This window comes from Armigeres subalbatus, chromosome 2, assembly GCF_024139115.2.
Source record: "Armigeres subalbatus isolate Guangzhou_Male chromosome 2, GZ_Asu_2, whole genome shotgun sequence".
NCBI lineage: Eukaryota > Metazoa > Arthropoda > Insecta > Diptera > Culicidae > Armigeres > Armigeres subalbatus.
This window is the reverse complement of record NC_085140.1, coordinates 195210796-195334103: the sequence shown is the minus strand read 5'-3', so window position 1 is coordinate 195334103 and position 123308 is coordinate 195210796. Positions and strand designations below refer to the sequence as shown.

The 123308-nt window shown below is 39.3% G+C and overlaps 2 protein-coding genes across 3 annotated transcripts; both read right to left on the bottom strand.

Moving 5' to 3' along the window:
* Positions 1 to 8925: 8925 nt before the first annotated feature.
* On the bottom strand, positions 8926 to 26000 carry LOC134215699 (zinc finger protein 62-like). The gene is made up of 3 exons (XM_062694829.1): positions 25871 to 26000; positions 10734 to 11515; positions 8926 to 10043 (listed from the first exon to the last, which is right to left on the bottom strand). The coding sequence occupies exons 1-3, from the start codon at positions 25883 to 25885 to the stop codon at positions 9035 to 9037; spliced, it is 1806 nt and encodes a 601-aa protein (XP_062550813.1). The 5' UTR covers positions 25886 to 26000; the 3' UTR covers positions 8926 to 9034.
* Positions 26001 to 34301: 8301 nt separating this feature from the next.
* On the bottom strand, positions 34302 to 94688 carry LOC134211455 (tyrosine-protein phosphatase non-receptor type 61F-like). Of its 2 annotated transcripts, XM_062688323.1 has the most exons (7): positions 94506 to 94641; positions 85532 to 85794; positions 85074 to 85299; positions 84671 to 84817; positions 83917 to 84605; positions 72325 to 72447; positions 34302 to 36277 (listed from the first exon to the last, which is right to left on the bottom strand). In XM_062688323.1, exons 1-7 carry the CDS (start codon positions 94512 to 94514, stop codon positions 36253 to 36255), a joined length of 1482 nt encoding a protein of 493 aa, XP_062544307.1. In that variant the 5' UTR covers positions 94515 to 94641; the 3' UTR covers positions 34302 to 36252. The 2 variants fall into 2 exon arrangements, with proteins under 2 accessions (XP_062544307.1, XP_062544308.1); XM_062688324.1 differs by lacking the exon at positions 34302 to 36277 and having other exon boundaries at positions 71146 to 72447; positions 94506 to 94688.
* Between the last annotated feature and the right edge of the window lie 28620 nt (positions 94689 to 123308).

The window sequence follows — 123308 nt, the reverse complement described above, 5'->3', positions numbered from 1 at the left end:
CTGGGTTGAATCGAAATAGCGTCACGTACCATCGCCGCAAGACCAAGTGGATGAGCGTGCTGGCCGCTGCGGTTCCAAATTCTCGATAATGAAAGCTCTCCCGGACTCCGTGTTTCGGCGTTCAAGCAAACGTTAACACGTGTCTTCCCGTTATCAGCACGACGACGATAAATTTCCCTGCGCTTTTTCTCGTGCAGGTGAAATCTGGTCGAGTGAAATTGAGTTCAAATACTTTCACGGGCAATGTTCCGAGATTTCACTCACCTTCAACTGTTTTCCACTGCGAAATTCCAGGTGATTTTCGTCCCACTTCGGTCACTTCGGAGTGTGGCTAGACCGAACAACTTTTGCCTGCCGACTCACTGTTTGCGGATAAGGTGTGTGTGTTCACCGGATGCAATGTTTTTTTTACTTGTTGTACACGCTTAAAATTCTTGTTGGGTTTTAGATGTGAATTACTGACAAAATTTACTAACGTAACAGTGGTGCACATCGTTAAAAAACAGGAGAAAAATCAAAGGTCCCAAATGGCTCTCTTGCAGGATACCTGATGTGAAAATGAACGGCTTGATCATCTCCAATGATCCAACGATTCTCGCAATAGCAATATCGTGGTTTACCATGTCGAAGGCAGCTGACAAATCAGTATAAATGACGTCAGTTTAGGCATAACAGACCATACTTTCCGTTATATAGGAAGTAAGACATAGGGGATTAGAAGCTGTTGAACGTCCAGACAAAAAGCCGTGTTGGTCATCCCTGATATATTGCTTACAATGGGGATGTAGCGCTCAAAGAGGTGATACCACGGTAATTGTCGACGTCTCGTTTATTTCCCTTCTTGTAGACCCGGAAACATGTTCGCTGACTTCCAATGGGAAGGAAAAAGCCGTTTGCAATAGACCTACGAAAGATGCCCAGCACAGGAGTCGTCAATCCTTCAATGTGTCTTTTGAGAAAGGCGCAGGGGAATCTGTCTGGACCTGGGTTGAAAGAAAATTTTAGCTATGAAGAGGCTCTGACTATTACCATTTCATCGACATTGATGAAAAGCATCGTTAAATCTGTAGATTAAAAAAACACTTTAATAAAGTTAAAAAAAAGGCATCGTTCTGTTATTTCGTGAATTCATCACGCTGGATAGTCGCGCCCCAATATGTGTAACTACAAGGCAGTGATCCGTTCAGGGGGCAGCAGGGACTATGTCCAAGGGCTTGACGAACTCTCCCCAGATGGCCGCTTTCGCATATCTCTGAATGTAAGACCCCTTAGGCTCTGTCTCATTTCCCGAATCAAATTTAATTTTACTTAAAACTGACAGTTCGAAAATTTAAAAATCACCCGGCCATAAGAATGGCTGCGTGCTACCCAGAAATTCCAATAAGACATCGATCAAGAATGATTCGATATCTGTCAAAAGTAATCCTGCTCATCCAGCAGGGTTATTCGATAATTATTGAACTGTCATTTTTAAGTTTAATTAGAGTTTAATCATCCAATTGAGACAGAGCCTTAATATACCTTAACACTAGGGCTGTGACAATGTAGCATTTATCGATAATATCGATATCGGATTAATAAAATATCGATATCGTTTCGATATCGAGTTTTGGATATCGATATCGGGTCCGATATCCGATAATTAATACAAAGCTCAGAATTAATATTTTTTCTAACATTTTGATCTTAGATGTGCTATGCAACAAATAATCAACGATTCCACGATGTAGATTAAGCTACTCAACGTTTTTAAAAGCCACACTATCAGCGATTGGCGAACAAAAATAATTTTATGCTTTCAGAATCATGGCTGGTACCTATTTCGTTTAACATGCGCCCTAACAATAGGTAAAAATTTCACAACGGTTTGAAAAGATTTTTTTTTTCTTTTCAATACGGAAAAAATATTGCTACTCATAGATTCACTTGTATTAGCAAATATCGACACACATTTATATAATTTTCTGAGAACCTTTTTCAGAATAACGATATACAACAGGGCATTGCTGTAAATCTAATTTCATATGTAACCGGTACAGGCCTTTAACATCTTTACTCAAGAATAGTTTGCAGTACGGTACACATCTTATTGGGGCATGTTTATAATAACGAATAGCTGTCCCAAGGGAGAGAGCGATCTATACACACCTTCAAAATCTAACTCAATGACTCGATCAAAGGAAGGTTTGGTTGCTCTAGAACAGAGGTTCCCAAACTGTGGGTCGCGACCCCCAGGGGGGTCGTGGGCTGTTCAGTGGTGGGTCGCGAAAGACAAAACTTAATTCATAATTTTGTTACCGTCAACGGTGGTGTCATTGGGCCAAAATGTGGTATGTTCCAAGTAAATGTTACAAAGCTCTAGTAGTTAACATTGGAATCAGGTTTTAATTAGTTTTTTGTTATACGATATTTGGGCAAGTAGAAAGAAGTCCTATACAATCCAAATGTAAGCCCCGAGCCCAATCCAAAACCAATCCTAATCCAATTCGAATCCGATCTAAATCAAATCAAAATCTATTTAAAATCCAATCCAAATCTAATTCAAATCCAATAAAAATTCAATCCTAATCAAATCGAACCAATTCAAATCAATTCTGAATAAATTTCAAATACAATCCAAATCCAACCCAAATTCAATTCAAATTCCATCCAAATCCAATCCACATCCAATCCAAAAAAATAAAGAAATTTTTGACAAATACGATATAAAGCAATTTATTATAATTTGTGCAATCTAACGCGAATTCATTTTTATCTAATTTCACAAAATCAATGCATTTGGTACTTGGTGGGTCGCAAGCAATATGGGATTCTGCTAGGTGGGTCGCATATCCAAAAGTTTGGGAACCTCTGCTCTAGAAAGTTTTTCTAAGTGCATCTACTTTTTCATAGTTTGTTTCACTTTTAGTACCGGCATAACCAACAATAATTGTCAATAATAATCAATTATTGATTGAGATGTAGAATGAATGAGATGTAGAAAAAATCCGGATTGAATCGGTTAAAGCAGTGTAATGTTGGATTGTAAAGCGTTTGACAAAATTGTTTAAATGAATTTGACTCCTATTAGCTTTTTCAAACTGCGAGCTTTACCACTTGATAAAATGTATTATGATAAAGAGTAGATAAAAAGGAAACGTCATATACTTCTTTCCTAGTAAAAATTAAATATTTGATCTTTGAGAAGATACTTGTTATCTAATGACAAGCTTTAAAACCCTTGTATTTGGACTCAGAAGAATTTTAGTTAAGTTAAGATGTCTGTGAGAAAAGTTTAGATCAAATTAGTCGATTAACATGTTTTAACACTGCTTTTGACAGAAAAGTTTACAGTCATCATAAAATAAAGTCATATCGGCGATGTTATCGGGTCAATTATCGACGATATCGGATTTTGAAATATCGGTTATCGTATCGATAATTTCAACCCGATATTTATCGATATTATCGGATATATCGATATCGTCACAGCCCTACTTAACACCCAGATCACAAAAAGCAGCACTTAACACCTGGATCTGCGTCTGATACGAAACATATTCAATCACTCACTCACCTCATACACCTCACCTCGCATCATACAAACCCCATTTTCTTGAATACGGGATGCTCAAGGTACTCCAAAACGTTCTGGAGATAAGCATGCGGTATCTCCCAGATCAATTAAGGCTTTTGCAATGTCCTCATCGTCATGTTCAAGGTACTCCAAAACGTTCTGGAGTTCAGCCTACGGTATCTTCCAGATCAATCAAGGCGTTTGCAATGTCCTCATTGTCGATATATCATGCGAACCCAATTTTTCTTGAATACGAGATGCCAAGGTACTCAAAACCGTTCTGTAGTTCAGCTCACGGTCTATGGAAGGCCTATTGAACCGCAGGCTGGTTTGGAGAACCTAAAAGGTCTATAGTAGCTTGTAAACATTATGAGTGAAATTCTATCGGCTCAATGGAGCTGCTGGGATGTTTAGCGTTACATGAAACATCGTTCAGGGCTTGGTTGATCGGGATGATCGTATGTTCTGAACTCCAGGACGTTTCGTTCATCACGGTCATGTCGCTATCCAAGCAACTAGCCGGGCCCCAAATAGGAATTCAAACAAACGTATGCCCCGGCTTTCTTATATAAGCTTCTGAAGCAGTTTGTGTTAATAATGTTGTGTAATCTTCTCGGGCTGAAAGTCTCCCTAATAAAGACATAAAAAAATGTAAATAGACGGGCAGCTCATATTTTTTAGATTTCTGCCGGTCACGTAACATTTGCATATTGGTAGCTTCAACGTTATTTTTCAAGGGTTTATAGACAGGCTGCGTTCTTTGTATCCTCCTCATCTATCCTCAATCTATAAATCAAATAAATCAAAAAAAAATATCAAGTGTCACATAGCATATAACTGAACAAAAATATCAATTACCGGTTACATGGTAAAATTAGTGCCTCAAGTTAGGTACCTCAAGTACCACATAAAAACAGATTATAAAACTAAAAATCGGAAGGGTTATGTACAAGACACAACCGCCCAACGTAAACTACGTAAGGCAGTTTTGTTCATTGAGGATTGTAGTGCCATCATGCATGAATATTTTTAGAAAATTCATTTGATTACTTATGTCACTGGTTTCGAACAAAACTAGCGTATCTTAAGATATGAACATTGTTGGATACGACAATTGTTTAAAAAATTTACTAAGAAAACCCAAATTTAGTCCTCAGTGGTAATGATACCTTTCTTGGATCCGAATTGCCTACATTTGGGTTTTGAAGCATTTGAAGAAATATTTCAATAGAAGAAGCCCTAGGGAAGCATTCTCTTTTCCGTTTGCAACATTTATTATTCAGAAACATTCCAATCATAGGCATATCTTGTTTTTCGTGCATCACTAGAAATCATAAAATGTCAATCATGTACCAAAACCCAATTAATTTGGTTGTGATGCGCGCGAGTAGTAAACGTTGCGGACGGGAAAAGATGGTGTGTGTGTTATTACAATCTAACTCCTACTGTCTGGCAGTGTCACCAGTCTCAAAATCTCAAATCTCATCGGCGATTCAAACCATGCGTGAGTCAAATCCCATCAGAATTATGGCCGAGAGATTTGCTCATGATTTGAATCGCAATTTGCATCATTGCATGATATTTACGTGTTCTTTATTGAATGAATTGAATGCATTGAATTATCTATTTTTCGTCTAAAACAATGGCTAATAATTATATATAAACAAAACATACGTCTCGATTGCGTTTTGACGCTTTTTAGAACGAAATCATTTTTCGGTGAGTGAGCGAAGCGATGCGATTCTGGCCGAGAAACTCAAGCGCGATGCTTCTCCTACAGAATCGCAGGCGAGTTAGCTCGTGCATGAAACCTCGATAATTCAGATTTGAGTATGATTCTACCAACATTGAGTGTCATTATGGATAAAATATTCATGCAAACATTTTATTAATATCATTGCAAGACTTTTGAATCAGGGAGCAAGAAGGTGATAGCTCTATTGTATCTCATATAGCCCGTTTCAAGAACGTATGCGTTCCGAAGCTTTTGTCGTGTACAATAAGTACCGCATTATTGCACCCACGTATTATAAAAATATCTTAAGTGCATTCACACTTCCTGAATCAAAGTTAAATCCTTCTGATTCAGGCGCGCATTTAATTGGACAAAATATTATTAGGCCCCTTCGAATTGTTTTGCTCAAAAATAACAACTTGAGGGGCAACAAAAAAAATTTCCGGTAAATTTTGAGAACTTTCAAAACATTCTTTAACAAATCCGAGGAGTTTTTTTTCCATTTTAATATTAATTTTTTACTAGCAGACCCGTCGAACTTTGCTTCGCCTAAAATTGATTTATTCTCTGATTAATTCTCGAGTTATGCAGAAATTTTTGTTCATTTGTATGGGAGCCCACCTTTCCAGAAGGGGGAGGCGTTGCAAACCACCACAGAAACATATCTTCTCTTCCAAAACCTCCACACGCCAGATTTGTTTCCATTTGCTTGATCTCGAGTTATGATGAAATTGGTGTTTCATTTGTATAGGAGCCAGGTTTCAAAGAGGAGAGGGGTCTCTAACCATCTTAAGAACCTTCACCGGCCCCAAAAACCTCTGCATTAAAATTTTCATGCCGCTCGATTCAATAGAAGAAGAAGAAGATTACCTCCTCCCCCTTGACTTTGCGGAGACCATAATTTTTAATAAATATGTGTAACGGCCTTATTAGTTTTCAGTTTGCAAAAAAAAATGCATTTTCCAAAGTCGTTTTTTAATATAAATTGATTGCATTACTAGCAAGGGCATTGGCATTGATAACAATTGATCGTCTCATGCCTGCACAAACATGCCCCTTTCTGGATTACTTTTTATACACCATGCACTACATAACGCATTTTTGTTACATTTGTTTCGACCGCGGTCACTGGTCCGGCTCCATTGTTCTACTTTTTGTGCGAAACACCGCACAAAAAGGAGAGTCCAAAAGCCAACCGCACTGAACGGCGACGGCCGAAACGAGACTCTTGCGGACAAGAAAAGAGGGTGCTGCCAAAATGATCCGATACCCTATTTTAACATTCATAACCCAAAGTTTCAATATAATTGACAAATTGGTAGAGAATTTCCGAATCGATTGATATATAAATCTCAAAAATCCATCGGAAGATAAAGGCGCTATTACAGTTCAAAATCTTACATGAATCCGTGACGGACTCGAATTTGGAAATTTTCATTTGTCACCCTGTATCCGAGTCTTCCCCTTAGACGTAGTTTACGTCAAAAAATAACTCATATTTCAAAGTTTCATTATTTGTACACGTTATATACAGTCACTCTCAAAATTGAGCGTACAGTATGGATTAGTTGACTACATTCGAAAATTTCAAAGGAAATTAAATGGTTAGCTCGGTTGTTTTTAATGCATTTCAATATTCATCCCTTCCTTTAATGTATGTGTACATAAAATTGTTTAAATTTTTTCTCTAAAGTTCATTTATTTGAAAATAATCTCAAAATACGCCTATTAGATGTGACAAAATTGAGCGTACAGCTAATGTTTTTCTATAAAATTTCTTATTATAAACACGAATAATGTATTTTAATATTGGTTTTTCATTATTATATTTATAATAATAAACATCCGCTACTTAAACATTCAATGTTTTGAAATTAAGCCATGTTTTGGTCAAAATGGCGAACAAGTGAGAGGTAGGAACATTGCTATTTAACAATTGAATGCCTGTGGGCAAAATAAACGCTTAAATTTATATGTTTCACCGGCATCGCATCTTATATATGATAAATAATCGAAATCGAGCGAGACATACGATTAATTTGTCAAAATTCAGTCGGTAAATGATGAAAACAGATGTAAACATACAGAGAAAACGACAAATGTTAGGAATGACATAATTCAAATTTAGTATGTCTTTAACTTAAATTTGTTTTAAAGCTCGGTTATTGTCTCAGGTCTATCATTAAGAGTAATATTATTGAATCCAATCATTCACAGTCAAATTCTAAAAGTACAAGGTGCATGTTAAGGTACCGAACATAAAAACAGCTTTTCAATCCCGTAGAGCACTTCTGATTGAATATTGAAAAGTTAGCTTAAAATCGTAATTTCATAATTAAATTTGGATTAAACTCCACGATCTGTTACCATAAGGGATACAATTGGATGATTTCCATGTGGCGAGTAAAAATAAACTTTTTTAAGAGTTCGGCAGCTTATTTAACGATATCTTTGTGAATTGAAATGATTCAACCAAATTTGTTCCTACGGTGACTGAGTCTTCAAATATAAAATGACATCTTATAATGTATCCGTGTGCTGCTCTTTTATTAATATTATTATTAATGAGTGTCCTGAGCTTATAAGCTACCTATACATCGACTTTTAAATAAAGTTATACTTAATTTGAAATATGCCGTTCCCAACATTTGTCGTTTTCTTTATATGTTTTCATCTGTTTTCATCATTTACCGACTGAATTTTCCCAAATTTATCGTATGTCTCGCTCGATTTCGATTATCTATCATATATAAGACACGATGCCGGTGAAATCCATATCTTAAAGTATCTATTTTGCCCAGCAGCATTGAATTGTTAAATAGCATTGTTTATACATCTTACTTATTCGCCATTTTGATTAAAACATGGTTTAATTTCAAAACATTGAATGTTTAAGTAGCGGATGTTTATTATTATAAATATAATCATGAAAAAACAATATTAAAATACATTAATCGTGTTTATAATAAGAAATTTTATAGAAAACATTAGCTGTACGCTCAATTTTGTCACATCTAATAGGCGTATTTTGAGATTATTTTCAAATAAATGAACTTTAGAGAAAAAATTTCAACCATTTTATGTACGCATACATTGAAGGAAGGGATAAATATTGAAATGCATTGAAAACAATCGAGCCAGCAATTAAATTTCCTTTGGAATTTTTGAATATATTCATCTAATCCATGCTGTACGCTCAATTTTGAGAGTGACTGTAATATGTAGTAGAAAGCTCGTTATGCAGAATATTTAGCGAATCTATTTTGCGATTATTTTTAAAATGATGATTCATTTCAAAAAATTTCTTACCTGCGTCATGTATGGTGCCTTCACGATAGTTCCAGTTTCTAGTTATCTAGTGTTGTACAAGCCACATTTTATCCGAAATGCTGAAAGCTTACCGGTCTGGCAATTTGATTAGAATTGGGATTTAAAATAAAACAAATTTGGTAATGATCTGAATGTTGTGGACTTAAGCTGGTTACATAAACGGTAGAAGGCCCTATTCTCAGCAGCAAAACGCATTTCATTTTTACGGGAAATGTCATCACGTCAGAAGTCTACAAATTCCGATCCATTGGATGCTTGGATTGCCTACGATTTGTCTTTCTCGCATCAATGAGTACCAACAAGATCCTTCAAAAAGGTGTACGATATATGTAATGCCATTTAAATATTTAATAAATATCAAGTTTGTTCAATACCCCATGTCTGTTTTATGCATTAACATTCAAAATTGATGTCTAATCTGCTTTTGTCGACGCATCTTCACTAGTTGATATCATGACATCTACATCTTGCTTCGCAATCTCAGCTTTTCGCTTTTTCGCACCAATTTCCGTATGCATCCGAGTTCTGTGTCTGGCAAGGTCCATTTTCCGCCGGAACACTTGTTCGCACTGTTCGCACTGAAAATGCATCTCGCTGCTGTGGATGGCCATGTGCTTTTTCAGCTCGCTATTGTTGATAAAGGCTCTATCACATTCATTGCACTTAGCCGGCCGTTCGGTGGTGTGCATTCGACTGACGTGGTCCTTCAGCATGTGGGACTGTTTGGCTCGATAGTCACAGTGGGAACATTTGTGTCGCTTCTCCGTATCGTGGCATTTTGCGTGCTCTTTCAGAAGATAAGCTTGAGAGTACGCCTTGGGACAACGATCGCAACGAAAGGGACACTCTGTGACATGCTTGTTGGCCATGTGAGCGGCGAGGTAGGATTGGTGCTTAAAATTTTGGCCACATATGTCGCATATGGCTGTACTTTGGTCAACGTTGTGTTCTTTGTGTCTGTGAGACCACAAAGAATTTTTGAACCGGTACTTTTTGCCGCAAGTTTCACAACTGTAACGCAGGTCGAATTTCTCCCTTTCTTCCTTGGATCTTCGCTGTATCGGGCGATCTTGCTTGTCCACTTGTCTTCGGTTGTGGACTTGTTCATTATGTTGAAGTAGGAAGTCGTTATTAGTAAACTGAAATTTACACTGAGGGCACTGATGGAATGCAGCGCTGTTGATTGCAAAAATAGTGAATCTTTGGGGAAGTTGCTCGTTGCTGTTTTCTGAGTGCTTCATGCGTTTATGCCTATCCAATAATGATTGGCTCAATGATGTATGCTCGCAGTAGTCACATGTGAATAGTGTTTCAGGATGGTGTTTACGATTATGATTGATCCAACCAGGAAGATCCGAAAAAGATTTGTCACATATTTCGCAGGACTTGTGGTTGTGAAGATGAGCATTGAGATCTTTTTGTCTAGAAATAAAGATTCAAAAATACTGTACTGAATGATATTTTTAAAGTAGATTGCTTTTAAACTTCTAACTAACCCTAAACACAATATAAAGGAAAAATATCGCTTCTTTTATATTAAATACGCCTTGGTGTACGTACGTACTTGAACGCCCTTTTTTTACGATGAAGCATTCATCACCGTAAGTAAATTTTAGTCACGTTAAACAACCTCTTCCTCCGCTTGCGAGTTGTGTTACTCGCCTAGGATTTAGGATGTAGAGGGCTGAAAGTTCATCATACAGCCGAAATTCAACTTTGAAATGAGTGAATGATAAACTGCCAAACGGTCGTACTCAAATTACTAAATGATCGGGATCATCCTTGATAAATAGCTTAAGCCAGAAGATCAAGATCGTGGAACTATAGTTTAACTGCATTTATGACACACAAAAGCTCTACAATCGCTCACGTGACGTAACATTCTGATATGTGTAGAACAACAACCGCAAAGCTTCACAGAGACTAATATGGGGTGGGCTAATGGTAATGGAAGCACCTTAATGTCAATATGTAGCCAGGGGGGCAAGAACTAAATTCCTTGGTAAACTAAATTCCTTCAATTGCTAACATTAACTGCTAATCGACCTTGTGGTGCTATTAGACTTTATTTAGAATACTGATTACTTTGATATGACTTGGACAAATACTTACTCCATGAAGCCTTTTCCACAGTACTGGCAGTTGAAGTGCACGCCAGTATTATTATGCACTTCTCTTATGTGAACCATCATGCTTCCTTTGGTGGTGAATGCTCTCCCGCAAAACTCGCACTTGGCTTTCACCTCTTCTCCATCGTGTAGCAAGACGTGATTGCGGAACGACGTTCGTGAGGCCAGCACTCGTCCGCAAACGTTGCATCCATAGCGGTGGAAATTCTTCTCGTGCTGCACGTACTCCACTCGATTCCCAACCAAATATTCTTCGCCACAGCCCTCCAATTGGCATAGTTTGAACTTTTGACCATCCTTTCGTATTATTCTTCGTTTTGCCTTCGAATTTGACCTTTTTATTTGGTTGTTCACACTTTTCCCAGATTTTGATATTGGCTCAGGCGTGTCACTTTCTGAGAATGCATTTTCTGATTCAATATCATTGTCGTGATCGGATTCAATGTCAACGCTCACTTCTTCGAATATAACTTCCTTGTCTATGATCTCAATATTTCGATTGTTTCTAATGCTACCCAACAAATGTTCAATTGATAATTCTTCATTGTCGGTTAGTTTCAGTTGGTTTAGAATGTGTCTTATTTGGCCACTCTTATCAGATTCATATAAATCGACCATCGGTTGCGGATCGTTTTTTTGTCGTGAAGCCAACAAGGCTATTGCAAACTTTAGAACACACAAAGCCTGTCGTTTGAAATTGGTAAACCCCTCAATTTGCCGGGCACAAGTATTGCAAAGATATGCGGGCAACCCGGCAGCGTACTCCTAAAATATGAAACATAAGAAAAGCCTAAACAATCATTTCAATCATAGTAAGAGGGAGTGGTTATAGTTATATTTGGTGTTACCATTTATTCATAAGTTAGGATTGCCGATCAGTTTTCATCATTTGATCAGAGTTGGCTTTCTTATTAATATAATTCATTTTAGAAGTTGAATTTCGAATTTTATTGTTTGATAGGTTTGACAAAATGATCGAAACCATCCTTGATCAAAAGTAATTCCTACTTACCTCAGATGGAACGAAAGTTAGTTCATTTAGTAAATCACGAAAGTTGCTTCCAATGCACAATGGGCCACACCGATGAATTAGGACCAAAAAAATATTTTCACCTGGAGATGATATTTTAGCAACAAAGTCATACACTCATTGTTTAATTTTTATTTTAAATATCAGGAAAATAAATTGAACGTTAAAAGCATTTTCGTGCCTAATCCAAAGATATTCACGAGAAAAAAAAACAAAATAAAATCATCGCAAAAATTATTTTTTGCAGTAATTTGGAACAATATTTTTTTGGATGTTGAATAGAAATTCCTTCAAATTTCCAAAGCTTTTTTCTCGTTGTAATACTGAAAAGTTTCCCGTGAAAATGTGACGTGATAATGAACCGGTTTCAAAACGGTGATCCATCTATCCTAGGTTTAGTTAGAAGAGCTAAGCATTGCTTTGTATATTTTGATACTGGAAAACATGAGGGATTCTCACCCCCATTTGACCCATTCCCGACTAGAAGGAGATATCAAAATTATATCAACATATTTTATTATGTTATACTAAATTTTTATAACAAAATTTGTTAGAAACGAGGTGCAGGATGTTGTTAAAATATCTAAATTTCTATCAAAAATTACACTACTTGAAACAAAAAACTATCAAATTTTGTTACAATTTTATCATAAAAATAACATATTTTGTTAGAAATTTATAACATAATCAGATACAAAATATATTGTTTACTGTGCAGTTGGAATTTTTTACGGGTCGTGATAGATTTCCAGATTATGATCAACAATTAGAAATTCACTTGTCATAAGACGAGTTAATACCATCCCATTGAATTCCACCACTTAATTGTATCTTGACAGATACGTATTTCGACCTCAAAGGTAAGGCCGTCTTCAGTGTCTCGTACTTGACTCGACTTAGTCGACTTAGTCGAGTCAAGTACGAGACACTGAAGACGGCCTTACCTTTGAGGTCGAAATACGTATCTGTCAAGATACAATTAAATTAATGGGATGGTATTAACTCGTCTTATGACAAGTGAAGACATTCCACTAAAAAGCTCAAAATAATTTTCTTATCAAATTAGAAATTATTCCATTGAATTCCACCACTTAATTGTATCCTGACAGATACGTATTTCGACCTCAACAGTAAGGCCGTCTTCAGTGTCGAGTCAAGTACAAGACACTGAAGACGGCCTTACTGTTGAGGTCGAAATACGTATCTGTCAGGATACAATTAAGTGGTGGAATTCAATGGGATTGTTTAAACTCGTCTTATGACAGGTGAAAACATTCCACTAAAAAGCTCAAAATAATTTTCTTATAGAAATTATTGTTTTTGTCTGAACAAGAATATTCATGAACATGAAACTAACTATATTACAAATTATCTCAGCGTTTTGATGTCTATGGCTGGGAGACTTTGCTTCATCGATTTTAATTGCCTACTGTTGGGCAATTCAGTATTAAGCATTTTTTAAATCATAATATGATAAAATTCTGTTACAACATTTGAAAGATAATGGCTACTAAGAACAAAATTGTATCAAATTAAGTTATAAATATCCTAATATGTTAAAATTGTGTTCGGTTTTTGTTATGCTCTTCTAGTCGGGTTGTTACCCCCGACAACGGTATTCCAACAAGAAAATTGTTTTGAAAATTTGTGGGAATTCTATTCAATATCCAAAGATATTGTTTCAAACTTCCGCGAAATTCTTTTGATTTTGCACGAAAATACTTGTAATTTTTATCCCATGGTAGCTGTAGAGTTCCATCAAATGTTGCACCTTCCAACTTTTATCGAATTGTTTCAGCAACAAAAAGCAATGTTTGGCACATTTTTGCCTTTCTCGTACAACATAGTTGTACCGAAAGGCTATCGGATTACTCCAAAAAACAACAATATATTTGCATTGATTTACAAATAACAATATTTTTTATTGATACAACCACAAATAGGATTGAATTACCCATGGACTTAACCACGAGCGTCTTCTTTTTTCACGAATCTTCTTCTCTTTGCCCGAAAAAATGACATCCGCTGCGGGCCGATGAACATTTGAATGAATTCAGAGCTTTTAGTTCACCGGATGTTCACGTTGATGTTCATTTTTTGTAAACTTTGCCCTCAGATGAGGTTTTCTTCTTACTGAAAATAGACGGGTGACGTCATCGTGGTTTAGTCCATACGCGTTTCAACCATGATTTTCAGCTGTCACTGTAAATAATACATCAGAAAACAACAATATGGTCCAATGCACCGAGTTCATCATTGACGTTTGAGCGGTGCGCTGTTTACTAAGAATGAACAGTGTTCATGCAAGTGTTCATTTTTAGTAAACAGCGCCCGGCTCAAACGTCATTGTGTTCATTCGGTGCATTGGACCATTCATTGTTGTTTTTACGTTTGGAAGTGCTGCGAAACTACTTCATCGACCCTACGATGACATCAACAAAAAAGAAAAATGTAACAGAAACGAAATTGAACCAATGCATGGGCGAGTGAGAGTCATCTACCTTACCTCTGCTCCATGCCTACTTCTTGTAGATAAGATGATTTAGCGCGAGAGGCATCATCATTGCTAATCTTGCTAGCCGTCGAAACTTGACTATTCTGAATGACGGCTCACCTACATTCTTTCGCGGCCAAGTAGAATCTGCGATCGATATTTCGCTCGTATCGGCTCTCATCACCAACCGTTTTCTTTGGTCCGTGGACGCCGACTTCAGGGGAAGCGACCACACCCCAATCTGTATCACACTGGAAAACAGGGCTGCACCCGAGACTTCGAGAAGACCCCGGTGGCTTTACAACCAAGCTGATTGGACGGGCTTCCAAACCACACTCGAAGCCGAACTGGACACCGATGCTCCAATGTCAATCTCGGACTTTACCGCGGCTATCAACCTTGCAGCCTCGTCCAATATCCCGAGAACCAGTACAAAACCTGGACGCCGTGCGCTCCACTGGTGGAACGAGGACGTTAAAAAAGCAGTCAAATTGCGAAGAAAACTATTACGAGCAGTCAAACGAACAAGAAGAAACCTACCTGAAGACCACCCCGATACCATACGCACCCTGGAGGAGTATCAAGCTGCCCGTAATAGCTGCAGGCAGGTGATAAGGGAAGCGAAAGACAAATCCTGGACTGAGTTTCTCGACTCCATTAATGAAAACCAGTCCTCATCAGAGATTTGGATGCGAATAAATAGTATACAAGGAAAAAGACGGTATAAAGGAATGGCTTTAAAAGTGAAAGGTACAACCACAAGAGATCCGAAGAGCATTGCTGATTCCCTAGTGGAATATTTCTACGAGTTATCTTCACTACACCGCTATTCAGACCCATTTTTAAAACGACACCCACTTCCCGAAACAGCAGTACCCAGATTTCCAGTCCCACCAGATAAAGGTCAGAATTTCCTTCCACAATGCCCTTCAAAAGGCCTCTGGGGCCTCTGGGTGGGTCCAGACGACATAGGATACCCGATGCTGAAGAATCTTCCGTTCAGAGGAAAGACCACCCTTCTCTCCACCATCAACCAAGAGTGGACTGCCGGAACGCTTCCGAGCAGCTGGAGTCATAGCTTCGTCATACCTATACCTAAAAACAGCGGCTCTACCGAAGATGTCAGCAGCTACCGGCCAATCGCTCTGACCAGCTGCATCTCTAAAATAATGGAGCGAATGGTTAATCGACGGCTGATCGAGTTTCTGGCAGAGAACCGGAGACTAGACTATCGACAGCACGCCTTCCGGCCCGGCCTCGGAACCGGCACTTATCTGGCATCTCTTGGACAGATCATTGATGACGCAACAAAAAACGGGCTCCACATTGAGATGGCGTCCTTGGATCTCGCTAAGGCTTACAATAGAACTTGGTGTCCTGGTATCCTAGATAAGATGGCGAGTTGGGGAATTACTGGAAACTTGCTTACTTTCATTAAGAACTTTTTGAGTGGACGTACCTTCCAGGTTCTCGTGGGCTATTGCGAATCAAATATATTTAAAGAAGAAACAGGCGTTCCACAGGGTTCGGTAATTGCGGTTACTCTATTTCTTGTGGCCATGAGCGGTATCTTCTCCGTACTCCCCAGTGGAATATATATACTCGTTTACGCTGATGATATCCTTCTCATCGTGACCGGCGTACACCCGAGAAGTGTCAGGCGAAAGTTACAGGCAGCAGTTACCGCGGTCGCCAAATGGGCACAGGAGGCCGGTTTTGACATCTCAGTGGAAAAATGCGTCAGATTACATGCCCAGTTGCATCCCGAGAACGGTCGCGTGCGTTTCAATTTTGATACGGTCGAATCGTGAACGGAATTAACAAGTGTGTAGAGAGCGAAATCATCCAAAAATCACCTGTGCGAGTTCCCGAGGGAAGATATTAGTGAAAATTGAGAATTAATACCGAATTAGTGACAAAGTTCAAGCAATTTACTGCGATAAGTGCAAGAGACGCCAGCTGCTTGCGGCGGCCATTTTGTTTCGACATACAGAAAAAAAACTAGTGAGGTTAGGTGCAAAGTGACATATCATGGAGGAACCTGATGGTTCCGAAGAAGATGGTGCTATCGGGGGAGATAACCCGGTAAACCAAGATGTCGGAAATCCGTCTGTAACCGAACACAGTAGAAAATCCGGTTATGACCGACAGCAGAACGGTAGACAGCAATGGAACAACATCGTGTACACCCTCTCCGACACACCCCCAAATAAAGTCTACGTCGAACTGGTAGATAAGCAAAGACCAGATGCAAAAATCAATAAGTTCGCACTCGGAGCAACGATCCGGAAAATTCCAGGACTTCGCGGACACATAATCGACATGAAGTATGTCGGCCGATTCAAAGTCATCGTGCTGCTAAACAACTTCATCAAGGCGAATTTACTACTACAAAAAATGAACACCGAAAGCACATACTACCGAGCATACATCCCAACCCATCTGATTTCGATCACCGGAAAAATCACAGGAGTTCCAGTACATCTCACAGAAGAAGAAATTGAAAACGACCTGGAATGCGAAGTCCCGGTACTGCAAATCCGCCGATTACATCGATTCATCAATGGAAACAAAATACCATCAAGTGCTGTCAGTGTGACATTCCGCACAAACAAGCTCCCTGAAAAGGTGAGACTGTTTTCCTGCATTGCACGCGTGCTACCCTTCATCAAGAAAGTTGATCTGTGTGAGAACTGCTTGAGGTACGGCCACCGGACCATCAATTGCAATGGCTCACGCCGTTGTCGACAGTGTGGCAACCGCCACGAAGAGGAAATAGATTACGAACAATGCCAGCAACCCATCAGATGTGCTAGTTGCAGAACAGAAGGGCACAGTTCCACCGACCCGAAATGTCCAGAAAGAAAACGCCAAATGAACATCAACACAGTCCGCGCGAAAACGAATCTGACGTACACCGAGGCCCGAGACCAGTGCCCAGTCACGTGCTCTAACGGGTATGAAATTCTGAGCAACATGCAGGACTACCCATCGCTAGAAACTTATGCATCAGCCGTGAAATCCAACGAGAATTTCAAGCAACAGTGGGAGAAAACAAACTTACCACGAGAACGCATCGCTCCAGCGGTGAAGCTGTGGAAGCCGGCTGAAAACGAGAAGGATAAGCGAAGAAAAGGGAAACGACAACGCGAAGCTGGTGCAGAGGACGGCTCTGATAAGGAAACGCTTGACCAAAAGCAGAAGAAATCAGAATTAAGCACCGGCGTGGGGCTGAATAACCCCCACCGGGTACATGACACGGAGCGAATTCAAAGTCTCGTACAGGAGGCTACACAAAAAGCGGTCGAAAATGCGAATAGGGTATTTCAAGAGCAGGTTATGAAGTTTATTTCCATGATTGTCGATCAAAATTTACCCAACGAAGTTCAAGAGACATTCAAAGTGATTTCAAACGAGTGTTTTGATCTCAGGAGAACAATTGTATAATTAAAATTTTAAAAATGGCTAATTTGTTTAAAATTTTCCAAAGCAACATCCAAAGTTTGAGTTCCAACAAATCAGAAATCCAAAGAGTATTAGAATCGGAAAATTACGACGTTGCATTGTTGTCGGAAACATGGACACAATATGAGCTAGAAAAAACCAATAGATATAATATTTCAAATTTCCATAAAATACTACAGTCAAGATCAGATAACTATGGCGGTACAGCCATTTACCTCAGAAATTCATACAATTACTACCCAGTACAAATACCAACATTGTCTGAACACACCCAAATAGTAGCAATTAGAATAGCAGGATCAGATTTAGTAATAGCATCAATTTATGTCAGCCCAACAATTCCTAACAATATGTTTGAGGACGATATGAGTAGAATAGTTGTCGCACTTCGACCGTTTAAGAAGACGATTATAGGAGGGGACCTCAACGCCCACCACTATGTGTGGGACAACGATGTGAGCAGAAACGACCGACGAGGGGAAATTTTGTTACAGATTGTAAACGACTACAATCTACTTCTGCTGAACAATGGATCGAAAACGTTTATACCCATTCAAACTAATAGAAATTCTTCAGCAATTGACTTGACAATGTGTACAGCAGCTCTTTTTCCGGAAGCTTCCTGGAAAGTACTGGACACTGGCATCGGAGGCAGCCATCACCTATCTGTTGAAACGTGCCTCAACTTAACACGTGCCAATCGAGAGGTAAGGTACATATACAACCGTAAACGAATCCATGAAGAAAAATCACAATTGGACAATACGACGATAAAGCGGAAGATTTGGTAGACTACATGAAGCGAATTTCGGAAAAACACAAAAAGAAGGATGTTCGAAAGTCAAAATTCTGGTGGAGACGTTAATAAAGCCTGGAAGGAGAAGAGTGAAGCAAGGAAAAATTTCAACAGCATGTCCAGTGAAGTTAATTTGATCGAGTTTAAGAGAAAACAGCCATTTTCTAACGAAAGAAGCGACAGGAGATTCTTAAGAAATTGCAGGAGTTTCCGGAAGAAGTAACCCGTTCACCGATTCCAAAGAGCTGTGGAAAAAAATCAACCGTCTATCTGGGAAACATGTTCATCGAACGCAAAACAACGTAGCCTGGGATGTTCAAGAAGAAGCAGAAGATTTTCTGGACACGCACTTCGGAAAAAATGATGGACGTGTCGAAGGGTCCTACGGAGTATCCGCACACTACGACATTCTCAACCTTGAAAGCTGGCATCGTATCCTACATCGGAAGAAAAATACAGCTCCAGGAAACGACCGTATCACCTATGAAGTGCTTAGAAACTTAAGCGCAACGAGCACCACAAGTATTATCGAGGACCTAAATAGAATGTGGAGGAACGGCAGGATCAGTGACACTCTAAAAACCATTAAAGTTGTTGCGATCCCAAAACCTGGAAGAGACCAGAGCACGGCAACCGGAAAACGGCCAATATCTCTAGTACCAACGCCAACCAAAATCGTAAATTCCGCGGTTTTGGAAAGATTACAAGACTTCATGGAGCAACGAAATATCCTTCCCAAAACATCTTTCGGATTCCGTAGAAATATGTCGACAAATACTTGCCTCTCCTACGTAATCAACAGCATCAAGCAAAATAAACGGGATGGATTCATCTCTGCTATGGTTTGCGTGGATTTATCTAACGCCTTCAATGCCGTGCAAACGGATAAGCTGGAAGAAGTACTGTGCTCCTTGATGGTGCCCAACGAACTGATTGTCTGGATAACTTCCTTTCTTCATAATCGCCAAATAATGATGCAGCTAAGGAATGGAACTGCAGTTCGCCTTATCTCCAACGGCCTGCCGCAGGGTGACGTGTTATCGCCAACCTTATTCAACCTGTATACCGTGGGGCTCCATACCAGTACTACCGGCAAGGACGTAGTCCTAGTGCAATACGCAGACGACTTTGGGATAATCGTCAAGGCCCAAAATATAGATGCACTTACCAGAAACGTACAAAACGCTGTGGATAAATTCACACTAGAAACGCAAAACCTGAACTTCACAATCAATCCGGAGAAAACAAAAATAATCCTCTTCACGAACGGTGACAGAACCCTGAGGGTCTGTCTCATTTGGAGAATTAAACTGAAATTAAACTTAAAAGTGACATTTCAATAATTATCAAATAACCCTGCTCGCAGAGCAAGATTACTTTTGACAGATATCGAATCATTTTGCATCGATGTCTTATTGGAATTGCTGGGTAGCACCAGCCATTCTTATGACTGGGTTATTTAATAATTTTCGAACTGTCACTTTTAAGTTTAATTCTCCAAATGAGACAGAGCCTAAATGTCAATATAAATAACACCCCTCTAGAAACGGTGAAAAGCACTCGTCACCTGGGAGTGACGATAGATCGTTACCTCAGCTTCGGGATTCATATAAGGGAGACCCGGAAAAAAATCAACGACAGGCTAAATATGATTAAGATAATATCCGGCATAAAATGTGGAAGCCATCCTCAAGTGCTGACGAAGGTCTACACGGCTCTTATAAGAAGCGTAATGGAATATGGCTGTACTGTCACGTGGAACGCTAAGAAGAGCAATCGAGCCATAATAAAAACTCTTAACAATCAGTGCTTACGAAAGGTAACTGGATGCACAAAAAGTACACCACTTAACGCTCTGACAGCAATCTCTGCTCAAGAACCATTGGACTTACGAATGGAATATGCAACAGGAAGAAACATTGCACGGTGCTTTGAAAGGAGAAACGTAGTTTCGGAACAGCTTAGACAAGCGCAGGTGAATGAAGCAGGAGGGGAAGACAAGTTCTCATTCATGGAGGTCACATACTACAAAAACAAAATGATATTCGACAGAATCATGCCAATCGTGGATGTGCCTAGTTCTGTTACAGTTGAAATTAGTGCTTCACTAGATGGAATATCGGGACCGAAGAAAAACCAACCAATCGCTAAACTAAAACAAGCAACATTGGGAATAATGTATGGCAAGTACAAAGGAAGGGGAAGAGTATTTACCGATGCCTCTAAAGAGTCGACAGTCTGCGGAATAGGTGTATACATCGAAATGGGACAGATAAGACGATCTCTACGGCTAGATCTGAGCGTTAGCATCACAGCAGCGGAGATTCAGGCCATCGAAATAGCTCTGAAATTAATCGAAGAGAGACAACTCTACAACCAAGTTATATATACAGATTCCATGGCGGCCTGCCAAATGCTTGCAAATGCAATGGCAATGAACTTGCGGATGAATTAGCTCGGAAAGGTCTGAGTGCAACGTCAGCAGTAGAACACGCTTTGTTTACGAAAGATGTTTTTGGATTATTGAGAGCACAGATGCTGCAGAACACTAAGCTGTGGTACGAGGAGTACTCTAAGGAGAAGGGTAAGCGATATTTTGAAATACAGAAGGAATACTGTGAAAAACCGTGGTATCAAGGCGTAAACCTCGATGGAAGAAGTGTCAGGTTGATAAACCGTCTAATGACCGGGCACAACTACTCCCGCTTCTGGTTAGCTCGAATGAAGATCGTGGAAGACGAATTATGCGAATTGTGTCAAGAAACTGAGACAGCGGACCACGTTATCATGGATTGTCCACGATACGGCCATGAACGGATGAATTACACTTTCGAACTCCAACATAGCACTCTAGTTGAACTATTAAAAACAAACAATATTACGCTATACAAAGAAATTTGTGACTTTGTAAAAACCTGCAAGCTGAACTTGTAACGCGCGAGAATCGCAAAGTCAACAGGGCATATAGTCAAACTTGACTGGTCCTCTAATCGAGCTGTCATCATCCGGCTCAAAGAAGAAGAAGAAGAAGAAGAAGATTACATGCTTGTGAATCAAACCACGTTCCACCATCAAAACCCATCATAATCAACAAACAGCCGATACCAACTAAGCGTAACATAAATAAAAATCCTAGGAATCGGCATCGATAGAAATCTGACTTTTCGTGACCATTTCCGCAAGCTGAAGGAAGCTTACAAAAATCGAGTTCGCCTAATCATAAATATCACTAACAAACGCACCCGCAGTGATAGAGCGAGACCTAGCCGTGTTTCCGATGCTATTATTGATAGCCGGCTGTTTTAAGGCATTGAACTTACCTGCCGCGCTATGGAACTCATGATTACTACTTTATCTCCGATCTACAACAACACTATTAGAGCGCTGTCAGGGTTACTCCCTTCCACTCCCGCCAACTCTGCCTGTGTCGAAGCTGGCACTCTGCCGTTCCGTCATAAGACTGCACTGACAATATGCTGCAGGGCAATAGGATATTTGGAAAAAACCAAAGACGATGGGCAGATTTGTCTCCTCGAAGAGCAGGCTAACCGCGCCCTAAATAACGTGGCCGGATCCACGCTTCCCCCGGTGGAAGGGCTCCACCGTATTGGGCCGCAAAGCTGGATGGCCAGAAAAATCATATTCGACCGAACGATGAATACCCATCTTCAAAGAGGAACGAACTCGACGCGGGCAAAAACGCTTTTTGCTGAAATGATCAATCATAAATACTTCACATCCACTATGAGATTCTCCGATGGATCAAAGGTGGCTGATACCGTTGGTGTGGGTATTTTTGGACATGACGTTAAGAAATTCTACAGCCTACCCGAACAATGTTCCGTCTTCTCGGCGGAAGCAGCGGCCCTCTATGTTGCTGCCTCTAAACAGAGCGACAAACCGGTACTGATTGCAACTGATTCCGCTAGCGCCATACTGGCCTTGGAATCGCCGAAAGCTAAACATCCTTGGATTCAGGCAATTCAGACGCTCCTGGATGACGAAGAGCGCAATATTACGTTTACCTGGGTCCCGGGACATTGCGGAATCATCGGGAACGAAGAAGCTGACTCCCTTGCTAACATCGGCCGAACTGGACGCCGCCTCACAAATTGTGTACCCGGGGCAGATGTTAAGCTATGGTGTAGGCGGACAATTGAAAACGCATGGTTGAGGGAATGGAGAGGTGAACAATCATTGTTCCTCCGAAAAATAAAAGGAGATACGGGAAAATGGAAAGACCGACATAACTGGAGAGAACAAATCGTCCTGTCTAGACTACGAACAGGACATTCCAGGATATCGCACGATTTCTCTGGAGAATCACCATTTCGCAAGATATGCGACATCTGCAACACCCCTAACACTGTGGAGCACGTACTCTGTGAATGTCCCCATCTGGATTACCTTAGAACCACCCATCAGTTGGGAAGCATCAGAGACGTGCTCCGTAGGCGAGTGAAACAAAACTTAAAAACTTTTGCGCTAATTTAACCCCCCCCCCCCTTTGCCAGATATTCGGTGACATCGAATGTGCCAATATGGACTCGTTGGAAGAATCCCACACTTGTATTGTCAGATTTTCTGGATATGATACACTGCGCGGCGTTTGTAATGTTCCCAAATGGGTACTTGCACAAAACTTCACGCGGCGAATGACTGTCGAAAGGTACGGCCGCGCCAAACGATACACCGCAATGCTATTCACCCATAAGAATCAAGTAAACGGGTGCAGAAAGCGCGGCGGTACCTTTCATGAAGGGTTCGCCGCGTGCAATTTTGAGAAAATCAGACAATATACCGCGATACTGCCTCTCCCCACCCAATCACTGACGACACGTGCATGAAAATGGACATCGATTGAAATTCAACCCAACCCCCAAATGCAGATAACCGTCCAAGGCACCAAAACTGGACTACGATCGCAACTCAACCTAGTAGGCAACTTCCTCCACACACGATACGTAAACGTTTTAAACAAAAACATGAACAATGAAAAAATAGCATACAATCAAATAATTTGGAAATTACTACAAAATCTCAGACTAGGCAATACCCTTCAGGTCCCCCTAGTTTTTTCATAGCTCTGAGAGGAACCAGCCTCGGGCTGAAAATCTCAATAATAAAGACATAAAAAAAACAAGATGATTTAGGTTGATCAGTTCATACCTTGGTTCATACAATTTTTCCATTTTACGGAATGGTTGTCAAAAGAACGATATTATTATTGTTGCAATCATGCGATGCAGGATTGAAACAACAATAATGTTTAATTGAATGAAGCAGTGAATCAGCGTTGAAACAACAATTTTGTAGATTGAAACTTGATGCAACAATCGAAATTGTTTGTTAATGACCTGTGCAATAGTCTTCGCTTCTCTAGGCTTTTATTCGCTGACAATTTAAAGATATATCGTGAAATTGAGACTAGTTGGATTGCTGCTTTCTCCAAAATGACATTGATACATTTCTACGATGGTGCTCATGAAATGGTAGTCAATGTTGCTAAATGCAGTTCCATAACATTCAGCCGTTTGCGAGATCCATTGCTGACTGATTACTTTATTGAAAACAGCCGTTTATTACGAGTTTCATCGATCAAAGACTTGGGTGTCATTATTGACTCTAAAGTCAGATTTAACGACCACATCAACATGATCACAGCCAAATCATTTGCCATGCTGGGATTTTTGAAAAGAAACACGAATCCATTCCAGGACATTATGCGCTAAAAGCGTTGTATTGTGCTCTCGTCCACAGTCTGCTAGAATATGCAGTCGTTGTATGGGCACCCTTTCATGCAACATTGACTAACAGAATCGAAGTCATTCAACGAAACTTCATCAGATATGCTCTCCGGGTGCGGGTACTACAGGGCCGGATTTAGCCGGAAGGGGCCCCGAGGCCAACAGCTTGTGGGGGCCCCAAAATGTACATTGAACACATCATCCGACTTCAATGAAATGACAAACAAACGACGACGAGGCAAAAGGAAAGTGAAGTTCCCAGAAATCAGTTCAGAAAAAATATCAAAAAAACGAAATAATTAATATTGAGCGTCTTAGGGGAAAATGTTACAAGGTTAAAATAATGGAAGTAAATGGAAGTTTGAAATATTTTAACATCAAAAAAACGTTATCGTAGAAAAATTATTGTTTAAAAAAGTTATTATTGTAAAGATAATAAGCAAAATAGTGGCTCTGTGAAGCTGAAATCGATGAGTGAGCCTTTAAATGAACGAGCCTTTTCGATGAAAAATAACGGGTATCATTCAATCATTTGGCATTCATACTTGTGATACTTGTGTTTCATACTTGTGTTTCCAACGATGTCTAATATGCTTATTTTGGCTTCTTCGGTCATGGAATGTTTGTGAAATACAGCTGGAGCTAAAAAAAATACATGCGTTCATAAGTACCTTTACTTTTAATGTTGATGTTAACGTAAAATGTATTCTAAATTTTCAACAGAATAGATTAAATGCTTACCAGATAATTTAAAGATGATTTTTAAATGTTTCCATTGCTTTTTGCTTCTTCACGTGTTTTTAACAGCAATGGAGCACGTTAGAGGTTATTCGTCTGACAGAAGGGGTTTGCCGAGACTCGGTTAGACTCCGAACTACCGATCACTATGGCAAACTTGATTGCCGAGTTTCAGTAACTTGTGTAAACGTCATATTTATTCACGAGATATCAGTAAAAATAAACTTTAACGAACGTGTTCGTCAATTTATATTACCGAGAAATAAAATGTCGATTAAGTGTAGAGAATCGATTGATCGAATTTTTTTTACGGGAAAGGTCAATTAAAAAAATGAAAATAAAAATTCCGATTTTGTGTTCTCTTTTTTATCCCCCCCAAATTTACCAGTGGGTGATAAAAACGGGATATTACTGTGAGATTTGTTGAAAAAATGATATAAACATACAGCTTCAGCAATGTGTCTTAAAATTAAATAAGGAACAACTTTCTAGTCTGGTAGAATATTGAAATGAGCAATACAGAAGTTACTAAATTTATCTCAAAATGTAAACATCCAAATAAAGCTTAAACAAGTTCCTATGACTTTGCTGGAGACACTATTGTTGCTAATATATCATCTCTAAAGGAAAAATATTTTTTCATCTAAATTTCTCGGCGTGGCCCATTGTACAATGCTTTGTTTTGATTTTATTTTTCTGCACATCAAAGCGAATATCTACTTTTCCAACCACAAACACAGCCAAACTATTAACAAACTACCCTACTATTGCGGATATAAATTAATCAACTTGAAACCACTTAAAATAAATCGTAATAGCAAATATATAGTATATTAACAATATAGCTCACTTCGTGAATCTCCATATATTAGGCCATTGTGCATTGATTACTAAACACTAAATGTAAAACATGCTTTTAACTGTACCAGCTCGGAGGCTTTAGCTGACTCCCTTCACCGTTTGAACGTTCCTGACTACCTGTGCAAGGTCCTGAAAGGCTACTTCAAGGATAGATTACTGTTGAACAACACCACGGTAATCGATTATCTGACTGGCACTGTGGTACATCATGTACCATCATGAATCTATTGTAAAATAAGATCAACAATGATCAGTTGAAATATCTCCAAATATACAAAACAAATGAATTTAAGTGAGGATTCGCTTCGATTCATGCAACTGTTTATCCAGATAACTTGCTTTACATGTCGCTCGGAAATCATGTTCTTCGGTCTTGGGCCAACGTGTTTCCTAAATTGCTACCGTGCTCACGTCATGCTTTTGCAGCCAGTGACGGGAAATGACATTACGATGTCATGGGACTAATTTGCTAATATTTTTTTTCCACACATTATTTACATTTATGTTTTTTTTTATATAAACATGTAGCCCTTAAAGGACGCTATAACTTTTTTCTAATAGGTCATTTATCTAAATCTGATATTGGCGGCGTGAGAGCCGAATTAGTGTCAAATGACATTAATGTCGGGCATCAGGGGCTATATCCAAGGGCTTGACGATCCCTCCCCAGGCCATCTGCGAGTTGTGGTGCCTGCCTAGGATGTGGTGGGGTTTGACAGTGGGCCCTAATACACTTCCATAAAAAGCGGCATGTATCCGCAAGTAGGCTCCGCCAAAGCGACCGTGTGCCGCTCAAAGCGCACAAGCCCAAGTCCTGGTGTTAGGTGGGACGCTAAACAGCCCTGACACGACAGCCCTCCGACGAGACAGGAGGTTTGCGCAGGCCCAATAAGCCGCCTTTGAAAACAACCATTACGAACGACATAGAAGATAATACGACTTGATACAATCGGCAACGACCTAGGTGACGAATAAAGGATCACGATTGGAAGCTTGGAACATGGACAGGATAATCTACGATTAATTACATTCCCACAACTTCGACGTCGTAGCGCTGCAGGAAATCTACTGGACAGGACAGAAAGTGTGGAAAAGCGGGCATCGCTCAGGTAGGAAGAAAGGAAATGTATAGACCGGTCATCGGGCCGGATAGTCTGCATATCGTATCGAAAGACAACGGCCAACGATGCATAAACTTTGCACTCTCCCGCCGGATGGTAGTCCGAAGCACTTTCTTCCCCCGCCACATGGAAATCACCTTATCAAGTTAGCTTAGCTTAGCTTTGACTGACTACACATATCTATGGTTGCTACTCCGTGATTGACCAGAATCAGTGAAATTGCACAAAGAATCAACTGAATGATTGACTGGGATTGTTCAAGCATTCTCAGTGTGCAAGTTTCAGTGACTCTAAAATTCAAATGATCAATAACGGCGCCGGCCACGTCCTTGTAGTCAGTTAGGAAGAAGGAAGGAATATTAGTAGGTGGTTTTTGCTATTTGAAGACCGTGTTTACCTCTGCGTCTCCACAAAAACCACAGGAAGGATTATCAGTTAATTGGTAGGCATCGTTGGATCTGGATTCACTCTGATAAGCGATACGACCATGCCATTCTTTATACACAGTGATTTTACCTAGCCATGAATCGGGCGCGAAAAGTAGTACAAACTAACTACCGGCCTATCGGGCGCGCAATGCAGAACACAATATTTCGGCCGATCGCGCGATCGTTCTTCTGTTCGAAACAAGAGAAATCTCGCACTGAACTGATTTTTATTACCGGCCGCGCAAAGCAGAACACAATATTTCGGTCGATCGCGCCGTCGTTCTGCTGTCCAGAGTTGTTACGGAGATCCTGAAATATTTTCCGCGCCAAATCCGCGCCGACTAAAATCAAATCCGCGCCATTTTTCTGCGCGACATCAAATCCATTTCGCGACAATTCCGCGCGACTTAAAACTAAATTCTAAAAAAATAAAAATTTACTGAACGTCTTCTTTTTAAGTTCGTTTTTTATAATTCTTATTCTTCAATGATTATACATTCCAGCAGGAACTTAGCCTGCTTTTCAATTAAGCATTCTATTAGCATTTCCTCTACATACTGAGTAACCCGCAGTTAGTCCCGGGTAGACGATAATAGCTCATTAACAGTAAACAATTGATATTGATAACAAAAAATGATATGAACTTGTTTGAAATAAGAGTAAAATAACAAGCGAAAATAACAAAAATTGCACCGAAATATCATAAACATATCAGGTTTTGCTATTACCAAGAACCAACTAATAGCTCAAGATATTGATAAGTACTTGTTAATGGCAAAACCTGATATTTTTATGATATTTCGGTGCATTTTTTTATATTTTCGCTTGTTATTTTTATTCTTATTTCAAACAAGTTCATATCATGTATTGATATTAATATCACAGCTTCTACCCGGGGTATTACAACCACTCTAGATGGTCCTATTCATTACTAGAAGTACTGAAGCTAAGTGAACAAGAACTAAACAGCCGAAGCTATTTCAATAAGCACCGCTTTTCAAATCAATATCGAATTTACCTGAAATATCTGCTTTTGTAAACAAAGATTCAAACGTCGATTTGACAAATCTGATAGCACTCCCATGCAAACCAACACCATCAACACATAGGTAAAGGCGTCTGCTATCTGATGATGGTGTCCGTTTGCGTAGGAGTGCCTTTAAATTCGTCAAATCGACGTTTGAATCTTTGTTTACAAAGGCAGATAAGTCGTTTTGAAAATTTGAAATGAGATGATGGTTTTGGCATGTTTTGTATAATGGAACGTACACACGGTCAAGCAGTTCGACCAACATTGACTCCACCTCCCGTTTATTCAAACATTCATCAATTTTTATCAACACCGACACGAACAATCAATTTATTCGACCAACAATATCACACACGAACGACCGAAGCACCAACTCGAGCACCAACCATCAAAAAATATATGGGGGTTTGTGCAACTTCACTACAAATGCTCAAACATATTCGGCGAACCTTGACTCCACCCCCGACAACTCAAACCAAAATCAAACCGTTTTAATTTTTTCCAACCGAGCCGCCAACTGTCAAATGGTTGTTCGAACAACTTCACACACGTTCCAACAAAGCAGCAACCGAAGCGTTTTCTTGGGGGTGGAGTCAATGTTCGTCGAACTGCTTGACTGGTGTGTACGTAGCATAATGGATATTGTCAGTTGATTGTTTTGTTGATCGAACTTTGTAAAATTCGGCACAAGACACATTGATATACAAAGAATGTTCAGGTCATATTTGATCATGATTGATTATAGATAAATTTGGCAAACAATAATAAATCTGCCAAAACCGTAATTCCTTCTGAATTATGCAACTTTGGTGTAATTATTGATCACAAGACAAACTTGCGTACAGATTAAGGAATTTGACAATGCAGCTCCGGTTTTAAACAAAACGTCTGTAAAACAATTATTTGAATTCGTTTCAAGAAACAAATGATACAAAATCTACCGTGGTTGCTCAAACTCCGTTGATTTTCCAGTCAGAAAACTGAGTTTCAAGCGTAAATTCCTTCGGAATTTTCTGAGATTTTTTTTCAGAATTTTCAGCAGAAATTACTTTGGGAATTCGGTAGAATAATTTGCGTGAACTTTAGAAAAAAAATAGTAGGTTATTTGTGCTTATTGTCCTTTGATTCTTGCAACAAGTTTCTCTAAGAGTTCAAGCATATATTCCGACAACATTTTTAGTGGAAATTAATTTGTAATTTTTTGATCATACCATAATTTCAGCCAAAATCTCCGAGAATATCTGCGAAAACTTCTCCGAGTACCTCAGAAATTTTCTTGGAAATTCTTCAATAATAACCTGCGGAAAATCTTCAGAGCCTATTTGCGGAAATCTCTTCATGAATTCCTGCGAATATCGCTTTGGAAATTTTTGCAGAAATTGAAGAAATTCCGCGGAAGTTCCTCCAAAAAATTCTTTATAATTTTTTGGATTTTAAATGCTGCAAAAATCATCTTTAGGTTGTGGAAAATTATTTACAAGGATCCTCATAGAGTGCTTGAGAAATTTTTTTTAGGATGTTTCTTCGTTGATAATCCTGTAAAAATGCCATCGGAGTTATCCAAAAATATCGCCAAAAACCTTCAGAAATAACTTTTGAGAATCATCTTCTAATTTTTGAACGACTTTCTGCGGGAGCACATATTAAAATGAGGCATCAAATCAAAGAACATTTTTGTGTTTTCTAATGTTGTATAAACCCTTATTTGTTCTAGATGAATGTCATGAGAGCAATATAAAATGTTCTAACACTATTAAGGAATTCCTGACAAGAAATAAACAATCAGAAACTAACGAATAACTTGGAATTACAAAGAAATTGACAAGGCGAAAATGGGTTTTCATGTCCTTCAATGTTTTGCGATGTTTCAGTATGGATTAAATATGGCAACTAGTGGCGTCCTTCTCTTCATAACATTTGTTTAAAGAATGCTTAAGAGTTTAATACATACCTTTCGATAAGGGCTTGGACATATTCGAAAAATAAAGTCCATCTAGATTTAACTAATAAAACTAATTTTCAAATAAATATCCTTAGATCTAGCATTTCATTTACACTGGATTCTGTTTTTACACGATTTACATTTTTTCAATTTTACACTCATCCTAAATGCTTAACGCATATTAATTGTCATGTGATTTTTCTTTGATTTATTCTGGATTTTTTGAAACATGTTGCGAAGATTTTGGTAGTAAGTTGAAGCAACACGATCAAAAATACGAACGAAAAAAAATCGTGTAAAAACAAAATCCTGTGTATTAATTTTTTTTCCTAAAACTAAATCCGCGCGAAACCCCAAAATCGTTATGTAAATCCGCGCCAAATCCGCGAAAACCGCGAAATCCGCGAAAATCTTGAAATCCGCGTAGTCGTAACAACCCTGGCTGTCCGAAACAAGAGAAATCTCGCACTGAACTGATTTTTATTACCGGCCGCGCAAAGCAGAACACAATATTTATCCCGATCGCGCCGTGGTGCTGCTGTGCGAAACAAGAGAAATCTCGCACTGAACTGATTTTTATTACTGGCCGCGCAAAGCAGAACACACTATTTCGGCCGATCGCGCCATCGTTCTGCTGTCCGAAACAAGAGAAATCTCGCACTGAACTGATCTTTATTACCGGCCGCGCAAAGCAGAACACAATATTTCGGTCGATCGCGCCGTCGTTCTGCTGTCCGAAACAAGAGAAATCTCGCACTGAACTCCACATGGAAATTACCTTATCAAGTAAAGAAAAACCAAATCGACGGTAAATTCTTCTCCGATATCACGAACGTACGCACTTACCGCAGTGCGAATATTGAATCCGACCACTACCTCGTTGCAATATGTCTGCGCTCAAAACTTTCGACGGTATGCACAACACGCGTCGGAGTCGTCCGCCGCAACTAAACATTGGGTGGCTACAAGACCTTAGACTAGCCCAAAACTACGCGCAGCAGCTGGAAGTGGCACTCCCAACGGAACAGCAGCTAGGCGCAGCGTCTCTTGAAGATGGCTGGAGAGATATTCGATCCGCCATTGGAAGCAACGCAACCGCTGCACTAGGCATCCGAGAAACGACTGGTATGACGGCGAATGTGAGCAGTTAGTTGAGGAGAAGAATGCAGCATGGGCGAGATTGCTGCAACACCGCACGAGGGCGAACGAGGCACGATACAAACGGGCGCGGAACAGACAAAACTCGATTTTTCGGAGAAAAAAGCGCCAGCAGGAAGATCGAGACCGTGAAGAGACGGAGCAACTGTACCGCGCTAATAACGCACGAAAGTTCTATGAGAAGTTAAACCGTTCACGTAAGGGCCACGTGCCACAGCCCGATATGTGTAAGGACATAAACGGGAACCTTCTTACAAACGAGCGTGAAGTGATCCAAAGGTGGCGGAAGGACTACGAAGAGCACCTGAATGGCGATGTGGCCGACAACGATGGCGGTATGGAAATGAACCGTGGTATGGACATGCGACTTCCGACTCCAAATGTTCAGGAAATCCAGGAAGGGATCGGCCGGCTGAAAAACAACATAGCCCCTGGAGTTGACCAACTACCAGGAGAGCTGTTCAAACACGGTAGTGGCTGGCTAGAGCACTGCACTGGGTAATTACCAAGGTTTGGGAGGATGAGGTTCTGCCGCAGGAATGAATGGAAGGTGTCGTGTGTCCCATCTACAAAAAGGGCGATAAGCTGGATTGTAGCAATAACATTGCTGAACGCCGCCTACAAGGTACTCTCCCAAATGTTATGCCGCCGACTAACACCAATTGCAAGAGAGTTCGTGGGGCAGTACCAGGCGGGATTTATGGGCGAACGCTCTACAGTAACCGTTCGATAACTGCAAAATGTTTACTTTTCAGTTAACGAATGCCGTTCGATAACTGCAATGCATTCTAGACGTCAAACGGTTGTCAATCGACGTCAGATGCAATAAAAGTGCATCTAAATGTGCAGCTGTCATTGAGTCTGACATCAGTTTGAAGTTTAGCGGTCCGATAACTGCAAAATTGTTGCAATTATCGAATTGCAGTTAAAAAGCATTACAGTTAAATGACTTGCAGTTATCGAACGTCTACTGTACCACAGACCAGGTGTTCGCCGTACGTCAGGTATTGCAGAAATGCTGCGAATACAACGTGCCCACACATCATCTATTTATCGACTTCAAAGCCGCATATGATACAATCGATCGGGACCAGCTATGGCAGCAAATGCACGAAAACGGATTTCCGGATAATCTGATACGGCTGATCAAGGCGACGATGGATCGTGTGATGTGCGTAGTTCGAGTTTCAGGGGCATTCTCGAATCCCTTCGAAACGCGCAGAGGGTTACGGCAAGGTGATGGTCTTTCGTGTCTGCTATTCAACATCGCTTTGGAGGAAGTAATACGAAGGGCAGGGATTTACACGAGTGGTACGATTTTCACGAAGTCCGTCCAGTTATTTGGTTTCGCCGACGACATTGATATAATGGCACGTAACTTTGAGAGGTTGGAGGAAGCCTACATCAGACTGAAAAGTCAACAATACGTCGAAGACGAAGTACATGATAGGAAGAGGCTCAATAGAGGTCAATGTAAGCCACCCACCACGAGTTTCTATCGGTGGTGACGAAATCGAGGTGATTGAAGAATTCGTGTACTTGGGCTAACTGGTGACCGCCGATAACGATACTAGCAGAGAAATTCGGAGACGCATCATGGCAGGAAATCGTACGTACTTTGGACTCCGCAAAACGTTTCGATCGAATAGAGTTCGCCGCCGTACAAAATTGACTATCTACAAAACGCTTATTAGACCGGTAATTCTCTACCAACGAGGACCAACGCGCTCTGGGAGTTTTCGAAAGGAAAGTGTTGCGTACTATCTATGGCGGCGTGCAGATGGCGGATGGTACGTGGAGAAGGTTAATGAAACCCGTGTTGCATCAGCTGTTGAGAGAATCTTCCATCGTTATTACCGCGAAAATCTGAAGACTGCGTTGGGCCGAGCACTTAGCCAGAATGTCGGACAGTAATCCGGTGAAAATGGTTCTTGACATCGATCCGACGGAAACAAGAAAGCGAGGTACACAGCGGGCAAAGTGGATCGATCAGGTGGCGGACGAATTGCGGACCCTACGCAGACTGCGTGGTTGGCGACGTGCAGCCATGGACCGAGCTGAATGGAGAAGACTTTTAGGTATTGCACAGGCCACTCCGGCCTTAGTCTGGTAATAAATAAATAAGACATTAAAGTCATGACATTCCGTGACTTTTTTAAAATTTCGCTCTCGTGGCTTTGATTTTGTATTAAGAACAATGATCTGTTCGACAATGCTCTAGGATCATTTGGGCATTTAATGTTAATCCAAAAATCCGAATTGTTAATAACTTCCTAAAAATGTTATTAGCAAATTAGTAATTGCAATCCCACGACATTTATTTGACAATTCTTGTCACTTTTTGCAGCTCACGAACCAGAAGTCTGACAAAGTTTTTAAGTTCCATGTTCCGACTTTTCAATCTTTGTCCTTTTTGTTTCCGGGTATGTTGCCGTACAATTTCTGTTTGCTCGACTTTTGCCTGTCTTCGCAAATGTAGCAACTGTAAAAACGTTGTTAGGCTACCTTGTCAGGGTTGCGCTACCTACAACGTGTTGAAGGGGGGCTGGTTTTGGATGTTGATACTCGGACGATTATCGGCTGTCTCCAACCCTCTACATGTAACATAGAAAAAAAAAGTTTATGTGAGCCTTTCCTACCATGGCGAACCGATAAATGCTCAATCAGATTTTCAGTTCCGGATAAGTAACCCATAATTATGCACCGCAGTATAAAGAAAATAATGTAAAAAAAACCATCGATTGAAATATCAATTCCTTTATTTTTCTCTTGTCGTTAAACAATAGTTTTCTTACAACTTTGAGCTTCTCACTAGAAACAAAATGTTATGAATCCTTTACCGGAGTTCCAAGAAATTTGCATGAATCTATTGTACCAATATGACAACACTGATAAAATAACTGAATGCCAGTCACGGACTGTAACTATTAGGTCATTATAAGGCGAAACATAAACTCTACAATAAAATAGTCTAATGATTAATCAGAATGAACTTAACAAATCCTACCGTTATAACTGCTATCCCAAATCTACTTGCTTGTTGCTATGTACCTTTAAATACCTGACTGAATGCCTAAAATGCTTTCACTTTGTTATAGGAATACAATGTAATGTATATTGGAGGAACCTATCCTACCTGCGTTCAATTTCCGGTCTGCTCTTTCAAATACAAAATCTAAATGTGTATAGGAAACGGTTATTTATTGTTGTATGGTGTACTGTAATTGAACTTGTTCATCTTCCATATTTTCGACGATTGAGAGACTATTTTAGGTATCTATTTTCTGTATTGATTTGTCCTAGAAGTAAGGTGGGGCAAGGTGAATCGCCTGTGCTCATGATCCTTTTGCAAGTCTAGTGGAAAAATTCTTCTTTTTCTCAGAAACATTTTATCAACAAATTCAAAAAAAATGGTGAGAAATCTTAGATTTAAATTTTTTTTTAAACTTTAATTAATCACAACAGACAAGCAGATATTACACATAAATCAAATCACGCACCAGATGGCGGTAGTAAGTAAACGTAGAGTACCAACAAAATCTATTCGTTGCAACAAAAGAGGTTATATCGCTAGTCAAGTTGAAAACCGAAATGGGGGACTATCGAAATTGGATTTTTCTCGCAATCCGTACGTTAAACCTAACTTCGCTAGTAGTGCGCTAGTCTAATTAGGCCCTAATTAGACTAGCGCGCCACTAGCGAAGTTATAGGTTTAACGTACGGATTACGAGAAAAATCCAACTTCGCTAGTCCCCTATTCCGGTTTTCAACTTAATTGAGTATATTACTCAGCCAGCATACCATGTTGGAATTATAGCCTACATATTTAGATTACGCTTTTTATTATAATAATTATCGATTTAAATATGAGAAAGAAACTTGAATAAATGGCGCAATCTGAATAGGCTATTAGAGACGACTCTTTATGTTATACCTGTTCTGTGTTATCAATGACGAAATTACGAATTTAAATTGTTTGCATATTCAGTAGTTTAAGAAAATTTGAGCTCCGTATCTGATTTTAGGGGCCTTTCACAAATTACGTTAGGATCCATACAAGAAATAAAGCTTCCTTACAAAAAGTGTTACAACGGGGAGGATGGGGATCCAAAATCATCAAATTTAGCGTTACGTAATTTAAGAAAGAACTCTCAACTGTTTTAAAATAACATTATATTTTGGATTTTCGAGGATCTGAACTTTTTACGCGAAACGTCTTGCTCCATCATACTCTACATATCAATAGTAAGAAATTATGCAGTCTTCGATTTCTAGTTGTGTAAGTGTATTTCTAGTCTGCGTTTTTAATAGGTATTCTTCACTTATCATACAGGGAAAATGTCGTGCCTATCTGTTTAGATATTAAATTCACACAGACATCTAAACACTTGCATCAGGATCAGGATATTGGATTTTTTTTTCACGTTTCGTGAAGTCAATTTATTTTGCTTCTTCTTCTACAAGTCGCTGTTGAGCTGTCGTGTGAAAACGAATCAAATACTCTTAAATAGCAAAAGAGGTCTGCTATATGTCATTGTTGCCTATTGATTACTTAACTTTGCGATGCTTGTTAACAGTTCGTTTGTCCGTTTTAGTTACCCGGCAGGATTAGGATTTTTCATCTAGTTAACACTATCTGTCACCATTTTAGATGTAGCATATGAAGTATAATTTCCATGGAATTTGCAAATATCATTTCTCCGTTTCCATTTGTTTCCTGTAAAAATATATAGAAATTGGTTTGAACATTAGTTTGTACTTTTATGAGCATAATTAATAGATGGTACAAGCCTAGACTACCCACAAACTTAAATTTTAAAGTTTTTCGAATGCCAAAAATCCAACAGCCGAGATTTCGGCAAACATTTTGACAAAATCTCAGTAATCGCTACCGAGAACTCAGTAAAAAGTCATTATTGCGGGAGCTACTGGCTGGTGGCTTCGAACTGATGTATACAGCAAATGAAATACAAATTTTGTAAATCATTAGCTAAGAAGCTGAAATAGATAAATTAGGGTGGCTCAAATTAGTATGAAAAAAACTTTTTTCGATTGGTTTGATGGGCTCTTATTCGGTTCTATATGATGCCCTGATGTTCTGGACAAAATTCCAAACTCGCTAAACTCGTTGGAAGTTCATATGCAAAAATGTATGCAGAAACATCGAAAAACAGTGATTTGCAGTTAGACGGCACATTTTACAATGAAAAATTATGATACTCATTCAGTTCTTGTAGAATTAAATAAAGAATGTTATGCTGAAAACCGCGAAAATATTAGAGTTCATTAGGAAAAGATATTAGCATTTTACCGGAGTGTTCATTTCATTTATTTAGCGTTAGTCTACATCTAAACAGATAACACTGAATCAACAATTTGACGCCACAACCCGGGTTCGCCACAACAACGGTTCGAGGCTGCATCTCTCCATCCTCGGATACGCCCCACGCTCGCCAAGTCGTTTTGCATCTGGTCTGCCCATCTCGCTCGCTGCGCTCCACTCCGTCTCGTACCTGCCGGATCGGAAGCGAACACCATCTTTGCAGGGTTGCTGTCCGGCATTCTTGCAACATGTCCTGTCCATCGTACCCTTCCGGCTTTAGCTACCTTCTGGATACTGGGTTCGCCATAGAGCTGGGCGAGCTCATGGTTCATTCTTCGCCGCCACACACCGTCTTCTTGCACACCGCCAAAGATGGTCATAAGCACCTGTCTCTCGAATACTCCGAGTGCTTGCAAGTCCTCCCCGAGCATTGTCCATGTTTCATGTCCGTAGAGGACAACCGGTCCTATTAGCGTCTTGTACATGACACATTTGGTGTGGTGGCGAATCTTTTTCGACCGCAGTTTTTTCTGGAGTCCGTAGTAGGCCCGACTTCCACAGATGATGCGCCTTCGTATTTCACGACTAACGTTGTTGTCAGCCGTTAGCAAGGATCCGAGGTAGACGAATTCCTCGACCACCTCGAAGGTATCCCCGTCTATCGTAACTAGGGTTTTAGTACCGGGAGTACCGGTACCGGAATTCCCGGGAGTACCGACCAATTTTCGGTACCGAAATACCGGTACTGGCTTAATGAAAGTACCGGTATTTTCGGTACTAAGGAAAAAGTTTTGGTTAAAACTTCTTATGGTTAAAACCACATTTTTTGAATGCAGCAGCTAGTAAGAAAGATATTAATTTTTTTACTAAAATTTCAAACACTTGACAATAGAGTTAATAAACTATAAAGGACGATTGTCGCTGCGGTTCCCTTTGTTATCGTCCCCTATCTGTCAAAACGTACTCATTTTTCCTTCGTTGATATTTAGAGCCCTATCCTTGCCAGCAAAAGATTTCTTTGCCAGTGACGACAGCGACAATCAATTAGGACAAACGTCCGATGACGTACCTCAAGACAATCAAACCGCAACGACATTGTCACATCCCAAAAAAATCGTCACACTTCATCATTATTTTTCCAAATCGCCCCGCTTGAGGCAAGAGTGTTCCTGTTAGTTCGATTACTGTACCAGGATTCATAAAGATTGTAAGACAAGAGTTAACTTAAAACGACTCAGAAAAAGCTTAAAGGAAAGTACTTGTCAATGCTTCATGATTCACTAGCAACAGTTCGCCCTACTTCTGTAGACTCAGAAAGAGATTTCTCTGTTTCTGGAAGCTTCGCTACTAAAATACGATCCCGTATGTCTGACGAAACATTGAATATGCTGTGCGTTTTAAAAGCATATTTCAAGGATAAGGACAAGCCCCAAGACAAGTGTTGAATACATACAAAGAAATGAATAAAGTTTGAATCGTTACCATTGAATTCTGACTTTTTATTGATTTTAATGATTTTCTAAAAAAAATTCTTCCAGTACCGGTATTTTCCCGGTACTCCCGGTACTGAGGGGTTCAGTACCGTAGTACCGGGACTTGCCAAAAAGGATCGGTACTAAAAACCCTAATCGTAACACTGCTTCCCAGGCGGGCAACCGGAGTGTTGTAGGGGTGAATTTATTTCTTTTCAAAGGTAAAAGAAACGAAATTTGCTCAAACTCCATATCAGAGAAATTCTAATACAGGGTGGCCACCGAACCGGGAAAAAATCGGGAAAAGCGGGAAGAAAACGGGAAATTGAAGTCACCGGGAAAAAATAATTCTTCGTCAAGTTACATTCAAAATTCATCAGATTTATTATTTAATGTTCATTACTCAGTCGCATTCTAATTGAATTATTTTTGATTTCAGTACATGGTATGTGTGAGGTACGAAAAATAGGTAGACCTTTTTCCCAATCCAGTTTGTATTGCCACTAGATCATTTTGATATCATTTTCGAGTGACATATATCATAAATGTTCAGTTCAATCAAAATTATTTGCCTATTTTCCAAGTATAAGGCCACCGACTTGGACATTAATTTACTGTTCTGACAACTCAGATGTGAATATGTACATTATGTGGAATATTTTGATTTGAAAAATGTATTGGAGCCAACCATGGAACTCGAACACACGACCCTCAGTATGCTAGACTGGTTAACCAAGTAAGCTACGGACACTACAACACCGATCGACCTAAAAATTTGTATACAACGATTTTTTGGGCCGGTGAAGGTTTTCATGATGGGTTCGAGGCATCTACTCGCTTTAGAAAGGGGGGTTTCCGTACAAATGAAACGCAAATATTTGCATAACTCGAAAATTTTTCGAGCAAATGGACCCAAAGTAGACATGTCGAGGTTTTTGAAGACAAGAAATGTTTCTACGATGGTTCAAGTTCCCTCCCTCTCTAGAAGGGGGCTCCCATACTATTGAAATACACATTTCTGCATAACTTGTTTATAATTAATTCAAGATGTTATTTTTAAGGATAGAACTGAAAATTAGAAAACCAAATTCTAGAAATTTTAAATGTAAAATTGATTAAATAATAAAGATTTGGGTCGTCAGATTAAGCTGTGTTCAAATTAGTTGTTATATAATTTTGTGCTTTTTTAAAAAGTAATACCAATGACTATGGCTTTACTTACTTCATTGCTAAGCTAAATATATAACACTATGGGTCTCCGAGCCTCCTATCTAAATTTGACTTTTGGATTGAAATTATAGCCTTCTGGTACAACAAGGTTGTACAAGAAAGGCAAAACATTGATTTGAAGAGATAATTGTGTCTTTCCTCACATAATTTTGCGAAAATTTGAAAAACTTCGTCAGCTTCTTAGGAAGATCTTTGAAATAGTCTGAATAAGATCAAATAGTTCAGCTGTACTTTAAGATACTATACGTTTTTACTGCTTTCTGCGATCATTATGCTCTAAGAAATAAAAATAAAACTAAACTGGCATGCAATGTCCATTGGTTCCGTCAGAAACTTACGACCACTTTGCAACTTTGCAACCAATAAAAGAATAATATCTTTGTAATAAGGTGCTTATGTGGTATTACCATATTGATTAAATGCCTGTCGACACTAACATTACATGGACACGAAGCGCACAATTTAAGTGTGCCTGTTGATTAAAGCATTTCGCAATACACGTTGTTGGTAATTTAATGTATCTATTTCAAAGGTTCTTTACAAAATATCAGTCGCTTCAATATAAAACTGACCTCCGGTTTGATCAGGAAATAAAACACCCAATTAAAGCTTAAAAACTCTCACCCTGTTTTTTCTCATGTCAAATAAAAACCGGGAAAAATTTACAAAAATTATCGGGAAAAGCGGGAAAAAACCGGGAATTTGAAAATCGAATTTCAGTGGCCACCCTGTAATAACTTCGCCGAGCAAACACTAATCTATTGGCGGTTTTCGGCAAAACATTCTGTATTCAATTCTACAAGATCTGAATAAGTATCATAGTTCTTCATCGTCAATTGTGCTGTCTAACTGCAATTCTCTGTTTTTGGATGTTTCTGCATACATTTTTGCATACAAACTTCCAACAAGTTGACCGATTTGGCTGAAATTTTGTCATCAAATAGATCCGAATGAAAGGGCCCAAGAAAGTTTTTTCCATACTAATTTGAGCCACTGATAATGGACAATATGCTTGCTGGTCTCGACTTTGCCGTTGGTTATTTGGATGACGTTTTGGTTCGTGGACGAAAGAAGGAGAAGCATCAACAAAATCTGCAAAAAGTGCTCACTCGCCTATAGGAATTCGGTTCCACGGTGCGAATCGAAAAATGCAGTTTTGGGATACAACTCAAGTGAAATATTTGGATCAAATACTGGATGCAGAAGGCATTAGACCTGACCCAGATAAGGTGGCAGCTATTATCAACATGCCACCCCCACATAGGGACGTTTCGATACTTCCGATATATCGGAATATCGATATTTTTGTTTCGATATATTGCTTTCAATATATCGGTCATATCGATATCGATATATTGAATCAGAACAAAGTAACACAAAAATAACAATTGCATTGTACTTTGTGAAGGAAAATACTTTAAAATGGATCTGAAACTCCGTATTTTTAATGATTAAGATGATTTTATCGCGAATGGTGTGAGGTGTGCGCTGCCATCACAAATAGTTTTAACAACTAGAGAATTTGCATTGACCCGTGAAAATCGAAGAGAATTTCCTGTCGAAATTGCAGGGAATTTCATGTGAAAGGGATTGAAATGAGTGAGCAGCAGCAGTGATTGTAGCAATTCTCGAAAACGGTCAAAAGACTTCTGACAGGCGGAAGACCTTTCGAACTTGGTATCGACCTTTAGCAATTGATCCAATGGCTGCCTGAGCGTACGCATCTCCCTAGCATATTTTCCATGTCAAACGTAGAGTTGAAACATCGTGTGGGGGTATGGACGTTCCGATACTTCAAAATATCGATATTTGATTCGATACGATAATTGAATCAAAGTATCGATATCACCGATATATTGGAATGAAAATATCGATATATCGGAAAATCATATGATATTTCAGAAATGAGAATATTTAGACTATTTGTTGTAATTATTCAATTACTATCGTATTACCGTATTATCCCTTTATAATAATGATTGGAAATGACTTTTTTTTCTATTACATAATCCAATCTGCTTCTACAGTGTGCCAGTTCAATAGTCATAGTTTTCGACGGAGTTCGTCATAGTTTTAACCGGTAGCGGCGACGTTTTCGGCGGCATGATACTGACCTCACTATTTTCTAAATTTAAACCTTAGTGTCTAATTTGGCCAACCCCGAAAAATGCATATTTTCCAAAAAAATGTCGATCAATTTCAACAGCGAAGGAAGATAAGCGATATATCTTTTGTTAGAGCTAATAAAACCCTCGAAAATTGCTTTACTTTTGGAATTATGCAAGAAACTGACCAAAACTGGTACAGTTACCCTACGTGTCCACGGACAGTTTTGGTCATATCGATGTCTTGTCGAGGCTTATCAATAATCTTGTTCGCCCCGAAGAAAATTACGTGATTGCCTCACTTGAACTAGAGCACAATGCAATGTTAGAATCATCATCAATGAAATATTGCAAACATTCCCCCTCTCATTCAAGGTTATTCAGGGGACAACCAGAAGTGATATGCATACAACAAGTCATCCGCTATGTCAACGAAAATTGGCCATCAAAGAAAGAAAACATCCTGGAATCCAGCAGTTTTTCCTACGTCGTAAATGCCTTTCCGTTGTTGCTAAATGCCTCATGTATGGTGAAAGATTAGTTATTCGGGTGTCCTACGAAAGGCTGAAACACATAAGGCTGAATGCTCATAAGGCTGAACTCAAAAGGCTGAAAGTATCAGAAGGCTGAAACGAATCGAAAGGCTGAAATTGATGGGATGAAATGTGTTAGTAAAGATACGTCTGATTGTGAACAGGTTTGAATAGATAATGATTTATTGGCGTTTACAAAATTCATGGCTTACTATAACTTAACATCCCCCCTTAAGCTATAATTTAATAACTCCTAGAGATGTCCTTGCTTCCATTAACTTGGGGGCGGGTACAGCTTTTGTGAGAATATCAGCTAACTGATCATTGGATGCAACGTGCATCAATTTGATAGTTTTCTGTTCTACTTGCTCTCGTACAAAGTGGTGCCTAATGTCTATATGTTTACTTCTAGGGGAATATCCCATTTCCTTTTCCGCTAGACTGATGGCACTTTGATTGTCACAATTGACTTGGATTGGCGATAAGTTACCTTCCAATTCAGCAATAAAGCCTCTCCACCAAATGGCCTCTTGAGTTGCAGCCGAAAGTGCCATATACTCAGCTTCAGTGGTAGAAAGCGCCACAGTGGGTTGTTTACGCGAACTCCAAGCCACAGCTCCTCCGTTTTTGCCTTTCTCGTATACTACGTATACGTAAAGGCTATAATTTCACTCCAAAACCAAACTTTTGATAGAAGGCTCGGAGACCCATAGTGTTGTATACCAATCGACTCGGCTCGACGAATTGAGGTGATGTCTGTTTGTGTGTATGTATTTATGTGTGTGTGTGTGTGTGTATGTGTACAAATTTTGTAGACACACTTTTTGGAACTTAGCATTACCCGATTTACTCGCAACAAGTTGCATTCGACGGGAAATGCGGTCCCATTGTTTGCTACTGAAAATTGGCCTGATAGGACATTGCATTTCGAATTATTGAAAATCATTGTTTTTTCCCAAGGGTCCCCTTGGAAAAAAAATATCAAAATCAAAAAAATTTTTTTTTTTTCAAGAATGGTGGAAATGCATAGTAATTAATGCAAAAACATGCAAAATGATAGAAAATATGCGATCTATCCCCCTAAAGTGCTTTTTTGACATTTCCTATGTGATTTTTTTCAGTACATTTTACGATGCACGAGAAAGGCACCATCGCCGCTAGGTGGATTAATCTGGGTTTTTATAAATACATATGCACTAGTAGAGCGCCTTGTATCCACATCGTTTCCCCAGTCAGCATCAGTGAAAGCTTGCAGTTGATTCGCAGCATTTTTCGAGTAAGTGAGCTTCCACTTTTTAGTTCCTTCCAGATATCTCAAAATACGTTTTGCAGCAGTCCAGTGCGCTTCCCCAGGATCTTCACAAAAACCACTCACCAAATTTACAGCATGACAAATATCAGGTCTTGAACACTGAGCAAGGAACTGCAAACTTCCGACCAATTGACGAAAAGGATTCTTCTTCATCGTATTACGTTCAGCTTCCGTTTTTGGTTTCATTTCATTTGTTAATTTTTGATTGGGATCCAAAGGAGTTTATACGGAATTACATCCCACCATCTTGAACTTTTCCAATAACTCATTTATATAACGTTCTTGGTCAATTGCTATAATACCTTCTCCTTTAGTTATTTTGATTCCTAAGACTTGTTCTGCTTCTCCTAAGTCTTTCATTCTGAATTTCTTCGCAAGTTTTCGTTTCACTAGTTCAATCATTCCAGCATTGTTCGAAAAAATTAGAAAATCGTCAACATATATCGTCACTATCAGTATTTGATCTCCATCGATTAAATAGTAAACACAAGTGTCGAACTGTGATCTTTTAAGACCTATTCGCTTCAATTCTTTGTCTAATTTGAGATTCCAAACCCGGCTGGCCTGTTTCAGTCCATAAAGTGCCTTTTTCAACATGCACACTCGGTTCGTACCATCCTCAAAACCTTCAGGCTGTTGCATGTAAATCTCTTCATCTCTTAAATTACCTTGCAAAAACGCGGAAACTGCGTCCATTTGATGAATTGACATGTTCAACTCCACAGCCTTGGCCATAAGATACCGAATTGTTGAATATCGTACGACAGGTGAGTATGTCTCGGTATAATCCACACCTTCAATCTGAGAGCAGCCCTTAATTACCAGCCTTGCTTTAAACCGTTCAATGGAACCATCCGAATTTATCTTGATTTTGTACACCCATTTATTTCGTAACGCTTTTCTTCCTGCTGGTAATTCTGTCATAATCCACGTTTGATTCTGCATTAGTGCTTCATACTCGACTTTCATTGCATCTCTCCATTGCTCTTTGCAACCTTGTGCCATCGCTTCACAATAAGTGCTGGGTGTTACCAATTCGGTAGGAACCTCGTGCGCGCATCCAGGTCTGCTGCCATTAATGCGTTGATCACTCTGCCAAGCTTCTGTGCGACGACGAAATTTAGAATTGTTCTGTGAAGTAACAAGTTTCTGAGAGAAGGCACTGTATGTTACCTCATAATCAAAATACTTGCCTGGGGGTCGGCGCTCCCTCGCGCTGCGCTTTACCACACGTTCTATTGGTGGCACTGAAATTTGCGGAGGGAGCGCATTGTTGATAACAGGCTCCACTACAACAGTTGCATCAAATTCATCAACGGTTGATTCATAGCCATCCATACTTTCATCATCACTGTCATCGTCTTCAATAGTCTCCGTTTCAGTATTCGAATCCGTATCTTTTGCATATTCAGTCAATAATTCCATTTGATTTGCTTCGACCGCTATCACTTCATCGTGATCACTACTGTCCATACGTTCATCTAGGATAATTACGTCTCTACTTATGAAAATTTTACCAGTCTGCGGATCATACAACCGATAGCCCTTGGAATTTGTTGCATATCCAACGAACAAACATGCTTGAGATTTCTTATCCCATTTCTGTCGCTTGTTCTTCGGTACATAGGCCATCGCTTTTGCACCGAACGCTCGCAAATGTGATACATCCGGACGAACTTGAGTAAACTTCTCCTCTGGCGTAACAGTGACTCCTTTCGTAGGTGATCTATTTATTAGGTATACAGCAGTACATACAGCTTCTGCCCAGAACCGTTTGGTCAATCCAGCATCGAATAGCAATGCCCGAGCTCGCTCTACTATCGACCGGTTCATCCTTTCTGCTAAGCCATTTTGTTCAGGATTGTATGGTACCGTTGTCTCGTGGGCAATGCCGTTCTCCCGAATAAAGCGCTCAAAATTCGTTCCTACGTACTCCTTTCCATTGTCAGTTCTTAATCGCTTCAACTTCTTGTCAGTTTGTGTCTCGACGTAAGCTTTAAAATCTTGAAAAGCAACTAAAACTTCTTTCTTCGACTTCAAGAAATATACAAATGTTTTTCTGCTCGCATCGTCGATAAAAGTGAGAAAATATCGGCTTCCACCAATCGACATTGTTTCCATTGGGCCGCAAAGATCAGAGTGGACCAACTCCAAATTCGTTCCTACGTACTCCTTTCCATTGTCAGTTCTTAATCGCTTCAACTTCTTGTCAGTTTGTGTCTCGACGTAAGCTTTAAAATCTTGAAAAGCAACTAAAACTTCTTTCTTCGACTTCAAGAAATATACAAATGTTTTTCTGCTCGCATCGTCGATAAAAGTGAGAAAATATCGGCTTCCACCAATCGACATTGTTTCCATTGGGCCGCAAAGATCAGAGTGGACCAACTCCAAATTCGTTCCTACGTACTCCTTTCCATTGTCAGTTCTTAATCGCTTCAACTTCTTGTCAGTTTGTGTCTCGACGTAAGCTTTAAAATCTTGAAAAGCAACTAAAACTTCTTTCTTCGACTTCAAGAAATATACAAATGTTTTTCTGCTCGCATCGTCGATAAAAGTGAGAAAATATCGGCTTCCACCAATCGACATTGTTTCCATTGGGCCGCAAAGATCAGAGTGGACCAACTCCAATACTTCTGTCGCTCTTTTCCCTTTCGATTTGAATGGTAGACGTTGATGTTTGCCTTCAATACACGGAACACACGAAGTAGTTAAAGCTTTTCCATCGGTGCACTCCATGCCAGTAACCATGCTTTTCAAAAGTTTCATATTTTGAAAATTCATGTGACCCAGCCGCTTGTGCCATAACAGCATCGCTTCTCTGTCACTTGCCGTACATGCCATTGCCTGATTCACCATCTCCAGCTTGTACAGGCCATCCGTCTGTGATCCTATTGCTACCAACTCATTCGTTTGAACGTTGAAAACCTTGCACGCATTACTTGTAAAGACAACCTTGTAACCCTTCTTGCAAATCTGGCTTACCGATAGCAAATTTATGGCTAATTCTGGAACACAAAGAACATCCGAAAGAGAAACTTCACACGAACTTCCTTGAACTGCAGCTTCTAATAAAACGTTCCCAACAGCAACTACCGGAACTTCTGCGTTATTGGCTACATTGATAGTTTGGGACATTTCTTTACCATCAACGATGCGTCTCCTATCACGACACATGTGAACGGTAGCACCAGAATCGAAAATCCAGCGTTCTTCATTCTTTAAATGTTTCACACTGGCACTAAAAGCGGCGTTTCTCGAATTCTTCTTGCGATGTAGTCCAATACCAGAATCTTCATTCGTGTTTCTCTGACTGCATTCCGAAGCAAAATGTCCAATTCGTTTGCACTTGAAGCATTTGACGCTTGATTTATCCTTTTTTGGCGGTTTCTTCTGAAAATTACTTGCAAACGCTCCATCGGATCCACATGATTTGGGAACACTTGAAACTTTCACATCTTGTAAGATTTTTGCTTTCACCGAATCTGCTGTTATCCTGGTTCCCGACGCTTCTAATCCCATGATCATCGGCTCATAGTTTTCAGGTAATCCCATCAAAAGTAGACTGGCCAACCATGTGTCATCGACCTTGAACCCTACCTCGGCTAATTTGTGGCTTGTAGACATGACTTCATTCACGTACTCTTCAACCGACTTGCATTCTGCCAACCGAATACTCGTGAGCTTCCGCAGCAGACCCATCCGTCGAGTCATTCCACTGTCCTGGAAAGCGCTCTTGAGATTCTTCCATGCTTCACGCGCTGTTTTGGCCTCTTGAACTAAGCTATAGTTTATTGGTTCTATGCTAAAACAAATCGTAGCTAGGGCACGCAACGAAACATCTTCGTCGATCGCTACATCGTCCGCGACGTCCACAGCACCCCAGGTTCCTTCCCTAATTAGAACCATCTTCATACCGAACGCCCAGGAACTATAATTCTCGCGTCCTCGGAGTCTCTCCGTAATGGGCAGTGAAACGCTACTTGTAAAACGAGCATTCACTCTTGACCTTCCTACTTGAGGTCCATTCGGCAATCCAGAATTCCCTTCTCTTGGATTTTCCATTGTGAAAATTTGTTCGAAAAAAAAAAAAAGGTTTGTTGCATTCAGTAACTAACAACGGTAGCTATGATACGTGAGGCCCATAACCTGTTAGTAAAGATACGTCTGATTGTGAACAGGTTTGAATAGATAATGATTTATTGGCGTTTACAAAATTCATGGCTTACTATAACTTAACAAAATGAATCCCAACCATACGATATGTTGTACCATACGATATGTTGTAGTCTCAAAAGGCTGAAAGTATCAGAAGGCTGAAACGAATCGAAAGGCTGAAATTGATGGGATGAAATGAATCCCAACCATACGATATGTTGTACCAACTATGTTGAGTGGTTGGATAGTGAATAATTGATAAAGAATAGAGAATAATGAATAAAGAAGAATAAAAATAAAGAATAAAGAATAAAGAATGAAGAATAAAGAATAAAGAATAGAGAATAAATAATAAAGAATAAATAATAAAGAATAAAGAATACAGAATAAAAAATAAAGAATAAAGAATAATGAATAAAGAATAATGAATAAAGAATAAAGAATAAAGAATAAAGAATAGAGGATAAAGAACAAATAATAGTGAATAAAGAATAAAGAATAAATAATAAAGAATGAAGAATAAATAATAAAGAATAAAAAATACAGAATAAAAAAAAGAATAAAGAATAAAGAATAAATAATAAGGAATAAGGAATAAAGAATAAATAATAAATAATGGAGAATAAAGAATAAAGAATAAAAAATAAAGAATAAAGAAAAAAGAAAAAAGAATAAAGAATAAAGAATAAAAAATAAAAAATAAAGAATAAAAAATAAAGAATAAATAATAAAGAATAAAGTATAAAGAATAAAGTATAAAGAATAAAAAATTTACAGAGACAAAGGAAGGAGGAAAGAAGAAGGAAGAAGAGAGAATGAAGACGGAAGAAGGGAGAAGGAAAAAAGATGAAAGATTGAAGAAAGAACATAGAAGAAGGAAGAAGGAAAAAGTAAGATAAAGATGAAAGAAGAAATAATGATACAGCAATAAGAAACAAGGAATAAGGAAGGATGTTCTATGTTACCGCCATCGGGAGTGACAATGGGTCATCGCTCTCACCGGCAGTCTGGAGGTCGTAGAGAAAAATCGTTCAAAAAGGTCTCTTATATTTTAGTCTTCTTGCCCTCAGATACATTCAATGCATTCTACAAGCATTCATTCAGTGACCCATTCTCACCCCCATTTGACCCATTGTCACCCCCGACGACAGTACCTCAAAATTTTATGAGCTGTATAGACTACAAAATAAGAATTCCGTATAAAAATTGAAAGACAACAAGAAGTCTCAAGAAGGTTGCGGATCATTTTAGTTTGTGCCCCTTTTAACGTCAAATGTGAATTCTTCCACTAATATTGGTTTCTCACGATTTTTCAGCCTTCCGAGATTCAGCCTTTTGTTATTTCAGCCTTATGTGAGATTTTTACTTTTCAGCCTTTCGTGTTCAGCCTTACGAGTTTTCAGCCTTATGTAATTCAGCCTTTCGTGTAAGACCCGAAGAAAGAAAGTACTTCTTCAGTTGCACAAAGGACACCTGGTGTTAAACTATGGACTAAAATAAATACTCCACCTAAACAATTAGAAAATTCCCATAAGAAAATAGAAAATTACCAATAAAGAAATCAGGGTATGAGCATTAAATAAATATAAAATTTCCACAAATAAAACAAAATTTCTTGTATTTTTTAATGGAAATTTTCTTATCTTTTTATTGCTCTTTATTGATTATTTTGTGGAAAATTTTTAATTTTTTTATGGAAAAAAAATATTTATTTTGTGGAAAATTTTGTAATTATTTATTGCTAATATTGATTTATTTATGGAAATTTTGTATTTTTTTCGTGGAACATTTTCATTTCTTTATGGAAAATTCTTCTTTTATAATTGCTATTTTTGCTTTTAAAAGTGCTTATTTATTTTTGTTTTGTGGAAAATTCTTAATAGTTTATGGAAATTTTGTTTTATTTGTGTAAGTTTTATAATTATTTATTGCTCATACCCTGATTTTTTTATTGGCAATTTCCTAATTGTTTATGGAAAATTTCTAATTTTAAATGGAAATTTTATTTAGCTGCCTAAACTATGCGATCCATAGCTCGTCAGCATGTATATAGACCAGTGCAGGAGTTCATCAAATTCACTCACTCGATGGATTTTGACGTTTGAGCGGGTCGTCTTCTCGAACAAAAGTTCATTTTGCGTTCATTATGCGACCCGCTCAAACGTCATAATTTCTTGGGGGAGTTCATTTTGCGTTAGTCTATTGGCCAAACATCGACGTCGACGTTACAAATTTTGTGCGTTCCTGCAACGAATGTGCAAGTGTAGCCAAAACAGACCAGAAAACCAACCTAGCATCGTGGTCCAAACCAGCCAAGCCACGGCAACGTTTGCATTTGGATTATGCTGGTCCCTTAGACGGGAATTTCTTTCTCATTCTGGTTGATTCCTACACAAAGTGGCTGGAAGTAATTCGAATGAAGGACATCACTACAGCATCACTACAACATCACTTGGGGCCCTCCTTAGCCGTGCGGTAAGACGTGCGGCTACAAAGCAAGACCATGCTGAGGGTTGGCTGGGTTCGATTCCCGGTGCCGGTCTAGGCAATTTTCGGATTGGAAATTGTCTCGACTTCCCTGGGCATAAAAGTATCATCGTGCTAGCCTCATGATATACGAATGCAAAAATGGTAACATGGCTTAGAAACCTCGCAATTAATAATTGTGGAAGTGCCTAATGAACACTAAGCTGCGAGGCGGCTCTGTCCCAGTGTGGGGATGTAATGTCAATAAGAAGAAGAAGAAGACATCACTACAGCAACCACCGACTGCTCCGGAGGATTTTCTCAAGGTACGGACAGCCAGAAACTCAACTGACAAGCGAAAAATTCATGCACGCACTTCAATCTTTTCTCTTTGTGCGTATCACTAGAACTTATATAAAAATATTAGAATACATTTAAAAACTTATCCTGAAACCAAACAAAAAATCACCGCGTCCCAAGAACTACAAGCCTTACCGTGCTATCAGGCCAGGAGCTTTATTTCAGTTTGAAAATAATCCTTCATTGTTAATAAGAAAGCTGTCTAATACGTTGACGCTGTCATATTATTTATAATTATCTCGAACATATTTTTTTAAGTGTTTGGAAGGAATTTTGATGAGTGAATATATCTTCTCAAACAAATAAAAATGATATTCTGGCATCACGTTGTCGTGGAACTTGCATATTTTTGTTTACATCGCATTTCCTACCTTCCCGAGAGAGAAAGAATGAGAGTAAGATGTGAGAGATTGAGTAAAATATAGCGTATGCCCAATGAGAATAAATAGAAGGTGAGGAAGAAGATCAAATGCAAATGTATTAGTGGATGATGAAAGATGTAAACAGCAAATGGTGACGTACATATTTGCACGGCTTCTTATGGGAGCTCGTTCGAATGTAGTAGTGAAAGCTTTTCGCCATACACAAATGACACGCACACAATATATGGATTTCCATACCTTAGTATTTATTTACATTGGCGTATGCCGAAGAGACTAGGGATATAACGGAAAAGCCATCGCTGTGACTGAAATGAGTGCTGCACCTTGTTAATTTAAATCAAATAAAAGCTTTTTCAATCAATGTTTAGCAAGAATAGCTATTTTTTCAACAAAGGTGAACCCCATTGCAGTATTACACGGCCCACAAAATTCAGAAAAAGTTGCTCCTTGTCATAAATATCAATTAAATAATGCAGTTGTACGCATGTTAGGCCGGGAATGGGGTAAGAAATTCTACGTTCAAACGATCAATAAAAATCAAAGAAAATCACCGCAGGGAGGGAAACCCTTGACGAAGCAATCGATAGCTTTTTTCTCTGCTACAGATCAACACCTTGTCGCAGTGCTCCGGATGGAAAATCGCCAGGAGAACTTATGTATGGAAGGCCGATGCGAACATTCTTGGAACTACTTCGACCACCAAGGCGGCATAACAAGCCAACTAACGACCAAAAGATGCAGTTCAACCGCAAACACGGTAGGAAGGCTCGTAATTATCATCCTCAAGATCTCGTCTGTGCTAAGGTTTACTCAGCTAATAAGTGGACTTGGCAACCGGGCAAAATCGGTGGCGTATCGGTGGCGTAATGTATAACCACAGACAAACAGACGTAACTCTTCATATAAATTGTTCGAAAAATTATCGTCATACCTTTTTTTAGAAAACACTACTGCCATCTATTATCAGAATCGCGAGAAACACAGTCGACCATAATTATTTCCTATTTGACGTTTGCTCCTAACGCATACTTCTGTATGAATCATCATCATCATCGTCATCAACACATAAAACATTCAGCAGCATATACACTATTCAAATGTCAAAGCGATTGAACACTAGCGCCTCTCTTGGCACAATCGCGTAACACGGATGAATTTCAAATCAATCGTTAAAAACGTGAACGATGATAAAATTAGAAGTGTTACGTCTGTTTGTCTGTGGTATAACATTTGGCTCCTTTCGAAGACTTGATACGATCCCATTGTAATCAAATACGAACACGCCATGAGAACAACGCAGAAAGCAATAGTGAATCGACAAGTATGGTTCCACTTTCCACTGTCAATACTCTTGGACAGTTGCGGGGTCTGCGTAACACCACACTTGAGCCGGAAATGTAGAGCAGTAAAGCACCAGCACTTTAGACGGTTGATCTACTGGAGGACCTGCAACCAGTTCAATAACAATGTTAACGAACTTCCCAGAGTAAAACCCAGCAATAATCGATTCCTACTCGTCAGTCTTCAGGAATTCGAAGGCTGCCTATGAGGTACGAAGCGTACAGCCTTTATTAACAGGGGGAGGTGCAGGGTTGTTACGACTACGCGGATTCGGCGCGGATTTACATAACGATTTTAGGGTTTCGCGCGGATTTAGTTTTAGGTGGAAATTTAATAAATAAAATGCTAAATCTAAGGAAGTTTATTTGAAAATTAGTTTGATGCCTATCTATAGATGGGCTTTATTTTCATTAGCAAATGTTGTTGAGAACAAATTTACGTTTCAAGGTTATTAACATTTTTTTCGGATATATCCAAGTCCTTATTTAATGGCATGCATTACACTCTCAAGCATTATTAAAACAAATGTTATGACGCCACTGGTTGTCATTTTTAATCCATTCTAAAACACGACGCACACAAACCATGTCTATTGAAGGACATCCATCAAGTTTTACCAACAGCGGCACGAACAATCAATTTATTCGACCAACAATATCACACACGAACGACCGAAGCGCCAACTTGAGCACCAACCATCAAAAAATATATGGGGGTTTGTGCAACTTCGCTACAAATGCTCAAACATGTTCGGCGAATCTTGACTCCGCCCCCGACAACTCAAACCAAAATCAAACCGTTTTAATTTTATCCAACCGAGCCGCCAACTGTCAAATGGTTGTTCGAACAACTTCACACACGTTCAAACAAAGCAGCAACCGAAGTGTTTTCTTGGGCGCGGAGTCAATGTTCGTCAAACTGCTTGACTGGTGTGTACGTTGCATTACAATGAACTACTCAGCATGATATATTATATCATTTTTCAAAAGTCGTCACTGACGACACTGACGACTCGTCAGGAATTCTTTCATAATGTTGGAACATTTTATATTTCCTTTATAACATTTATCTAAAACGAATAAGGGTTTATACAACAATTGGAAACATAAAAATGTTCTGTGATTTAATGCAGATGCCTCATTTTAATAAGTTCTTCCGCAGAAAGTCGATCAAAAATTAGAAGATGATTCTCAAAAGTTATTTCTGACGGGTTTTTTTTATGATATTTTCGGTTAACTCCGATTTTACAGGATTACCATCAGAAAACGAAGAAACTTCCTAAAGAAGTTTCCACAAGAACCCTATGATGATCCTTGTATAAGTTCCTTGCAAATAAATTTCCACACCGTAAAGAGGATTTCTGCAGCATTAAAAACACGAAAAAATTATAAAGACATTTTTGGAGGAATTTCCTGGAGCGGATAGCAAAGAAATGACTATAGAAAAATGAAAAGAATGTCGCCTTGAATTTACAAAAGAGTTATAGCGATGATCACAGAAATTTCTTTAATAAGCTCTCAAAAATAGAAGCGGGAGTTTTTCTGCAGGAAGCCATCAATCAATTTCTGCAAGAATTACTAAAGCGATTTCCGTAGGAATTCATAAAGGGATTTCTGCAAGAAAGCTCTGAAGATTTTCCGCAGGTTATTTGTGGAGAATTTACTTGAACTCACGACAAAATTCCCAAATGAATTACAAAATAATTTCCCAGGGGAATTTTTGTAAGAATACTCGGAGGAATTCCCACAGATAATTTGGAGCGACTTCTGCACTTCAGCAGATTCAAGGGCAGTTGGATGACATTTCCATAAAAACTTCCGACAGAATTTCCGGAGGATGACCCGCAGAAATTTCTGGGATGAATCGGTTTTATTAGTCCTATTAGCATTTTGATACACACATATGTTGCAGTCAGGGCCGGATCTAGCCGGAAGGGGGCCCCGGGGCCGACAGTATGTGGGGACCCCAAAATGTACAAAATAGGTTGGTTTTGGGGAGGGGCGGGGCCACGGCCCCACCGCAACCGCCCCCCCCTTAAATCCGGCCCTGGTTGCAGTTTAAAATCATATTTGAAATCAGTAATATTGTAAAAAAAGAACTTGAAGAGAAGACGTTCAATAAATTGTTATACAAAAATTTATATTTAACGTGTATTTGCTTAGAATTTTGATCTGGATCGCGCGGATTAGGCGCGGAATGGATTTCATGTCGCGCGGAAATGGCGCGGATTTGATTTCATTCGGCGTGGATTTGGCGCGGAAAATATTTCAGGATCTCCGTAACAACCCTGGAGGTGTTGGGAGGACAACCCTATCCCAATGTCGAATGCAACCGAAACCAATGAGGCTCTACCGTTGACAGCCGGTAGCGTGTGGAAGATGTCATCAAGCGTTTCGTCTCCTAAAAGAGGCGGGTCTGCTGTCTCCTTTCTTCTTCTTCTTATTGGCATTATATCCCCCAATGGAACATTTCCGCCTCGCAGCTTAGTATTCATTAAGCACTTCCACATTTGTTAACTGCGAGGTTTCTAAGCCAAGTTACCATTTTTGCATTTGTATATCATGAGGCTAACACGATGATACTTTTATGCCCAGGGAAATCGAGAAAATTTCCAACCGAAAATTTCCTAGACCGAGCCGGGAAACGAACCCAGCCACCTTCAGCATGGTCTTGCTTTGTAGCCATGCGTCTTACCACACGGCTTAGGAAGGCCCCCCTGCTGTCTTCGCTCTCGTCTAAAACGTTCTGCCGGGTCCATTGTTGCACCGCGACCGCCCGCGCTGCGTCCTTCTCCTCCATAATCTATCTGCATTCTTCGTCGAACCAATCGTTCCGTCGACTTCGTCTCACATACCCGACGTTGTTCTCCGCTGCGTCGGTCATGGCTTCTTCTTCTTCTTCTCATTGGCATTACATCCCCACACTGGGACAGAGCCGCCTCGCAGCTTAGTGTTCATTAAGCACTTCCACAGTTATTAACTGCGAGGTTTCTAAGCCAAGTTACCATTTTTGCATTCATATATCATGATGATAATACGATGATTCTTTCATACCCAGGGAAGTCGAGAGACAATTTCCGAAAATTGCCTAGACCGGCACCGGGAATCGAACCCAGCCACCCTCAGCATGGTCTTGCTTTGTAGCCGCGCGTCTTACCGCACGGCTAAGGAGGGCCCCGAGGTCGGTCATGGCTACTTCAACTGTATTCCAGTCTTCACAAGGGGCACCATCGAGCTCGCCTTCTTCCGGCAGCGCTGCCTTGAGATGCTGCGCCTATGCAGGTTGCTTCAATCGCTATAGGTCATACCGCGGCGGCCGTCGATACCGAACATTGTTGATGACGGATAGTTTTGGGCACAGTTTAACCAGTTTAACAGATAGTGGTCATGACGTCTATAATGTCGGAGAAGTGCCGTCCATCAATCAGAACGTGGTCAAAAGCTGTGCTGGAAGTAGGTGCTACGAATGGCCATATTCTTGGAGGCAGCGAAATCAATTAGTCGTAGGCCGTTTTCGTTCGTCAGCCGGTGGGCGCTCAACTTCCCAATAGTCGGTCAAAGCTCCTCCCTCTGGCCAACCTGAGCGTTCAATTCTCCTATGATGATTTTGACGTCGTGGCTTGGGCAGCTGTCGTACTCACGTTCCAGCTGCGCATTGAATGCGTCATTATCAACATCAGTGCTTCCGGAGTGTGAGCTATGGACGTTGATTATGCTGAAGTTGAAGAACCGGCCTTTGATCCTCAACCTGCACATTCTCTCATTGATCGGCCACCACCCGATCACGCGCCTTTGCATATCGCCCATCACTGAGAAAGCTGTTCCCAGCTCGTGTGTGTTGCCGCAGCTCTGGTAAATGGTATGATTACCTCTAAACGTTCGCACCATTGATCCCTTCCAACAAACCTCCTGCAACGCTACGATGCCGAATCCACGGTCCTTGAGCACATCGGCGAGTATGCGTGTGTTCCCGATGAAGTTGAGACATTTGCAGTTCCACACACCGAATTTCCAATCCCTAGTCCCTTTTCGTCGTGGTGGTCTTCGCCGATGGTTCCGGTCCGTACTCTCTTGTTGATTATTCGTTGCTTGAGTTTTTTTAAACTGGGCTTGCAGGGCCTGACAAAAAAATCCCTAAATTTCCGGAGGGCCATTCTCCTTTATTTCCGGTGGACCATGGTGCACAGTTTCACTTAGAGCACTCGGCCTATGATCAGCCGTTCCTAACATGAAGAACAGACGCTCAGTAAGATTTGCATAATGTGACCAGCAAGCGTCCTGCGAAACGCGGGACGCCTATCTGGATTGCGTCACTGGCTTTCTTCAAAAGTGCATTTCGCATAGATTTTGGCCCAAAAAAATAGGAAAAATATTTGTAAGACTGTATGAATTGTAATAATTTTGTAAAACGAAGTTGAAAAATGCAGCATACTACTATAGTTCTCACCGGGTTTGGTTACCAGATCTTCTCTAAGGTTGCTCGTATCCCGGCCTGCACCACGAGGAGATAGGGATAGGAGTTGCTGAGTAAGATACTAAGGACCGCGAGGTGGGGTCTATTTTATTCATTCAGGAGAAAGAATTTTCAAAGGATTTCTCAAAAGGATTCTAAAATGAATTTCCAAATAAATTTCTGATTAGAGTTGTTAAAAGACATTCTTTAGAAATGACCGAAGGAATTTCCAAAGAAATCGTTGGAACAATCTCCTTCAGGAATTCCAGAAATAATTTCCGAGGAAATTTATTAAAATTTCCCAAGCAAGCCGTAAAGGAATTTCCGCAGGAATCTCTATAGGAATTGTATAGGAATATCCGAAAGCATTCCGTAATGTTTTCTGAAATTTTCGTAAAGAAATTTCTGAATGAATTCCTGAAAAAAATCTCAGGAAATTTCTAAAGCATTTTCCGAAGGTATTTTCAATAGAAGCATAGGTACTACATCGCTAGTGGCGCTGTAGCGGTCACTCCTGACGGAGTCCAAGTTTGAAAGTACTCGCGTTTTCGGGGGCACACCACTCGATACGGAAGCAAAGCACAACTGTCATTTTTATTATTTCACGCATGCTGCGACGCAGCAAAGCTAAATCAACAAAAATGACAGTTGTGCGCCGCCTCCGTATCGAGTGGTGTGCCCCCGAAAACGCGAGCACTTTGAAACTTGGATTCCGTCAGGAGTGACCTAAACTTGTTTTGTCTAGCTTAACTTTGCCGCTTGTTGTCCATCATGTTGTAGTGCATGTTTGGTTTTATCACCAACATCGGTTTGACATTTATAGCATCGGTACTTTGGCTGGTCCAAGCAAACTAGATGTTGGTCACGTGAATACTTTTGCATTAACTATTTCCGAACGAGTTTTTGAAGAAATTTTCTAAATTTTTCTAATTTCCTGAAGGAGTTTTCAAAGGAATTACTTAAAACATTTCCGAAAAAATGCTAAAAGAATTTCTGAAAAAAACTCGTAAAAAAATACCAGAAGAAATTTCCAAACTAATTTGCAAACAATTTCTTAATAAATTTCCAAAAGAATTTTTAAATAAACTTCCGAAGAAATTCTTGAAAGGATTCTTGAAGATATTTCAAAAGAATAGCTTAAGAAATCTTTAAATTATTATACGAAAATATTTTCTAGGGGTTTTCTTGAGAAATTTTCGAAGGAGTCCATAAGGGGAATTCCGAATGAAATAATGGAGGGAGTTCTGAAGGCATTACTCAGGGAAATTTCTAAGCAATTCTAAGGATTCCCTATTTAAAGAATTTTTGAATTTCTGGAGGATTTTTCGAAGGAATCCCTGGAGCAACTTTTAAAGGAACATCTAGCTAAATTTCCGATTAATTTACTGAAGGATTTTTTGATTGAATGGCTAAAGCAATCTCTAGATGTACTTGCTATGGAAATTCAGGAAAATCCTGGAGGTATTTCGTAATTTTTTTTTTTGTCTTTATTTAGGAGACTTTCAGTCCGAGGCTGGCTCATCTCCGAAAATTTCGTAAAGAATATCTCGAGTAATTTATGAGAAAAAATGTGAGGCCTCCAATAATTTCTTTTGAAAAGGGTTTTTCGCAATATTCACTTGTTTGAATTGATTATTTTGCTGCAGAAATTTATATATGGCAGGTTTGTTTTTACCTGGAAATTAATGTAAAGCACATAGAAAAAATGGAAAAATCTGGGAATTTTGTTTTTTAGAGATGGGACCCTATTTTTCTATTAGCGAAACAGAGCGTGACCAGAGAGAGAGCCTCCTTTTGCACATACGACATATTCTCAAAGCAATCTAGAAATACAAAACCTGGTTTAGAAACTAGAATAAGTATTGAGGGAAACCCAATTTTCTGCTACATTTCTTCCAATTCCAAATATGTCATCGTCATCGTTGTTCACCAGGTTCTTTTCTGAAGCATTTGATATTTTTTTTTCTAATATCGTTTCTAAGTGTCCAGCCCATTTCAGTCTTCCGCATTAATCCATAAGGCATATGATTCATCAAAATTAAACAAAAAACCCCATTTTGAATGAACTTGGACACATCCGTGATAAAACTAGGAAACAACTAGAACTACTAAGAGATGTTTATACCTAGCGAATATTATCAATTTTGATCCACACTCAATCACACCGCAATCATTATTTGCACGCAACTAGGATAGTACCATTCACACACTCGAACGTGCAGAGCAGACAGGGAAGAGGCCAAAACAATGTTTTCTTCTGTTGATATCAGTTGGTGTTTTCAGAGGATATTTCTATGATCGTTATTCTACTGATGAATGAGAAAATTGTCCTACCTTTTTCGTCTCTTGCTTGATCGCATAATGCTGTCGTGATGCCTTAGGATGCATCAGCTAAGAAGAAATCAAAGAGGCAACAACAAGAAAACAAAGACAAATGAAAAACAGAACCGGGCAACTCTAAAATAAAACAAACTGCAATTTAGGGTTTTATCAATTTCATCTTTATGTTCCATTCTTTAATTCTTGTCTAAAACAATCATCTATACAGTTGCATCGTTTTTTTGCAGTTATATATATTATAATAAGTTCAGCATCAGTTTCATCCAGTTCGCGCTCTGCTTCGAGTGAACATTATTTTTCGCACTTTCCTATTACAAAACAGTCTAAATTGTAAATCTACGTCCTTTTATAGAATAGAAAAATGATAATAAAATATTATAATTTCTTCACAATGTTTTGTTTCCGTCTCGTTTTCACCTTTTTTGTTTTATATATTAAAAATAAGCAAATATTCCATCGGTAGAAAAATGTAAATCTCTAATCTAAAACATGGACGATATCTCGGATCTACCAACTGACGAGACAGTTGGCTATTTTCTCATTTCAGCATTACAGTTTCACAGTACATTGCGTGCTCTACGGCGGACAGTAGACGCCGGCTTCTATTCGTTTCATTTGTTCTGCATTCCTCGTATGAAATATTGATTGTATACTCTGTCTTCTTTTTAACATTGACACATCTATTCTGTAGTAACCGAAGATTTATAACAACATAGAGCGCTCTTCCCTGTCGTCTTGCACGATCGGTACCTCTTGGGCTCCACGTAAGCCGCAGTGTAGTGTATTTCCAATATGTTTGATACGATCCTAGTTCGTCTATTCCTGATGTACGCTGAATGGTTCGGAGATACACGCCTCACCAAATGCAATGCAAACTTTTCATGTAATAATTGTTTGGTACGATATCGGAGAAATTATGTTAACATATTCGAATATCATGTTGTGTCTTCCATCCATCCAGAATACGATCTATATCGCTTGATATAGACAATCTTGATATGAGTAGTCATATGAATTATTTCCAGTGAAAACTTGATGTTCGAACTTTGATATCAAGTTACTCAAGTTATCATATAATATTGTTCATAGTCTGGACGGCACATAAAAAGTGTGTTAGTTGTGTATGCATGGCCAGCCAGAAAATGGTCCAAATTGCTCTCATGAGGCAATCACCCATATTCTTGTTTACGGACGAAACGTTCGAATCGTTTCCCCATTTGGCGTAAACGAGAATGTTCGTTACTCCCATAGAACAAAATCACAATTCGTGATCGTGAGTTTAGATTCAATGCGTTGTTTTTTGTCAGTAGGCTTAATTTGGTATACACCAAAGGCGGCATCACTCTGTAATGTTGTGAAAAGTGTGCGTTTAAGAATGAGAAAATTAGAAATAAACAACGATAAAGTTTGTTGTTTATGAATTTCAGTTTTAAGTTTCTTATTCAACAAATTTCTTCAACAAATCCCATAAAATATCCCAGTTTTTACGATAGCCGTTAAGCTCTATTCCCTATTTCACTGTAATAAATGCATCTGATCGCGAAATAAAATAATGAAGCACCATTTTAACCTATTTTTTTTTGTGAACAAGTGTGTTTACTTTTAAAAATCACAAAAATAGGAAACCCTACATGGATATTGCAAATTTTCAAGCATTTTTCTGGACATTCTAGGCAATTATTCCGACAATTTCGGAAAATTCCTCCGGAAATCTTGAACAATTTCCTTGAAAATCCTGGAGAACATTTTTCGAAATCCCGAAGATTTTTTATAAAAACTCCTCCGAGATTTGTTATAAGGAATTGGCAGAATTGCTTATGGAATGCCAACAAATCGTCAGAGAACTTCTTCGAGAATTCGTCGTAAGATTTGTTCCGAGATTTCAGGAACTCCTGATATGATTCCTAGTGAGAATACTCAGCGGAATTCCTATACACGTACAGGATCTTCCTTAGCCTAGCGGAAAGATGCGTGGCTACCAAGCAAGACCATACTGAAGGTGACTGGGTTCGATTCCCGATCACCTGTAGGGAATTTTTGGATTGGACCTGTTTTTTCTGGGCATAAGAGCATCATGCGGTAAGATGCGCGGCTATAAAGCAAGACTATGCTGAGGGTGGCTGGGTTCGATTTCCGATGCCGGTCTAGGTAATAAGGCAATCCATAAGACAGCTGCGATCAGCTGACGATTTTTGTTTACCTTGATTTTTTGACAGATTCTGACCGGACTGACAGAACAATCCAAAGGAAATTGTTAAGCGCGGTTTACACCAGAAGTGAGTTGCCTTCAACTGCATACACACTTTGTTTTGATTTCGATTGTCAGTCCCATCGCTGAATGTCCTCATGGATAGCCTAATTTGGAAATTGTCTCGGCTTCCCTGAGTATAAAAATATCATCGTGTTATGGACTCATTATTAAAGTGAACCACTCTTATATGAAACAATTCGAAATCATTTTTTCGAGACGTGTACTGCCTATAATCGCATATCAGTCCCATATGAAAAAAATAGCAAATCGAGAAAACGATCATTTAAAATATAATCATTATTTTCTTCAGCGTTGCTTGATTGAAATGTTTTTCCAACATTTTTCACGCCAGTGTGGTGTAAAAATATGTATCTTTTACTATGCATTGGTTGATTAAAATGATTTTAGCTTATTTTTAAGAAAATAATCCATGGGACAACATATGCGGTTACTTTGCCTGTTGGAAGGGAAAGTAATCACATACCCTGTCCCACTACGGTGAACTCTGTAGGAAGTTACATCAAGAACTACAAATCGTGCATTTCGCATCACCGCCGTGTACATGCACTAAAACGATTGTATTTGCTATCGTACTTTCCCGTACTAAGAGTTCTAGACTAGTTTTATAGCCAGATTATAAAAATGTTCATTTCTATCTTGAAATGAGAACACGAAAGTTGTGAATCCATCCTCTGGACATTAGTATATCCACAAAAGATAATGTGTTTGCATAGACTTATGATATATCGTGTTTAGTAATCTTTTGGGAAATAATATCCAATGGGTTTTCTACTCTGTTCAATCTCAATTTGGTATGACCGGGCCTTAAACATCATCTGCTGGCCGAGATAACAGTTCTAAGAATATTTGTCATAATAAAAAGATGAAAAGAAAACCTTCATGAACCAGAGTCAGTTAAAATTCATATTTATGGGACATATTGTCCGGTTACTTTTACAATGGGACAAAAATCGAGTAGATAATTTTTTTTTAATTTTTAGAACAAATACACAGTTTTATTTAAAAGCACACAAATATAAACCAAAATATAACCAATAATCATAAAAACTCAAAAATGGCGAGATGGACCTATACGTTTGGTCTTAGCCAGTCGACAGACAAACCCAAAGAAAAAAAAACTCTAAAATGATGAAAAGTCATATGGGACAGCTATGCGACTACAGGCAGTGTACCCCCTGAAAATAAAGTTTTTGCTCCCAGAAGCGACTGCAAAAAATTCAGCCAGATCCGTTAAGTCTAAGTGGATGGTCAACGAGCGTAAAGTTTATCCAGTTTTCCGCGAGCGGTAATGGCCGCCAGCATGCCTGCGGGTTAGTCTCTGGTTTGACGTTTTTGGAGGTCACCTGCACCCACCATTCGAGTATTTTGATCAATGTGGGTGCAGTTGACCTCCACAAACGTCAAATCAGAGACTAACCCGCAGGCAGGCTGGCGGCCATTACCGCTCGCGGAAAACTGGATATGGGAAAAACTAAATGTATGAGAAAATGCATACTTTCCACTTTATTTAATGTGACCAGACGTCCCGCAAGCCAGTGACGCAATCCAGATAGGTGAAATGCTCCATCCAACAAATTCATATACAAACTCGATCGAAGAAGGTAGGTGAGCCCTAAAATCGTTAATTTCAGTCAATTCCAAAACTAGTATCGAACAAACCAAATAAATGGATTCTGCATGTAGAATGGCTAACAAACTGATCAAAGCAACGGTGGATGGTGTGCAAAACTGTGTAAAGGTTTCGGGCGAACACTCCAGTTCCTTCGAATCGCGCCGGGGACTAAGACAAGGTGATGGTCTTTCATGCCTGTTGTTCAACATTGCGCTAGAAGGTGTCATGCTGAGAGCCGGATGTAACAGCCGGGGTACGATTTTCAACAGATCCAGTCAATTTATTTGTTTCGCGGATGACATGGACATTGTCGGCCGCACATTTGCAAAGGTGGCAAAACTGTACACCCGCCTGAAACGTGAAGCAACAAAAGTTGGACTGGTGGTGAATGCGTCAAAGACAACGTACATGCTTGTGGGCGGAACCGAGCGCGACAGGGCCCGCCTGGGAAGCAGTGTTACGATAGACGGGGATACCTTCGAGGTGGTCGAGGAATTCGTCTACCTTGGATCCTTGCTAACGGCTGATAACAATCCCAACTAACATTTAATGTCAATGTAAATGTTATTTCAACTCGTCTATATGGCTTCAAGCTGAATATGTGTGCTATACATATGATCAAGAACATCTATTCAATTCCTTTACCAGCAAATCTGGCGAATCTATTCAGCTGTTTTTGACGTGCCTGCACAACTACTTTACAGCATGTTACACAATTTTTTCTCAATCTTTACTAAACCATTTAGTAATATAATTCGCTTCAATGGCGCTTATTCAGATTTTTTGAATCTGTTAAATAAGTTTTATACAGCCACTGAATTCAATTTGATTAAATATTATTTGAGAGGAGAGTAAATTTCGGAATTTAATGTTTTTTTTTTGTGAAAACCGAAATATCAATTTTGTTGCTACCTAGATTAGAACTCCTGATCTCCTGATTCAATGGCTGCTGCTCTGTCATCACCGTCACTTTGACATATGTAATAACAAAGAATATTATAGATGTGCTTCTTCGCATACCCTATAGGCTGTTTTACTAACGCTATTTTCAGATTCATGCTGTATAAACGTTAAAAAGAGGCCTACATGCTGCTTTTAGCACATAAGCTTGAAAATTATACTTTCAGCATTATTTCAACTATTATTCAAACATCTATCAGCATGTTCTGTTGGCTAACTTTTATGCATCATCAATCGCTGAAATTGTTTTTAGGCAACATTTTCTCGATCTGTATAGATGCTACTCGGTTGCTAATCATTTAACAGTAGCCGTCAACAGAAATATCGCTTCTAAATGGCTTGTTTTCTTACACTAACTGCTAGCATTAATGGCAGCGCTTTGTCAGTTGCTATAAGAGCAGGTGAATACCTTTGTAGCTGCTTTACAGAAATCAATAGCTCATACACAGCTCCGGCAACAAAAATCAAATGTAAACATTGCGATTTTGACGTTCCATACTGATAAGCTATTAAAAGAAGCAGTATAAGGTTTACTTAAACGTTGTGTAATCTTCAAAGATACAGAAGTTGCCTAAAAGCTTCGTTAGTTCATTTATAGCGCCATTACGCTATATTGTTAGTGCTATAAGAACAGCGAAAACGTTTTCATTGTGAATGCCACTCACCGTAATATGGGAAGTTGCAGAAGTTGCTAACAAGCAACTCAATCACATACATGAGCTCTTAACCGATAAGCTTTGTTGCTAATTCAGACAGAGCTGTTTTATGACTATATGAAAGCTGCATAAACGATAAAAGATGAAATATATTCGGCACAAACTGACTAGCTGATAGATATTTGTGTAATAGTCGAGTTGAAGTTTAAGGGATTATTTGCGAAGGCTTTTCTTTTATTCAGCATTGACTGCTTTTATTAAAATATTATACAGCCTTAGGCTAGAAGTTGAAGCTTTTAGCACCAAAATTGTTAGTTGGGATGTTAGTCGTGAAATACGAAGGCGTATCATCTGTGGAAGTCAGGAATACTACTCACTCATCAAATTCATCGTCGTTCAAACACTAACGACATCTGCGAAAAAGCAGCTGCGAATAGGTTTATAAAGGACTTCGTAACCAGCTTAAGTCTCGTGATCTGCGAACGAAGACGAAATTCGCGCTGTATACTACTCAGATTCTTTTTATGGCTTCAAACGGTCAGTTTTGAGATACCCTCTCCCCCAGCGTGGACGACTGCCCATATAAATTTTTAAAAATTTGTATAAACCGTGGACATTCGCCACACACTCCGTCTCCCCTAAACTGTCCACGTGGTATATGGACAGCCCCTGTACACGTTGTCCGTATGCCATAAGAGTGTCAAGCGAAGATAATATTATTCAGTTGGAAAAGGACGTATGCTTATCATGAAAGGTTGCGTACACGATGGCCTTTCGCTATTATTGATTGTTATTCCTTTGTGTGCAATTTTCGCGCCGCGTCGCGTAGACGCGTCTACTCTGGCAGGCACCTAAGGGTGCGGCCAGAGTAGACGCGAAGTGCGAAGCGAAGCGTCCATACGATTTGACAGCCCCATATTATTGACTGTTATTCCTTTGCGTGCAGTTTTCGCGCGGCGTTGCGTAGACCAGAGACGATGTTATTCGCCGCGCTGTTGCCACGTGTGCGAGAAATCACTGTTTTTCAACATGGTGAAGTATAGGAAGTATATTTTAAAATGCTTTTAAAATGTTATTAACAGTGATATGTTGAAAACTTTTAAATACGCAGGGTTAGAATTTTGAAAAACTACATGTTAGGCTCCTTATCTACACATGTTTTTTTAATCAAAATAATTCAACTTTCGTGTTACCTAAAAGTGTTACCAAAAAAATGAACAATTTTAGGCTTAATTGTGTTTTAACGCTTTAATAAGCATTTCAAAATTGACGTCCTATATCCTTTGCTGGGTGAAATAAAAAAGCATCAGCCGGCCCTCATTTTGTTTTCTCGCTTTCGTCAGGGCCAATTTTATAGAGAAACGCTGAGAGAATAAAAGGAATTCTGGCTTCACGTCCAGCAGACAAAAAAATCTTGTGCAATTGGCAACATAGAAATTTATGAGAACTTGAATCGCACGTCGCGTTTACTCTGGTAATCCATATTCTATGTGCGTGACATTCTTGTATGTCGAAAATGCTTTCACTACTACATTCGAATGCGTTCCCATAAGAAGCTCTGCAATAATGGTCCAATGCACCGAGTTCATCATTGACGTTTGAGCGGTGCGCTGTTTACTAAGAGTGAATACTTTTTCATTCATCGAGTTCATGCAAGTGTTCATTTTTAGTAAACAGCGCCCGTCTCAAACGTCATTGTGTTCATTCGGTGCATTGGACCATATACGTCGCCATTTTTTGTTTACATTTTCTATCATCCATTAATACGCTTGCATTTGGTCTTTTTCCTCACCTTAATATCTATTCTCATTGGTAGCTCATCAAGTATTCCTGTCGAATACCTCATGTTGTAACCAGTGTATATACACAGGATTCTGTTTTTACACGATTTTTTTCGCTCGTATTTTTGATCGTGTGACCACAATTTACCACCAAAATCTTTGCAACATGTTTCATTTTTTTTTTAATAAATGAAAGAAAAATCACATTAATATGCGTTAAACATTCAGGATGAGTGCAAATCTGAGAAAATGTAAATCGTGTAAAAACAGAATCCAGTGTAATTAAGGCTGCGAACCATTCCACCGATTCATTTAACTTTTAGTCAAAATTTGACAGTTCGATGTTAATATCCCATCGTGATTAAAATTTTATCCCGAAGCCGACCCATTTGAGTTTTGACAGATTGATTGTTATTTGGAGCAAAATGGATTTGCCGCCAATTTTCTCGCGAACAAATCAAGTTTACCTATCGAGCTGTCAAATCTAACCATGCTCCGGAGCAGGGTTATTTTTAACCACAGAGAAATAACCACCGAACTGTCAAATTTTAATCCTTTCCTTCCCATGGTAGCTGAGAGCTCCATCACATTTTGCACCTTCCAACATTCATCAAATTGTTTCAACAACAATAAGCAGTATTTGGCACAACTTTATGGTTTGATTAGAATGCAAATATAATCAATTGTGAGTAAAAATAGTGAAACTATTGAAAACAATCAAGTAACTATTGATTTACAATCAAAAACTTTTTTTTCGTTTTCCACTAATTCTAGCTAGGTCAAATGACTTTTTTTCTAGCATTTTTTTTCCATAGATCATTCCTTCCTATTGAAATCTTCGAAAAAAGTCGTGGGAAAGAGAGGGTTAACTAAAAGTTAAACGAATTGGTGAAATGGTTCACAGCCTAAAGAGCCCCGCACATAGGATACGTTTGTGTTGCGTCTTACATATTTCCCATGGGAAAACTGTCAAACGCAATGCAAACGTATCCTATGTGCGGGACTCTTAAGAGTGGAGACATGTGCCGTATTTAACAGGTTTCCTGATCGTTTGGAACACGATGGGAATGACAGATGAATTTTGTTCCAATTCTGACATTGTCGCTTATCTTAATTACATAACCTCTGGTTGTCACTATTAGGCATGTGTATTATCTTGGTTATGTAATCACTGAAATCATTACAAGACAAAATTTTCAAAGCGACTTATCTGCTTTTGTAAACAAAGATTCAAACGACGATTTGACGAATCTGATAGCTCTCTCACGCAAACCAACACCATCAACAGGTAGCGGAATCCTTCACTTACACTGAGGATACTGGTCGTTAGACTATCATACGATTCACTAATGGAATGCGACATTCGTCAATCTTATGAAAAATTTGAAGCTCGTTTAAAAAAAGTGTAATCTGGTTTCGAACCATGGACCTCGTGATTAGTCCACGCTTCGAGGAATCGACTTGTTGGATATCCAATAAAAAGATAGATTTGACCGAAATATGATCTTCATAAGATGATAGTTCAATTCTTATGAAACATTCTCATAAAATTTGTCATATGAAAATCTTACGACCAGCATTCTCAGTGTACCTATTGATGGTTTTGGTTTGCGTGAGAGAGCTATCAGATTCGTCAAATCGTCGTTTGAACCTTTGTTTACAAAAGCAGATAAGGGGTCGTACACTAATTACGTAAGCACTTATGGGGGGAGGAGGTTTGACATTTTCTTACGTTCCATATAAATAAAAAATGATTTGTATGGGAAAAATCTTACATGGGGGGAGGGGCGATTGAAAAACTCAAAAAAATTGCTTACGTAATTATTGTCTATGTCCTATGTCGTTTTGAAAATTTTGTCTTGATTATTGATTTGATATTCTTAGAACATGCTGCAGTTCTTATATTTGGTATTTTACCTCTCATGCAAAGCTCTTTAATGCCTCAACATTGTAAATTGTATTGCACACATTTATATATTTCTCAAAAATCATTTGCCCACAATGCTCCAATTCCCCAGAAAACCATACTGCAAAAAGTATTATTTTTCAGATGGTCGGGGTTCTTCCAATCCGCACCAGCGTAACTTAATTTTACGCATAAAATAGCATGGCTCTAATTATTGACAACCCGTACCGAACAATTCTCGACTTCATAATTGATTTGAGTTCTTTCTACTATCAAAATATAACAAGACAATCAAAAAGCCGCTTGGTGCTGTTTCGCAGAACCCTGACCAGATAATATGTAACTGCATAAAGAAAAGAAACATATCCCCAATATCCTTATTTCAATAGAATGCTTTCTTCCACAGAAGTGATATTTTTTTTTGCCTTATTCCAAGCGCATGCGTCAAGCGAATCAAATCCTCAGTGAGCTTATCATTAGGTAAATGCCTTTTTCAAAGAAGGGATCATTCCCGTTTTATCTTGTTGTGAGCAATGTGTGCATTGATAAGTATACCATCGGGGCAAATAGGGTAAATCACTACTTGGGCCAATGGACCCCATTCCCGGCTCACTGCGCAGAAAACTAATGATTTATACTGTTTGGAAGCCGTAGGTTTTTGATAATTTTAAAAATAATTTAAAAAAAGTCCCCTCTTTATCTTGCACAATACTCAATATTTTGAACCATTTATTTCACTCCTAATCGATCCAATTATAGAAAATAGAAATGTAGATTTCAAATTTTCGCTCTTCGTTGCAACACCACTGAGCCGGAGTGATTCTTTCCACTTTTACAAAACGGTATCATCAAATAAACACCTAGGTACCTGAAAATTGTCACAGTGCTCGATACAACCATTGCTTCAGGCTGTTTATCACCACACAATAATGCTAAACTCATGCACTTCAATCTTTTCTAATTGTTCGTATCACTAGAACTTATATAAACATATTGGAATACAAATGTATCCTCAAACCGAACAAAAAATCACCTCGGCCCAAGAACTTCTAGCTGTACAGTGCTGCCAAAAGGCCAGGAGTCTTATTTTAGTATGAATATAATCCTTCATCGTTAATAGGAAAACTGTCTAAAACGTTGACGCTTTCATGTTATTTATAATTATCCCAATTTCAAAGAGTAAAAAATATGTTTTCAAGTATTTGGAAGGAATTTTGATGCGTGAATATATCTTCTCAATCAAATAAAAATTATTATGAATAATACCATCTGGCATCACGTTGTCGTGGAACGTGCGTATTTTTGTTTACGTCGCATTTTCTACCGTCTCGAGAGAGAGAATGAGAGTAAGATGTTGAGAGATTGAGTAAAATATTGCGTATGCCGAAGAGACTTGGAATATGCCGGAAAACCAATTGCCTGTGACTGAAATGAGTGCTGCACCGTGGCACCATGTTAATTTAAATCAAATAAAAGCTTTTTCAAGCGGTGTTTAGCAAGAATAGCTATTTTTTGAAGCAGAGGTGAACCCCATAGCAATATTACACGGCCCACAAAATTCAGGAAAAGTTGCTCCTAGTCATAAATATTAATTAAATAATGCAGTCGTACGCATGTTAGGCCGGGAATGGGGTAAGAAACCCTACGTGCCTTCAGAGAAGGAATCATATTTTGCCTTTAAAGAACGAACCATATTCTTGATTGACTGATTTCGAGAAAAGAGGTTTTTTAGATGTGTTCATATTTTCTGTAACTAATTTCTTTAGCTCATTCACATGCTTTCAAAAAGGACAGTAGTCGATGTAGACAGAATATTATAGCTTCCTTCGAGAAGAGATTTATGTGAAACGTGTCTACAAATATCTTCTCAGACAGAAAGAAAAGTCAGAGAACGCCATTCGGCGAAAAGTTGAAGTGTAATTGCCATGATGTACTTTTTTTGGTGGAATTATTCATTCTGGGTAGAATTCTGGTAAATGTCATTCTGGGAGGGAAGTGGCTTTCTGGAGTATGACGTACAACGATCACCAGAGTTTGCAGAAATCGGTCTCAATAGATAACGAACAACGATAAAAGAAATGCAGAAACTGTTCCGAATCATAACAACCCATGATAACAATTTATCAAACTTGTACAAACAAGTGCGAAAAATAAACAGAATCGGGTAGACAGCCCTCACCAAGGCCCTTTCGTATGTATAGGAATAACCAGCGCGGGGCGAAACATTAATTTTCAGTGCAAAACGTAAACAAACGAGCATAAATTTCATACAAAAATCCAAGATGGCCGAGTTGGGGATATTGACAAGTCAGAACACCCCCCAATAAATGCATCCTGGCCTTCACTTTGTTCTCGCTCATTTTGTGTTGGGGACCGCACACTGCACAGCTGTGTAGAATAAGTTCAAATGCATAATTAGAACCAGTGCTTCCCGCGTTAGGAGAAATTTATCATGAGGTAGCCTCCTTTATCATGACGGCTTGCAAAAAAAGTCTCTCGCGGTCGGTATACTACATATTGTACCCACCTATATGTTGTATACAGAAATGAAAAATGAGAGATTTTTTCATTGTCTTTTGGATTCAATCCCTGGTCATCACACAAGTGGATTGGCTTTAGAATTATTTCAACTGATACATGCCATTCCAGTCACAATAATAAACTTTCATTGATTAAAAAATTGCGTCATTTTGAGATGGGGGCAAAATTATGTCCTGAGTCGCGTCGCGTCGAATCGCTCGTCGCGTTTACTCTGGCTTGGCCCTAAGACAAAGTAAAGGCAGGAATCATGCAAATCATGGAAAACATGCCTCCTGTAGGCGTTCCGGCCCTACAAATTCTAATATGTTTTACTCTGATATAAAACCAAACAATTTATACCAATCTGCAGTTGTCCATCACTACTACTCAGTTGATTCAAAATATGTAAACTTTTATAAATTCAACTTTAATTGCAGAAACTAATATTAAATTCACTGTTTGTTAGTCTATCACAATTATGTTCACTGTAATAATTCTCAAAATTGTTCTCCAACAGACATTCATATCCACTAAATCTATTGTTTTCTAAAATGCGGTACATACATAAAAATAAGTTTAATTCCACTATGGGTTGATGATCAGAAAGATGTGCATAGTTGAGGGAAAACTAAAGTGATATATGAAGCCTGCTAAAAATAAACTATAAAATCTAGGTAAACTGAAATAAAAACAAAAGTAGGAAAAGATATTGTGTTCCTTCCATGTTCCCACGTTTGTGTCTATGAATTGTTATCATAAAGAAATGAAACTGAACCATTTTAGTTCAGTTTCCATGATGAATGAATGAATGTTTTATGCAAATTTTGGCTAGCTTGCGTGTGTATGAGTGTGAATGTTGTCGACATTTTGTATAAAGTGAACTGATGTTGCAAAAAATCTGTAACAATATTTCCTTCCTTATATTATCCTGTTTTCATTGAAGTCTTTCTGCCTGGAATGACTTAACGAATTTAGGAGAACGAATAATAATTAGTTTTCTGAAAAACTAGATTCTCCGAACGCGCTACTCTTTAGATGTTCACCAAACACCATCATATCCAATGCGTATGTGTTCAGCACAGTGCCATATTGACCACATTTTGACTATACAATTTTTTTTTCTAATTGGTGAATAGCTGTGTTCCCCATCTCGCTGGACGAGTGGCCCCTTCTATTAATAGAAATTTCCAACAGCCTGTCTTCAATAGCTTCTCATAACATAACGCTATTCGGCACAGTGAGCTTGGTTTTTCTGCACAATTGATTACTTGGTAATATTGTGTTTCCGTGAGTAAATAACGCACCAAGCACAACTGGGAAACACCTTTTAAATGCAAATATCTCTTTTTTTGTAAGGGACTCGTGCCGTGAGATGCGAGGCGCACATTATAGAGGGCGTGTATGATGAAACGGGAACAAATGGAAATACATCTGGCCAAACATGCAATGCCATAGAAGAGGGGAAAGGGGATGGGGGATGGATGGGCTTCCGTTTACGGTGGCTTAAATTTACAAATTTCTCGTGTACAGATAGACACACAGCACACCGATACAAATGCCGGCAGCAATAGTAAAAATCATTGACCTGCGCTTTTTCGGCGAACCACTCTCCGATTCCTTCTGTTTGCGTTTGATTTCCCGGATCTTTTCCTCCATCGCAGACTGGCGCTCGAGTCGCTTCCGGCGGCGTAGCTCTGCATTCGGTGATCTGTTGGGAAAGGTAGAAAAAGGAAGATAAAAACGATTATACAATGGTACAACTGGTTTGATCTGTCTGTGATCTGTGATGTGATAGTTTGTCCGCAGGAGCGGATGGAGGTGCGTACTGCGTATGTCCCTTATTGTAGAGCGACAAAATGTATTGTCTCAACGGCCGCGCAATCAAATTGATGAACGGGCTTAGAAAGTACTTTCTCTAATTTTAAGCCGTTGAGTAATACCAAGTTAGTAAGTAAGAAAGTAGATTCATGGAGCAGTACCAGGTGGGATTAGTGGACGAGCGTTTTACGAGGTGTTCGCCATAATATTGCAGAAATACCGCGTATATAACGCGCCCAGCCCACACATCATCTGTTCATTGACTTCAAAGCTGCATACCTACAATCCTTCAAGCAATGGCATGCATACGCACGAACATGGAATTTAGGATAAACTTATACGATTGGTTAAAGCGACGATGCATCGGGCGATGTGCGTAGTTCAAGTTTCTGGGACAATCTCGGGAAAGTTGTCCTCGTAGGTTGTGTGGTCGGGGACGTGAAGCAATGGACAGAGCGGGCTCCGATCATAGTTTGGATAAATAAAATAAACATAGGCAAAGTGGAGCCCTTAAGCAACTAAAAACGTTTTAAGTTAAGTCATTCAGTTTTCGGTATACCGTTGTACCACCTGGGAGGAACAGTTTCGCTACCGGTAGAAACATCCTTCGAGGATCGATAAACTATAGTTCTGCTGGGTCCTTCGCCTACAAGATGATCCTGGCCAAAGTGTAGATGCGGTGCGCAGCAGGGAACAATTTGCAGAACATGAAAGAAGTTGAATGAATGATAAAACCTCCGAGCAGACGTTGGCGATTATGTGCCTTCGCATGCGAAGCAAGCGTGAGGCCATCGTAGTAACACGTAGCTCAGTGGATGAACAAGAAAGATTGGTTTGCTAAGGAGGCCGACAGATATCCGGTTAATTGGAGCTGAATGTGACGACATTCTCTGTCAGACAGCAGTATGCAAACGACTTTGTACGGTTAGTCATCAGTAATTCGGTTCTCTGGTAGATGACGTTTTGCCGATCAGCTTATTAATTGACGTATGCCGAAATTAAAGGGGCTTCCACATAAGGCTTGACACTCATAAGGCTGAACAAATCTTACATAAAGCTGAAATAACAAAAGGTTGAAGCTCGAACAACGAACAAATATAAGCCGAACTTTTAATTGTGATCCAGAATTATCAATTACTATGTCTGAAACTCGATTTGTGCAATTCGAAATCGTATTTAGTTGTAAAAATGTAAGGGTAACCACTTCCTTCGGCGGGGTTTGATCACACAAAACTATCGTGTGAAAGAGTTGGTTTTAAAATTAGATTGCGAGAGTTCGGCAATGTGCCTGGTGTTGGAAATTTGATCTCATCAGTAGCCTTCAAAGTTGCGGAGGACGACAGAGGTCATTCGTAGCTTAGTAGGAAAATCACTTGTCCAGCGTACTGGTTTCGTGGGTAGTGGTTCTAAATCTTTCACAAGTTGTGCAATTGCACAAATCGAGTTTCAGAGATAGTTATTAATTTCCACTCCGGGTTGCTTTATACCAGGAATATAGGCAAATAACTTTGATTGGCCAGAATTATCATTTTTTGTCCGCACGGCAAAATAAATTTGGAGATAGCATAGAAGGAACAAGACTTTATTTATTGCTCCTTGTTCTTGCATTTGGTTTTTGATTCTTCAGTTCAATCAAAGTTAATTGCCTATTTCCGGGGATTAAACCACCCGACTTGGACATTAATTTTACAATGTTATGAAAACTCATATGTGAATATGTACGTTATGTGGAAGATATTGATTGTAGGGTCATGGGTTCGAGTCCCATCGAAGGTAAGTGGTTACCTCCAATACATTTTCCAAATCAATATCTTCCACATAACGTACATATTCACATATAAGCTTTCATAACATTTTAATTTTCATGATTCTTGCCAAGATGAGTTTTATATTTTTTGTTATCTCTTTTTTCTCCCTTGTTCCTTTTTCGTTTATCGTTCTTCCTTTTTTCTAGCTTCATCTTTTTTCTTCCTTCCTCCTTTCTTTTTCCTTCTTCGTTTCTCTTTCTTCTATCTTCTTCCGTCTTTATTCTTCATTTTTTTTCTTCCTTCTTCTTTCTACCTTCTTTTTTTCGTGGGATGCCCATATGGTATAATGACGTTTGGCATAATGCCATTTGGCATAATTTGTTGGGTACATCGATGTCATTTGACAAAATGACCTTTTGGCACAAAAATCGTTATATCGTTAATCGTAGAAATATATGATTTCCGTTTTTAAAAATACGTATTTATCTAGAATAAGCCAAAAGAGTAGATGACCCCTTCTTTAAAAGTACGCATTTGCCCGGAATAAGGCAAAAGCGTAGATGACTCCGGGTTTGGGTCATTTGATATAAAAGCCATTTGGCATAACGGACATTAAGCATTATTTTGAACTGCAACAAAAAAGTGGGTCATTTGGCCTAACGGACATTTGGCATAATTTGGAACTAACAGGGAAAGGGTTATTTGATGTATTTTTTCACATAGTTAGAGTAGATCGAGGATAAATGTTCTGATAGATTTTTTTGGACCGTTTGTAGACATTTTTCGGAAGGATGTACGAGACGGTTACATACGAGAAAGAGATCACATCTATCATTGACTTATTCCAGGTAAACGACTACATAAAAAATATAATCCTAATTCCCCTTACTTGATTCCGGACAAACACCTACTTTTGAAGAATGAATCAAATCCAAGGTTGTCTCAATCCAGGCAAAAGCCTATTTTCAAAGAAGGAATCACATCCACCATTGCCTTACCCTGGGCCATCGCCAGGGATCATATTCACCACCTTATCCCAGGAAAACGCCTACACCCAAAGGACGAATCACATCTACCATTGCCGTATTTTTGACAAACTTACTTTTTCATAAAAGCAATCATTTTTAATTTTGAAGAAGGGATCAAATCCACCACTGCATTTTTGTGGGCAAACGACTACTTTTAAAGAAGGTATCACCCACCATTGCTATAACCCGCCCAAACGCCTACTTTTGAAGAAGGAATCATATCAACCATTACTCTAACCCGGGCAAGCGCCTACTTTTAAAGAAGCGATCGCATCCACCCTTGCCTTGATTCGAGCACGCGCCTAGTTTTAATGAAGGGATCACATCCACCATTGCCTTAACCCGACAGGCGCCTACTTTTGATGAAGGGATCGTATACACCATTGCCTCAATCTGGACAAACGCTTACTTTCGTTTACAAGGCAAGCGTTTACTATTAAAAAAGGGATCACATCCACCATTGCCAAAATCCGGGCGAGCGTCGACTTTTAAAGAAGAGGTCATATCCACCATCGCAAAATGCCGAGCAAACGAAGCAAAGATCACATGCACCATTGTCTTAACCCGTAAGGCAGTGGCAACTATATTGCCACCAACAAAATATATGTTTTTCTATTTATTAACAAGAGCTCTACTTATTATTTCTCATGTAGGGGCTTTATTTGCTTCCTAGTAACATCCCAGATGAATTTGAGCCATGAAAAAATTAAAATGTTAATTAGAGAACAGTTTTTTACGAACAGATCGTAAGTTTCGAGTGGAAGAAGGATTTTCAGTTATAATTCGTTAAAAAAACAACAAAGATATATTTTTTCCCGTTGGTATTAATTATTTCGAATCTCCTGTGTTAGATTATTGCGTGATTAACGTGAAAAAAGCTTTGCCTTTCTGTATATTTGGTTTTTGGATTTTTTACGAAATTGTGTTTTTTTTCCCAAGGGTCCCCCCTTGGGAACAAAAACGCAAAAAAAAATATTTTCACTTATAATGCGTTTTCCGACTAGGACTTTTCACCAAAAAATGTGCCTCGACTTGACTGATTTTACGTAAAACCTAATTTTTAAAAATCTTTTATTTATTTTTGTTGTTACCTGTTTTCCCGCTTGCCGGGCAGTGGCAACTATGGCAGTGGCAACTATATTGCCACCAATGTTGTCCCGCTTGACGGGCAGTGGCAACTATATTGCCACACAGTTTTCAATGTTTCTGAACTGTTTAATGTATAACAAACATACATTTGAGTTTAATACCATGTCAACATTGTGTCCTATTGTTGTTTTTGTTAATTTATTGTTTAGATTCGTCTGCCTTATAAAGGGTTAATTCGAGCAAACGCCTACTTAAAAAAAATGCATCCACCATTTTCTTAATCCAAGCAAGTGCTTATTTTTGAAGATGGGATTACACCCACCATTGGCTTAACCCGGGGTAACGCATCCCGATTGATGCTTTATTTCCAAAATAACAGAAATAATTTGACCGGAATAAGGTAAAAGAGTAGATGACTCCTTTAAAAGTACGCATTTGCCCGGAATAAGGCAAACATGTAAATGATCCCTTTTTTTTTAAGTACGCATTTTCCCGGAAAAGGGCAAAAGAGTAAAAAATGACCCCTTCTTCAGAAGTACTAAAGAACGCAAAAGTTGGAGCGTATATGATTTCTTTTCTACGCATACGTTCGGAATAAGATAAATGAGCTAATGAGCACGCATTTGAAAAAATAAAAACTTTGAGAGATCAAATTTTTGAGGAATAAGGCGAATTAGCACATTATTTCTTCATTTAAATCCATTTAAATTAAAGTTTACCCGGAATTAGACGAAAAAGTGAATTACTCCTTAAAACACGCATATGCCCAAAATAAGACAAAAAACAGATGTAAATTGAGCTTCTTCCTAGAGTTTATTCCACATGGCCCCTGGCTATTCAACTCGTTATGCCAAATGGCATTATCCCAAACGGCATTATACCATTTGAAGTAGTCCTTTTTTTCCTTCTTCCATCTCCTTTTTTTTCTCTGCTTTCTTTCTTTTTCTTTCGTCTATTTTCCTTCTTTCTTCTGTCTTTCATCTATCTTTCTCGTTTTTCCTCTTTCTTCCTTATACCTTCTTCTTTCTTTGTCCTTCCTTCTTCGCTCTTTCTTCTCATTCTTTCTTTTTTATTTAAACCTTCTTTCTTTAAGAAAAATATTTTGAGCTTTTTAAAATATTTTGAGTAATGTCTTCACTTGTCATAAGACCAGTTTGTACAATCCCATTGAATTCCACCACTTAATTGTATCTTGACAGATACGTATTTCGACTCAACAGTAAGGCCGTCTTCAATGTCTCGCACTTGACTCGACTTTCTTCTTTCCTTCTTTATTCCTTCTTCCTTCTCTTACCTTTTTTTTCTTTCTTCTTTATTCCTGTTTTCGTCTCCCTCATCGTCTCGTCTCATTCTCCTTCCTTCTTCCAATTTTTCTTCTTTTTTGCCTTCTTCTTACTTTTTCCTTCTTCATTGTTCCCTTCTTCCTTATTCGTTCTCCCATTATTCTTCTTCCTTCTTTCGTCTTCAAACTACCCTGTTCAATCTTTCTTCCTTCTTCCAACTTTCTTCTTTCATCTTTACTTTTTCATTATTTATTCTTTGTTCCTCCTTCTTCCTTTTTCTTTCTTATACATTCCTTCTTCCTTTTTCCTTTTTTCTTCTTCTTTTTTCTTCCTTATTCCTATTATCTTCTTCCTTCCTTCCACATTTATACTTCTTTCTTTTTACCCTTCTTACACCCTAAGAAGGGTATTAAGATCACTTGAAAAATCGACTTTTTATCCGGGACTCGGAGACCCAAGTCATATATACCAATCAACTCAGCTCGACGAACTGAGCATGTGTATGTATGTGTGTGTGTGTGCGTGTGTGCGTTACAAAAAAATGTCACATCTAGATCTCAGCCGTCTGTGAACCGATTTTCATGATTTTATCTTTAAACGAAAGCTATGCCTTTGCCATTGAACGCATTGAAATATTTTTGCAATCGGACATTTAGGTTCCGAGATATTTGAGAAATACAAACATTAAGTGCAAAATAATGTCACATCAAGATCCCAGCCGTCTGTGAACCGATTTGCATGATTTTATCTTTAAACGAAAGCTATGCCTCTGCTATTGAACGCATTTTTTTGCAATCGGATATTTAGTTTCAGAGATATTCGTGAAATACGAATCTTAAGTGTATTTTCAGATAACTAACAAAATAATGTCACATAATCAACTCAGCCGTATGTGATCCGATTTTTACGCTTTTATTTTTATACGAAAGCTATTGCTTCGCGATAGAACACATTATTTTTTTTCTGCAATCAGATATTGGGTTCCAGAGATATCTGTGAAATACGACCATAAACCATTAGACGTATTTTGTCACAACATTGGCAAAATAAAATCACATCATGATCTCAGCTATCTGCACAATTTGATGATCTCAGCTATTTGTACAATTTTATGTTTAAATGGAAAGTATGTCTGTGCCATTGAACGCGTTGATTTTTTTCTACAATCGGACATTTGGTTCCAGAGATATGTGAGAAATATGAACATGAAGCGTATTTCCAGAAAACTAACAAAATAATGTCAGATCAAAATCTTAGCCGTCTGAAAACCGATTTGCATGCTTTTATCTTTATACGAAAGCTATGACTTTGCCATTGAACCCATTGTATTTTGTTTTTGCAATTAGACATTGGGTTCCGGAGATATCTCTGAAATACGAACATAAAGCATTAGACGTATCAACTTCACACATTGGTAAAATATGTTCCATCAAGATCTCAGTCGTCCTTGGACCGATTTGTGCGATTTTATCTTTAAACGAAAGCTATGTTTTTGTCATTGGACCCATTCATTTTTTTCTGCAATTGGAAATTCGGTTTCAGAGATATCTGTGAAATACGAATATGAGACATATTTTCAGACTACTAATGAAGAATTGTCACACCAATATCTCAGCCGTCTATGACCCGATTTGAACTCTTTGGGCTTAAACAGAAGCTGTAATATTGCCATTTAAGGCGGCAAATCAAATCTGCAGTCTTTTTGTATTTTTTAAAAATTGTTAAATTTCCAGAAATATCCCTTTTTTTATTTTGAAATCGTTAAAAGCATGATAATATCAGTTATTTTACATTCAATTGAAGGTCATATGCATAGAAATTGTAATATGCACTGGGCACACACAACCTTTCAAAAGTGTAAGAAGGGTTGCGTTCACTGTAGGTGGATTAAGTAGGGTTTTTTTCTTTAATCTTTGTTTTTCATTCTTTAAAATTTATTCCTTATTCTTTGTTCTATTTTTTAAGTTTGATGCCTTATTCATTACTCTTTATTTTTGTTTCTTCATTCATTATTCACTATTCAACCACTGAGTAATTCTCGCTGAGACCGGGCCACTATTTGTACGAGGTTCTTAAAAATGCCTAAATTTATATTCATTCGAAAGCTTTCGGCGAGTATATTGAGGATCCGAGTTAGATCTTCAGAAAGATGAACCCCTCGTTAGTTATACACGAAATCATTTTAATGGACTTCTCGATTTTTGTCAATTCTTGGCTCACCAAAACTGTCATAACTCCAACATTTCTCAACCGATCATAGAGATCAGCACATCGCCGGAAAGAGGAAGAGTGTATCCTCAATTCAATAATAAGAATAGAAAAGCCATAGTTGAGAGAGAGCCATGTTGAATTTGGCCGCCATCAGGGTTGTGTTGAATCATTCTCACGAGATAATGATTGGAGTTATCATTTGATAATATCTCAGGTGTGAAAAGTAGGCGAGTTTTCCTTGGCGATAACTTTTCAAATTTTGGAATCAATTGATAATAAACACAAAATCATCAATTAAATTTAAACCTTTCCAATACAAATTTAATGTCAACAATGAAGGTCATTCTGATGCTTGGCATTGTGTTTTATTGTTATGTAGAGAAATATGTTCAAAAAGTAACGGTAAGTGCTTAAGGTGAAGGTGGATTGAGTACCAAAACAAAGCTTTGAAAGTATTGGTACAATAAAAACTGTCATATACTGTAGTAGTATTGGTATCGTATTTATTAAAAACAAAGAATATTAGTAGGGTGGTTCAAAAAACGACCCAGCACCACCACGCTCACTCGATACTGTCCCATGCTGCGAGTGTCCTCCAAAAACCGATTTGAATAAAAACTGGTTGAGCGCAAGCCGGTTCAAGTTTGTATGAAAACTAGTATGGGAAACTAAACCTTTTATTACACTGACTACAGTGCCTCTCCTCCAAACGCTGGCGAAAAGAGAACCCACATAGCTGAAAGCAACATTCCTGAGACTTCACTGAACGAAAACCGCACCGCAGGAAAGATCCATTGATTACGTAACGCAAAAATAGCATTTTATACCCCACTCACCCCACGTCACACTTTTTGTATGAAGCATTTGCCCCTTGCGCGATTGTGTAGACTAGACTAGACTAGAAGTATCTGCCCCTGGTGCGATAGATATCACAGACGAATTCTGGCTATTTTGTTGAATTATACGTTTCACTGATGCCTTCTGAGAAGCCTAATGATCATGCTAAAGATTTGCAACCTCGCTTAAAATCGACTCCCAACTATTGGAACGACCATTCTATATGGATCGTCTATGGAGCTGAAGCTCTTGAATATTTCATCCAGTCATATGGTCTCCCCCCTCGCCATCGCCCAATGACGGAGTGCTAGAATCAGAATAATGTTAAATTCAACCTCGCCATATCAACTGTCATACAAACCTGAAACCACCTGTACAAAGTAAGCCTCTAATCAAACCAGCCCAAACCATCGGATGACACCCAAATTATTAATCATAATCTACTGAGCGTGGCGAATTTTTTTTTTTGGATCACCCTGTTTATTAGTTTGCTGCTGCCGGTGCCGTTGTTGACATTCGCTCCGCGATCAGTTTTTAATCGATTTTTTCGGGCAAAAATAGCAGTTTATATTATGTTTTCGGTATAAACAAGTGACTGATTTCGAAAAGTGATGTTTAATTTGCATTCCATCAACATTTCGGGATGTTCATGTGCGGAGAAGTGAGTAAAAACTTGATATTTTCAGTGACCTTTGAGAAGAAGTGAAGTGCAGTGATAAACCCAAAACATCGCGAACGGCTAGTAAATTGGCACGAAACTGCTAATTTATGATATTATTCGAGCCGAAATACATAGGACTCTTTGGATAAACATGTTCATTATCACGGGAAGTGAATAAATATGCTGTAAACAGGTTAGCAATTTGAATATTAAACTTTTGTTCGATACTGTTCGAAGCATTCGAATGCTGGTGGGAGAGGGGTGCGGGAGGTGTGGGGTTGACCCGTGGAAGGTCCGGTGCCATCTTGACTGCCATCGTGGTACTCTTCCAACTATGTCCTTAAATTGAGATACAATTGTTGAACGATTCTCACTCGCTAGCGAGTTTTTATCAATTGATAATTTGGATTTGTGATCGCATGAGAGTGTTGCTCATCCTCGATTATTTGAAAATTTGATTTTTTCCATGCCTGGCCGCCATCTTGGATTTCTTTTAAAAACTATTTTTCCGCCTAGTTTGCAACCACCGATTTTAAATATTAACACATTGATGGAAAGCTTAGCTTATATTGTGCATTGTGTCCCAAAATTTTAGGTGTATGTTATTTCTATCAAAAGTTATGTATGATTAACCAAATTATTTTTTGTAGGTCCATCTGACCAACGAACATTATTTTTATAGTTAATATGATACTACGACGTCAGTTCCTTCATTTCATACACTATTCTAAGCCAAACATTACATATTTTCAAAAATGAAAGGCATATATACAACAGTATTTTATTTGAAGGGCTCAACAGTTTTGAGCATAACGGAGCCGTATTCATGATATTGTATTAAATAATTCAAAAATTTTGGTATTGGTAAATCGTACATAACTTTTGATAAAATAAACATTCACCTGAGATTTTTGGATACAATATAACCTATGCTTTCCATCAATGTATTAATATTCAAAATCGGTGGTTGCAAACTAGGCGGAAAAATAGTTTTCAAAAGAAATCCTAGATGGCGATGAATTAATTTGAGTACTGCAAACAAAAGCTTTCATGTTGTTCTGTTAATAGCGCTATTCAAATTAATTCATGAAAAAAAATGTTACTTAGCTCCTTTTGAAAAGTTAAGCGAGAATTGACAAAAATCGAGGGGTCCATAAACGTGATTTCGTGTATAACTATCGAGGGGTCTATCTTTCGGAAGAATTAAACTCGGATCCTTGATATACTCGCCTAAAGCTTTCGAATGAACATACAGGGTGTTCAATAAGTTCGAATACAAATGGTTGATCATTGTGTTTGTAAGCCCAATGTACATATTCTGTATTAGTATTGGTGTCAGCGTTAGCGGTATATATACGCTATCGGATGTGTGTGGTGTTGACATTCTGTCACTTGTTGTTTGTTTATTACGCGCTTTGAAAATGGATTGGGGCATCATAAATAGCTGTTTTTGAATGTCAAAATCATTGCGGCGTACTACAAAACTGAGGTTTTAGGGACAATTGATACCCCCAGTGACCCGGTGCTAAGACGGAGATGAGCCCTACGTGTTCCAATAGGACGTTAACTCTTTATAGACGGAAATTGCGATTTTAGCCTTATATGGGGACAATTTCATCGACTTTTTGGACAAAACATTGCGACCTCTCAGCTTCCCGGATTTGAACCCTTTAACTTTTTTGTTTGGTCCTTTATTATGTTAAAGCTGTACGAATATAATGTCAGTAACTTGGACCAGCTCTAGACGTAATTCTCAAAATCTGGAACGAAATGCCCATGCAGATCGTGCGTGCCGCTTGCGATGGGTTTTAGAAACGTTTAAAGCTCGTGAAGAAGTACAAAATATAGGTCATTCCAAAAGAAATGTTACAAACGTTCCTTATAAACAATACTTCCAATGAAATGCAACTGGGAAAAGAAATAGTTTAAACTAAATTTTTAAACAATTTTTGAAAGTGTATTCGAACTTATTGAACACCCTGTAAATTTGGGAATCTCCATCGTGCGGTTAGGATTCATTGCATCCCAGCGATTTCAGCCTTCTAATACTTTACAGCCTTGTGTGTGAGACTTTTAGCCTTTCGAGATTGTAGCCTTTTGAGTTCATCCTTATGTGTTTCAGACTTTCTTAGGACACCCAAGTTATATGATACACTGACCCTTCCTTGGTTTGGAGTCTTCCAGAATTGAACTAACTGAGGACATCGTCACAACAGTGATATTAGAGACCGGTACCAAAAATAAAGTTATAAATGCAAATAGTCAGTCTGACGAACGTAATGTTTGCTGTTAGACAATAATCTGGGGGTGTTTACTACGTTATTTCATACTACATATATGAATAGATCAGATGTATTATGAATCTCATTGGCAACATAAACAATTTTTACCACAGAACATGATTTCTATGAAAGTAAACCAAGTAGGTAACCACCCCGTAGCAGATAACACCGCATTGACCAAAAATCCAAATAATATTGTCTTAAACCACTCAATACTTACTGTCCCCTCTCTGGGCTAGAAGCAGCATCTTCCCCGGCACTATTACTATTGCTGTCCACACCATTGGGTACCGGTGGGAGCGTCGCATTGGCATCGAAAGATTTTTGTCCGGCTCCACCACGATTCGACTCCAGCGTCGATGTGTTACTGCTGGCAGCCGTGGCCGTTGCGCCGGTTGTCGTCGTCACTGTGGTAGACGTGGCCGTCGTCGTAGAGGTTAACGCCGACGAAGACGAACTGGTTATCGTAGTGTCGTCCAGCACGGAACTTTCGATGTTATCACTATTGTCCCCTTCGTCACTTTCATCGCCGTTCTGGTCGCTATCGTTCTCTTCAATAAGCTCGTCCTCTTCACTACTGGATGCGCCGCTGTCGGCCGAACTGTTCGCCTCGTGTACCTTTTCCAGTGAGTCCTTCGGCAGCGGAGGCAGCGGTCGATCCTTGCTAATCTCATATTGCTTACTTTTTTCTATGTTCACCAAATTGTTCACCATGTCCCGTTCGTTACACGTTAGGAAATCTTCGTGGACGCTCTCACTGTTCGGAATCAATGGCAACGGTTTCTGAGCAATCGTGAGCGAATGCGACCGGGGCGGTGGTAAAGGCGGAGGGGTATCGTCATTATCCTGATCCGAAGTAACCTGACTATCGGTTGCCACGACGGACAGTTCCTCGAAGTCTTCGAATGACTGAAATGAAATCCGATTGCTATAACTGAAATATGAATTATCTTTACTAAAACAGTTCAACTAACCGAATTGTTCATACGTTTCATGCCTTCGATGATAGCTTGATATGAAAAATATAATTGATCTACAGTTTGTATCAGTCCCATGCGAAATCGTCGCAATTCCAGCAAAACATCTTGTACAGCTACTTTATCCTCTCCTTCTTTGTCAATCTTAAAATAAAAAGAATAGTTTCTATTATTTAATATTGAAACTAAGTTGAGAAATGTTCGATATGGTTTGTGAATAATGAAAGCATTCATAATCCACTAATTACGGTTCGAGAGAATTTGATATGTTCGATGTATTTTCTGCCCTATATATCACACTTTTTGTATGAAACATCTCTGACAATACTGAATTTTGTTTGTCACACTGCCATGGCTAGAGTTATGGACGTTTCCTCATATGTAATTCGACTCAACTCACCAACACCAAACAGCAGTCCACCAAACAAAACGTTCCGGACCGGCCGATTCCTGCGCTGCAGTGAATGATCGGTGGACCAACATCCTTATCTAGTGCTCCCGACTCCCGAACCTCTTTCAGAAACTGTAAAAATGCCACCGGAGAACTGGGAATACCAAAGTCCGGCCATGTGGTATAATGGAATTGAACGACCTCGCGTGTTTTACTCGATTCCGTGTCAGTTAATCTGCAATCAGGCAAAAGGGAAATGTAAACATTAAACAACAGCGTCGTCGCAACGAACGTTTATTCGACGAGTACATGCCACTCCAGTTAGTATGACTCACATCCTATATCGGAGTGGGGTTTCCTCATTCAATATATATCACAATCGCGTCCATTCACTCAGCCACAATCACCTGATTCGAAGCGTGCAGCCTTGAAAGCCAAACAATAACACTAAAAGCCGTCGCACTTACCGGAAGGTTCTTTTGCAGAAATTTTTGTACTCGATACACTTGACGTACTCTATCGCTAGCTGCACTTCCGGAAGTTCCAATTTGTGCTCCTCGCCAATCGTTTCCGGCCAGTATAGGTGGCACTTGATCTGTTTCTTTTCAATCAATTTGTTCAGCATCAGAATCGCCCGGGAATTGTACTCCCACACCATGAGCCAGAAGTGACCCACGGTTAACGGTAGCGGACCCTGACAGAGGATATACTTTCGCTCGGCTCGTTCCATCTGATGGGGATGGGGAAGATAAAAGTATTGAGTTAGGCTGGAACAGATATGGGTGCTTTCTATGCTGCCTGTAATCGTATATATGTCCCATATGAATGAGAAACACAGTAGAGATGGGAAAAATATGCGGTTACAGGCAGTATTGTGCTATTGGATAAATCGGGGATGAGAATTAAGAAAATAAATAATAAATTGATTACATTGCAAAACTCATCAGTTTTCTTGATGATCTTTTTGCCGTGAATCGCAAGTCAGTCCCATCTGTATATGGATGCCATATGCAGATGGGACTGACTTGCGATTCACGGCAGTTTAGGGAAACTATTTTTTTTTCAATAGGGGAAATGACGGCTTTGGCAGGTTTTGTTCTATTATTGTCAGGGTGGTTTTTTGTTGACCAAATTTTATGAAATTTGGGCACAATATTCTTTGATATGCAAAGAATATTTAGGCCAAATTTGAGCATAATTAGTTATAGAAAACCCCCTGACAATAATATAACAAAATCTGTGAATGAATTGTTCATTTCTTGAAATTCAAACTGTTTATAATCCAAAAGCATCATTATCACAGAAAATTTGATGTTCACAATAAAAAAAATTTCTATGAGATTTTTTACATAGATGTGAAACATGACTAACACCCGACGTAAAACATCAATTTCCCGATTTCAACATAATTATCCTGTACCGCACATATGGAGGAGCGTTTAGTAATCAGGAAATAACTTTCCTTCTATTGAGTCCATCTTACTCCGATTTCAGTCCCCAAAATTGTCGCATATCACGCTTTTCCGGGTCTGCCGATGACAAGTAAAGGATTACGTATTTAGCTGATAGTGTAGCTTGGCACTGCTTTCCTTCTGACATCCGCTAGAGTAAGTGAGTTCGATCTGAGGGGCAAATCTACTTGTTGAGAATTAAGGGCAAGTTTTCCTGCTTGAGTATACAACTCATCAACCAATGACAAACTCGTTGATGTGAAAATAACCAAAAATCTAAAATCCAGAGGCGTCGCGTGGTCAATTCTTCAACCTGTGCACCGAGCGGCGTATTTCGGTTTTCAGTTGTTTGATGTAGCCATCAATGTATCAGCATTAAAATTACAAGTAAGCACGCGCCGGTGATATTTTTTCAAAATTATATTCGTTGTAGAAAAAAGTTAAGAATTCAATGAGGAAAATAATGACGCTTCTCGTATCAAAATTAAATATTTTGAGAAAAACCTGACCTGAAAAAGGAACCTGAAATGACACATTCAATATAAACGATCCCATATGTTTCTGAACCTTTTTTTTCGAAAAAAAAAAAGTTTCTTCTAAAACATTAGCCAAGCCATTCTAGTAGATAGGTCACTTAACCTTCCTAATGCTTTAGAACAAAGTTACACATTGTGCATTGGGGTCCATTTAGAGCCAAGATTTTATCACGATCAAAAAACTCTTTGTAGCATTTAAAGGCCACAGAAGATTTTTATTCTTGATTGCATCCATAATTCGCCAGGATAGATTATTACAGGGTTGTTACGGAGATCCTGAAATATTTTCCGCGCCGAATAAAATCCAATTCGCGCCAATTCCGCGCGACATGAAATCCATTCCGCGCCAAATCCGCGCGACTTTGAACTAAATTCTGAGTAAATATCAATATTTTAACGCAATGAAATATCAATGTTTTAACGCAATTTACTTAACGCCTTCTCTTTAAGTTTGGTTTTTATAATATTCTTATTCTTCAATGGCTATACATTCCAACAGGAACTTGGCCTGTTTTTCAACTTAATATTCTACTAGCATTTTCTCTACATACTAAGTAACCCGCAGATAGTATTACAACCACTCTAGATGGCCCTATTCACCACTAGAAGTACTGAACCTAATGTTGAATTCGTTTTTAAACCTGGGTCAGTGCCAACCCGAACCCTGAATAAAAAAACATTTTCAGTTCCATCTGTCATTGGATATGTTGGTGTGCGTAGTATCGTGTTTGTTTTGATTTGAAACATATGATCCAGATGATCGCGGACATCCAGTGCACTGGCAGTGCGTTGGCCTTGACTAATCAGATCATGGTAAATAAATAAATATGTTCAAGTGCGTGAACTGATTTTTGCGGAGAGTGGAATTAACTTTTGGGCGGATATAAATAGGGGAACTGCTCCTGGAATTCATCTCATGGCTCCGATATTCATCCCATCAAAAGCAAAGCAATGGAAAGGAATTTGGATTGTGAGTGAGTGAGTGAGCACGCATGTTGACAAAAAGAGGCGACGAAATTGGTGCTGTATTTCTTTGTTTCCCGATGAGATGAATATATTTATTTTCAGTGAGATGGAGATCGGAAAAGTTCCCCTATTTAATTATATTCAATGATCCCATGCACATTTTTATATCAAGAATTCCGTATAGAATTCATGTAAAAGAGATTTTATATTTTACAAAAATTCATCTGTTTCTACAAAAGTTTTTTTTGGAGAACACTCAGAAGCATGAAATTAAAATTCTCCAGGACTCACTAATTTTTTTACCGAGCTACCTCTCCTGATAAAGGTAGCCTCACACCTCGGGAAAATTTTCCGCCGGATTTCGGGCCCCGTGCATTTTCAATTTTCAAGAATCTCCCGGAGGAATTGCTCAAGGTACTTCCGGGGGAATTTATGTACGAAACTTGCGGAGCAATTCCTGAAGGAAACTTCGAGTAAGTTCCTGTATTCCAGAAGGAGTCCCTGAAGGAATTATTGTAGGAATTTCCAAAATAATTCCTGAAGCAACTTCAAGAGAAAATCCTGGAACAGTATTCAAAGATATTCCTGCATAGAAGAATTCCCAAAGGAATTCATCTCGAAAGGATCCCTTGGAAAACATATGGTGGAATGCCTAAAAATTCAAGAAAGAACTACCGAAAGAATGTCTGAGGTAATTTCTGGCAGAATTCCCGAAGAAAATTCTAAAACGCACGAAAGAGTTTTTGGAAGAATTCCATAAGAAATAATTCTATTCGGTATTCCTCAATTATATTTTTCTGACAATTCCTAGCGGATTTTGTGAACGGGTTTCAAGGGGAATTCCCAAACTACATAATTCCATCCACCGACCTAATTTAGGACACAAAATGTGAGGAAAACCTGAATGAACTTATAAATACATAACTTACCTAACAATTATTTTTAAAACTGAATCTAGACAACAGTACTGGATTAATTTCATTTAAAACTACAATTACAAATATCACAAAATCCCAAAAAAAAAAAAGATTTTCAATGCGCATTTTATTTTAATAAACAGACAGTTTCGTTTCTCCCTTCTGCTTGTTTATTCCGCCCAGTCCCACCCACCCACGTGGTTTTGACAGTTGAAATGCATTTGTATTGGTGAACCCGGTGCGAAACCGTGAAACAACACAGTGCGAACCCGACAGCTTTGGGGTTGGAACTAGTGCGAACCTAGTTCCAACCTGAGAGAATAAAAAAACACTTTGACAGCACTTAGGTTGGAACTTTTTAAAAACGAATTCGACATAAGTGAACAAGAACTAAACAGCCAAAACTATTTCAATAAGCATCGCTTTTTAAATGAGATGATGGTTTTGTTCCGTTATTGTCAGTTGATTTTTTGTTGATCGAACTTTATAAAGCTCGGCTCAAGATACATTTATATACAAAGAAAGTTAAAGTCAGTTTAAATCATAATTGATTATAGATAAACTTGGCAAGAAAAAAATAATTCTCCTGGGGAATTATTCGGAAATTCATTTTGGAATTTTGTAGTAAGTTCAAAGAAATTCTTCAAAAACAACCTGCAGAAAATCTTCAGAGCATGCTTGCGGAAATGTCTTCATGAGTTCCTGCGGAAATCGCTTAGAGATTCTTGCAGAAATCGAATAAATTCCACGGATATCCCTCCAAAAATTTCTTTATAACTTTCCGGATTTTAAATGCTGCAAAAAATCTTTTAGGCTGTGGAAATTAATTTACAATTATTTACCCTCAAGGGTCCTTGTGAGAATTTTTTTTAAAGGTTTCTTCGTTTTCTGTTGATAATCCTGTAAAAATACCACCGGAGTTATTCAAAAACATCGCAAAAAACATTATAAAATAACTTTTGAGAATCATCTTCTTATTTTTCAACGGCTTTCTGCGGAAGCACTTATTAAAATAAAGCAACTGCATCAAATCCAAATCAAAGAACATTTTTATGTTTTTAATTGGTGAATAAACCCTTATTCGTTCTAGATGAATGTTATGAAAGCAATATAAAATGTTTCAACACTATGAAAGCATTCTTGACGAAAAGACTTTTGAAAAATATTATATATCATGCTAAGGGCTTCATCGTGAAAGAAATAACCAATCAGATACTGACAAGTATCTCGGAATGACAAAGAAATTGACAAGGTGAAAATTGGTGTTCACGTCCTTCAATAGACATGATGTGTGATGTTTTAGAATGAATTAAAAATGGCAACAAGGGGCGTCCCTCTCCTTATAACATTTGTTTAAAGAATGCTTAAGAGCAGAGCATAAAATATTCACTTTCATGAAGCACATTCGCTCCGAGTTTTGACAATCGTGTTTTTATTATTCAAAACATAGAATGACTTACTCAGTTTACTTCTTCATGAATTCATTCAGTTGATTACCATTACCATCATCATATGTTCAGTTATACGATTATTTAATAATTTGTGATTTTCAAATAAATACTCACTGACCCATATTCATTCCGAAAATTGACGGTGCAGAGCCGAATATGAATATGTTTAGAAGTGAAGTGACAAAGAAGGCCGATGGGCTTCATAAAAAATAATCGAATATTTAAAAAAAAGTATAATACATGCCATTTAATAAGGGCTTGGACATATCCGAAAAATAATGTTAATAGCCTTCAAACGTAAGTTTTGTTCTCAACAACATTTGCCAACAAAAATAAAGCCCATAAAAAATGACTAAAAACTTATTTTCAAATAAACGTCCTTAGATCTAGCATTTTATTTATTAAATTTTCACCTAAATCTAAATCCGCGCCAAATCCGCGCGAAACCCTAAAATCGTTATGTAAATCCGCGCCAAATCCGCGAAATCCGCGTAGTCGTAACAACTCTGTTATTACGAAACTACGAACTTTTGGAATTAGCAATTTTTACGGATGTTCCAGATCTTCCGAAGGACCGTTTCTGGAACATTTGGAACATCCAGAAAACTTTCACTAGTAATTGCACCCACAATTCGCCAGGATGGGTTGCTACGAAAAAATTGCGAAGCTCTTGGGTGAACTTTTAGAATTGGCCATTTTACGGATACTCCGGATCTTCCAGAGGTCTTTCCATGATCGCTCAAGGGATAAAATTGCCGAGAAATGACGGGTACAAGATAGCAAACACAGAGCACATATTTGCAAGCAATTTAATGTTTCATAACGCGAATCTCGAAAATAAGTTGCCAAATTGAGAAGCCTAAACAGTACCTCTTTAGTACAGGTTCCCCGAGGGCTAGAGAGGTCCATTTTTTAAATTAATCATCCCATGGGCTTATTCTAGAAACCTATAGCTCTCTTTTGTTGCCTAAAGAACAAAAATCGGTTGAAATTTGAGTTTTTGTGATCGTGATAAAATCTTGGGTCCAAATGGACCCCAATGCACAATGTGTCACTTTTTTTTGTGGCGCCGCTCCTAGATGTCGCTGGAAGCTGATTCGTGATAAAATCTTGGGTCCAAATGGACCCCAATGCACAATGTGTCACTTTTTTTTGTGGCGCCGCTCCTAGATGTCGCTGGAAGCTGATTTTCTCAGAGCATCATAGTTTCCAAAAGTTAGGAAGAGACAGAATTTTTCAGAATTGTAACTCGTTGCGTTACAAAGTTACAGCTACAGTGTTTTTTTTTTCTTCCTAAGCAATGGAGGGGGAATCTGCTCAACAGACATCCTGGGTTGTCCAGGAAGTGCGGGGTTAGGGATCACCTCCAATAGCAAACGAGGGAGGCTGGACTACATCCCCGACCGGCTAAACCGTTTCCATTGCCGCCAAGCCCATAGTCCCTTCGGTACAACCAGAAAGTAATGCTTCAAAGGGGGGCCAGTGCACAACGCACCCTCGAGGTTAGCTGCGTGTCCTTGTCCTTGAGTAACTTCGTTACTCGTTTTTTAGAAGAACACCATGGTATCGTGCCAGCGCATTACCGGCTTTCCAGGTGGCCTTACCACGCCCTATGTCTTCGGAAGGTGGGAAGGGTCGACTTCGCGCCTGCTTCCCTCTGCACGACTGATATCAAGAATGATGATGCCGCATGCACCCCAAATTGACCTTTCTGCGATAGGGTCTATTCGCCAACACACAGAGGGACTTGCCGACGCGGTGCCTACGCCTGCCCCAGCCTTGACGAGGACCCCTTTCCGTCCTCGGACCCACCCGGTTGACCGACGCCGCGAAAGCGACGATACCATGTTGTTCTTCGCGCGGCCACTTGTTCGATAAAAGGATCGAGTTCGACCACAGAGCATGACCACCGGTATGACCCATGAAGCCGACTCCGATCCCTTGGACCACCTCTTATTTGCGCCTGAACTAGCCATCCTTGAGTCCACGCGCCACCTTCTGTGTAGCTCCGAGACGATTTGGGCGATAGCCGATAAAACGGCGTTCCAGCCAACTTCGTCTTTACACATCCTCCGAACTAGGTTGTCCGGGTTAGTGTCCAGACCACATGTGGCAAGCATGTGGTCACGCATTGCGCGAAAACGTGAGCACACGAACAACACGTGTTCCGCCGTTTCCTCTAAACCTGCGCACACCAAACACTCGAGCGAGGCCGAGCAATCCAGCTGCGTTACCTGCACTTTGATTTTGCAGCACGCTTAAACGCCGGGCACATCGAACCCCCCATGGGGTGCTTGCTGTTCACAGCTTTGCTGGAACAAATCAAACAATTGGGAGGGTTCGTGCAGCATTGTGCCTTATGTCCCTCCAATCCGCAGCGTCGGCAGAGATTGCTTCTGTCAGGGCCTTTGCAGTCCCATTGCTTGTGGCCCGGTTCCAGGCACTTGAAGCAAACTTCGGGTTGCTCGTATATGCCCACAGGGCATACCGACCATCCCACCTTGACGCTCCCTAACTTGACTACCTTGGAGGCGTCCGCTGCAGATAGCCGAACCAGTGCTACCTGCGTCCCTGTCGGACCTTTCCATAGCCGAACGGCTGCGGTGGGCGTCTTCACTTCACACTGTCGCCGCAGTGCCGTGACGAGCTCTTCGACTTCGGTGATCTCGTCCAGGTCTTTAACCCTTAGATTCACCTCCGTCGTGAGTGCCCTCACCTTGACCGTCTCGCCTAGGACCTCCTCCGCCAACTTCTTGTAGGCGGCGCCCTTTTGCGAGACGCCCCGCTTCAGCTCGAGGGTCATCTCGCCCATCCGGGTACGTCTTATTCGACGTACGTCGGCGCCGAGTTCACCGATCTTGACGTCACTCCTCATCGCCTTCAAGACGTCCGAGTACTTAGCCTCGTCCGCCGTGATGACTAGGGCATCGCCCCTGGGGCGATTGGCGCCTACCCTAGACTTCTTGCTACCCGCATTCGCCTGGGCCTTCTTTTCGGCCCTTGACGTCTTCGGTTTCCTCTTGTTCTTGACCAGGGTCCAGGAGCCGTCATCCCCCTCTATTTACCTGGTGTGGTGCGGCTGAGAGCTCTCAGCTTGCCGTAACCCCTTACCACCGTCTTTACTGGGAGGACGGACCTTTCCAGGTCCTTCCTCCCCCGGTTTTGGAGGTACCCGGCCGGGGTTCAGCTTCCCAGCCCCACTACCCTTGTTCGGGGTAGTAACCCTCCGCGTTTTGGAGCGGCCTGGCTATTTATATCGCTTGTAAACACTTTCCTTCCCACGACTTTCTTCAAAGATTTCAAAAGGAAGGAATCACCTTCGAGAAAAATGCTAGATCAAAAGTAATTCGGCATCGCAAAAAATAGTTGAAAACAAAATCAATAGTTCAATTTTTTTTAAGCAGTCGCTTAAAAATATAAACTTGGCCTCTCAGTTTTATTTATTCTGTAATAAATCTGAAACAAAATCCTCGCAAAATTCCAAAACGGTAATGTAAATGTTTACCAAATCCGTAAAAATCGTGAAATCCGCGTGTTAGTAAAAATATGTTCTTGTTCACTGGACCGTAGATTAAACAGCCTGCTGATATTTGCGCCTCCCTATCAATAGCCCTCTCCCTGTCGAGGTCTTTAGACCTAAAATTAATGAATGGTGTCCATTAGGAGTGTCGCTTAGGTCATCTGCTAACCAAGAGGATTCGATAAACACTATGAAAATTTTGGTTCCTGTTTTCTTAAAATAAGTTGCTAAGCCTAATTTAAATGTTGACCATATTTTGCCTATCTCAACCTTTGCACAAACGTTGACCATGACAATGTTACCGAAAAAGTATTCCACTCGATAGAAAACCAGCATCGTTGATTCAACCTTGTTCGTTTATGTTTTCCGAAAAATCAACGCAACTGAATAAAAAATCTGCGAGAACCCAAGGTCAACGCCAATCGTTTGGATTTTTGATTAACAATAATTATTGATTGATATTATTGATTAACATTAATAAAAGATCATAGTTTTTCTTTTACGTTAATTTTTGCAGGACTATTTACTCACTAGGGAGACAACCACCGACAACCAGCGAGTAATATAGTATCGACATGCTATCGTTATGATTTTTCTTACCTTGACCATATTGGCATTGATGTAGTCAGTCTCGCCTCGCTTCAACACGATTCGTGAATGGTCATAAGGTGACACGTCCCGATACCTGTTCAGTCGCCTGTTGTCCAACTTCTTCGATTCATTTGTGGAAAAATCTTTCGACCGTGCTTCCTGTTCGCTCTTCTCCCGGATTTCCTGGAAAAAATAAGAAGAAAAAGTATGAACACAAATAGAACATTAAATTTCGACATCGGTTGTTGCTGAGCTGAGCTAGAAGCTTATGTGGAATATATAAACAGTTTGAGCAGTAATCGTTTGCTAATTGGGATACGACTGCATTCCAATTTAATCAAAAGACGTTTGCTGATACGATCATTTTAACAACCGTTTGTTGAACTATGGAAATCTCTACCGTCAATCAAAGATATGTTAACCTGTCAAGAAAAAAAAATTGAAACAACATATTTCGATCCAATCAGTATAATACCCCTTACTAAATGGCATCATAACTAAAAACCCCAACCAGCAAATGGTCGCTGTACAAACAAATTCGAACCGAAGTGCTAATGTGCTTGTACATATATTTAGAACGGGAGAACAATAACATTTGAATAAAGCGCGAAAACTGAAAGTTTAGCAAATGGCAAGTGTCAATTCAATCAAAATTAGATTGAGGATATTCCGTTAGCATGTAGTGGCCTAGATGGTTTCGTTTTGTTTGCTACATCAATGTTTTCGCTATTGCTTGGAACGGTATCGTTAGTACGACCACAGAAGCCTCGTCATATTTCGATGGAAAGCGAGCTGTACCGTACGTAGGTACTTATGGTGGAGAACGGCGATGACGACAAGCATTTTTTCGAATACAGCAGAGGAAAACAAATGAGACGCTTGAGTTGTTCGTTTCAATGCATTCTATCACATAGCTACTAGAACTCATAAAACAGAAAAGCGATGTTTGGTATACCTGGTATCGTATACGAGTATCAACCAACGGGAGACTTGTTATACACTATTTTAAGTTCAAATTCAATTTACAGGGCTGGTAGTGATCAATGCCGTTCAAAATAGTGACTTTAGTGACCAGCGCTGACGAAAAAAGAGACTAAATAGTGACTTTCGGTTGTAGGAAATGTAACCAAATAGTGACTTTTGGATAGAATTAATAACTAGATAGTGTATTACAAGTTGCTACATTAAATTATGTTTATTATTTAAACTAACAAAAGCAAGATCGAAAATAATATTTTATGTGAGTTTCGAAGTTACTGGTAAAACTAGTAATGGAACTTCTTATGATATTAAGCAGGAAAATAAAAAAATAAAAAGTCTTTCCAGAGAATACTATATATAATAGCCCTGTTTGTCTGTCCGGTGACTAGCCAACCAGACGCAGCACGCGGGGAAATTCTCACAAAAAATAATATATTTGACACTTCAATTCTTTTTTACTATCAGATGCAGAAAACAAAACCGGTGACAACCTTAGACAAGCAGACACACCATTTGATGAAAAAAATCACAGACAACAGACGTTTATATTGAAAAAAAAAAACACTTGCCACGGGCGCTATTGCGTCCACAAATAAACTAGTTTCTAATAATGATTAACATTGATAGCTATCCATCTAACATAGTAATACAGCGGTTTAATAACAAATCCTTGAAGATCCCTTCCCTGGCCATCAGCGAGTTGTGCTGCCTGCCTAGGATATGGTGGGGTTTGACAGTGGGTCCTGTTAAATTCCTATAAAAAGCTGCATGTATCCGCAAGTAGGCCCCACCAAAGCGACCGTGTGCCGCTCAAAGCGCACAAGCCCAAGTCCTGGTGTTAGGTGGGACGCTAAACAGACCTGACACGACGGTCCTCCGACGAGGGAAATGGGTCATCGGACTGGATAGTCTGCATACCGCATCGAACGACAACGGCCAACGATGCATAAACGTTGCAGCCTCCTGCGGAATTGTAGTCCGAAGCACATTCTTCCCCCGCAAGAATATCCACAAGGCCGCATGGAAATCACCTAATCAATAAACTGAAAACCAAATCGTACGTTCTAATCAACGGTAAATTCTTCTAAGACATCACGAACGTACGCACTTACCGCAGTGCGAATATTGAATCCGACCACTACCTCGTTGCCTGATGCTGGGTTATTTGGCCGAATGGTCATTAGGCCGAATGGCCCTTAGGCCAAATCAGGACGAATGACGAAGGAAGAAGGTGGAAGGAATAAGGAAAAAGGTAGAAGGAAGAAGGAAGAAGGGAGAAAGAAGAAGGAAAAAGGTAGAAGGAAGAAGGCAGAAGCAAGGAGGAAAAAGGAAGAAGGAAGAAGAAATAAGGAAGAAGGAAGAAGGAAGAAAGGAAAAGGAAGAAGGAAGAAAGAAGAATGAAGAAGGAAGAAGTAAGAAAGAAGGAAGAGGGAAGAAGGAAGAAGGAAAAAGGAAGAAGAAGAAAAAAGGAAAAAGGAAGTAGAAAGAAGAAAAAAAGGAAGAAAAAATAAAAAAAAGGAAAAAGGAAGAGGGAAGGGAAGAAGGATGAAGGAAAAGGAAGAAGAAAGAAGAAAAAAAGGAAAAGGGAAGAATGAAGAAGGAAGTAGGAAGAAGGAAAAAAGGAAGAGGGAAGAAGGAAGGAGGAAAAAGAAAGAAGGAAGAAGAAAAAAAGAAAAAGGGAAGAAGGAAGAAGGGAGGAGGAAAACGAAAAAAAAAGAAGTAAGAAGAAATAAGAAGTAAAGAAGGAAGAATGAAGAAGTAAAAATAAAGAAGGATGAAGAAAAGGGAAGACGGAAAAGGGAGTAGGAAAAATGAAGAAAGAAGAAGGAACAAATATGAAGAAGGAAAAAGGAACAAGGAAGAAAGAAGATAGAAGAAGAAAAAAGAGAAAGAGAAGGAAGTGTGAAAAAAGAATAAAGGAGGAAGAAGGAAAAATTAAAAAGAAAAAAGTAAGAAGAAGGAAGAAAAAAAATTGGGCGAAAAAGGAAGGCCTTATGGCCTGACATCTCGTTGCCTTGTGGCTGCGCTCAAAACTCTCGACGGTGTACAACACGCGTCGGAGTCGTCCACCGCGGCTAAACATTGGGCGGCTACAAGACTGTAGACTAGCCCAAAACTACACGCAGCAGCTGAAAATGGCACTCCCAACGGAAGAGCAGCTAGGCGCAGCGTCTCTTGAAGATGGCTGGAGAGATATTCGATATTCGCAACCGCTGCACTTGGCACGGTGCCCCGCATCAGAGAAACGACTGGTATGACGGCGAATGTTAGCAGTTAGTTGAGGAGAAGAATGCAGCATAGACGAGATTGCTGCAACACCGCACGAGGATGAATGTGGCACGATACAAACGGGCGTGGATCTGATAAAATTCGATTTTTCGGAGGAAAAAGGGCCAGCAGGTAGATCGAGACCGTGAAGAGACGGAGCAACTGTACCGCGCTAATAACGCACGAAAGTTCTATGAGAAGTTGAACCGTTCACGTAAGGGTCACGTGCCCAGCCCGATATGTGTAAGGACATAAACGGGAACCTTCTTACAAACGAGCGTGAGGTGATCTAAAGGTGGCGGCGGCACTACGAAGAGTACCTGAATGACGATGTGGCAGACAACGGTGGCGGTATGGTAATGAACCTAGGAGCATGCGCGCAGGACATACGACTTCCGGCTCCGAATCTCCAGGAAATCCAGGAAGAGATCGGCCGGCTGAAAAACAGCAAAGTCCCTGGAGTTGACCAACTACCAGGAGAGCTGTTTAAACACGATGCACAGTGTTTTCCAACCAAGGAATTCGTGATCGAAAATGTTTTGGCCTTAAGAAGTTGATCTTAGAGGCTCAGTGACTTCGGAGAAAAGTTTCAGTATGTTAAGCTCCATATTTAAGAAAAAAAATTGATCCCCTTAAAAGTGAAATGGAAATTCTCTTTCCTCCAATTATCAAGATACATCATTGGTGTCTTCGAGAAAGTTGTAGAAAAAGTTTCTACGAAAAATTTTGCTATATAAATTTTATTTCTATCTGCTATAGAAGTCGAGATATGGGTCGTTATTTATGAACGACCACAAAAAAACAGGTTTTTCACGATACTTTCGTCAATATATTTTTTAGATTTTTCAAATGTTCTACAAAGATCTCCGTCGCGATAAAAAACATGAACCTTTCGAAGACAGTTTATTTTTATTTTCAATATTGACAAAGTTATTGACGATTTTTTGTTCAAAAATGAGCATTCTGAAATTAATTGCATACATGTAGGGGCAAAATGGGGCAGAATTTTAATTAGGAGATTGAACGTATAACTCATGCACTAACGGTTGCATTGCAACATATATGTGACTTAGCTTTCCGTAAGTACCGTATGGATATGTTTTCTTCTTCTTCTTGTTATATATAAAAAATGAATTGGTCTGTATTCCGCATAACTAAGAAACGGCTGGGTTCAAATTTCTTCATCACAATTTCCGATGGGCTTACATAATATTTTCTTATGTAAAAGTCACGACTTAAACTGAAAAAATATGAAAAATTCAAACTAGAATGTGTATGGGTATTTTGTATAGGCATATCACAACACGCATTCTCACCTACTGTGCAAGACAACGTCTACCAGGTCATCTAGTTTTAATGGCCAAATTTTGAAAATGATTATCGAATCGACGGATATTTTACAGAGGAATACCAATATATCGGAATATTGGTATTTCCAGAGAATTCTAAATGAAAAGAAATAAACTAAAATTTTTGGAACACTTTTCTGTTAACCTGTTTTGCAATATTGTGATGTTTTAGACGTAGCAAATCGGCTTTTTATATATTTTATATTTTGAAAAGTAAATAGATAAAACAAGTATGTACTTGTTGTACTCGAATTGCTTTCATAAAATTATATTTACACTTATGATGTTTGAGGCGTCACTAACCATAGTTTTTATTCGGTAGAGAATACTGATTCATCCGATACTGCAGCTCCTCTCATCAACATTCCTGGCTGTATGGTGATTTCTAAAATAATACAATTTGCCCAAATACACTGGGGTCGCTTTTTACGTGACTTTTTGATGATTTTTTTTTTAATTACGCGTTGTTTCTTCCCGAGGAATTTGAAATTCATGTCAGTTCTGTGAAACATCCATCCATAATCATTTAGAAAATTTTGTATTTGGCTAAATCATAGGTCTGGCGTAAGTGTAAAGACTAAAGATGACCCTGCAGACGTTGTCCTGCACAGTAGGCGAAAATGCGATCTACCTTTTTAAAATTTCCATACAAATTTTATTTTCAATTTTTAATTTTTTTTTTCCCAATTTGGTCGAGATTATTACATGAGAAAATATTCTGTAAATTCGTCGGACATGTTGATAAACAAATTTGCTGAAGAAATGAAGAAAATCTATCCAGCCGTTTCTTAGTTATGCACAATACAGACCAATTCATTTTTTATATATAACAAGAAGAAGAAGAAAAAGATGTTCATGATGTGCACTTATGTCAAGCTATGTCACATATATGTTGCAATGCAACCATTAGAGCATGAGTTATACTTTCAATTACTTAAATAAAATTCTGCCCCATTTTGCCCCTACATGTATGCAGTTAATGTCAAAATACTCATTTTTGAACCGAAAATCGTCAATAACTTCGTCAAAATTGACAATAAGAAGAAACTGTCTTCGAAAGGTTCATGTTTTTGATCGCGACGGACATCTTTGTAGAACATTTGAAAAATCTAAAAAATATATTGACGAAAGTATCGTGAAAAACCTGTTTTTTGGTGGTCGTTCATAAATAACGACCCATATCTCGACTTCTATAGCAGATAGAAATAAAATTTATATAGCAAAATTTTTCCTAGAAACTTTTTCTACAACTTTTTCGAAGACACCAATGATGTATCTTCATAATTAGAGGAAAGAGAATTTCCATCTCACTTTTAAGGGGATTAGCCAAAAAAAAATTTTTTCTAGAATATGGAGCTTAACATACTGAAACTTTTCTCCGAAGTCACTGAGCCTCTAAAATCAACTTTTCATGGCCAAAACATTTTCGATCACGAATTCCTGGGTTAGAAAACACTGTGCGATGGTGAGACACTGGCTAGAGCGCTGCACTGGGTGATTACCAAGGTTTGGGAGGATGAGGTTCTGCCGCAGGACTGGATGGAAGGTGTCGTGTGTAGCATCTACAAAAATAACGATAAGCTGGATTGTAGCAACTACCACGCAATTATATTGCTGAACGCCACCTACAAGGTTCTCTCCCAAATTTTATGCCGCCGATTAACACCAATTGCAAGATAGTTCGTAGGGCAGTACCAAGCAGGAATTATGGGTGAACGATCTACCACAGATCATGTGTTCGTCGTACGCCAGGTATTGCAGAAATGCCGCAAATACAACATGCCCACACATCATCTATTTATCGACTTCAAAGCCGCATACGATACAATCTATCGGGACCAGCTATGGCAGGTTATGCATGAAAACTGGCGCTTTCATCAGTCTAGCGTACTGTAGGGTCATGGGTTCGAGTCCCATCGAAAGGAAAGTGGTTACCTCCAATACATTTTCCAAATCAATATCTTCCACATAACGTACATATTCACATATGAGTTTTCACAACATTGTAAATTAATGTCCAAGTCGGGTGGTTTAATCCCCGGAAATAGGCAATTAACTTTGATTGAACGAAAACTGATTTCCGGATCAACTGATACGGTTGATCAAGGCGACGATGGATCGGGTGATGTGCGTAGTTCGAGTTTCAGTGGCATTCTCGAGTCCCTTCGAAACGCGCAGAGGGTTACGGCAAGGTGATGGTCTTTCGTGTCTGCTATTCAACATCGCTTTGGAGGGAGTAATACGAAGGGCAGGGATTGACACGAGTGGCACGATTTTCACGAAGTCCGTCCAGCTATTTGGGTAACTTTGAGAGGATGGAGGAAGCCTAGCTAGCGAAGCGAAGCTAAACGGATTGGACTAGTCATCAACACGTCGAAGACGAAGTACATAATAGAAAGCGGCTAGGTGGATCAATCTGGGTTTTTTACGTTGTGCATCTCTCAATATTTTAGCTTCCATCTTCTCCGCAACCTTCTTGTCACTCATTCCTTGTTTCCTGATGTTTATTTTTTTTCACATTCTATGTTTAATTCTTGAGACTTATTTTACCATGACCAGCTATTCCGGTGTAGTGAATTGATATCGGTTTGTTTGGTTGTTTTTTTGTTAAACATCCAGATTATATTATGGCATTGTACCATTTTATATATGTCAATGTTCTATTAATCCTTATGCTGGTTTCCGACTAAGCACTGTTCATTAATCTAAAACACTTCTCCAGTACAGGGTGACAGTACTAGTACCATGCGATAGAATCAAGATGTTAGCAACGAATGATCAGAGATTGTTGAGTTGTTTGCCTGAAACTGAACATAATTGCCCACACCCGACTACGGTCGGTAAAAGTCTCCAAAAAACTTGAGTCGTTTTGAAAATGAAATCGATCAAGCATCTTCTTTAGGAATCTACAAGCTGCAACGAAATACTATTGACTTTTTCTCGGAGATTTCCAGAAACCTTCCGAAACGTAGGTGGCATGTTGCTTTCCATCATCACTACTTGCTACTTTCAAAGAATTCTGACCATTTTCATTTTTTTTGACGAGGTCTTACAGTTCCTGATAGTACACGATATAATGCATGTACTACATGGTGTAATAAAATGAATACCTGGAGACGTTTTTCCCGAATTGTTGTATAATTTCAAGAAATTCACGACTTTTTCCCGCATTTCCCAACTAACTGGCCACTTCGCAAAGGGTAGGTAAAACCGAACAACGTCTCTTAGTATAGAAATGAGATAATCTAAATAGTAATAAAATAGAAAAAAAAGCCTCTCTTTTGGACATACGACCTATTTTCAAAACAATCGAGATTTGTGCTCGTTATATTTTTGTACGAATTTGCACACAATTTTCGGAAGACACTCAGAACATGATCCGGAATCGTGGTACACTTATCACTTTGTGTATATATCCCAAACAAAATGGTATTAGAAAGCGAGCATACAAGAGAGACAACAATGTCAACAAATCATGGTTACGCGAAACATTCGACAAACTGACAAAAACTTGCCGTTTATAGCGGCTATGGAGGCACAATTAAGCGCGAATAATTTAATTGCGTAATATTTGATGTTATAAGAAAGATGCCAATAGCCTGATGTTTTAGAACAATATAATTTGAAGTGGTTCTTCAACAATAAAGTCGAACATTGTGTACCAGTGTACCTTACCCCTTTCAAATGAACTTCGTTGAAGTACCATTTTACATGGAATCGCTCATCGATCATTGCAACAATATGCTGCTCCTCGAGAAAAGATGCATGTTCATGTGTACAATTAAGCACTTACGCAGAACAATTGAGTACACGATAACCGTTTCTTGTTAATACTAATAAATACCTACAGCGAAAGTCTAAAATAAATCCCTCCAAGAAGTAGGTAATGTGACTATTTCATGAAAGTTCCCCGGCACACACGCGAGCATGAAAGATTCCGACAAAACGCAGACAATAAATTCCTGCAAACCTTCGTGCCATGATGCCTTGGCCTGTATTGTACAGATACTAACTGAACCGATGTATCTGGTCATCCAACAACAATCCGACCAGACGCAAGCCCACGGAGCGTGTAACAAAAAAAAAATGTAATGCAATTCGATTACAGAAACATGCATTTTGCCTGGTCGCGCGAGCAAGCTCTGCTGCCTCCACTACAATTACATTCACTTTGTTGCAAACCCTAGTGCTGCGGCACCACAAAACGGCGATCCCCAGAAGAATTACGACAGCCCGTGACTAATTTTTCCTCGAACTTGTTTATCCCTCCGTGACACTGGCCTCTCTCCCTCAGTTCTTAAAGATACCAAATGATCTCTTTCTTCGATTGTCTTTACGATGCATGAAGGGTACTTAAATATATCATCATGTTTCTATATAACTAACCTAATATTAGGGTATATGTTCAATTATTGATAACATGCTCCCATATCAATAACATTCACTTGATCCATGTGACTAACATAATCTTCACTTTTTTTCGGATGTGTCTCGATGTATACATTAGTTTATACAATTTCAGGTGGACTATTATATTAGTTATTTAGTTAGTTATAAAGTTACCAAAATATCGGTATTTAAAAAAACGAAAAAATGGCATTTTCAATGCGTCCGGGAGAGTTGATCCCCATATTGGGATGCATTGATCCCTCTATGCGCTAAATATGTTTAGGTTCTTTCAAGTTTAACGAAAGGCCTAATTGGTTATTTTTCAAAATTATAATAGGGGAAATGACGGCTTAGGCAGGTTTTGTTCTATTATTGTCAGGGAGGTTTTTGTTGACCAAATTTTATAAAATTTGCAACAATATTCTTTTAAATACATAATTAGTTATAGAAAACCCTCTTGACAATAATAGAATAAAAATTGCCAAGGCAGTAATTTCCCTTAAGTCAAATCTAATCGCGTGCGAGAATAAAATGTTTTGGTATTGAGTAAGGCATGTATTTTGGTTATCGAATAGAGTAACAATGACAGATAGAATACCAGTGGTCCCCAGCATACTTACTATCAAGAGCCGCACAGAAGTTTTGAGCTGTTGAAGCGGGCCGCTTGGATAATTTGTTTTTAGTTCATACTGCATGCAACAAAACATTTTATTCATGTGAAACTTTTAAAAAATGTACTTGTAAAAACATTTCATTCTACAGGTTTTACCGCCGTGGCTAACTTCTAGTCTATAGTACCGTTTTTGCAGTAGAGGACAAGAGAATTTTTTTTACCGCCATAGCATCTTTTCGACTCAGTTGCCAAAAAACGTTCTAAGTTGTTTTTCGTTTTTCCAAATGATCATATGTCGACCGATTTTGTATTTTCAATCTCATGTAATTTAATGCGCGAGGTTTATTGTTCACTATAACTTGTCATAGCGAATAACGAAAAGGGGTTTGAGAAAAGCTTTATTGGGAATCTGAGCAGCATTTGCGCAAAATTCTGAACAAAATTAGCTTGAAATTCTAAACAGAATCCGTTTAGAATTTTGAACAGAATCCGTTATGGATTCTAAACAGAAACCCTTTGAAATTCTAAATGAAATCCGATCGGGACTATAAACAAAACTCCGGTTGAAATTCGGAGCAGAATCCTTTCGGAATTCTTTTGAAATTTTGAATCGGGAACGTTTAGGATCCTGTTTGCGATTCTGAACAAAATCCGTTTGAAGGTTCTAAACAGAATCTCCTTGCAATTCTGAAAAGAATTCGAATTAGAAAGCATTGTTGATGGTCAACGTATTTTCTGAAGATAGTTATCCAGCAAAATTGCAGTTCAATTTCGCCAAACCCTAACTTATTTTGAAAAATAAAAGTATTCTTATACCTGCAGGGTAAGTACATGGTATGATAACATTATTTCTGTTACCATTTTTTCCAAAAGCTTCAAAAACAAAATTCAAATTTGCAAATTTTCTGCAACTCGTACCAACGTGTTATGACTGATGTGCCCAAAGGTAGTAATGAGAAATGTTCGAAGCTTCTTGACAAATTTCAAATTTGTTGGAACAAAATGCACAATGCACATGTAAACGCCGTTGGAAAAAGCTTTTATTTGATTTAAATCATAGCAGCATCATAGCACTCATTTCAGTCACAGCGATGGCTTTTCCGGCACACCCCAAGTCTCTTCGGCATACGCAATATTTTACTCAATCTCTCAACATCTTACTCTCATTCTCTCTCTCGGGATGGTAAAAAAATGCGACGTAAACAAAAATATGCACGTTCCACGATAACGTGATGCCAGATGGTATTATTTATAATAATTTTTATTTGTTTGAGAAGATATTTTCACTCATCAAAACTCCTCCAAAACACTATTTTTTACTTTTTGAAATCGAGACAATGTAAGTACGGCTAGCTCAGGGCTACTCTTACCTCTGGTCGGCTTCACGCGTTCTCGAGAAAACCCACAACAAAACGAACGGACAAGAGCGATCAACAATAAAGGAAGGAGTGCTTATACGATAGTAACAGTTGATGGTTTGTTTACGTTCCGTTTCGCAACTTTTCATTGTTTTTTTGTGTGTAAAACTTCGATCTTTGTTATTTTTGTAAAAGTCGATCTTTGTTATTCTCTGCTACGATCATTACTGATTGCTGTGAAATCGCGCGCGAGTGTTAAGTGTATAATAAATAAGTGTATAATAAACTATTGAGAAAACGATCAGTCGATCACGGAGTGGTGTTCTTCTCTTTAGCTTCTGTCGCTTCATTGTACCTTTGCTGCACTTTTTCGGCGACCGTACTTAGAGCATCTCTACCGCCGGTTTATTAAAGTGAATAACACCTACCTTATTATGGAATCTGCCTGTGATCATTGCGCCAAGCCCGTTAAAGGCGACGATGAGTATATCTCTTGCATGGCATTCTGCGATAGAATGATCCATTTAAGATGCTCTAGCATCAAATTAACGAAGACCTTCGTGAATGTTCTCAACTCATATTCTAATTTGTTCTGGATGTGCGACGCTTGTGCGAAACTCATGAAATGTGCACGGTTCAAGTCCACTGTTTCTTCGTTCGGTAACACGATCGAAGCGATCACCGAGAAACACGAGATCGCCCTTGCTGAGCTCAAAGCAGAAATAGCTAAGCAGGCAAAACAGATCGCTCAATTGTCCAGAGGCATTGCTCTTCCAACTCCGAGTCGCTCCAGTCCGGGAATTTTCACACGCCAACCATCTTTAAAACGACGTCGTGATGAACCAGTAAATCTCTCGTTAGCGGAACTAGACTGAGTGTCTGCTCTGTTTCGGCAGAGGTTCCTACTGTCCCTGTACCCGCCGAGCAGTTCTGGTTGTACCTCTCAAGAATACATCCCAGTGTGCAATGCGAGTCGAAAAACTGGTAAAAGTGTGTGTCCAATGTGAAGATCCTGTTAAGTTTATTCCGCTAGTCCGCTAGATGTTAGCAGAATGAGCTTCATGTCATTCAAGGTCGGAATGGCAGTAAGATTGAAGGAAGTTGCACTTAGTCCAGACACTTGGCCGAGAGGAATACAGGAATACAGACGCGCCGTAGAAAGCTTGTTGGAAGCCCCTGATTTCCCCAATCCAGCCCCGCTCTTTGCTGCCTCCGTTCATCATAGCCGTCTGGGTCCTGAGATTGGTGGTGGGAAAGGGGGCGTCCACCTTGCTTGCACAGGCAAGTATACGGCATCACAGAGCGATCCGTTCTCTCATCCGTCTTCCCCTTTCAGCAGTTTGTCTCGTCAGCAGCACTTGAAAATTATAAGCCGAACATCGGGACACAATCTTGCCGCTAGCTCTGAGGAAGCCTCAATCCCTCTCAACGCAGTCGAGCCCCTCCTGCCAGCGACCAACAGCCGTCCCGGTCCTGCGTCTGAGTTGGGAGATGAGGTCTTCCGAACTCCATCTACAGGTAAGTACGCAACACCATGGAACAATCCGCTCTCTGATCCGTTTTTCGTCCTTAGCATCAACGATCCATTCTCAAGCTCTGCTAGTTTGTCACCGAGATCTAACCCAAGCTTTCGACTCGCACCAAGCCAAACGCAACGTCCAGCTACGGCTGATTATTCATTCAGTTCTCTACCGGGACGCACACTTAACACCGGTCGTGAGGAAGCCCCTATTTCACTCATCGCAGTCGAGCCATCCCTACCAGCGACCAGCAGCCGTCCCGGCCCTGCGTATGAGCTGGGAGACGGGGTCTTCCGGAAACCAATTTTTGGCAAGTATTATCAACCATAAGCTTCGCTTTCGTCTGAAATCCCTCCGATTTGCAGTAAATCTATGCGCATGCAGCACCTGCAAGCACCACTTACCATTCCTCGACATCAACGTCAAGCCTCGGCTGTTTATCCGTCCTGTTCTGCATCGGGACGCACATTCGACACAAGCATTGAGGAAGCCCCTATCCCACTCATCGCAGTCGAGCCACTCCTGCCAGCGACCAGCAGTCGTCCCGGCTCTGCGTTTGAGTCGGGAGACGGGGCCTTCCGACCTTCAATATTTGGCAAGTATGATCAGCGACCAACTATTGCTTCGCCTAAGAGTGTCTCAAATTCCAGTGTACAACAGCATCGCGATGAGAAAGCAACAGACATTACCATCTACTATCAAAACGTAGGTGGTCTGAGCACCAGCATCGACGACCACCGCTTCGCTATTTCCAGTTCCTGCTACGACGTTATAGTAATACCAGAGACATGGCTCGACTCCAGAACACTTTCCAGCCAAATGTTTGGTCACGATTACGAAGTATTTCTTTGCGATCGGAATCAACACAAAAGCAGGAAGTCTACTGGTGGCGGTGTCTTGATTGCCGTGCGTTTCGGAATCAAAGCAAAACCAGTTGAAAGCGATTCTTGGAGGAGTCTCGAACAAGTCTGGGTATCAATCGAGATAGGTGACCGAAGACTTTTCTTGTACTCGTTGTATATACCTCTTGATCTGGTCCGTGACATACAACTCATCGACACTCACTGCCAGTCAGTCTTCGCCGTCTTTGAAACGGCCACACCGACTGACGAAGCGCTTGTCCTGGGCGATTTCAACTTGACTGGTGTCTCTTGGAAGCAGTCCCACAGCGGTTTCCTTTACCCTGATTCAGAACATTCGATCCTGCATGCTGGCGCTGTCAGCCTTTTGGATAGCTACAGCTCAGCCACTCTTAGCCAAATAAACGGCATTGTGAATGAAAACGGTCGCACTTTGGACCTATGCTTTGTAAGCAGACAGGACAATGCTCCGCTCATCTTGCCAGCACCTTTATTATTTCATTTTTTTCCACTTAATTATAGAAGCGGATTAGGTTGAAGGAAGGATATAACTAAAAAGGGAGCATTTCGTTGCGGCCGTGCTGCTTACGTTGGGGCCCTTGCATGCATAGGGAGACAGAGAACAACGGGAACATACCTGATCTTCTTCTTCGGTACCCGGCTAGGGTTGGAGGTCGCTTGGATTGACCTTTTATGAGCGACTATCCAGCAATTCGAAGGGTTTCTACGGCTCGTCTTACCAGTCCAGCACCCGGGTCTTCTCGAATGGTGTTTCCGATGGAGCTTTCCAGCGAATAGCGTTTTCTGGCCCTTGAACTGACCCTATCGTACTCAGCTGCTGACGACGCCGTCCGCGTTATGCTTTCCGTCGAAACTTCAGGTCAACCTCCGTACCTATCTCTCCGTGACCCTGGAGATGCTTCTGTCAACTCCGATTACCTGGTGACGTCCCTTGGCCCGTGCGCGAGGTAACAACACATCGGGTATTGGGCGGACCTATGAGCGGGGATGACCCCACCGGACCTCACATGAGCCCTCACCTCCACAAATTTGGTTGTCACGCACTCGCCACGTGAGGCGCGGTAATAGCGTGGGGCTCACCAGCCACCGGCCAGTAGGCCTTCAAATTTGGCTTCGATTTTACGTGTGATTCACCGCCAGACGAACGACGGACGCAGTCACGGTCCCGATCACTGATCACTTCGAACGGTGCCCATCGACACTTTAGTAATCTCTTGCTTTCCACTATATTCAAAAGCGTCGTCCAAAAGCGTTGCACTTGTGCGAAACAGGGTTCAACCGAACACACGGTGATTTTTCGATTCGTCGATTCGGTTTTTTTTTTGTGCCTGATGGTTGCAGCCTGTGTTTCTGTTCACTGTCCAATCGATACTATCCTCTGTCACTACTCGTGATTTGGATCCCCGTTCCGTATCTTCCGTTGTTCTAACTCTCTTCTCCACTGTTCCGGAACCACGAGAACGCCAGTTTGGTTTCGATGATGAGATGCGAACAGTGTCTTTTACAGTGGTTCCCCTTTATTGATATTGCAAGATGATCTGGGATTTTGGGGTAAGGAATTTTAATGATGATTTATATAAGTGAAGTAAAAATAATAAAGCGATGCCTTTATAAATTGTTGAGCCAACCTACATTCAAAAATAGATTTGTACATTTAATCAATTTGAAATGCACGGATTGAATCCGACGTTTTATTGTTGCAGGCTATCGTCCGGTAACAACAATTATGAATAACATGAATGCGTCAATGTATTAGTCAGTTTTCCTATTAACGATGAAGGATTATTTTCATACTAAAATAAGACTCCTTTTGGCAGCACTGTACGGCTAGAAGTTCTTGGGCCGAGGTGATTTTTTGTTCGGTTTGAGGATACATTTTTAAATGTATTCTAGTATGTTTATATAACTTCTAGTGATACGAACAAATAGAAAAGACTGAAGTGCGTGAGTTTAGAATTTTTGTGTAATAATAAACAGCTTAAAGCAATTGGTTGTATCGAGCACTGTGACGATTTCAGATAGGTGTTTTTTTTTATGATACCGTTTTGTAAAAGTGTAAACATTCACTCCGGCTCAGTGGTGTTGCAACCAAGAACGAAAGTTTGAAATCTATATTTTTATTTTCTCTAATTGGATCGATTATGAGTAAAATAAATGGTTGAAGAATATTGAGTATTGTGCGAGATAAATAGGAGACTTTTTTTGAATTATCAATCATACATCTACCGCTTCCAAACTGTAAAAATCACTAGTTTTCAGTGCAGTGATCCGGGAATTGGGTCCATAGGCCCGAGTAGTGATTTACCCTATCACTATTAATGGAAACAAAATGCAATATCAATCGAAAATCGTTGCCAGTAAAAGTGGTACATGTACATTTATAAAATTATTTTAAACGGCAGAAAACCATCTTGAAATTCAAAATAGGGTTAAAATCTGTTGCAGATTCATTTCAATAATCTGGTTTTAGTGGTTTGAACTGTACATGTACCACTTTCCCCTCGACTTTTCCTGGCAACGAAATTATCATTGTGACATGTACCAGAAATTGAAAAGTGCATATCTCCAGATTTAGTAGTCAAAAAACACTTTTTCGTTTTCCCTTACTAGATTTTTGCTAACAGAAGCCGTTGGTGTAAAAAACACAAAGTCGACAAAAATGGTTTATGTTCCACTTTCGCTGGCAGCGGTTCAGCCCAACCTTCAGTTCCTTCGAATCTGCGATTAAATACAAAATTGCTATTGTCATAATCCAAACAATATTTACTGTCAGCCCACCATAACATCTATGTATGAAGTTATGAATTTCATGAATCATAATGATAAAACTACCCACGATATACAAACCGTGCTTCAACATCATCGTGATATGAACTTGACAGGTTCCCGAGTACAATCGATATAACCGATCGGGACACGAACACGGATTTCCGGATAAACTGACACGGTTGATCAAAGCGACGATGGATCGGGTGATGTGCGTAGTTCGAGTTTCAGGGGCATTCTCGAGTCCCTTCGGTACGCAGCACTTTCCTTTCGAAAACTTCAAGTGCGCGTTGGTCCTCCACGAGCATCGTCCAGGTTTCGTGTGCGTAAAGGACTACCGTTTTGTAGATTGTCAGTTTGGTACGGCGACGATCTCTATTCGATCGGAGCGTCTTGCGGAGTCAAAAGTACGTACGAGTTCCAGCCACTATGCGTCTACGAATTTTTCTACTGGTATCATTTTCGGCAGTCACCAGTGACCCCAAGTACACAAATTCTTGTACCACCTCGATTTCGTCACCACCGATGCAAACTCGCGGTGGGTGGCTCACATTGTCTTCTCTTGAACCTCTTCCTATCATGTACTTCGTCTTCGACGTGTTGATGACGTGTCCGATCCACTTAGCTTCCCTCTTCAGTCTGATGCTTCCTCCATCTTTTCAAAGTTACTTGCCATAATATCAATGTCGTCAGCGAAGCCAAATAGCTGGACGGACTTATTGAAAATCATACCACTCGTGTCAATCCCTGCCCTTCGTATTACTCCCTCCAAAGCGATGTTGAATAGCATAGCATAGCATAGCATAGCATAGCATATCTGACCGCACACTATCCTGGGTTGGCTGTCGATAGGGACGTTAGATGCGCCAGAAAAACAGCCTGGGGCTTGGCATGTTTTTCATTCAACGATCCCTTTGTTCAACACCTGGCCAGGTCCTTACGATCAGTGGGGATTTGGGTGGGAAGTGTTGATTAGATACCTACTTAAGAAGATGCGGAGAACTCGCGCGACCTTCATAGGTATCTGGAGTTGGAATTTGGATGGGTTATTAAGGGGTGCTTTTCTTGGCGAAAAAGCTTGAATATTATATTTTTATTGGTATTGATATTGTAAAATGTGATGTTTTGTTCTTGAATGTAATATGAATGAATAGATTTTGGCAAAACAATTCCATTGATTTTGCATTCTGCAGCATATTTCTGAAATAATAAATTGTAGTAATATTAGAGTGTGATGTAGTGTGATGCGTCTTCAGAATCTACGTCAGCACCCAATGTTTCTGAAAGTGAAGATTATTGTCATTTGGTTAGGTAAATGGTTTATGACAAGATGATTGTTTATAAATGTTTATTCGAGATTATTTAAAATATATGGAGCTCCATGGTAATTTGAGAAAATGTATGGGAATATTAAGAATAAGTGTATAAAAAAGTTAAAATTTATGAAAATCAAAGGAGAGCAAATTGATCCTTGGTGTGAAACAAACTTCACCAGCAACACTTGTTTCAGCTGAAAAGGAAATACAAATATTTAGATCGGGATTACTTGAAAAATAGTTTACAGTGTCCCTGACCGAAGGGCCTCAGCGTCACTAGATCACCGTGTGTCAAAATTATAAAATACAAATGGTAAAAATTATTAAAATAAATATGTTTCTTCTATTGTATTGAAAATGTTACATTTCCTTTGTATCTTGTCAGCTCCTCCCGTTTTTCTAAAGTTTGATCATCGAACGTATTAAAAATTTGTCAGATAATAACGTCTTAGGCAAATGATGCCCTCTCGATCTTCCCGTATTTTTTTTAGTAAATTTTTAATAAATATTTTAATGAAAATGTGGAAAAATAGATATAAGAAAATATGACAATATGAAGGGATTAAAATATATATATATATGAAAATATGAGAATATGAAAATATTAAAAAATAAATATGAACATTTGAAAATATAAATAATAATGAATATGATAGTATATAAAAATATCAAAATATAACAATATGGATATATGAAAATATAAGTCATGAATATATGGAGATATGTTATATAACTGAAATATGAAATATAAGAAGTAAACATTGAAACAAGCAAAATTATGAGAATATAACACGTGAAAGCATAAGAATATGAAAGTGTGAAATATGAAAATAACTTCACACTTTCGCACTATTATATTCACATGCTATAAAAATGAAAATATGAGAAAACGAAAGTATGAAAATATAAATGTATATGAAAAAAATAATATATGAAAATAAAAATATATGAAAATAAAGATATATGAAAATATAAATAAATGAAAACATAAACATATAAAAATATGAACGCACGAAGAAACGAAAATATGAAAACAAGATAAAAGGGAAATATAAAAATTTGAACATAGGAAAATATGAATAAATGATAAAATGAGAACGTGGTAGTATGAATACATATTTGAAAAATATATAAATAGAAATATGAAAATATATAAGTCAAAAATATAGTTCCTTATCAGCAGTGTATGGCAGCATAAAAATACAACATAATGAAATTATGAAAGCATAAAAATAAAAATAAAATATGGAGATAAAAAAATAGCAAAATTTGAAAATATGGGAGTATAAAAATATGACATTATGAAATTAATTAAATATAGAACATATAAATATGGAAAATTGAGGAAATAAATATACGAAAATAAGAAATTATTCAAATTCCAAATTAGTGAAAAAATGAAAGTGAAGTAGAACTCATGTTTCTTTTGAAATTTCTGTCCAGATTGCTATCAGAAATCAAGGTAGGTGTAGTCCTTGATTTCAATCTACGACAAAAATTATAAAAGCGTGAGGATTACTACTCCGGACTATGCCCATATGTACCACAACTACGGGAGGGAAGGAAATGTTGATGTGATACTTAAAGAGGCTTAAAGGCTCTCGACTCAGCGAATCCTCATAAGTACCACGGACTTGAATATTGGGAAGGTACTCGTTTGGTCAGGATTTGCCTGTAGCTGGCCATGTGACCGTGGTAGATCTTACCCCGTAACACACCACGTAAAGATGTCTACCCAGCGTTACGGGTAACCCAAAGCGATGTTGAATAGCAGACACAAAAAACCATCGCCTTACCGTGATCGAATAGAGATCGTCGCCGTACCAAACTGACAATCTACAAAACGGTAGTCCTTTACGCACACGAAACCTGGACGATGCTCGTGGAGGACCAACGCGCACTTGAAGTTTTCGAAAGGAAAGTGCTGCGTACCATCTATGGTGGGGTTCAGATGGCGGACGGTACGTGGAGGAGGCGAATGAACCACGAATTGCATCAGCTGTTGGGAGAACCATCCATCGTTCACACCGCGAAAATCGGAAGACTGCGGTGGGCCGGGCACGTAGCCAGAATGTCGGACAGTAACCCGGTGAAAATGGTTCTCGACAACGATTCGACGGGCACAAGAAGGCGAGGTGCGCAGCGGACAAGGTGGATCGATCAGGTGGTTGGCGACGTGCAGCCATGGGCCGAGCCGAACGGAGAAGACGCTTATATACCGCACAGGCCACTTCGGCCTTAGTCTGAATGAATAAATAACAGATGACCTTTTACAGGGCACGTACTGCGATCATGAACGCTAAGCGTGGTCTGGACGGAGCAGATCGGGGTGCAGAGGAGCCCGAAGGGCGTCGACCCGAGAAGGTGACTTCTCGGCCCAAAAGGCGAAAGGCACCAACCAGGCACAAGTCGCCGGGACGCAAGAGGGTGAAGGGACCGAAAATCCCTGGCAGCTGGTCAGTAGACTGGCCCAAAATACATGAAATCCTGAATTTCAAACCTTGCACCCTTAAATGACAGTTTAGAGGTCCCAGAAGCTCCCCTGAAAATTTCAGCTCATTCGGTCCAGTGGTTGACGTGCGCAAATAACTCAAAGTTTGTATGGAAAAAGTGATCCAAATGTATGGCTATGGGGAACCGCAACCGTTTCAGTTTTTTGCTTCTAGGTGGCGCTGTAGTCGACGGATTCCTGTTGTGGACAAAATGTAGAACCTTTTTTATATAAGGAAGCGACTGGTGAAGACCGGATGTAAATCCCTTTGAAATTGGCCAAGTTATAAGCATCCAAAGTCGAGGGTTTCGAGCGTGTCCCCCAGGGGTGTTTAAAATGAGAGCAACGTACCACCGACCATTGCGGCGGCGATGCAAGCGTATTCGGTGCCGTGCGAAATTAAATGCATGATTATCACGCAATCTCGCGAATTTTTATCCGATTGGTAAATACTTTCCGGACTCTGTACAATAGTGTAGCTAGAGAGGGAGGGGGTGAATAAGGGGTGGCAAGGGGGGATAAACAGAAAGAGCAAGAGTCTAGTTTCATTAATAATTTGGATCGATTGTTTGACATTGCTCGACGAAATGCATTAAATTTGTTTAAAAACGATAAGGATAAACAGTTCCTTATTCTGCAAAGGGAAGTTGGAAGGCCTGCGAGAGTTAAAAAAGGCAAAATCGAAGAAGAACCAACAACGTAACCAGAGCCTTCCTTGGAATCTCAATCAACTACCAGCGTTTTTACTATTGATGGAGGAGGTAAGAATATAATCAAATAAGATGGTAACTTCTACTATATGTCAATATTTTTATGTCTTGCTTCCAGATGAGAAACCCTCCACTAGTAGAGCGTTTTCCGAACGAAATAAAAAATAATGACTCCTATACTAGCTGCCACCCTAGACCGTATTGGACTAAACGACCGAAATGCAATGTATGTTATTTCTGCGGTTTTAACAAGTGCTGGACTAAACTTAGGTAAGTTCTCCTTAACAGTACTTTTATTGTATTGTTCTTTCTCCTTGAGTTTAATTTTATTATATTGATAGTATCTTGTAACTAAAACAAATTCTTTATCAACTTTATCTATTTTTCAGACGATTTTACCGTTAGCAAACAAACAACCTCAAGGGCCCGTGCAGAATATCGCGAAGAGATTGCTCAAAATATCCAAAGCAATTTTGATCTAAATGGACCACTTGTTGTATATTGGGCTGAAAAGTTGCTTCAAGATCTCACAGGTAATATATTTGAGTATTTTTTATAGCATTGAAATGTGTTATTCTGTGTTATGATTTTTGCATGATTTGAAGTAATCGATAGGTTTTTTTGTTATTTGAAATTTCTTTCCTACAATTTTAGATTACATTTGGTAATATTTGTTTTTTTTTTAAAGAAGCTGTTCGTAACACATTTTTAACTTTTTTTTTTTAAAGAATCTATCTGATTTTTTTTCTTTTCAGGTACTGACAAAGTAGAAAGATTGCCAGTTTTGGTATCTTCTGGAGCAAATGTTCAGCTGCTTGGAGTCCCAAAATTGTCTTCTGGAACTGGTGAAAGACAGGCAAACGAAGTTTGCAAATTGATGAATACATGGGAACTAAGCGATCGCATCTGTGCAATGGGATTTGATACAACAGCAGCAAATACAGGAATCAAAAAAGGCGCTTGTACCCTAATCGAGAAGCGGATTGGCAGAGATCTTTTATGGCTGGCGTGTAGGCATCATATTGCCGAAGTTTTGATGACAGCAGCTTGGGAAAAACTATTTCCTTCAAAAGGCCCTTCTTCAAGTATTTTTATAAATTTAAATAGGCATGGCATACTATGGATCAATCCTTTGATGAAAATATGGTAGACGAAAACATTATTGAGATCCTTGGTGATGAAACACAACATTTGATTGAATTTTAAAAAAACCAACTCAATATTCAACAGCAACGACAAGACTATATAGAGTTGCTAAATTTATCTTTAGCATTTGTTGGTGTGAAAGAATTAAATTTTCGCCACCAGGAGCACATATTCTTCTTCTTATTGGCATTACATCCCCACACTGGGACAGAGCCGACTAGCAGCTTAGTGTTCATTAAGCACTTCCACAGTTATTAAACTGCGAGGTTTCTAAGCCAAGTTACCATTTTTTGCATTTGTATATGATGAGGCTAACACGATGATACTTTTGTGCCCAGAGAAGTCGAGACAATTTTCAATCCGAAAATTACCTAGACCGGCACCGGGAACCGAACCCAGCCACCCGCAGCATGGTTTTGCTTTATAGCCGCGCATCTTACTGCAGGAGCACATAGCAATGCCAGATGGATGGCGAAAGCAATATATTGTCTTAAAATATGGCTTAAAATAGGCCAATTTGACTTGACCGATGATGAAAGGCAAAAACTTCCAGTAATGTGTGCTTTTATTTTACGAGTTTACATTTGGTATTGGTTTAAAGCTCCTTTACCCTCATCAGCAGCACGAAATGATCCTAAACCTGGCAAAAAAATTGATAACTTTACGAGATGCTTTCCCTGATCAATGAAGAAATGTGTATATCAGGGGCGACTCGTCCATACGTTCTACCTGTTCATGGAACAGGTATCCATTTGTAGGTCAGAAGTAAGAAATTAATATCTTGGCAATTAATTATAAAATATAAATAATTTACTCAGTAAATTTTTTAAACAAAGCTTCACGTAATATTTCCAATGATTTTAACATCTAAACATCTAAAGAAACATATTTCGTAGGCAGGTCAAGTTAACGTACGCTTGGCGTACAGTCAAATTGCAGCTAAATGTGTGTTTCTCTGAAAATCACACCCCATCACATAGAAAGCTTTTGCCAGTCGTACGATCTATAATGAAGAACCAACAGCAGCGCTGCCAGAAGTCAAATTTAAAGTTTTGCGCCATGACAAATGATTTGAAATAATTTCTCCTTGGTATGCTCACTCGTTCTCCGCGCAGAGAACCAGCGTGAGCGTTGCCAGCTTTCTCCGTTCTCACATCATCCTCTTTCGCATGCGAAGCAAGCACGTTTAGATGCAAGTTCTGCTATGCGCGCAGGAGTCAAACCCGTTCGACGCGTTGATTGCGAGAACAATCAACGACGCGACGCACCTTCGGTTAGACTCGATCGTAGCGTCGGGCTGTGCTTTGCCGAAAGGCGCACCGCGCACGCTTTTGGCGCCGATGATTGAAACAGTTTGTTTTCTTTTCTCGTGATGAATATGCAATATCAAGAAAATATTAAATTAATGTTTTGTTTTGAAAAGAGACATCAAATAATGCTTTTTTACGAATACTCAAAATCAATCAACATAGAGAAAAGGTATAGTTTTCACTAAATATGAAAATTAATATCTGGAACACATTTCAGCTTCTAAATGTGACTCATTGCTCGTCATAATCTGAGGTCGCATCAAACAATAATTGTATAATTATATACTAATTATATATTATAATTATTATACTAATAGTGTTAATAACATTTTCTTTAGCAACAAAATATGTGAGAGTTTAAATATTAGCGGCGATGGGACCCGGTACCCTGAATGGTGGAATGAGCCGATAGAAAGATCTCTATTCTGAGAATATCCAGTTATTGCCCAACTGTTGTTCAAGTTAGATTTTAGACGATTTCGAGTCTAAAATTTTAAGTGCATTTAAATTTAAAACATTTTTGTAAATAAAAAGAGAAAATAAGTCATTTTTGTTTTGTAAATCTTTTCTATTTAAATTGTTTTTCATTATTTGGTTAAGTTGTACAAGAAAAGGTTGTAATATTAGATTAAATGCCCAACTTATGCGAAACCACTCAGCTTGATGAATAGGCATGGTAGAACAGGTAGCAAAAGTCCACGAGACTCGTATATGGCTGCGTCAAGATTTGCAAATCATCTTGGTAATGAGTGAAGAACTAGTCGCTCTGGCTTTTTTCGACCCAGAAATATCTACTGATGAGAAAAGAAATGGACACAATTTAAAATCTTTTAGGGTGATGAAGTAAGAAAATAAAATTGAAAGTATCTAGATCGATAAGTTGACTTCTTGTACGCTTTCGGATTTTGTTTCAAAACACGATGAATTTTTTGAAATTTCTGGAATTGCAAATTTTCTCAAAGAAGATCCTAGTATATGGATGAATTGGAAGAATTTGTTAAGACTGTGCTGAAAAGGAGTTAAACTAGTTCAAGATTTTGTGGAAACTGAAAAAAATGAAGAACAGCTTCAATATCTTCTCAAAGTTGTTCAACAGCATAGGCAAAATTTTCCAGGTTGCACTCGCTCTGTTTTAAAGGAAGGCCTAGCAGTTGAAATAAATAATTAATATAGGTGTGTGATAATCATGCATTTAATTTCGCACGGCACCGAATACGCCTGCATCGCCGCCGCAATGGTCGGTGGTATGTTGCTCTCATTTTAAACACCCCTGGGGGACACGCTCGGCACCCTCGACTTTGGATGCTTATAACTGGCCAATTTCAAAGGATTTACATCCGGTCTTCACCAGTCGCTTCCTTATACAAAAAAACCAGATTAATCCAAGGTAGATGGCGCCTTTCTCGCGCAAAAGTTAATAAATGTAGCCTTTACGCTTACACCTCGATGTTGTACAAGAAAGGCAAAACAGTTACACCGTCTAATGTTATGATAGAAAATTTACACTACTACACGACAGATGGCGCTGTCAAAAGTTTCGAATTTCCTATGTTCGAATTTTGATTTCGGACAATTTCATAGTAATATGAAACTGAACGAAGAGACATTTACGCCTAAATGCGTGCAACATTTAATCTTAAGTGCGATGAAATTCTTATGGAAGCCAGGATAAAATATTCATAGATGCAAGGCATTTTCATAACACATTATTGTTCTATGTGACTATGTCTCATCACTATTTTAATATGATCTATTTTTTGCAATTTGCATATTATGAAATTCAATAGTGATCAACAGCGTTTTAGTCTCTGTCGGATGCAACTTGTGCAAGACGTTAAGAGTTTCTATGTGAAAATTTGGCTAATGTTTTTTATTTGTACACACAGCACACACACACACACACACACACGCACACACGGACAGACAGACATTTGTTCAGCTCATCGAGCTGAGTCGAATATATACAACATAGTCTCGGGACTTCTATCAAAAGTTCGAATTTGAGGAAATGATAGCCTTTCGGTACAACTTAGTTGTACGAGAAAGGCAAAAGGTTCTACATTTTGTCCACAACAGGAATCCTCGACTACAGCGCCACCTAGAAGAAAAACTGAAACGTTGCTTTCACATTTGGATCACTTTTCATACAAACTTTGAGCCATTTTGCACGCCAACCACTGGACCGAATGAGCTGAAATTTTCAGGGAGCTTCTGGGACCCCTAAACTGTCATTTAAGGGTGCAAGGTTTGAAATTCCAGACTTTTCACTTTTTCCATATAAGCTTGGGCCACTCTACTGGTCAGTAAGGCAAAGCGGAAGTCGAACGCACCTCGACCCGGAAAGCAAAGGATAGAGGCGAGGCTTGTTGATGAAATCGAGCGGGCGGCCGAAAAGGCGAAACAGAAGGAATGTAAGAAGAGTATTCTAAAAGATACTCAGCTTTGAAAATATGTAGAAGACATCTAATTAGGAACAGAGAGTTTAGGTTTTGTTTATTATTGGCAGGGGGTTGTCGACGAATTTTATGAAATTTGGCAATATCTTTGATATGCAAAGCATGTTTGGGCCAAATTTGAGCATAATCAGTCAAAAAACCCCTGCCAATAATAGAACAAAACCTGCCAAAGCCGTCATTCCCTACCAGGAATCAAAATTACTTTCCAAATCTCGGTACTTTTCAAATCGGCGTAGTAACATTTTGATCAAGCTGAGAAAATGGGCTTGAAGTTTTAGATTTTATTTTATTCCTATTTTTTTTCGAGGGTGACCAGTTGTCTTAATAGACTGGTATCTCGGCTGGGCTCTCCATGTGATACACAATACTAGCAGACGACTCAAGCTATGTTCTTAGGTCACTGCGGTCTGGGTTCGTATTGTGATCATACCTACATTTCCTTCGCACTTTCAGTTTAAAACAAATAATAATAATAATGAAAGCTCATCACGCGCGCAGAATGTTTTCCGAATAATTAACATGTAAAGTTGATTTAATGTTTTCCGACAGAACATTCCATCAGTTAGCGTTCTGCTCTGATCTAGGTACATTTGAGCCATGTTCCAAGACGGACCTCTTTGCCTCCAACTTAACCCAGAAATCTAACAAATTCGCATGAACTCGTGGCAAGTGCAGAGGTATATTCGGCTTGCAGTGGGCGAGTGATTGCATCATCATTTCCTCCCCTTTCCCAGTACATTGCTGACTTGGTATTCTGACGTGGCAGGGCCCCAGTATGACTCATCAGCGAGATCACCAGCACTTGTACATTGAAGATGAGTGCTAGTCCCAAGCAAACATCTGTTGATTCCTGCAAGTACAGTTGATTCTGGTCATAATGGAGAAAGTAACCATGAGCAGTCAATCAAGCTCAAGTCAAGCTCAAGCTCTTTGCTTCACATTTTCACTTCAAGACAAACACCTGATCTCGAATGCAGTCAGCGGATAGAGTTTCACCAGGCTGTGGATCATCAATCTTGCATCTAGCTCATAAATCAGAAACAAATCATCAGTCATACAACATTCCACGCAACTTTTGCTTTGTCCCATTCTTTTCTGTACATTTCTAAACACCGAACCTTCAGACAAACACTGATTCCGAATGCAGTCATGGATAGAACTTACCAGGCTCTAGAACATCAATCTGCATCAAAATCGCGGAAAAATCATTCTACGCAGTTCTGGCTTTTCTTTTTCTATTCTTTGTTTACTTCTAACACCGAACTCTCTAGAACTTCAATCTTGTTAAATAGTCAAATCAGAAAACAATTAACAAATACCCCATGCAACTTTTTGCTTATTTTTTCCTACTCTTGTTTACATTTTCTAACACCGAACTAAAGACAAACACTGATCTCGAAATGCAGTCATGGATAGAACTTACCAGGCACTAGAACATCAATCTTGCATCAAAATCAGAAACAATCATTAACAACATTATACGCAACTCTTGCTTACTTTTTCCTACTTCGTTTACATTTTCTAACACCGAACCAAGATAAACACTGATCTCGGAATGCAGTCATGGATAGAATTACCAGGCTCTAGAACATCAATCTTGAATCAAAATCAGTAAAAGTTATTTATGCAACCCTTTTGCTTACTTTTTCCTATCATACTCTTTGCTTACATTTCTAAAACTGAATCCTCAAGACAAACACTGATCTCGAATGCAGTCATGGATAAAACTTACCAGGCTCTAGAACATCAATCTTGCATCAAAATCAGAAAACATTCATTAACAACATTCTACGCAACTTCTTGCTTTTTTACTTTTGTTTACATTTTCTAACACCGAACTCAAGACAAACACTGATCTCGAATGCAGTCATGATAGAACTTCCACCAGGCTCTAGAACACTAATCTGCATCAAAATCAGAAACAATCATTATCAACATTCTACGCAACCAATTATTACTTTTTCCTACCTTTGTTTACATTTCTAATACCGAATCAAGACAAACACTGATCTCCGAATGTCATGATAGAACTTATCAGGCTCTAAAACATCAATCTTGCATCAAAACTGCAAAAAATCATTCTACGCAACTCTTGCTTACTTTTTCCCTACTTTGTTTCTTACATTTTCTAAACTGAACTCAAGACAAAAGACCGATTCCTGAATGCAGTCGCGGATAGAACTTATCAGGTTCTAAAACATCAATCTTGCATCGCAAAAATCAGTAAAATCACCGGGTACGCAACTTTTGCTTACTTTTTTCCTACTCTTGTTTACATTTTCTAAAACTGAATCCTCAAGACAAACACTGATCTCCGAATGCAGTCATGGATAACTTACCAGGCTTCCTAGAACATCAATTTGCTTCAAATCAGTAAAAAACGCTGCAGCATTCTGTTGACCAAAGCAGCAAACCCCAACAATAACGGAGTTCTCTACACCACGGCAGGCTACTGATCGATACTTTCATGCAGCTGCAGTTCTCTTTATTCAACAATAGGTATATACAATAATCCATAACAAACTTCCTAATCTATACCAAAGAGCAACTACACCAACCAGCGCCCGCTTCTTATCCATCTTCGATCTACAAAGGCGCGAAGCGTCGCATCGCTACCTGATATTCCAACAATAAGAAGGAACCCCCCACGAAGAATGTAACAACAAATACCAGAGAGTTCCTCTCACACCACGGCAGGCTAATACGATTGATACTTCTGCTAGCAGCGAAGTTCTCTTTATCTTCAATGGCCAGGTATATACACAATCCATAACAACCTTCTCAATTCATACCAAAGAGCCAACAACCAACTGGCGCTCGCTTCATCCATTCGACTACATACAAGGCCGCACACCTGATATTCCAACACCTCCTTAGGTGCGCACGCCCTCGCAACTCTCCTGGCTCCTTCTAACACCGAGCCTTCCGTCCAGAGCGCCCCACCGCCGAACACCTCCTTTTCCTGGCCCAATCTCGTACAAAATGGCTCCTCCCATCCGACATTTGCACAGCACCCCTGCTGACCTCAGCTCCTGAACAACCTGATGCTCCTCCTGATTTCTGCTGACCAGCCAGCATCCTACTGAACGTTCCAAACTCCTGATGAGTTCCGTCCGGCGCTACCCAAGACTTACATGGCTGATCCATTATCCCAATTGCGCCATTGCGACTTATGCGGCTGATCCATGATCCCACTGCGATAACGTCGACGGCCATAACATCTACCTAAGATGGAGAACGGGAATCGTTTCAGCCCAT

What these genes read in the sequence shown, in the direction of transcription:
- LOC134211455 (XM_062688324.1), bottom strand. An exon ending in TTCTGCAAAAGAACCTTCCG is followed by an intron (nt 85,300 to 85,531) that starts GTAAGTGCGACG and finishes GCCTGATTGCAG; the next exon opens with ATTAACTGACACGGAATCGA. An exon ending in TCTAGCCCAGAGAGGGGACA is followed by an intron (nt 72,448 to 83,916) that starts GTAAGTATTGAG and finishes CTTTCCCAACAG; the next exon opens with ATCACCGAATGCAGAGCTAC.
- LOC134215699 (XM_062694829.1), bottom strand. An exon ending in TGTGGAAAAGGCTTCATGGA is followed by an intron (nt 10,044 to 10,733) that starts GTAAGTATTTGT and finishes CTTTATTTCTAG; the next exon opens with ACAAAAAGATCTCAATGCTC.